This window comes from Lampetra planeri, chromosome 6, assembly GCF_965212315.1.
Source record: "Lampetra planeri chromosome 6, kcLamPlan1.2.h2, whole genome shotgun sequence".
Lineage (NCBI taxonomy): Eukaryota > Metazoa > Chordata > Hyperoartia > Petromyzontiformes > Petromyzontidae > Lampetra > Lampetra planeri.
In genome coordinates, this window is record NC_136112.1 from 13,175,242 (window position 1) to 13,298,576 (window position 123,335).

Below are 123,335 nucleotides of genomic sequence, written 5' to 3' on the forward strand. Positions count from 1 at the left end.
CCTTGGCAGGCCGCAGAGTCCAGGCAAGGCGATAGGCACCGCGGAATACTAGGCCGCGCGCACGCGATTCCCGCGGACGCGATGCTGAGGCGGGGGGAGACGGACCCCGTCACGGGACATCTCGAGCATTCTTGCACGGCTCCGGCTTCTCCATGGAGATGGAATAGATGTGGGGAGGACACGGATAGAGAACATGGGCTCCAAAGTACAGCAGCCGTGCCCGTGAGAGAGACAGTGGCCACCATAGAGGCGGAGCCCGTGTTGGGGGAGTGGCGTGAGAGGGGCGGGGCTACAGCTGGAGGGGCGGGGCTACACCAGAAGGGGGAGGGGCTGGGCAGCGGACGTCACTAACCTGATTGGTGACGACAACCTGGAGAGCGTTTGGGTCCCCACGACGGCTGCGAGCAGCAAAATCGAGTCTCCCAAACTTCAAGATATTTTTTATTCTCAACGCAAGGTAATAAACTATATATTTGTATTTATTTATTAAGGAAAACATAAAGCTATGATATAAACCAAAATTACAAGTACAGTGGTACCGCGGTATACGTCGTTAATTCGTCCCAGAAGGTAGGACTTATACCTAAAATGACGTACACCAAACGAATTTTTCCCATAAGAAATAAAGGGAAAGGAAATAATCCGCTTCAGAGTATATGAAATGATATTTTATATGGCATATTATACATTAATGGGGTTGTATAAAATACTTTAGACACTACTTAGTACTAAAATGCATAAATAAATTCAAATAAATTGGAATAAAAATCATTTTTTACGTCACTTTACCTTGCTGAGTGGAGTTAAAATTACAAAAAAACACGTGAAAATTCACAGAGAGTTATAGCAAGAATTGTGCACTGAACGAGATCTACTGTACATGCAGACTGAGGAGCGGCGCCTTGTTTCAGTCGTGAACGTGGTCTACGCGGGTACGCGGTGACTCATCCCGACCCATACAAGTTCTAGCAAGCGCGTCGTATCCCAAGCAAGACGTCGTATCCCAAGCAAGGCGACGTATCCCAAGACATTTTGTTTTCGTCAAAACACGACGTGTACCAAATTCAACTTATTCCAAAGCGGTCGTATACCGAGGTATGACTTTATCAGAATCTTTTGACTTAAAACTTTAATGACTGCAGGAATTCATATTCTTTCGTACTTTCGGTAAAGTCACGAAGATATAAAAAAGTCAAGTGGACAAAACCGTGTACAACAACAAAATTCATGACTTAATGATGGAAGCTACACAAAAACTTAAAAGATCTCACCAACAGCCTCGTTACAAAAATGAACAGTATAATCACTGATTTAGATTCATTAGTTGAACAAAACAAAAATTTTTCCTTAAAACCTTCTGCTGCTAGACCACCCAGATTATATGGCTTACCAAAACATAAAGAATTTACACCCCTTCGTCCCATCGTCTCCGCCATTGGCTCACCCACCTACAAACTGGGTCGATATCTGTCTGAGACCTTACAGTCATTTACTGGTTAGACCACCTTTTCTGTACTTAACTCAGCTCACCTCATATCGTCAATTAAGAACATTTCACTGTCCCCAGGTGATTTGCTCGTCAGTTTCGATGTAGTTTCGATGTAGTCACCAAAGTTCCTGTGCCTGATACCATTGCAAATATTGAAGATTTGGTCCAACCAGGATGTAATGCTGATGTACTGGCTCTGGTGAGACACTGCCTCACCAATACATACTTTACCGGGAATGGAACATTTTACAAACAAACTGAAGGCACCCCAATGGGTTCTCAAATATCTCCAGTTGTAGCCAATGTTTTCATGGAAAAATTTGAGACGGACGCCATCCAGGCATCCACTCCACGCCTGTCCTTGCGGAAGAGGTACGTGGATGACACGTTTGTCATCTGGCCACATGGCCGATCGGCTCTGAACCAATTCCTCAAACACATAAATTCCTACACCCAGCCATCAAATTCACTATGGAGGTAGAAAAGGATGGCAAGCTACCTTTCTTGGATGTCCTAATCAAAAGAGACCAGATGGCTCAATGAGCCATTCTGTCTCCAGGAAAGCAACCCAAACTGATGCCTTCCTAAAACCTGACTCCCACCACTATCCATCCCAGAAGAATTCCCTCATCAAAACTCTACACCATAGAGCTCAATGTTTATCCGACTATGAACACCTAGCAAGTGAACTCAAACACGTACACCAAGCTCTCAAGGCGAATGGATACTATGACTACACAATCCGCAAAGCCATCACCCCTACCATGAGGAAGGAGCCATCTGAGGATCAAAGCAAAACCATCACCTTACCATACATAGCAGGGGTAGCCAAACATTTTTCCAAATTCATGAACAAACACAATATCCAAGTCTGTTTTAACACAGTACATGAAATTCATGATCTTATCCCATCTTCGAAGGACAAGATCCCTGACATATGTCTACAAACTAAGCTGTGTCTGCAGCAGCAGTTACATTGGAGAAACTAAGCGACATGTCTCGGACAATTTTCATGAGCATAAGGCAGATCTGAACCACGGTAGGACCAATACTTCTGCCGCGGCTGTTCATTATTTCAATGTTGCTGGCTCACACGAATTTGGTATCTCTAAGACGATCGTACTTTGCAAGCCCACTGGCTCGAAACGTCGTGATCTATTATTTTTCTACCTACGTGACTTTACCGAAAGAACCAAAGAGTAAGATATACCTATTTAGCGTTATGAGAGAAGTAGAGATGAACTTGCGGAATGTTTGCAAGAAGGAAATAAAGGTTATCATCAGACATGATTAATCTACTGGTGGATGAAGGTCTGATAAGCCTTTACTATCTCCCTAAAGTAATTCGATGCAACAATCCACCTAGTATCTACTAACGAGCTGATTTCATTGCTCCATCTCCATGGAAGCCCTCCTCTTGGGTGTATTTAATGTTCACCCAGAAGTGAAAATGTTACACCACAGTTCGTAGTTTGGCAGCATGTCGTGTGTGATGTGGTAGAATGTGGCCACTCCCACCTTTATCAATACGTCTCATTAGCGTGAAAGAGCAGATAGACTACCCGATAGAGATCCCTCCCGTGGAGCCCCTTTCACCATAAGCTATTTGAGCAAGCAATTGAAGGGCTGTGCTTGCTTACAATTGATTAGACTGGGTGCAACAATTGCTCAGGACCATTTGAGCACTTATTTGGCCAATTTAATGTCATAACCCGTTAATAGGCCTTGATTATTTTAAATAATCAAAGTGTCTGTTCACATAAACTCACAAACCCCCACGTGTGGCCATGAGCAAGTGCCGTCAAATCCATATTTTTCTGGCCAAGACCAGTCTCTCCATTAGGCAACCTCTCTCGACTCACAAAGTGGTTCCTACTTTATCAATTCTAGGGGAATGCTTGGCTGAGTAAACCTCATATTGATTATGAATTGAAACTGATTTTGAGGTAGGCCTTCTGCTGTATCACTCAGAGTAAGGAGGGGTTAGGAAGCTACTATCGAAACTGTCACTGTACTTATTGATCTTGCTCTTACTGCAACACTCTCTCTTGACCAGATGGCGACTAATCTCCTCAACAATCGTTATGCGGTTTTGGAAAAACTAGACGAAGGAGGATTTGGCGAGGTGTACAAATGCTGGGACCACAGGAACCACAAGGAGATGGCCTTCAAGAAGATTGACATCACTTTAAGGTGAGAGAGAGACCAAGTAATGATGTGCTTCACAATCTTCACTGAAAAGTAGTTTCCTGTCAGAGAAACTCACGTGTGCCTACCTAGACAAGACGCAATACTTTTCCGTTTTAATGATGATGCAATTTCCAACATTCTCATAAGTGTTTGTATTTCTTCACGCAGCATCAAGGAAGTGCAAGCATATCGTGAGGCTGTCTTCCTCAAACTGCTGAGGCACAATAGCATCATCCGGTTCGAGGAAGACTTTGTCGTGGGAGATTACCATTATCTCGTGTTGGACTACATCAGGTAATAACACCAAGTCCATTACAACCGTGGCACTTGCAGGATGTATACAAATATAAGCTTGGCAGCTGATTGATCCACATCAGTACTCAATACTTAGCTATGCTACACTGCATTGTTAACAAGTAGCTGCATTAACCATTTCATAGCTGGTTTGTCAATTCTCGGGACCCAGTCATGCCCAGTGGTAAAAAACTCTGCAGTCAGCACGTATTCAAGTAATTGTTACCCGTCGAATGCCTTACCTCACCGTCAGTGTTCCAGTACTTGCATGTGTGGATGAGCTGGTGCCTTTGTGCTTCATGCTGTTTAACCATGTTGCACTGTGTTCGTTTTCTGTTATCAGCATGGGCAGCCTCTTTGACGTTCTGAAAGCAAACGGAGCATTTACTCTGTCCTCCGTCAAGAGATATGCCCAGTCCCTGATGGAAGTGCTGGCCTTCCTGAAGAAGAACGGCTTAGTCCACGGGGACCTCAAGCTGGTAAGGGTTTATCATTAATATCTCCATTGGAACCTCATTTGCCAGTAAAAACATATGATAATTGTTTTTTTACCTCTCTATCTGGCAACAAAACTGACACCTTTTTTTTTACTCCTTGTAAAAAAAGGCGTCAGTTTTGTTGCCAGATAGAAGGGTAAAAAACCAATTATCATTAATATCTCTTTTAGAGGAATTAAACAGGTCTAAGGGACGCTGTCATGGTGTCTGGATCTCACACGAGACTTGAAACCCAGAGGGAATTGGTTAAATTGATCCTCTGGCTTGGCAATTATAACAGTGGACAGGTTCTCAAATCCCAACTCCACCCATCCACCACCTCTGTACACCCATCAGTATAAATAGGTACTCCACAGTTAATCATGTCACGAGTGGCGGGGTGAAATGTGGGTACTTCCCCTTCTTCCGAGACATTTGACGCTGTGTAACAGTAGCCTAAAACCATCTAGAGGGGCTCACTTCAACTACCTATGGCGGAGGCCTTTCTATAAGTAGAGGGGCGAGCAAGTAATTGCAGGGCTGCACCTTCACTGTGATATTTTAAGCAGAGTTAGCAGTTTATGTGCCTCATGCACATACACTGCATGATGCACATACACTGGCCAGTTTAATTCCCATCACAGCTGCCTCACACAGTGGAGCTCTTATCCGTGACAATATTACCCATGACTCCCATTATCCATGGGGAACTGTCGAGTCTATAAAACCACTAATGATCCGTGGCCCTATTTTTCTTCTTATAAGTAATATTTGAGTTTTTTTACCATCCTGCATTGTGGAAAAACTCTGTTATTGCTGATGAGAAGAGTCGTTTGGCAATTCTTCTAATTATAAGCGTCTTGTTTTCATGAACAACTTCATTGCAAGATTTCATATTGGATCATTTTTACGAGAGTTATTGATCCCCCTGCTTCCCTCTCCATTACAAACAGACATAGATAATGAATAAACGCTTTTAACGTTAGATGGACAGTGCAAAAATGAACGCCATTTTCTATGCAGACAGTGATCATTTTAACGGATCCTCATCTGGTTAAATAACATATATATAAAATGCTTCCATTCTTATATTTCTTTCAGGAAAACATCTTGGTGAAAGATCACCACACGGCAGCCATCCGATTGGCCGACTTCGGAGGAAGTTTTTTTGACAATGAACCTCGTAAGTTACACTTTATATACATTTATACATACCGTAGCATTTCTAAATCTTCCTACAGATCCTGTTATATGGAATAACAATGTTTTCTTTTCTATAGCATCGTTCATGCAAATTGCGTGAACGATGATAATGTTAAATTAACATATGTGATATTACAAGAGCTGAACTCAGTGCTGCCTGTGCATGGTAGCTCCACACGAGGTATGATTACAACGCCTTGCGATCTCCGTTTCACAACAGCGCATTGGGAATGTCCACTTCCGTGTAAAATCACGTCCTTTCACATATCATGCAGGACAGGGCGAGAACACATTGGAGATTCTTGCAGTAAAACTGTGACTCCGATCGTCCACTTAACCCTTTAGAGCTGGTCAATTTATTCTTGGGACCTAGTAATGCCCACCTATGGCGGGACCTGATATTTCAAACGACTGAATGTACGTTTTTTTGCCAATAATGAAACTGAGAAAGTTGACAGAATTCATTTAAAAAGTGTCTGTGCTGCAGAGTGACATAGACTTAAAAGTTGCATTAGCTATGAAAGACCTGTACTGTATTCCTATTTTTCTCCAGCCGACCATATCTTTGGGACGGCCGGATACCAGGCTCCCGAGGTCTTGCTGGCCCTGCCGTTCGGAACAGCAGTTGACATGTGGGCTGCAGGCTGCATACTGGCCGAGATCTCTGTTGGGAAACGACTGCTGCCAAGAACCAACAGGATTCAGGAGGTCGCTGGGATCACAAAGGTAAGATTCGTTTCGTAATTAATTGATTTAACTATTTTATTACGGAAAGTGTTTCATGTTTGATTGGTTGTTGCAGTTCGATGTTGGCTCAGCAGTTGAGTAATTGGCTCGCAATCGCAACGTTGTAAGTTCATTCAGCCCTCCAGTGTCGATAAAATGAGTGCCACTTTTTGGGGAAGTCGACATTGGTTGAAATAGAAGTAGATTCGCCGTTGCCGTAGGAATGCAGAGTTTTACTATTCATTCAGGGCGCAGCCAGGCGATGATCACTGCCTCAGTGATCGTTTTACTTTGAGTTAACTTACTGCTTAGTTTTACGTGACTTCAAGTGTTTACTCAATTATGAATAATTGAATCAATAGGATACAAACCATGCATGTAAATACGTAAAGAAAAACTCCTGAACTCTCCAGTGACATAAGAGCAAATGTATCGTTTATTTTCAGATTGTGGGAAGACCACCCTTAAAGATGCTGCACGCTGCACCAGACGGTCATCGGTATTTCCGTGAGTAATGAAAATTTTATTTTTAATATGTGATTAGGTGTTATAACATCACTCATCTGGCTGCACAATGACGTGAAAGTTGGGTTGTTTCCCCACGTCCTTCACAGCCTTAATTATACAACACAGCCTTGTACACATGAATAATATTCTAATGCATGACATCGTTTGCGATTGTACCCACTGCAGACTTCTTTGGGCAACTCACCGAGGAATGTCTGCAGGAGACGCGTCAGTGTTGCCCGCTCAAGGAGTTTCTGAAAACAAGAGACCCATTGTTTCTGGACTTCATCAGCTCCATCCTATGGTGAGTATCCCACTCCTTGACTTTCCCTCAACTTTAACAAATTCAAGTCAGTTTCTATATCATAAGGAAATACGCATCCCCTTTGCAAAGTATAGCAAGTCTGCATCTCGCTGCAGCCACGCAGCTGAAGAAAGTAATTTGCCGTGAACCACTCGGAAAGCCCGTTCCCAAATGGAAGCAATGTATTTTAGCGATAACGCGTTGTGTAAGCACACTTTGAGCGCGGACTTACCATACCTAACTTCACTTACCTGCAAACCCTTACTTTGTCAAATGGATGTCAGTTTATTGTATCACTATAATGTGTAATATGTGTATGTATATTTTGCTGATCTTCTTATCGGTACTTGTCTCTTTGTTTTCAGCTGGAACCCAGATGACCGCCTAACTCCGGAAAGTGCTCTCAAGCAACCATGGATGAGTGCAGCTCCAGCTCCACCACCTGGATTTCACCTGGCACCAGCATGCAAGATCAATTCCCATCTGGCTCCGTCAACCAAGGCCTTCGCAACTTTGGACTCCAACAACTTCACTTCCACGACAATGGACCCCTACAAATTATGCTTCCTGGATTCGGACCCCAATAACTCTTCCATCCTGGCTCCAGCACCTTGCCACCTTCCCTCAATTCCACAACTTACTTCTCCTGGACAAATTCCAGTCTCATCATTTTGCAGCAGCTTTTCCGGAGTGACAATTCCCATTTTGGCTCCTAAGGTGTCCAGTGTCATTTCCCTTCCACCTCCAGCCGCCGTTCCAATCCCCTTCATTCAGCCAAGCACTGATGCCTTCCTGGTTTCTATCTCTATTGGGTCATTGATTGAAACCATTTTGGAATGGGAGATGCCTACAGCCACTAGCTCAACATCCACCACAAAATGCAGCATTCAGGTGGAAGATTTTAACACTGCTGCGTCTCTTACAGCATCAATTGCTGACTCTCTCCCAGAGTCGGAGACCATAATGAATGTGCACATCAAGCCTCTGGATGTTGAGGAATCTCCTATTTCAATTGAGGCAATCGATGAGACGACCCAAAATGGAGCCGAGGCGACCCAAAATGGAGCCGAGACGACCCAAAATGGAGCCGAGACGACCCAAAATGGAGCCGAGACGACCCAAAATGGAGCCGAGATGACCCAAAATGGAGCCGAGACGACCCAAAATGTAGCCGAGACGACCCAAAATGGAGCCGAGACGACCCAAAATGAAGCCGAGACGAGCATGGGCTCCATATTGTCTCTGCCTATAAACGCAGACTATACTGTTAACCCTCTCCTGGAGTCCGAGAGCACGGTCAAGGCAGACTCTAAGCCTGACGATGCTGAACAAAAGCAACCCATGGTGCAGAGTGACATGAACAGTGCAGAAAAAATGCAGATCCCCAAATCCCAATCACTAACCATCCGCAAGAGATTGCGTCGGTTCGGATGTGCTCTTATTAAGTTGGTCTGTGGTTGTGGGAGAAGTGGAGAGGTGGATTAAATGTTTTAATATTGTTAAATATATGGACAGCCCTCGACTTATAAACAGATTTCATTCCTGGGACCTGTTCATAAGTCGAACGGTTTTATAAGCCGGTCGTGAAAAATGTATTCTATTTAAATGCACATAACTCATTGCTATAAATTGTTTTACCGTTTTAAAAAGGGAAACATTGTTAAACTCATAGGAAATATTGTACATTTGCATGTCGGGAAGTATGCTAAACATTTTGAACAGACACATATATTCACAAATTTCCCTTGTATATATATAGATAAATATTGTATTGTACATAACATACCAAAAAAATGCTGGTAAATAGAAAGAAAAATCAGTTTTAACTTCACTTGCCTTGATTCCCGATGACGCTGATGTTGGTTGTGAGTGGGAATTGTTGTATATCTTGTGATTAAAAAACGTAAATATTAAATATAAAAATGTAAACATTTAAGTAAAATGTGTTAATATTTGTAGTTAAGTGTGATTAAACTTTATTTGAAGCTTTCGTGACTACAGGAATTACTCTGGTTCTTTCGGTAAAGCCACGTAGAAAGAAAATAAATTAAATAATAGAATAGGTTTCGATTACAACACAAGCAACCGTCATCAGATAGAACTAAACTTGAGAGAGAGACAAAACACAGACACCGAGACACACAGAGAGAGAGACACAACATAGACACACAGAGACCCAATGCCTCTGTGTCGTGGCCTTAAATAGAGAGAGGGGGGGCAGAGAGATGTGGGTCTCCTGGAGCAGAGGAATTAGCATGTCAATGAGAGAGCTGTGTGGAAATCCACCCCGCAGCGGCAGGGGGAGAGAAAGACCCAGCAAGTCTGGTCAAGACTGATATATTTTAGAGAGAGTTGTGTGGAAATCCACCCTGAAGCGGCCGGGTTAGAGAAAGAGCGAATGGACCTATGAGAGCCTGGGTAATTTGATTGAGAAATAGGCAGTTTGAGAAAACAAACTCAGCAATTTTTTTGGAAATGAAATGCAATGCAACGCAGAGAGTCGGCTAATACACAGTTAACACGTAGCCTGGTTGATTACGTTCTCCGGAGATGGATAAATCAGAAGTTAAGTGTGAAATTTAACATTGACACACAGAGAGAGAAGACAAACTTATATCCTCCCCGTAGAGGTGGTTCAAACTTGATTTGAAGCTTTCCAGGAAACTTGCGACATAACTTAGAGGCAACACTTTATTTATAACAATGTAACACGATACCCCCTTTACCCCGCTATTAAGGAGGTACAGCCTCTGGGCTAACGTGCCCTATATCACTTGGGGTAATCTAGAGCCCTCTGGCTAGGGGTGACCTAGGGGAGACTGGCTGACCAGACCCAGCCAAGGTACGGGTCCTGACCACTGGTCCACGCTCGGCCCCGGCCCTTATAAGGACGTCGGGTCCCGGGGTCCCAGGGTCCTAGCAGAGCTGGTCTTCAGTCTTCGTAGCACTCCCCCGAGCCGACCTGAGAGCCGCCTTTTATACACATCCCGGGGACTCTCCGCCCCCGGTACCGCCCCCTTTCTAGAACCTTCCAGGGGGTCCTGGAAAGGCCCCCCCCCCCCATCCCCTCACCTGAGGGGAACCCGGCCTCTCTGTGGTCCGGCTCTTTCTCTATCCCCTTGTACAGGCTGGCACCCCCTACAGACCCCTGGCCGTAACTGCAAGTAAGTGCACAGGTGGTGTGTGCATACGTATTTCCGATGCTACGTCTCCCCCCCACGTAGCACACAGCCGTCTCGGCTGTCAATAACAACAATAAAAAAAACTTGCAAAAACGAAACCGAGTACGTGTGCCTCAATAACACAACAAAAACACGAACAGAACATCCCCCAATAAATAACCCAACCCACCTGTACAAATAAACACTGTACACAAATAAACACAACACGCAAACCGGTCGAGAACAGCGGACGCCGAATGAGCAGGGCAGCGTTCATGAAAAAGTTTTAGATTTCGACCGGGTCCTGGTCGACGGTCCATCGTAAGCAGGGGGTGGGAAGACGTGGCCCTGGGGTCGCATGAATCGGAGGATGGCGGCCTTGAAGAGACGTGTCAGCAGGGCGTGAGGCGCCCCCTGTGGCTGATTTGCCCAGTTGTGGTTCTTCGCACCTCCGAGTAGTTCTCTCTTCAAGAGTGAGCTATTAAGATATTACTGTTCAATTAGATCCTCGAGTTTAGGGAGTTAATATAATCAGCCTGGTCACCAATGACTGCGAAAAAATAAACATTAAATGTGGATAAATTCTTTTCGATTTGTGTTTATATCACTGTTAAATAAAAAATATACAGCTCATGTGCACCTGTGTAGTAGAGTTAACTACTCGATGTTCACAAACTGGGAGAGCAAATCGTTAACAAGGTTTTCCCGCTCAAACTAACGGTCAGGGTCTCACAAGCTGTGAGAGCTGACCGTAAACAAGGTTTTCCCACGCGACCAAACGGTCAGGGTCAGATAGGGTGAATTGGGATCCAAAAGCAGATTGGGAACGACCAATCGCAGGGTTCCACAAGGTGGCCGGGGATTGGACAACCCGGCCACGAACAAGTATAAAGCCAGAGCGCTCAGAGCTCTGAGGGAGTTCGGCTACACGAAGACCCAAGACGGCGGAAGAAGCCTAGGACCCTGGACCAAGCCCTCCAGCCCTTATAAGGGCTAGGGTTCAGTGTAACCAGTGGTCGGGGAGACATCCCCTAGGTCCAGTCAGAGGACACTGAAAGAGCGGGATATTAAGTAGCCTGTAGGGTGCGGAGGCTTGTACCTTCTGAGTGTAACGGGTGAGGGGACCGTATACCCCTCAGTACATAGGGACTGTGTTCATAAGACAAATAAAGGTGTGTGCTACAAAAGACGTTGAAGAGTCCATCTGTACAACACTACATTTGGTGTCAGAAGATGGAAACAAGACGAACGAACCGCACGCGAAGTCCCGACGATGCAAGCTCCGACTCATCCGTGGGTGCTGAGGGCGGCGCTGAAGACGCTGGCGTGTCTCCAGCCGTCCCACCACCAGCAGTGCAGCCGACCGCCGCGAACGACGGCATCCAGGCTGCTCACGCCCGTATCGCCCAGCTACTGCATGCTGCAGCAGGCATCCTGGAGGAAATTACCCTGGGGGCTGCGGGCGGAGAGGAGCGGCCGACAGCGAACGTTTCCGCCATCGCAAGCCCGGAGGAGGTCGGCCTTCCCGCCGATGGGTCACGTGGTTTCGCCGGAGGCGGAAGCCAAGTGCATGCTGGGACCTCCGGGGGCCAATCACGACACACCGCGTCATCAGAGCGCGACGCTGCCTCTGCAGGACCCTCCAGCAACGCCACGTCATCACGGCTGCGACGCCGTACAGTACATGTCATCGACCAAGCGATCGCCGCGTTGGACCGAGTCCGACCTTGATGAAGACGACGACACAGCTGCTCTACAGCAACGACTGCCTGTCTTTCACGAATTCTCGTCCACAGAGGGCGACTGGGCGGCATTTCAGCGTCGCTTCCTCAGCCACCAGGAGATGGTGGGCTGGTCGGATGCACAAGCCCTTTGTGCACTGCCAGCCAGAGACCATCACCGCATCAGATACAACAGTGGGGCCTGCCAGCAGGGACAATGCTCGCTCTCCAGATTGAGTCTTCTCGACGTTCAAAACGACGCTCCATCGATCACCGGATCGCATCGGACGCCGCGACGACCGGGAGCGGGGACGGTTCTTCCCCCGCGGCGACGTGACGTGCTTCAACTGTGGCCGCCGAGGCCACGTTTCTTCCGACTGCCGTGCACCTCGCCGCCGCTTCTCCGGATCCCGAGACCGGGACTACAGAGCTTCCAGAGCGGCGCAGCATAACCAGGCGAGTCGCGCCACCCGCTCGGTCCTCATACACACCACAACACACCATTGACTTTGCTCGGAATATGGCGTATGACGCGCGGCGTTCGGGCGACTTTTCGCGACCACTACGACCCAGGCAGTGGTCAGAGCTGGCCCATAGAGTGGTTGCAGCGACGGCGGGTTCCTCGGTGGTTGTTGGTTCGATCGAGGGGGTAGAAGTGCGCGTGCTTGTCGATACCGGTGCATCGGCCACTATCATCTCCGAATTAATTTACAACATACTGCCCGTGCGATGTCGATCATTGGAAAAGGTTTCCGTTCCGTTTTTTGCCGCAAATGGAAGTTCGCTAGGGATTCTCGGGCAAATTCGGGCGCAAATTGCCATTGGTGATATTAAATTGGCCGGCCCTGTTTTTGTGTCTTCTTCCCTTGCGGTGCCGTGCCTTCTGGGAACCGATTTTCTTGCCAAAATGCCCATTAAAATCCTTATCGATCAGGGATGTATTGAACTTCCGTCGGGCCGGCGGATGGCATTTTTACCCGGAACAACGCATTCACGGACGGAAAATGCCTCCGTACAGGCTTTTGCGGCTTGCGCCGTACGCATTCCGCCAGGGGCACAAATGCTCGTACCCTGGTGGTTAAAGAAACCGCTCGCTCTCACCGCCTCGGTAAATGGCATTTTATTGGGACCCTCCAACACAGCAGTTAAGAGCCTATCGTTGGTGGCCGCACAGACTCTTGTAGCGGGCGACAGGGAGCCATTTATGCAAGTTTTGAATGTCGGTCTGTCCGACACCGTCATTCCGCAGGGGACAGTGCTCGCTCATGCGACGGTGGCGCCCCTGGGGACCGGGGTTGTTGGATTTGTAGCGAACAGTCAACAGCCTCGCCCTCATAACGTAGACGAGGGATGGATTGACGCTCTTTGCGCGGATGCCGGCGATTTATCCGTGTTACAGCAGAGTAAATTGCGAGCTCTTTTGCGGGAATTATCGGATGTGTTCAGCAAATCACAATTTGATATTGGCTGCACCAAGCTGCTGCGTCACCACATTGACACTGGTGACGCTGCCCCTATCCGCCAAAACCCGTTTCGGCTCAGCCCTGCGGAGAAACAGCATGTTAAATGGGCAGTTGACGACATGCTGGCGGCTGATATCATTTCTCCTTCCAACAGCCCCTGGAGTGCTCTGATAGTGCTGGTCAAAAAGCACGATGGCAGTCTTCGATTCTGTGTAGATTTTCGGCGCCTAAATAAAATTTCCGTGGCTGACACATATCCTATTCCACGTATGGATGAGTCATTGGATGCTCTGGCAAGGGCACGTTATTTTTCCACTTTGGACCTTCTGTCAGGGTTTTGGCAACTCCCCCTCGACGAAGCGTCAAAGCCAAAGACTGCTTTTCGGACACCACAGGGCCTTTTCGAGTTTAATAGATTGCCCATGGGGCTCCACTCGGCTCCAACGACGTTTCAGAGGCTTATGGAGCTGGTCCTCGCTGGGCTCCAGTGGGACTCATGCCTTTTCTATCTTGATGACGTTATCGTCTTTGGCTGCACGTTCAACGAACACATTGAACGGTTGCGCGCTGTTTTCGAAAAGATGCGAGCTGCGGACCTCAAATTCAAACCGCAGAAGTGCTACCTTCTGCGTGAGTCTGTGCACTATCAAGGCCACATAGTCAGCCACTCGGGTATTTCCACAGACCCTGAAAAGACTAAATGTGTCAGCCAATGGCCTACCCCCACCTCTGCTGGGGATGTTCGCAGTTTTATCGGGTTCGCGTCGTATTACCGACGCTTTGTGGCTGGTTTCGCTACAATCGCCAAGCCACTACACGCTCTTACAGCGAAAGGGATGAAATTTCATTGGGGAGACGCGGAACAGGCCGCATTTGACTCCTTACGGAACGCTCTAGTAGCAGCACCGCCCCTGGCTTACCCCGATTTCGCAAAGCCGTTTATTCTGGACACCGATGCCAGTAACACCGGGATCGGCGGGGTGCTGTCCCAAATCGTTGATGGCGTTGAGAGGGTGGTTGCCTATGGAAGCAGGGTTTTGTCCCCTGCAGAGCAACGTTATTGCGTAACCCGACGCGAGCTGCTGGCCATTGTTTACTTTATACAACAATACAGGCCATACCTGTACGGTCAACAGTTTACCGTGCGCTCCGATCACTCTGCGTTACAATACGCTTTGCGCATTGACCAACCGTCTGGCCAGCTCTCCCGATGGCTTGAAGTCCTCCAGGACTACAATTTTATGGTGATTTACCATAAGGGTACACAGCACAATAATGCGGATGCGCTATTTCGCCTCCCGACAGAAGAATGCGCCTGTTTTACGGGTTCAGGCCGGTGCAAGCCGCAAATAGTATGCCCGGTTGCACCTCCTGAAACGGTTTCTGCTGCCCTTCCTTCCGATCCTGCGCCGGGTGCGGACCACGAAAATCCGCCAGCGAGTGACGACTTGCTGGGGATAACATTGGAAGAATGGGGTCGGCACCAAATGAACGATGCGTCATTGTTGCCTCTGTGTCGTCGCGCATGTGATTCGTCCTCACGTTCAAGTAAATCGAACTCTTTTGCCATGCGCCGCGGTCTGCTCATGCATTGGGATGCTGATTCTTGCCAGTACAAAATTGTAGTGCCATCGGCTTTGCGGTGTATGGCTGTGTGCACGGCACACGAGCGATTGTCGCACCTGGGTGTGCACAAAACCATTGGGTTGCTAAGATTACAATTTTACTTGCCGGGCATGCTTCGCGACGTAACTGATATTTTGACGGGCTGCACCCAATGTGTGCAACGTAAACCTCCAGCGAAGCCGGCATGCCCACCGCTGCAGCCCATCACGGTATCCCGTGTGAACGAGCTGGTTGCTCTCGACATTTTGGGGCCTTTCCCTACAACGCCTCGTGGTAACAAGTACCTTCTGGTTGGGGTGGAGTATTTTACACGGTGGCCTATGGCCTGGGCCCTCCCCAACCAGTCGGCAGCAGCCGTGGTGGACGCCTTTGTTCAAGGCTATGTGCTGGACAAGGGCGCTCCAGAACGGTTGCTGACCGATCAGGGAAGAAATTTTTCAAGTACCCTGCTGAGTGAGGTATGCCGCCTGTTGGGCACTAAAAAGGTGCGCACTTCGCCCTATCACCCCCAAACAGATGGCATGGTGGAACGTTTACATAGAACCCTCACCTCTATGCTATGCCATCAGGTTGACGAATCCCACGTAGACTGGGACCTGCAGATCCCAGGGGTCCTCGCTGCTTACCGCATGGCGCCACATGCAGCGACAGGGTTCTCCCCATTTTTCCTAATGTATGGCAGGGAGGCCATTCCCCCCGCTGACGTGCGGCTTGGGATAGAGCAGCTTCCACGGTCATCGAAGCTCACTGACCATTTGCCGTTCAACCTACAAAAGCTGTCTGAGGCTCGTGATGCGGCGATCGAAAATTCCGCCTCCCGCCAGCGTTGCAAGCCACTCGCACGTCCGTGCATCAGTGGGCTCCAGGTGATATGGCGTGGCTTCATTGCCCCCAGGTGCCAGTGTCCACATCGGCTAAACTCCTTAAACCATGGCGGGGTCCGGTTGAGGTGGTCGAGATAATGCGCCCACAATGTGTTAAAATCCGTTGGGGACGACGTCGCTGGTTCGTGCACCCCTCTCGTCTGAAGCCATTTGTTGCTCTGCACGGCTCTGCGTCACACTCAAAACACGAGGGCCGAGCGTGTGATATGCCCGACGAGCCGGATGTCGCACCGTTAGTACCTAACCCACAGCGCAGACGTGTCATTCCTCCCGCAGATGATGCGGGACTGAGGGACCCGGGTTGAGCCACGAGTCTCTGCAAAAAGGCCTCTGGGCCCACCCAACATGTTTGCCAGGATGCCTGACACGTCTACACCAAGAGTCTCTGCAAAGAGACCTTCTGACCCACCCAACATGTTTGCCAGGATGCCTGACCCGCCCAACATGTTTGCCAGGCTGCCCGACCCGTTTGCTCCAAGGGTCTCCGCAGAGAGGCCTCCTGCCCCTGCTGACATTTTTGCCAGGATGCCTGGTCAGCCTGCAGCCCGGAAAAGGGCACCCACCCCCTACGACGGGCCCGCGAAATACACACGGGCTAGATCGCGTCGGTTTTCATGATTGTCCATCATTTTTTTGCGGAAGCTGAATGCTGCATGCATTGTGCGTCGCGAATGTCATTATTTGTGATTGATTCTGACCATGTACATATTTTGCGTTGTTGATGGGGGGGATATTTATAGTGGGTGTTCCTGTTCTTGTTGGTTTTGGCACACAATTTGGTTCGTTGATTGGGATTTTTCTGCTTGTAACAGCCGGGACGGCTGAGGCTTCCGAAGGGGAGGGTGATTTAGTAGAGTTAACTACTCGATGTTCACAAACTGGGAGAGCAAATCGTTAACAAGGTTTTCCCGCTCAAACTAACGGTCAGGGTCTCACAAGCTGTGAGAGCTGACCGTAAACAAGGTTTTCCCGCGCGACCAAACGGTCAGGGTCAGATAGGGTGAATTGGGATCCAAAAGCAGATTGGGAACGACCAATCGCAGGGTTCCACAAGGTGGCCGGGGATTGGACAACCCGGCCACGAACAAGTATAAAGCCAGAGCGCTCAGAGCTCTGAGGGAGTTCGGCAACACGAAGACCCAAGACGGCGGAAGAAGCCTAGGACCCTGGACCAAGCCCTCCAACCCTTATAAGGGCTAGGGTTCAGTGTAACCAGTGGTCGGGGAGACATCCCCTAGGTCCAGTCAGAGGACACTGAAAGAGCGGGATATTAAGTAGCCTGTAGGGTGCGGAGTAACTAAACCCACCACGTAAACAACTACATAGTATCATCAGTATACTAAATATACTCTACAATAAGCTGAGTTACTAACAGTAAGGAATAGATTACAATTCTACGTCGTAAAAAATATATATGCTTCCATCTAAACTTTATTCTCTTACATCACACGAGTCTAGTTTATACTTTAGTTGTTTACGTGGTGGTTTTAGTTACTGCAGCTACATACTATTAACACTCCTTCCCTTTATTAATGCTACCCCTATCCCCTCCCTTTGATGCTGCTAATCCTGCATAATGCACGGGCATAAGTAGTACTATTTACATATCTGCATTTCCCATATCCCCTCCCTTTGATGCTGCTAATCCTGCATAATGCACGGGCATAAGTAGTACTAATCACATACCTGCATTTCCCATATCCCTTCCCTTTTATGCTGCTAATCCTGCATAATGCATGGTCATAAGTAGTACTAATCACATACCTGCATTTCCCATAAATATGCTAAATTCCTATTGATATGCATATTCTTTTGTCAAGGCGCCCTTTTCCCCCCTTACAACCCAGCTTATATATATGTGTAATCCGAGCAAGGATTGAGGGGGGCGGAGTCTGCGTCACGTAAGGAGAGGGAAGAGTTAGGGTCACGTGGGGGAGAGGATTTAGGGAGAGAACCGGAAGGGATCGGGGAGTTAAGACGGAGTGAAACGGGAGGAGGCCACGCTGGGCAGTATTGGGAGGGTGGCGCGATCGCCACGTGTTGGGAGACCTCGGCACCGTCGGCCATCGGTGTCCGGGCGAAGGGGGGCTAGCGGGCTGTGGAAGGCTGGCCGTGAGCGAGGAGGAGCGGAGCAGCAGTGTGGCTGCAGAGCGGAGCAGCAGGGTGGCTGCAGAGCGGAGCAGCAGTGTGGCTGCAGAGCGGAGCAGCAGTGTGGCTGCAGGGCGGAGCAGCAGTGTGGCTGCAGGGCGGAGCAGCAGTGTGGCTGCAGGGCGGAGCAGCAGTGTGGCTGCAGGGCGGAGCAGCAGGGTGGCTGCAGGGCGGAGCAGCAGGGTGACTGCAGGGCGGAGCAGCAGTGTGGCTGCGGAGTGCTCGACGGAGGAGACGCGGGCCTGAGCGAGGACGCCGTGGGAGCGAGATTTACACGAACCCAAATAAAGGATAACGGAGATCGACACTGTGGAAGAGTCCTTTATTACATATGCTCCAAGCACGTGTGCTGTTTCATTCAGACGCTGTCGCCTCAACAGACCTGGTTTTCACCTGAGGACGGCTGCTTGCGTTGTGGCCGAAACGTCGTGAGAATTGTTTTATTATCTTTTATTTTTATTATTTTATTACTTCCCTTCTACGTGACTTTACCGAAAGAACCAAGAAGATGAATCCCTGCAGTCACGAAAGCTTTAAAACGAAAAAGTAAACGCCTCTTTTTCTGTCGGTCTTTGATCCATCTATTCCTATTTGTCTGTCGCCTCCCTGTGCCTCTTTGCGCACTTTGATCTCACATTGGATAAATAAATTTATCTACATCATATAAAAATGTAAGGAGTTGGGCAGTGCTAAATTGGTTAGTTCACTTCGCAATTAATTTGGTGACCTTGGTTCGATTTCTGGCCATGGCTGACATCAGAGGCAAGCGGTTATCTGAACTGGTCTTTGGGAACCCTTTCTCAATCTGCATTAACCAGCGAGGTGAAGAATAGTGATCTAGGGCCGACATAGCGTGGGGAGGTCTTCATACAACAGTGGATTTCCAAATGGATCTAAATTAATTTATTTTGTTAAAGCATTCCTGTACAAGTCTGTGATCATGCATTTGTAATATGTAAAATATACAAATGCTGGTTAACATACCTGCATATGCACAGGTACACACACACACCAATGTAATTGTGGTACAATCGGTGTATGCAGGTGAATACAAATATCAAAATACTGACATCAATGTGTAGTGGCATGGAATAATTAATTTAGCAGTATAGCGCTAGATGCTAGCGGTGAAGGGGATATTTGGTTTACAACAGGCTAGGCGATACACCAGAGGGGGATATCTGGGGGAAAGGTTACAGAAGGGGCACAGGGGGAAGCCCCGGAAACCCGCTGGTAGGTTCTAGACAGGGGGCGTGGCCGGGGCAGAGCGAGGCCACGCTGGGAGCATAAAAGGGGGCCCTGAGCAAGAGCTCGGGGCTGTCATTTGGAGTGGGATACCCGTCGTGCTGTTGAAGATCGTCGCCATGGTCGCTGTCGTCTTCACTCGATATTGCGCTGCTAGACAGTAGTTGGCAGTCTCGGTTCAGCACTGTCAGTGTTTGATGGCTAGTGTTGTGTATAGGCTAGCAACCGACAGAGTTGTGTATAAGCGAGCGACAGAAGAGTGTGGACCAGTGTAGGGTGTGTATTGTGCAAAGGGTGCTCGGTTAAATAAAAGAAATGCCTCCAAGTCTAAGCATCTACGAGTTAAGTCACTACAAATGAATTAGCTTAGCATGGTTGGCATGGGTCCTGATATTTGAAAGCTCTGAATGCGGGCAGCCTGTTCTACGAACGACACATACATATAAAACGATCACCACCTACACAACACCACCAATACAAGAAACACAAAACCGAATACATCACCACAGCACTCGTTCCACAATTAGACCACCACGAACAAGACCAGCACCACACCACCACCGAATGAACACCACCAAGCCTCAAATGCCCCGAATACAAAAAAACCACCACAACACAACAGAACCACAAACAGCAACACAGAGACACGTGAAAATCAACTCGAGACTATCATAACAGATCACTGTCAGGAAGTAACTCTGATACAAGACAATTTTGTTTGAGTTATCATTTTATTTCATATTGCACAAATGATTCCGTGTAGCCAACTTACCGGATACTTTACAAGGGAAGGTCCGTGGTACGTGAACACAGCAACATCATCAGTATCGCAGCGAACGAGTTCAGGGTGCTTAATGAATATTGCACAGCAGACGAGGTAGTAACAAAGTTTGAGTGACCATAACAGTGCTGGGTTATTTGCCACGTACAGGACAGCCACCAGCAAGAGAACCTGCAGCACCAGTTAGAGAGCTCACGACACAGAGACACGAATGTGTGAGAGAAGCGAAACCCGTTCCAACACTTCCCACACACTCGCACATCTCCCCGATATCTTCCACACCAGGTCGCGCGCCTTGGCCGGCCGCAGAGTCCAGGCAAGGCGGTAGGCACCGCGGAATACTAGGCCGCGCGCACGCGATTCCCGCGGACGCGATGCTGAGGCGGGGGGAGACGGACCCCGCCACGGGACATCTCGAGCATTCTTGCACGGCTCCGGCTTCTCCATCGAGATGGGATAGATGTGGGGAGGACACGGATAGAGAACGTGGGCTCCAATGTACAGCAGCCGTGCCCGTGAGAGACAGTGGCCACCATAGAGGCGGGGCCCGTGTTGGGGGAGTGGCGTGAGAGGGGCGGGGCTACCGCTGGAGGGGCGGGGCTACACCAGAAGGGGGAGGGGCTATGCAGCTGACGTCAATAACCTGATTGGTGACGACAACCTGGAGAGCGTTTAGGTCCCCACGACGGCTGAGAGCAGCAAAATCGAGTCTCCCAAACTTCAAGATATTTTTTATTCTCAACGCAAGGTAATAAACTATATATTTGTATTTATTTATTAAGGAAAACATAAAGCTATGATATAAACCAAAATTACAAGTACAGTGGTACCGCGGTATACGTCGTTAATTCGTCCCAGAAGGTAGGACTTATACCTAAAATGACGTACACCAAACAAATTTTTCCCATAAGAAATAAAGGGAAAGGAAATAATCCGCTCCAGAGTATATGAAATGATATTTTATATGGCATATTATACATTAATGGGGTTGTATAAAATACTTTAGAAACTACTTAGTACTAAAATGCATAAATAAATTCAAATAAATTGGAATAAAAATCATTTTTTTACGTCACTTTACCTTGCTGAGAGGAGTTAAAATGACAAAAAACACTTGAAAATTCACAGAGAGTTATAGCAAGAATTGTGCACTGAACGAGATCTACTGTACATGCAGACTAAGTAGCGGCGCTTTGTTTCAGTCGTGAACGTGGTTTACGCGGGTACGCGGTGACTCATCCCGACCCATACAAGTTCTAGCAAGCGCGTCGTATCCCAAGCAAGACGTCGTATCCCAAGCAAGGCGACGTATCCCAAGACATTTTGTTTTCGTCAAAACACGACGTGTACCAAATTCAACGTATTCCAAAGCGGTCGTATACCGAGGTATGACTTTATCAGAATCTTTTGACTTAAAACTTTAATGACTGCAGGAATTCATATTCTTTCGTACTTTCAGTAAAGTCACGAAGATATAAAAAAAGTAAAGTGGACAAAACCGTGTACAACAACAAAATTTATGACCTACTTAATGATGGAAGCTACACAAAAACTTAAAAGATCTCACCAACAGCCTCGTTACAAAATGAACAGTATAATCACTGATTCAGATTCATTAGTTGAACAAAACAAAAACATTTCCTTAAAACCTTCTGCTGCTAGACCACCCAGATTATATGGCTTACCAAAATCCATAAAGAATTTACACCCCTTCGTCCCATCGTCTCCACCATTGGCTCACCCACCTACAAACTGGGTCGATATCTGTCTGAGACCTTACAGTCATTTACTGGTTAGACCACCTCTTCTGTACTTAACTCAGCTCACCTCATATCGTCAATTAAGGACATTTCACTGTCCCCAGGTGATTTGCTCGTCAGTTTTGATGTAGTTTCGATGTAGTCACCAAAGTTTCTGTGCCTGATACCATTGCAAATATTGAAGATTTGGTCCAACCAGGATGTAATGCTTATGTACTGGCTCTGGTGAGACACTGCCTCACCAATACATACTTTACAGGGAATGGAACATTCTACAAACAAACTGAAGGCACCCCAATGGGTTCTCAAATATCTCCAGTTGTAGCCAATGTTTTCATGGAAAAATTTGAGACGGACGCCATCCAGGCATCCACTCCACGCCTGTCCTTGCGGAAGAGGTACGTGGATGACACGTTTGTCATCTGGCCACATGGCCGATCGGCTCTGAACCAATTCCTCAACCACATAAATTCCAAACACCCAGTCATCAAATTCACCATGGAGGTAGAAAAGGATGGCAAGCTACCTTTCTTGGATGTCCTAATCAAAAAGAGACCAGATGGCTCAATGAGCCATTCTGTCTCCAGGAAAGCAACCCAAACTGATGCCTTCCTAAAACCTGACTCCCACCACTATCCATCCCAGAAGAATTCCCTCATCAAAACTCTACACCATAGAGCTCAATGTTTCTCCGACTATGAACACCTAGCAAGTGAACTCAAACACGTACACCAAGCTCTCAAGGCGAATGGATACTATGACTACACAATCCGCAAAGCCATCACCCCTACCATGAGGAAGGAGCCATCTGAGGATCAAAGCAAAACCATCACCTTACCATACATAGCTGGGATAGCCAAACATGTTTCCAAAATCATGAACAAACACAAGATCCAAGTCTGTTTTAACACAGTACATGAAATTCATGATCTTATCCCATCTTCGAAGGACAAGATCCCTGACATATGTCTACAAACTAAGCTGTGTCTGCAGCAACAGTTACATTGGAGAAACTAAGCGACATGTCTCGGACCATTTTCATGAGCATAAGGCAGATCTGAACCACGGTAGGACCAATACTTCTGCCGCGGCTGTTCATTATTTCAATGTTGCTGGCTCACACGAAATTGGTATCTCTAAGATGATGGTACTTTGCAAGCCCACTGGCTCGAAACGTCGTGATCTATTATTTTTCTACCTACGTGACTTTACCGAAAGAACCAAAGAGTAAGATATACCTATTTAGCGATGAGAGAAGTAGATAAGGGAGATAAATGTCATGAACTTGCGGAATGTTTGCAAGAAGGAAATAAAGGTTATCATCAGACATGATTAATCTACTGGTGGATGAAGGTCTGATAAGCCTTTACTATCTCCCTAAAGTCATTCGATGCAACAATCCACCTAGTATCTACGAACGAGCTGATTTCATTGCTCCATCTCCATGGAAACCCTCCTCTTGGGTGTATTTAATGTTCACCCAGAAGTGAAAATGTTACACCACAGTTCGTAGTTTGGCAGCATGTCGTGTGTGATGTGGTAGAATGTGGCCACTCCCACCTTTATCAATACGTCTCATTAGCGTGAAAGAGCAGATAGACTACTCGATAGAGATCCCTCCCGTGGAGCCCCTTTCACCATAAGCTATTTGAGCAAGCAATTGAAGGGCTGTGCTTGCTTACAATTGATTAGACTGAGTGCAACAATTGCTCAGGACCATTTGAGCACTTATTTGGCCAATTTAATGTCATAACCCGTTAATAGGCCTTGATTATTTTAAATAATCAAAGTGTCTGTTCACATGAACTCACAAACCCCCACGTGTGGCCATGAGCAAGTGCCGTCAAATCCACATTTTTCTGGCCAAGACCAGTCTCTCCATTAGGCAACCTCTCTCGACTCACAAAGTGGTTCCTATTTTATCAATCCTAGGGGAATGCTTGGCTGAGTAAACCTCATATTGATTATGAATTGAAACTGATTTTGAGGTAGGCCTTCTGCTGTATCACTCAGAGTAAGGAGGGGTTAGGAAGCTACTATCGAAACTGTCACTGTACTTATTGATCTTGCTCTTACTGCAACACTCTCTCTTGACCAGATGGCGACTAATCTCCTCAACAATCGTTATGCGGTTTTGGAAAAACTAGACGAAGGAGGATTTGGCGAGGTGTACAAATGCTGGGACCATAGGAACCACAAGGAGATGGCCTTCAAGAAGATTGACATCACATTAAGGTGAGAGAGAGACCAAGTAATGATGTGCTTCATAATCTTCACTGAAAAGTAGTTTCCTGTCAGAGAAACTCACGTGTGCCTACCTAGACAAGACGCAATACTTTCCGTTTTAATGATGATGCAATTTCCAACATTCTCATAAGTGTTTGTATTTCTTCACGCAGCATCAAGGAAGTGCAAGCATATCGTGAGGCTGTCTTCCTCAAACTGCTGAGGCACAATAGCATCATCCGGTTCGAGGAAGACTTTGTCGTGGGAGATTACCATTATCTCGTGTTGGACTATATCAGGTAATAACACCAAGTCCATTTCAACCGTGGCACTTGCAGGATGTATACAAATATAAGCTTGGCAGCTGATTGATCCACATCAGTACTCAATCCTTAGCTATGCTACACTGCATTGTTAACAAGTAGCTGCATTAACCATTTCATAGCTGGTTTGTCAATTCTCGGGACCCAGTCATGCCCAGTGGTAAAAAAACTCTGCAGTCAGCACGTATTCAAGTAATTGTTACCCGTCGAATGCCTTACCTCACCGTCAGTGTTCCAGTACTTGCATGTGTGGATGAGCTGGTGCCTTTGTGCTTCATGCTGTTTAACCATGTTACACTGTGTTCGTTTTCTGTTATCAGCATGGGCAGCCTCTTTGACGTTCTGAAAGCGAACGGAGCATTTACTCTGTCCTCCGTCAAGAGATATGCCCAGTCCCTGATGGAAGTGCTGGCCTTCCTGAAGAAGAACGGCTTAGTCCACGGGGACCTCAAGCTGGTAAGGGTTTATCATTAATATCTCCATTGGAACCTCATTTGCCAGTAAAAACATATGATAATTGTTTTTTTACCTTTCTATCTGGCAACAAAACTGACACCTTTTTTTTTACTCCTTGTAAAAAAAGGCGTCAGTTTTGTTGCCAGATAGAAGGGTAAAAAACCAATTATCATTAATATCTCTTTTAGAGGAATTAAACAGGTCTAAGGGACGCTGTCATGGTGTCTGGATCTCACACGAGACTTGAAACCCAGAGGGAATTGGTTAAATTGATCCTCTGGCTTGGCAATTATAACAGTGGACAGGTTTTCAAATCCCAACTCCACCCACCCACCACCTCTGTACACCCATCAGTATAAATAGGTACTCCACAGTTAATCATGTCACGAGTGGCGGGTGAAGTGTGGGTACTTCCCCTTCTTCCGAGACATTTGATGCTGTGTAACAGTAGCCCAAAACCATCTAGAGGGGCTCACTTCAACTACCTATGGCGGAGGCCTTTCTATAAGTAGAGGGGCGAGCAAGTAATTGCAGGGCTGCACCTTCACTGTGATATTTTAAGCAGAGTTAGCAGTTTATGTGCCTCATGCACATACACTGCATGATGCACATACACTGGCCAGTTTAATTCCCATCACAGCTGCCTCACACAGTGGAGCTCTTATCCGTGACAATATTACCCATGACTCCCATTATCCATGGGGAACTGTCGAGTCTATAAAACCACTAATGATCCGTGGCCCTATTTTTCTTCTTATAAGTAATATTTGAGTTTTTTTACCATCCTGCATTGTGGAACAACTCTGTTATTGCTGATGAGAAGAGTCGTTTGGCAATTCTTCTAATTATAAGCGTCTTGTTTTCATGAACAACTTCATTGCAAGATTTCATATTGGATCATTTTTACGAGAGTTATTGATCCCCCTGCTTCCCTCTCCATTACAAACAGACATAGATATTGCATAAACACTTTTAACGTTAGATGGACAGTGCAAAAATGAACGCCATTTTCTATGCAGACAGTGATCATTTTAACGGATCCTCATCTGGTTAAATAACATATATATAAAATGCTTCCATTCTTATATTTCTTTCAGGAAAACATCTTGGTGAAAGATCACCACACGGCAGCCATCCGATTGGCCGACTTCGGAGGAAGTTTTTTTGACAATGAACCTCGTAAGTTACACTTTATATACATTTATACATACCGTAGCATTTCTAAATCTTCCTACAGATCCTGTTATATGGAATAACAATGTTTTCTTTTCTATAGCATCGTTCATGCAAATTGCGTGAACGATGATAATGTTAAATTAACATATGTGATATTACAAGAGCTGAACTCAGTGCTGCCTGTGCATGGTAGCTCCACACGAGGTATGATTACAATGCCTTGCGATCTCCGTTTCACAACAGCGCATTGGGAATGTCCACTTCCGTGTAAAATCACGTCCTTTCACATATCATGCAGGACAGGGCGAGAACACATTGGAGATTCTTGCAGTAAAACTGTGACTCTGATCGTCCACTTAACCCTTTAGAGCTGGTCAATTTATTCTTGGGACCTAGTAATGCCCACCTATGGCGGGACCTGATATTTCAAACGACTGAATGTACGTTTTTTTGCCAATAATGAAACTGAGAAAGTTGACAGAATTCATTTAAAAAGTGTCTGTGCTGCAGAGTGACATAGACTTAAAAGTTGCATTAGCTATGAAAGACCTGTACTGTATTCTTATTTTTCTCCAGCCGACCATATCTTTGGGACGGCCGGATACCAGGCTCCGGAGGTCTTGCTGGCCCTGCCGTTCGGAACAGCAGTTGACATGTGGGCTGCAGGCTGCATACTGGCCGAGATCTCTGTTGGGAAACGACTGCTGCCAAGAACCAACAGGATTCAGGACGTCGCTGGGATCACAAAGGTGAGATTCGTTTCGTAATTAGTTGATTTAACTATTTTATTACGGAAAGTGGTTCATGTTTGATTGGTTGTTGCAGTTCTATGTTTGCTCAGCGGTTGAGTAATTGGCTCGCAATCGCAACGTTGTGAGTTTATTCAGCCCTCCAGTGTCGATAAAATGAGTGCCACTTTTTGGGGAAGTCGATATTGGTTGACATAGAAGTAGATTCGCCGTTGCCGTAGGAATGCAGAGTTTTACTATTCACTCAGGGCGCAGCCAGGCGATGATCACTGCCTCAGTGATCGTTTTACTTTGAGTTAACTTACTGCTTAGTTTTACGTGACTTCAAGTGTTTACTCAATTTTGAATAATTGAATCAATAGGATACAAACCATGCATGTAAATACGTAAAGAAAAACTCCTGAACTCTCCAGTGACATAAGAGCAAATGTATCGTTTATTTTCAGATTGTGGGAAGACCACCCTTAAAGATGCTGCACGCTGCACCAGACGGTCATCGGTATTTCCGTGAGTAATGCAAATTTTATTTTTAACATGTGATTAGGTGTTATAACATCACTCATCTGGCTGCACAATGATGTGAAAGTTGGGTTGTTTCCCCACGTCCTTAACAGCCTTAATTATACAACACAGCCTTGTACACATGAATAATATTCTAATGCATGACATCGTTTGCGATTGTACCCACTGCAGACTTCTTTGGGAAACTCACCAAGGAATGTCTGCAGGAGACCCCTCAGTGTTGCCCGCTCAAGGAGTTTCTGAAAACAAGAGACCCATTGTTCCTGGACTTCATCAGCTCCATCCTATGGTGAGTATCCCATTCTTTGACTTTCCCTCAACTTCAACAAATTCAAGTCAGTTTCTATATCATAAGGAAATACGCATCCCCTTTGTAAAGTATAGCAAGTCTGCATCTCGCTGCAGCCATACAGCTGAAGAAAGTAATTTGCCGTGAACCACTCGGAAAGCTCGTTCCCAAATGGAAGCAATGTATTTTCGCGATAACGCGTTGTGTAAGCACACTTTGAGTGAGGACTTACCATACCTAACTTCACTCACCTGCAAACCCTTACTTTGTCAAGTGGATGTCAGTTTATTGTATCACTATAATGTGTAATATGGGTATGTATATTTTGCTGATCTTCTTATCGGTACTTGTCTCTTTGTTTTCAGCTGGAACCCAGATGACCGCCTAACTCCGGAAAGTGCTCTCAAGCAACCATGGATGAGTGCAGCTCCAGCTCCACCACCTGGATTTCACCTGGCACCAGCATGCAAGATCAGTTCCCATCTGGCACCGTCAACCAAGGCCTTCGCAACTTTGGACTCCAACAACTTCACTTCCACGACAATGGACCCCTACAAATTATGCTTCCTGGATTCGGACCCCAATAACTCCTCCATCCTGGCTCCAGCACCTTGCGACCGTCCCTCAATTCCACAACTTACTTCTCCTGGACAAATTCCAGTCTCATCATTTTGCAGCAGCTTTTCCGGAGTGGCAATTCCGATTTTGGCTCCTAAGGTGTCCAGTGTCATTTCTCTTCCACCTCCAGCCGCCGTTCCAATCCCCTTCATTCAGCCAAGCACTGACGCCTTCCTGGTTTCTATCTCTATTGGGTCATTGATCGAAACCATTTTGGAATGGGAGATGCCTACAGCCACTAGCTCAACATCTACCACAAAATGCAGCATTCAGGTGGAAGATTTTAACACTGCTGTGTCTCTTACAGCATCAATTGCTGACTCTCTCCCAGAGTCGGAGACCATAATGAATGTGGACATCAAGCCTCTGGATGTTGAGGAATCTCCTATTTCAATTGAGGCAATCGATGAGATGACCCAAAATGGAGCCGAGACGACCCAAAATGGAGCCAAGACGACCCAAAATGGAGCCGAGACGACCCAAAATGGAGCCGAGACGACCCAAAATGGAGCCGAGACAAGCCAAAATGGAGCCGAGACAAGCCAAAATGGAGCCGAGACGAGCCAAAATGGAGCCGAGACGGCCCAAAATGGAGCCGAGACGACCCAAAATGGAGCCGAGACGACCCAAAATGGAGCCGAGACGACCCAAAATGGAGCCGAGACGAGCATGGGCTCCATATTGTGTCTGCCTATAAACGCAGACTACACTGTTAACCCTCTCCTGGAGTCCGAGAGCACAGTCAAGGCAGACTCTAAGCCTCACGATGCTGAACAAAAGCAAGCCATGGTGCAGAGTGACATGAACAGTGCAGAAAAAATGCAGGTCCCCAAATCCATATCACTAACCATCCGCAAGAGATTGCGTCGGTTCGGACGCGCTCTTATTAAGTTGTTCTGTGGTTGTGGCAGAAGTGGAGAGGGGGATTAAATTTTTTAATATTGTAAAATATATGGGCAGCCCTCGACTTATAAACAGGTTTCATTCCTGTGACCTGTTCATAAGTCGAACGGTTTTATAAGTCGGTCGTTAAAATGTATTTTATTTAAATGCACGTAACTCATTGCTATAAAATTTTTACCGTTTTAAAAAGGGAAACATTGTTAAACTCATAGGAAATATTGTACATATGCATTTGATACTGTAACTAGCTTTACTACCCGGCTACGCCCCAGACTTGGATTCTCGTCTGGGATTAATACAAGGCCTATGCGGAGGGTGGGGTGGGATGCATGATGCATGCGGGTGACATCACAGATGTGATGTTACCGCTCATTTGCCGTGCAAAATATATCAATTATTGCGCCCTCCCCCCCTCCCCAAAATACAAAAGTATATTTTTTATACAGTCTGGAAGCTACCCATATGCCAAATTTCAAGTGTGTTGCATGTCGGGAAGTATGATAAATATTTCGGACAGACACACATATTCACAAATTTCCCTTTTATATATATAGATAAATATTGTATTGTACATAACATACCAAAAAAATGCTGGTAAATATAAAGAAAAATCAGTTTTAACTTCACTTGCCTTGATTCCCGATGTCGCTGATGTTGGTTGTGAATGGGAATTGTTGTATATATTGTGATAAGAAATGTAAATATTAAATATAAAAATGTGCACATTTATGTAAAATGTGTTAATATTTGTATTTAAGTGTGATTAAACTTGATTTGAAGCTTTCGTAACTGCAGGAATTACTCTGGTTCTTTCGGTAAAGCCACGTAGAAAGAAAATAAATTATATAATAGAATACGACGTTTCGATTACAACACAAGCAACCGTCATCAGGTAGAACTAAACTTGAGAGAGAGACAAAACGCAGACACCGAGACACACAGAGAGAGAGAGACACACAACATAGACATACAGAGATCCAATGCCTCTGTGTCGTGGCCTTAAATATGTAATGAAGGACTCTCAGCCGATGTTGTTCTCCGTGTCCTTTATTGGGTTCTTGCTCGCACCCCGCGATGTCTCCGCTCCGACCCGCACCGTCTGCTCGCACCCCGCGATGTCTCCGCTCCGACCCGCACCTTCTCCGCCTCGTGCCTCCGCACGTCGTCTGAGTCCTCCGCTCCCGCTCACTCTCTCTCTCTGCAGCCACCCCGCTGCTCGTATGCTCCGCACACTCTGCAGCCCCCTTGCTGCTCCGTGTGCTCCCCGCGCACCCAGCAGCCAGCCTGCTGCTCCGTGTGCTCCCGCACACTCTGCAGACACCCCTGCTGCTCCGCGAACACCGCTGGCCGACGGTGCCATGACTCCTGCCTCGTGGCACTCGCGCCACTCCTCGCCAGCTCTCCGCGTGGCCTCTCCCTTCTCTATTCTGTCTCCACTCCCGATCTCCTTCCGGTTCTCCCCTTATATCCTCCCCCTCACGTGACCCTGACTCCTCCTCCGCACGTGACCCTGACTCTGCCCACACTCACGTGACCGTGTCCTTGCTCGCATTACAAATAGAGAGAGGGGGGCAGAGAGATGTGGGTCTGCTGGAGCAGAGGAATTAGCATGCCAATGAGAGAGCTGTGTGGAAATCCACCCCGCAGCGGGAGGGGGAGAGAAAGACCCAGCAAGTCTGGTCAAGACTGGTATATTTTAGAGAGAGTTGTGTGGAAATCCACCCCGAAGCGGCCAGGGTAGAGAAAGAGCGAATGGACCTATGAGAGCCTGGGTAATTTGATTGAGCAATAGGCAGTTTCAGAAAACAAACTCAGCAATTTTTTGGAAATGCAATGCAACGCAGAGAGTCGGCTAACACACAGTTAACACATAGCCTGGTTGATTACATTCTCCAGGGATGGATAAATCAGAAGTAGAGGTGGTTCAAACTTGATTTGAAGCTTTCCAGGAGACTTGCGACGTAACTTAGAGGCAACACTTTATTTATAACAATGTAACACGATACCCCCTTTACCCCGCTCACTAAGAAGGTACAGCCTCTGGGCTAACGTGCCCTATCAGTTGGGGTAATATAGAGCCCTCTGGCTAGGGGTGACCTAGGGGAGACTGACTGACCCGACCCAGCCAAGGTGCGGGTCCTGACCACTGGTCCACACTCGGCCCCGGCCCTTATAAGGACGTCGGGTCCCGGGGTCCCAGGGTCCTAGCCGAGCTGGTCTTCAGTCTTCGTCTTCGTACCACTCCCCCGAGCCGACCTGAGAGACTCTCCGCCCCCTTTCTGGAACCTTCCAATGGGTCCTGGAAAGGCATCCCCCCAGCCCCTCACCTGGGGTAGGGGATGGGAACCCGGCCTCTCTGTGGTCCGGCTCTCTCTCTCTCCTCTTGTACAGGCTGGCACCCCCTACAGACCCCTGGCCGTAACTGCAGGTAAGTGCACAAGCGGTGTGTGCAAACGTATTTCCGATGCTACACAATGATTAGACGAACATCAACGATCGAATTAGCAAGATTATGCGATAAAAAAACAGCGAATATCTCAAAACGGTAGTATTCAACCGGATCGCGATATGCGTGCCGTTGATTTGTGTATCAGGGTGGCAATCATGATATACGGTCCACCAGTTATGATATATAGTGATGTGAGTTCGTTCACCTGCGATCCTTGCATGAGGTGGCGTCACGAACTGTAAGCAGTGTATAGTCACGTGGTGGGTGCGTTTAGGAGTCAGTGTTCGTCTTCCGTTTCCTCCGTATCCGAAAATATCTCAAGTCCCACCAGGGAGCGTTGATTAGTAGGCTCCATCCACTGCTGCAGTGTGCTGGGAACACGCAGCTCGCTGACGACTCAGAGCTGTCCACCATGGAGGTAGAAAAGGATGGCAAGCTACCTTTCTTGGATGTCCTAATCAAAAAGAGACCAGACAGCTCAATGAGCCATTTTGTCTACAGGAAAGTAACCCATACTGATGCCTACCTAAAACTTGATTCCCACCACCATCCATCCCAGAAGAATTCCCTCATCAAAACTCTACACCATAAAGCTCAATGTATCTCCGACCATGAACACCTAACCAGTGAACTCAAACACGTACACCAAGCTCTCAAGGCGAATTTATATTCTGACCACGCAATACGCAAAGCCATCACCCCAACCAAGAGGAAGGAGCCATCTGAGGATCCAATCAAAACCCTCACCTTGCAATACATAGCAGGGGTAACCAAAAAGATTTCCGATCATGAACACAAGATCCAGGTCCGATTTAACACAGGACATAAAATTCGTGATCTAATCCCATCTGTGAAGGACAAAATCCTTGACATGCAATATCCCGGCGTCTCCAAACTAAGCTGTATCTTCGGCAGCAGTTACATTGGGGAAACTAAGCGACATGTCTCGGACCTATTCAATTTAAAGCTGACATTGACTTCTCCAAGACGGAGGTTCTCTGCAAGCCATCCGGCTACCATGAGAGATTCGTTCATGAGGCCATCGACATATACAAACACAGAGACAATTTCAACCGAGAAGATGGATTCTGGCTCAGCAATCATTGGAAGGACGTGATAAACTATTTCGGGTCTTGATTGATTGTGTAATGTGAGGATATATCCGGGTCGTTGACGGATCACAACTCGTCACGATGATTGGCTCTGCCGGTCCTGGTCCATAGCCAATGGGGGGAAGCCTAGGGGCGTGGCACTGACGTAATGGAAAGGTGACAGCTGTAAGTAGAGGATTGGTTCTGCTGGCTTTAGCCACAGCCAATGGGGAGATGAGTCGGGGGCGTGGTCCCGGGAGCCTATGGTGGAGTCTGGAAGATTCCATAGAGGCTAACCAGGATTGGTGGAAACGTACCACGTGACCCGGGTATCAAATAGGGGTGGAGACGAACAACACGTGGTCAGAACTGGAACGAACGAAGGGAAGAGGCCACACGAGAGTGGGGGTCCAGGCTGCCACGTGGCTGCGCACGTCTCTCTCTTTCTATCCCTCTCACGCTGTCTGTCAGCAGCGTGAAGGAGTGTTGTAATGAAAGACGAATAAAGACCGGATTCCGGAAGTCGCTTCAACGACCTTTATTACAATTGTGTTCATGTTTACGGTGACTTTCAGACCGCATTACATTCGCTGGCATTGACGATATAGCTTATGTTTTCTCTTCACGGATCGGAGTCTTTGCTCCACTGCAAGTTTCCAGCTACCCGCTCTCCCATTGACATATTTATTTGCTTCCTCTTAGTACCTTCACGTGACTGTCAATGGTATGGTTTATAGCAGATTGTATAATAATAAATAGTATAATAGTGTAATATCTTCTTTAAAAACTCCTTCTTTGTTGCCCACACAATGCACGAGCTTGATACGCGGTGGTTTGGCTGCTGCAGCTCTTTACTATAAAAATTTCCCTCCCTTTATTACTGCTAATCCTATTTCCCTCCCTTTATCACTGCTAATCTTACATAATATACTAGCATAATATGACTTTGAGACCCCCCACCACCTACACATTCCACAAGTAGTGACTAATCCCATATCTGCATTTGTCATCAATATGCTAAATTCCTCTGTTGATATGTAAACTCCTTTGTCAAGGCTCTCTCCTCTTCTGACCCAGCTTAAAAATACGCTGCCAAGCTTAGCAGTGTTCATTAGGACGCTGTCTTTCCGACAGCCCTGTTCTTCACCTGAGGATGGCTGCTTGCGTTGTGGCCGAAACGTCGTGAGATTTGTTTTATTATGTTTTATTTTTATTATTTTATTATTTCCCTTCTACGTGACTTTACCGAAAGAACCAAGAATATGTCTCGGACCGTGTTTGTGAGCTTAAGGGAGATTTGAAACACGGTAGGACCCATACTTCTGCCGTGGCTGATCATTATTTTAACGCGGTTGGCTTATAGGAAATATATTTCTCTAAGATGATGGTACTTTGCAAGCCTACTGGCTATCAACAAAGATTCGTTCAGGTAGCCATCCATATATACAGACACAGACACAATTTCCACCGAGAGGATGGATACAAACTCAGCAATCATTGGAAAGATGTTATCAACCACTTTGGGTCATCACTTGATTTGTGTTTTATTGTCAAGGGAGCACAGGTCAAGTCATGACTTGATTTGTGTTTTCTTATTACCTCTTTTACGTGACTTCACCGAAAGAACAAAGAATAGGAATAGTTAGAGTAACGCAAAAACACAAAGACGTCTTCTGGAAGCTGGTTCCTTCGGTAAAGTCACGTAGAAGGGAAACAATAAAATAAGAAAAATCTAAAACAATTATTGTTTGAAAATTTTTTCAGGAAGATTCTTCCTGAAGAGGAAGATTCTTCCTGAAGAGGAAGATTCTTCCTGAAGATGAAGAATCTTCCTCTTCAGGAAGAATCTTCCTCTTCAGGAAGAGAACGAAGCTCCACCCATAAATCGATCGCGTTGCAAGCTGCTGCCCCCTCGCGGCTCCGCGGCGGCGATGGACTCGATCAGGGACGGATGGTTCACGGAGACGAGCAGCCTTTGGCCGGGCCAGGCGCTCTCGTTGCAGGTCGAGGAGGTCCTGCACAGCGCACGATCCAAGTACCAGGACATCCTCGTCTTCAGGAGGTGCGTGCCCCTGGGTTGCGTACCCGGCTATGAGGAGGGTCTCGGTTTAATGAGGTGCGGCCTAGCGGCTCACCAGTGCTCGGATAGATTTCCCGCCGGCCGAGGTCGGCTGTGCCCGGGCGCGATACCGACCCCCCCCCACCCAAACTCGGTTACTTTCTCCTCTCGGCCCTGCCGAACTAACTCGACCCATCGTAAAATCACCCCGTAATTATCCAGATCTCGCAAGCTCAGCGGGTTTAGCCTGGGTTAGCACTTTGACGAGTGAGCACGCCACGCATGCCAGGTGGTTGTCATAGGCGCCCCTGCGGCTGTTTGCGTTGTGGACGCCAAAGGACAACAGCAGCAGCAGCAACAAGAGAATCTATTGTTGTAAAGTATCCGCTATGCTGTCGTATATTCGATGCCTGTGCCTTTAGCCCGCGCACGACCAGCTCGGTGAAGTATGGTCACAGAACCCCCCACAACCGGTACGGCGTGAACATATGGAGTGAAACGTACTCCGCTTTTTAACAAAGTTATGACCTCAAGTATAATGGGGGTGGGGGAGTTGATGGGTTACGTGGCAAAGGATGCGTTGCACTACAACAGCGAGCTACAGAGACTCCCGAATCGTGGTGATGAATGTGAATCTGTACCAACAGCACCAAATGAGCGGATCGGACCTTCAGCTCGTGTGTGTGACGTGGAGTTGTGATCGGCGGACGGAGTTGAACGGCAGTGAAGGTCGTGAAATAAAAAGGTGGCAGGGAAATTAAAGTTCAGTTAAACATGGGGAGGAGAGAGCGAGTTGAGAGCTCGACATGCCATTATATCATACTGTAGATGTGTCACAGTGAAAGTAGACACACTACCGATTTGTACCAAGTGTGGAACAGTAGAATTTTATTAAAAACCTTGTTACCCATTTGCGTTTCAAACGTACACAGCTGTAGGAGTTCCTCTCGTCTTGTTTCCATATACTGTACAGTATATAAGGTGCAGTATCAAACATTTTGGCGACGTTACGCATATAACTAATCCTAGACCCATTTAAGCACTCCCTCCCCGCCCTCGCCCCATTCAGCATCATGCCGCCGTGTGCCACGTGTTTGTCAGTGGCGGCGGCGTCGTCTTCATCACTTCCCACTCCCTTCTTGCCACCAAGACTCGTGCCAAACCGGGCTAGGAGCCAGAGTGTGTGGGGACGCATTGCGCGGGGCGTGTACACTATTATTATAACTACTGTAGTTGTCTTTAACCCAAGGCCGTAGCCATGGAGTCAACATTGGGGGGGACCAAATCTTTCAGGCGGTCCCCCCCAGAAAAAAAAATATCTAAATTTGAAAAATAATTTCCTGCCATTTCCTGCCTAAAATATAAAAAAAATTCACTAACACATGGGATGGACTTTTTACAATAATGTCTAATAGTGTATTGTATTACATTGCTCTGTTTTTTTCTTTTTTTACCTTTTCTTGTTTCATTGTATGTAATGGCAGAGATTGGGGATTAATAAAGTACAACCATAACCACAATCTTCTTGGTTCTTTCGGTAAAGTCACGTTACGTGACTTTACCGAAAGAACCAAGAAGATGAATCCCTGCAGTCACGAAAGCTTTAAATCGAAACATAACCACAATGATATAAACAGAAATCTATTTTATAGCAATATATTGGAGGGGGGACATCTTGGGCAAATTTTATTATAATTACGGCCTTGCTTTAACCTGTTTTAACCTGTTTTTTAAATATATCTCACTGTGTGGACTGGCTGTACAGAAGTTTTAGTTTATCTCCGAATTATTTTGATTTGCTACGCGGGTGATCCCGTTTAACCAGTTGCCCGGCTTATTTTACAAAGGGGGGAGGGTCCGTGCTGCGTAAAGCACCGCAAGCAAAATAAAAGCGTTTCTGCTGCAGATAAGGAGTACGGGTCCTTAAGGAATATTGCACAACTACTAATATTATAGCTGCATCTTATACGCTGCGTCTGGTGTAATTAAATCTGTAGACTGAACTAAATTTAGTATGTACGGAACGGTGACGCTACAGTGAGTAGAGACTTGAGTAAAAAAAATAACAGTATGTGAACTGCCTTGAAGAATACCAGAGATAACGCAATATATCGTATTGCTATAATTAGTGATAATTGCTGTAAATTACCCACGAAAGCACGGATAATTAAAGTAATTTTGACCGAGTATGCTAATGAGTGCTTAGCATGTGGAGGAACCGTAGATTCCGGGAGAAAAAACACGAACACGAGGGAATAACGCTCAAAGGTCTGCACCAGTAAGTTCATGAACCCAGTTGCAATGCTTTCTGTATTCTGACGACCTCAGCCCAACGTGTTTTGGGTGTTTCACGAATCTACTCGAGCTACCAACTCTAGCCTGTGCTGGATCACAGGCTGCCCTACCATGAGTTTTGAGAAAGAGTCTGCAGACGGTTTTTGACAGTATTGTCTGTAGATAAGAGACTTTGGATATTGCTGCAATCAATGATCTCTGCTGCCCACCCAGTAACCACAATGGCGCAGTTAAAATCCCATATTCCTATGACAGGCAAATGCTAACGCTTAGTCCGCATACACTGGAGTCTTAAGACGGTGTCTAATACTAGTCTGGATATACTGTAATCTCTCTAACAATAGGATCTGTAGATACTTGAGATCTTGGACGGTGTCTAACTGGAGTCTATGGACGGAATACGCAGAATGAATCTTAAGTGGTGCGGTTGGTTCCCCTGCGTTGTCAATGCCACAATACGAGTCTTCACTCACTGCTGGAATTAATCTGAATCACAGTCGTGTTATTAATAATTAATGTGAGCAACCGGTTCTGTGGGACTGTCAGCTTTGCACAGGGGCTTTAAAATGCACATGTATTACTCAACTGCCAGGCTTGCCTGATGTTCATTACATTACGGATAGTACGTTTTAAGAAAAAAGCACACGACTCGATGCCAAGTGTGTGCATTCAAAATGTATATTGTTGACAATAATAGGAGTCGTCAAATTAGTGTGGGGTGGGGTGCTGGGGGGAATGTGCCAATTTATGTTTGGTTCCCTAAAGCCAGTCTTCCACATACTTGTGGCGGATACCAGGCTATACGGTTGTCCAGAACAGGATGCATACTATTGAGTCTATGCCTCCTTTACTATTTAAAAGCAGCAGACAACTTGTGTTAAGGATGGTCGTGTTACAATTTTACTTATGAAATATATACAGTATAATTAAAACGTTTGATATACAAACAATAGATGTTTTGGTTGACGTAGGCGAGTATGGCTTTTCTGGCGGAACACTGATTATGTTTGACCTGACAGCGATCAGCAACACAATTATAGTTAATTGTCGTGTTGATGGTGGAGCTGGTGGAGTGGTGGATAATTGTGTAGTGATGGTTGTCTGTGCTCCGATGTTAAGAGGGTGACTGCCTATGGCGACAAAATGTAGTGACGGTTGACTTCGTGTAGCGACGGTTGACTTCGTGTAGCGACGGTTGACTGGAGCAATCTCGCGTTGTTGCCCTCAGTAAGTCGTATGGGACGGTGCTGGTTCTCGATGGCTGCATCCAGTGCACGGAGCGCGATGAGTTCGCCTACCAGGAGATGATCGCTCTCCTGCCCCTCAACTCGCACCCTGATCCCAAGCGGGTACGTTTACACACAGAAACACATCCCCCGTGGTGCCTTTACAGACTGCAGGTGCAAGTGCTGTTCACGAGCACCTACGAAGGCCGGCACGGTACGCGACGGCGTGGGTGGCCTACACCATGCCCAGCCGCCTTTGTCTCCTCCGTAGCATTGTTTACGCACCGGGTATTCATTTGAGGCTGAGTCGACGTAGGGGAGGCCCAGGACCGGTTCAGATAATCGTCACTGGTGTTGGCCGTGAGCAGGATTCGAACTCGGGTCGCTGGGTTCGTAGCGCGCTAACCACTACACCACCGCTCCCCTCACACACACATGTACGTGCGTGCACAGCCAAACACAAATCCGCCAAAGAGCCTTTCAGTTGCTCTGGCAAGTGCTGTTAGTGAGCACCTATAAAAGCTAACACCATATACGGGTTGTGTGGCGAGCGTCATGCTTCCAGTCATACTCATTCATATACTGGCACATGATGCACATGCATACAGAGAGACTAATATTCCCTGTACAGCCTTTAGTGCACATCTAAATAAGCCTTTTGCAAAGTACAAGAGGTTAATGTGGCCACTACCATGCCTGGCAGCCTTTGTCTCCCCAGAGCTGTTTTCACACTGCACCAGGTACTATTTAAATGTTGATTCGATTGAGGCTTTTCCAAGAATCTGTATATATATCTGTTGCCACTGACATCATCTGAGGCTAGGAATCAAACTCAGGTCGCCGTGTTCGTAGTGCAGTACGATAACCACTATGCCACCGCTACCCGCAATACATGTACATACACACCTTTGAGTTTCTAGCCTAGTCTCCATCATACCAAGAGACGGGAATTCTGGATCTCAACTGTGCTATCTAATTTCTCTCACATGGCCATTATGATTGCTCTAAACTAAAACTAAACTCAATAATGTTTTTCTTTTACCAGGTAAGGCCCACTGAGCTATAGAGCCATTTTTTTTAAAGTAACCTGGCCACAAACTATAGCTCAACGAAGTGGCTTATGTGAAAATGTATAGCGGCCAAACACTCTATACGCATGTTTTTAAATGTGGAGGGAAAAACCGGAGGACGTGGAGAAACATCCACGCGACCAATGGAAGAAACATGCAAACTCCAAATATACAGGTACCAGGGTCGAGATCGAACCCACGACCTCCTGTATACCATTTTTCGATTTAAAGCTTTCGTGACTGCAGGGATTGATCTTCTTGGTTATTTCGGTAAAGTCACGTAGAAGGGAAGTAATAAAATAATAAAAATAAAACATAATAAAACAATACCAGGCGAGGTAGTTAATATCTCGCAAGCGTGGGTGCCCCTTATTATGACATGCAGCCTCTGTGACACAGCCTCTTGCACGACGTGACAGGTGCTGATCATCGGAGGAGGCGATGGCGGAGTTCTGCGTGAGGTCATCAAACACCCGGCCGTTGAGTCTGTGGTGCAGTGCGAGATTGACGAGGTGATGTACGCACACATAAACACGGGTATAATCAAAGACTTGGATCCCTCGTATAACCTAGACCAGGGGTCTGCAACCTTTAAGACATAAAGAGCCACTTGGACCCGTTTCCGAAGGAAAAAATAAACTGGGAGCCGCAAAACCATTGCAACATTTAAAACAAATATAACACTGCATATATTGTTTCTTACCTTATTGCTATATACAGGATCGTGCAGTCAGCTGTCAATCTGAATAAAAAAAGGACTTTTTCACTTAACAATGTAAAATATATTTTTGCAAATTAATAGCTAAATTACCTGGTTAATGGGATTTTTGCTCCTGAACCTCAGTGCACAGTGTCTGCACATCAGGGCTGTAAGACGTCACCTTCATTTTCACACAGGCTTGCAAGCTGTCATCTGTGAGGCGTGATCGATGTTTGTTTTTAATATAGTTCATGTTGGAGAAGACCTGCTCACATACATATGTGGAGCCGAAGATCGACAGGACTCCAAATGCATACTTTTTCATGTTTATATAAGTGTTGGGGATGGCATTCCATGTTTCGAATACAAGTTTGTCCTGTTTGGGAAGGTTTTCAATATCACTCCATTTATGATTCTGAGCCAGAATGGCCTTCTGACGGGCAACATCCTCAAGAGTAGCGGTCAAGCATTTGAACTTGGACACCCATATATCTTTGTCGGCTATATCGGCCAGTTCCATCTCAAGATCAGGTTGACTTACACCTGCAAATGCAGTCATATTCAATAGGGATGGATCGATCGCCAGGGGAGTGACAGGGAAGGATAATGTCGTTTTTTCCTCTCTGAACTCACAGAATCGTTTCCCAAACGAACTTTGCATTGTGGTGATTGCAGACTTGAAATATTCCAAATTTATCGTATCATGACTTTGGTTGAACTCTCTCAAAGAGGGAAAGTGAGACAGTGTACCTCTCTGTAAATCTTTGACAAACACTGTCAACTTGCGCTCGAATGCCAAAACCTCCTCCAGCATGTGCAGGGCTGTGCCTCCTTTCCCCTGAAGGGTTGTATTTAGCGTGTTTAGATGTGCTGTCATGTCTACCATAAAATGTAATTTTTCCAGCCACTCTGGCTGTTCCAGCTCAGCAAAGGTGAGCTCTTTGCTGCCCAGGAAGGTTTTTACTTCTTCCAAACATGTGACAAAGCAACGGCAACGTTATTGCCTGTCACCGGGCGGGCAGTGTGGAGCGGAGCGGCGACCTGTCAGCAGCGGCAACGCCAGAGCAGGTGTCACAGTGCGCCTCCTCCCCTCGCTAGCATCCGCCCCGGAGCCGCGGTCAAGGTTCAAAAGAGCCGCATGCGGCTCCGGAGCCGCAGGTTGCCGACCCCTGACCTAGACGGACTGTTGCGGCAATTGCTGTTAGTGACCACATATGAAGGCCAACACGGCTCATGAGGGGATGGGTGGTCCGCACCATGCCCAGCTGCCTTTATCTCCCCAGTGGTGGTAATTACACATCGCACCAGGTATTCGTTTCAAAATGAGTCCATCTAGAGACGTTATCACTCCACCCAGGTAGACACAAGTAGCACACAGATGTGTGTGTCAATTGCATATCCATGTGCATAAGCAGATCTTTATTCATGTACTTGTGTGTGTGTGTGTGGTTGCACGTGCGTGCCCGGGCTTGTGCAGGAGGTGATTGAAGTGAGCAAGCGCTTCCTTCCGGGTATGAGCTTGGGCTTTGCGAGCCCCAAGCTATCGCTACACGTGGGCGATGGCTTCAAGTTCATGAAGGAGAACAAGGACTCATTTGACGTCATTATCACCGACTCCAGTGACCCCATCGGTGCCTATGCACGCGCACACCAACACCACCCACAGCACTGGCACAGTCAGTCACTGACAGTCATTGACAAGGTCGTTGATGCCCCTGCCAACACTGATAGTCGCTGACAGCAGATGCACCAATACAAAAATGAAATTGATGGTCATTTGTGGCACTGTAAGCGCCGACGCAGTAACTTGAGGCTATCGACGGGGTAACTCAGGTATTGACGCATCAGCTGACATCACCAGACCCATCACTGACACAGGCAGATAGAAAGTAGGACATTTATGCAAATGGTGAGTGATAATGATGGGAGATAGGAGTGCAGTTAGAGATAAGATATTGGATATGAAGGAGGTGCAAGTGTGTGCATGTCTGTGTTGTATGCATGTCCGCATTTTCCGTGTGTGTGTGTCAGTTTGTGCGTACCTATGGGGAGTGTAACACAGTGATTCGTGCAATCCACTATTAACCCAGCGGCCTGAGTGTGATTCCCGGCCATGGCTAACAGTAGCAACTAGTATCAGAACCGGTCCTGGGCCTATCCTAAGTCGATTCCTCTTCAAATGAGTACGTCACGCAGAGTATAAACATCAGCATCGGGGAAACAGGCAGCCGGGGACCCCCTTGTGTGCTGTTGCCAGCCTTCATAGGAGCTCACTAACAGCATGTGCCCCAACAGTCTATTAACGGCTATGTGGGGGATCTTTGTGTGTGTGTATCTTAATGTTTCTTTGTGTGCACCTTACCACTTTTGACTCAGGCCCAGCTGAGTCACTGTTTCAGGAGAGCTACTTCCAGCTGATGAAGACGGCGCTGAAGGAGGGCGGCATCTTGTGCACGCAGGGTGCATACGCACGCGCACGCGCATACGCACGTGTTCATACACATGCAACACACAGGCAAAGATCCCCCGTGTGACCTACGCACACCTGCGTGCATGGTCAAGATGGTCGGCATGTACTAACTAGGGGATACAGTCTTGAGTTCTGGAACAGAACAGTTTATGCAGTTTTGGTTTAAAGCTCTCGTGACTGCAGGGATTCATATTCTTGGTTCTTTCGGTAAAGTCACGTAGAAGGGAAATGATAAAATAATAAAATATAAAACATGTATTTTTATTATGTACTTTAGCGAAAGAACCAAGAATGTAGTTTGTACAGTCTTTACTCTTTGGTTCTTTCGGTAAAGTCACGTAGGTAGAATAATAATAGATCTAATAATAGATCACGGCGTTATTTTTGCACCCACGTAACTTTACCGAAAGAACCAAAGTATATGGATTCCTGCAGTCACGAAAGCTTCAAATCAAGATTATACAGTCTTGTGTGTACAGAGTTCTGGGGCTTTCCCTCAACCCCATGGTCTTATCACAAAAAACACATTCACGATTTTAAATATTGCGGTAGACAAAATTTAAGTTGTAAGAAAATAAGACATTCATGATCTATTGTCCCGGGTTTTCAGATCACCACTGAAGTTTATTCATGCATAACGACATCACAATATGGCTTCACACTTGCTACCACAATGAACAGTAGTACAATTGGCAAGTTGTAAATTGTCCTAAGCTCCATAACTGCATCCCCCTGAGGCTTGTCTTGGGCTCGCTTTGTCTCTCCAAGGCTACAATCCCCAAAGTTGCATATTCGTTGGGCCATCGTAAATTTTGTTGTAACCAACTGCAAAACGGAATATAGATTTTCCCACCATGAGTTCTTTGGCCCTGAGCTCTGAGCCTTCCACTGGCTCATCACTCCAATCCTCGCCAGACACTGTTTACTTGTCCAGATACTCTTCTTACGTATAGCTCTGAGTAGCAACGTACATTTTTTTTTATCCAAGTTTGAAAGGCGCGTGACCGCTTCAGGTGAGGCTTGATGAATTGCTGCTGCTGTACCTCCGTTGAACTTATGAAGTTGGCAGTCGGTGATTGACAATTTCCCCCCCCCCCCCCCCATTTGTTCAGGGTCTCTGCAGCCTTATTCTCCACTTCCGTTAAAGCTTTAGTTGAAGCCCCCCTGACTGTTGGCTCACCCCTCTGGCTTTAGATATGTTAGGGGTCCTTTCTCTGCAATCCTACGATGTGTGTCACATGCTTGAACATTTCACCCAACAGTGTTGCACTGATTTGGGTTAACACGTCCAGCGCCCGCCTGATCAACTGTTCTTCATTTTAGCTGGCACGCGCAGAAATTCAGTACAGTACGATCCCTCCGAAAAACGCTCGTGTATGTTATCCTTCGTACACAACTCTCCATGTAATCCACATTCCTTTTCACAATGACAGATGGGGGTTATTCTCAATATGTACATGTATACATTGAGTGATGTCCTTCAGCTGGCTTTTAGCATATGCTTTGACACACCAAATGCATATGGTTTGACATATACGCCAAATGCACACGTCTGTGAAATCAATGCAAACACATCGCGCTGCGCTCCCTGCCATCCATCACGGCTGACCCCATCGGTCAATCCCAAACCACTGCAGACACCATGGGCTAAGGGTCGAAGGTCAGAGACTGCAGGGCACATGGCAACGTGTTCCTGCGGCCCCTTCCCAAATACCACTCGCAACCGCTCCACCTGCCTCACTTCCGATTAGCACGGCTGGCTATGCATGGTGCGAAATAAGTTTCACATACATACATACATGCAGATGAGCGACCTCATCACGGGCCACTACAAGCAAAGTGGAGACAAGGACAGTGGAGCGTGCGTGCGTGGAGCAGGCCACATCGCCACCCCACCACGCACACGCATACAGGCCCGGCAGTGATAGTTGCTCTCGAATGGCATGTGCCCATGCCACTTGCGAGAGGGTCGTTAACATCTTTATTTTGCATAGCCGGTAACCGCAATGCCATTCGGTGCCATCCATATTAACGTTCTATTGAAAACGATTACCGGTCCCTGTATTTAGGAACCAGTAATCGGTTAAGCAAGAGGTTGTTTTTTTAACAACCCTAGTTTATGCAGGCTAACCATGGTGGGGGCGCGTGTGCTTGTGTGCAGGCGAGTGCCAGTGGATCCATCTGCCCCTGATCAAGAAAGTGACCGGGTTCTGCCGCTCCCTCTTCCCCACCGTCGCCTACGCCTACTGCACCATCCCCACATACCCGTGCGGCCAGATCGGTTTCACGCTATGCTCCAAGAACAAGGTTCGTCAGTTTACACGCGCACGATCCGCTGGCTGTTATTACTGATGTTATTATCATGGTGTAGGTTTTTCGCGGTTGTGCTACATAGCTCTCTCACGTATTTATGGATTGTATTACGTTTTGTGCTGCACGGTGTTTGACGTTTCACTACATGTGCTGCGAGCTTCTTCAGGAAACGATTTGGGGCAGCTCGTATTCTCAGTTATATAAAATTCCCGGCTGCTGTTCATAAATAACATTGCCTGGTTTACATCAGACATTGGCAGCAGCCAGGAACTTTGCATAATCGAGGGAGAATTTGAGTTGCTCCATTACTTCCTTCAAGAAGCTCCCAGCATGTATAGCAAAACATCGGACATCAAGCCAAAGAATACGCAGTACACAATCTCAAACACGAGAGAACTGTCATCATTATTATTATCGCCACATTGCGTAGAACCGTGCAACTCTGAGCTACTGCTTTTACAATGAGCCCACCCCTGGTCAATCATCTAGGGTAATTTGTGGGCAGCAGAGGGTGGTACACCAAAATCAGTTCTGTGCTATGCGCCCATGTTTATGCCCCATCACCGTCACTAACCTGCACTGACCAGCGTGGTGAAGTATGGTCACATAACCCCCATGATCCACGCGACGTGAGAAAGCCTTCATCCAGCAGTGGATTGAGAAATAGGGCTGTACATGTATTACCATGAGACTGTTACCATAACATTGGTCTGGATTTAATGCTACTCCTATTTGTGACCCCATTACACTAGTTCTGAAATGGCTCTGACTGTTACTCTGCTATCCTTATCTTTGATGTGAGCACAATCGCTCGTAATGCTTATCATTATTGGGCACTGATACGAGCCCTGTTTTTTTACCATAATCATAGCCATATCATTGACCCTAGTACTGCCTCTCATTACCTCAATCTCCAACACTGCCAATATTTATAACACTGGTATTGTTCTAATATTGTGACCCAATTTTTTGCAATGCTCATCTGTGACTGTCCTTATCTCCTCAAGCTTCATGCTATCTCGTAACGGCCCCAGACTGACGCTGTTGCAATCTACAACAATGTCCCTTACCTCTAATACTGCCTATGACTCTAACTCTAATCTTGTCCAAACACTGACTATTTATAGCAATAATACTATGTCTGTCCTTATCTCCAACACTTTCTGCTATCTCTTAACACTGACGCCTTTCTATAACGCTATTGAAATCTCTAACACTGTCCCTTACCTCTCACCCTGTGCCCTGTCTTTATCACTGCCCCCATCACTAAGCGTAATGTTGTCGCTATGGGTGCGCGGTTGCTAGGATACATGTTTCCGGAATCCGCTGCGGGAGTTCACGAACGAGGAGGTGGTGGCTATGAAGCTGCGCTACTACAACTCCACGATGCACCGCGCTGCATTCGTGCTACCACAGTTCAGCGCACAGGTGCCTGACAGATGCTATATAGAAGCGCGTGTTTGTGTGTATTTACGGCAGAGCGCATGCAGCGGTGGTTTTTTGTTGTTTAGGGATCGGTAGTGTAGCAGTGAGCGCACTGCGCTACGAATCCGGTGACCAAAGTTCGATTCCTGCTTATGGTCAACATCTGACGATTATCGGAACCGGTCCTGGACCCTCCCCTTGGTCAACTCGCCCTGAAATTAGTACCTGGTGCGATGTGTAAATGTCGCCACTAGGAAGACAAAGGCGGCCGGGAATGGTGTTGGCCACCCACCCCCTCGTGTGCCATGCCAGCATTCATAGGTGCTCGCTAACAGCACTTACCCCAACAGTCTGTTCAGGCTATAGGAATGATCTTTGGCTTGTGTTTCTGTGGGAGACTGTTATTCTGACTCCCTGAATCTTGTCCTGAAAATGCTTTGTGCGGTTTCAAGTGAAACGTCGTATATAATTGCTGAATTTGTTTTTTTATTTTTCAAATTTACAGTGAGCTGAAACCACAATTTTTCAAGTGAAGTGCTTGTACCTGTGACAATTTTATTTGTTTGACAATGTCAGAAGATCTTACGACAGAAAATTTGGCCAATTTATTACGTGGCCTTACCTGAAAATCAAATATAAATTGTTAAATTGGCAGCAAAACCTACGTGTTTAGTTGCCTTCATTACTGTTCATCTCCGTCATACAAAATCAACATTTTAAACACGTGTGACATCTGGCCGTTGAACTCTGAACCCAGAGCTGACACGGATGCATGAATGTTTCACAAGAGGCTATGTTGAGCTGCGTGATGCTTGTTTACAAATTCACTGATCCTCTCCCTTTTTCCTTTTGTTTTTCAGGAACTGGGGTTAATGGACTGAAGATGTAGCAACTATGGTGATGACCATGATGATGATGACCACGATGATGTTTTAAGTATTTTTTTAAACCGGTTGTAGTGACCTATGAGGACGCGCTGGTGAGCTGGGTTGTGCTGCTCTTTGTTTCAGTGTGTGCACCTGGTGTCTATGCACCGTGTGCGGGTGTATATCATGTGTACAAGGTGTGTGTGTGTGTGCGTGCATCTGTGTCTGTTGTTTCTGTGTACAAGGATTGTGCATGTCGTCTGCGTCTGAGTGTTACGTATTTGTCAAGTTGTGTATTTAATCCGTTCATGTACAAGGTGCGTGTTTTTTACATTGCATTTGTTAAGGTGTGTGTGTGTTTACATTGTGTGCAAGATGTTTGTTTACAAGGCATGTATATCTGTGTGTGTGTGCATCCGTGTGTGCGTTTACATGGTGTGTGTGTACTGTGCATTTTCAAACTTTACGTTTGCCAAGGGCTGTGTAGCGCATGTACTGTGTGTTCACAAACATCGTGTGCTTGTTAAAAGGCAGGTGCATGTGTCTTTGAGTGTGTGGTCTAGGTACCAGGATTATTTCAATTAATTGAAGGAAAATTATACAGAATAAAATCTATCAAATTAGAACCAAAAAGATACCTTTATTTTAAACTTAAATTCTCAAGAAAGTTTTGTTACATTGCAAACTCTAAACAAACATCTATCTGGTAGGCATGCAATGATTTGTTGATATAAGGTCGGGTCACGGGCGCACAAATCAATTATTCTCATTTGCGTAAATTATCTCGTGTTTCCTCCAGGCTAATGGAACGAATGAGACAAATTGGCTCTTGAACTGAATCTTAACCTGAATCATGAAGGGTTCAGTGAATCATGGTGGCGAAAGAATTGGATCTTGACGCCGAAATCTGTGCAGTTGTGGTGATATGAGAAGCAACGGGGAGAGTGGGAATCCTTGGCTTTCTAGAGCTCGAATGACGCTGGGAGTTTTTAAAACCCATTTCTAATCGCATGGCGATTACCGTGCATGAAAAATGGCACGTGATATTTTTAAAAAGTAAACTATTACACGTACGCTGTTAAAAATAAACTCGTAGAACAACGATATAATGAGATAAACTGAAGGAGAAGGCATTTCAAACCTGAGCATCTGTTTTTACAAGACGTTCATGGTATTGGTGAGCACCTGTGGCGTGTAAACGTGCGTGCATCAACGTGAGCTTGTAACGTGTGTGCCTGCAAGCATTGTGCTCACATGTGTATCTGCGTGTATGCGTTCACATTCATACGTCTATTTCAGGGCGTGTCCATGTGTTAGCGAGCATCTAATAGGCACTCGGCCTTAATAGGTGCCCTTTAACAGAAGTTGTCTCAGTAGTGAAAGGAGTAAGCTCTGGGTGTGTGTGTGTGTGGTGGTATATATGTGGGGAGTGGTGGCGTAGTGGTTAGTGCGTTGCGCTACAAACCCATTGACCCGAGTTCGATTCCCTCTCATGGCCACCAACACCAGTGGCAGATTAGCTGAACCTGTGCTTTTTCCCCCCAGATCGACTCGGCCTCAAATGAGTACCTGGTGCGGTGTATAAATATTGCCACTTGGGAGACAAAGGCGGTCAGGCTTGGTACTGGCCACATCACCTCGTATGCCGTGCTGACCTTCATAGATGCTCGCTAACAGCACTTGCCCCAAAAGTATGTTAAAGGCTATACGGGGGAGTTTTGTGCGTATTGCCTGCCTGGATGCTGCTTATGTGTGTGCGGAACAATGCCCTTGACGATGTTGGGTTGTACCTGGTTGTTGTGGCGATTGGATCTTATGTCGGCTCGCTGAGATGTAGGTAACTCAGCGCTTTCACTGTCTTGGGTGAATAAAGTATATACCATGTCAGCATCATGGAGTCATTCTCCGGTGAATATCGCACCTGCTCTGTTCTTTGGGGCGTGGGGGGGCGGTGGCGCTGGTTTTCTCATGCATCTCTTAACAATTGACGTATCGATCCCAGGGAGTGAGGCCTGGTCTCGGGCTTGGACCTCGACGTCACCTGCTAGGCTCACGGGCTATGGGGAGGGTCGGGCCCGTGGGCCTGGCCAGGTGGGGTGGAGTTCGGAATCCGGTTTTGCTCGGGCGACTGGTCTCGGAATTACACACAGTGTACAGAGTGTCGGGCGTTAGGCACAGATCACCAAATCTATAGTTGTAATGGTGTGTAAAACGAAAAGATAAAAGACAAAAACAGGGGCGGACTTGGCTTTTAACAAACTAATAATTAGTTACAATTTTAATAAGCCTTTCATGAAATACAAAAAATATATTTAAAATTACATGAAAATCCACATAGCCTACCCAGCGTTGCACAGTATCAGGCACATCACTAAAACGAAATGTACAATTGTAGCTCGTCATAAACGCTACCAAGGTAGAAAATCATTCACTGTTGTTCATCATCGTTACCGTTGTACTCCATCTTTCTCAATGCAATACATAAATGTCGTTACGAATGCAGTACACTACTGAAGTACTAACTAACTTAACCATTTTTATTTTACCAGGTGAAGCCCACTGAGCTATAAGCTCTTTTTCAGAGGCCACAAATGATAACAAAGTGGCTTATAATGTATAAATTTAGAGCAGCCAAATAATCTAAACGTATGTTGATTCTAAATGTGAAGGGAAAAACCGGAGGACCCGAAGAAACATCCACGCGAGCACAGGGAGAACATGAAAATTCCAAAAATACAGAGGTCAGGGTCGGGATCGGGATTGAACCCACAACATCCAGTATACCGGGCGAGGTGGTTAACATCTCGCCACCATTGCATCCTTGTGCACTTCCTCGGCAGATGGTACCACTTGTCTCAATCTACACGTAATCTAAAAATATGGCTTATGTCAAATATAAGCTTCTAACTTCTAGTTATGACATTCTGAAATGAATCGTATCACATTTTACAAACTCAATAAAAATAATTGTGGGTGCTGTCAAGAGAAGTATGTTTATATAGCGCCACAGTGCCACCCTGTGGATGGCTGGCCACATCACTACATCCCTGTCGCCAACCTCGCGCCTGTCGGCCAACAATCGCCCACTAGCCCTTTATTAACAGCAAGTTTTCAGTTTCAAATTCATTTATTTGGTATAGCCCTGTGAGCCATTCGGCTCTTGAATCGGGTGCAACCGCAACAAACAAAAAAGAAAAACATGAACAAGAAAGCATCTTAAAGTAACTATGCGCAAACAGAAAAATCCAGGAAAAAACATAAAAAATCTTCCAAAAAAAGCACCATACACCAACGCTCTGCAAAAATCCCAGTGGGATGCAAGTCAAACAACAACAACCACAAGACAACTTAGATTAAAGCCATCATTCTAACTCCGTACTACAACAAACAAACATGGCCAAACCAATAAACTTTTCGAAATCACCAAAATAAAGCCATAAAAGCAATGTAACAGTGATCATAGGAACTGTGACCGAAATTTCACAATAAACGACAAACAACATGTGCCACCAAAACCCTATAGCCATAGCTGGCTGCATGAGTCACTCCACAGCAAGAACATGCAATGAATGTAACACGTTGGCTTTCGCGACCAATATTCATAATAAGCTCACGGTGATGACATTATTTTGCTCTGTTTAAGACCGGAAGCTGGAAGACGTATTAACAATTCTGGCAAATCACCTCGTGAAACTGGTTGTAATCACCAGCGAAACGTACTCGATTGTAAATGTGTGTTTACTCGCCATCGCATCGATGTGCTAACGTAATAGCTAATTGGCACGTTTTGTTCACGTGATAAATCTAACTGATGGGAAGTGTCGGGTGGTGGTTGGGTTAACGACACATTTACACGATCGAACCCCAAAACCTTTATTATAAATGAGTCCTGCAATGATTCAACCCCACCAACAATGTATTGATCTGTCATGTTTGAGAGTCACTACTCTCGTCAAATCTTTTTGTCTCGTTTTGCACTCTTGTCTTGTATTTGATTCTGTCGAGATCGTACAGCTTTGTTCAATTTACAAGGGTTACATTATTGCTCTGAATATACATTTTAAAATAAAAGTATTCGCAACCAGCCCATTTAACAACGGGTTCTCTGCAATCAGTTATTTGCCCAAGACACGCCAGACGATTTTCAGGGTTTTGACATTTCAATGTAAACGCCAAAGGCTTGAACAGCCAAACTAAAGCAACTTATCAAATATCCTCAAAAGAAGTGGGAGAAAGATCCGAAGCCGGTCTGTTGTATATGTTGGGTTATGAAATTTTGATGTGTTGTATGCGTGCGTGGGTGAAATTATTATGTTGTATATGTGGGTTATGAATATTCAGTGAAAATAATAATAATCAAATGAAATTTGGCCAAATGTGTAATTATCCGGAAATATGTTAATTTATGTAATTATGCACATTTAATTATGCCAATTCGAGAGGTAATCGTAGTAATTATGCGAGTGGGTGTAATTATGATAATGCAAGTCGTTATGATAACCAGACCCCGCCTCGGTGACGAGGGTGGGTTATCGATCGGAATAAGGCAATTAATCGTATGCAGTTATGCAGGTGTGGTGTAAGTATGCAAGATTAACTTAGATTAACTCGGCATCGTTGTCTAGGTTCGTCTCATTCTCGCTTATATTTTAGGTCCCCGGTTCACCCCGTTATCGCTTTAACATTTACTGAGTATGTATTAGTGTGTTTATTAAGGTCACCAAGTTCAGATCTCAACGCAGAAGCAGATCTTATGCATAGATTTCAGGAAAGAATCACACAACCACTTCTGTATTAATCAATTTATTACTAATTCAACCTCAACTATGATATAGTATGCGAACTCTCAATCCCGGAACGTCAACACGGCATCAATACAGTATCATCAATGATTGTCTGATTTCACTTTGACAACGGCACATGTATCCCGCATAACGCGATGGTTGTTAGTGAGAGAGAGTCGTTAAAACATGCAAATACTATGCTAAGAAAAACCTTAACGTTAATGAATGATTACTCAATATTGTTCACGCAGTACCGTACTCCTTATTGATAGGATGCGAGTACGTGCGGCGATTATGACTGAAAGATACTTGAAAGATTATACGGCGATAAAAAAAAACACAATCAAAAACAGTTATTATTCTTAAAGGCACCAATCTCAACAGATACATCGGCAGGTTATCTGACAACAGAATGGCTCGGAGTAAGGGCCTGCGACGGTGCTCCTTTTCCGAAGATCGTTATCTTATCAAGTTTACTAATTGGGGACCAGATCACCTGATAAGGATCTGGTGGGCCACCACTCCCCACGTGAGCGTGGCTTGGCGGAAGGAGGTGCCAAGAATCAATTCGTATTGATGGATCTGTTGGGAATTTATGCGATTAAGAGTACAGCCCACTAAGTATTAAAGATAAAAATTACGAACACTCTTATAAACGACGGATGGCCATCACTCGGTCTCGAGTGTTTTTGAGTGGTAAGAGTTGTCTTGAATAGTCAGTGTTCGGAGTCGGTTCTTTATGTCAAACAGACGCCTGGTGGTCGTGTGGTGAGGGGGCGGTGCGCGTCATACGTATCAGTCGCTCCCCTGTCGCCGTGGTGAATTGGTTGGATGCCTGTTGATACGCTGTCGTAGTTCGGAACCCGGTCGGTAGGTGGCGCCCACAGCTCGCTCGCAGCGTGCAATGTTGGGTCGTCAACCAGGGGAAGCACAGAGCCTCGTCGCCAAACCGCGACGCTGGCGGCAGCAGAGACCTCCGACTCGGCAGAGGTTGACCCACGCAGGCCGAGTTGAGCTGTCAAGCGGGTCTTGCCCGCCTGCAGAGGAGATGGGGAGCCGCTTGAGTCGAGCCCCGAGAGCCGGCTGAACTCGGCTGAGTCCCAGACGAGCTGAAGAGTCGAGCCGACCCGCTGGTCGCAGCTCGCTCCTGAGTCGACCCTCCCGGTCGAGCTGAAGATGAGTCGAGCCGACCCGCTGGTCGCAGCTCGCTCCTGAGTCGACCCTCCCGGTCGAACTCCTGAGCCGACCCTCCCGGTCGAGCTCCTGAGCCGACCCACTGGTCGAACTCGGCTGATGAGTTGACCCTCCTGGTCGAACTGGTTTCCAATGCTCAGAGTCCTTTCTTTTATGCCGAAAAATCCCTTTAGACCCTGCCCACAAGGCGGGGTTTCTTTTGATTTACTGTGTCAGGATCTGTCCGTAGGTAGGTGGGTCCATGTGTGTGTCCGTACGTCCGTGTGTCCTTGTGTGCATCACCCACGGTATATTCCGTTGTCATACTCCCTCCATAAAATCCACGAGCAAACAGTCAAGTGTTACAAATTGCCTCGAGGTCGTCTCTGTCTGGGTGCGATATTATCTCTTGTTTGGCCTTCTTCATGAACCAAAACACAGACGTTACAAATCGTCTCATAGGCATCTTTGTCCGTGTTGCACCACCTGGAGGGAGGGGCACACTCCCTCCGACCCTCACTGACGCACAAAGAAATGGGTAAAAGTTTTAACATTTGTCCCTTACCATTTCACAGTTATGATTCTGTATGTAACCTAAGGTCTGTCATTTCCCATCGTGGTGCTTGACTCAAGTGGAGGTGTTTCTCCGAGCGTATACACTCCTATCCCGCGCTGCGGGAATACAAAGACGGCCGGGATCTCCCTTTCTCTCCGACCCTGGGTTTAACATCGCTCTTTTATTATGTATTTTATATTCGACCTGGTGGTGATTCATCCCGTTATGCTTCGGGTCGAGTTGTATATAAAGTATTAAGGTATAGCATTTCATATCAATAACTTTAGCCTACCCTGTTGTTAAATATCGATTTTAACGTGACTTTAATAGCAATACAGAATAATTGAGCTTTTTGACTTAACTAGGCGAACACGAACTTCTGGTGACCCCCGCAGCCTCGCTGTTCAGCCGAGCCTGCCCTTAAGAGAGGCACAACACCCTTATTCTCGTCTCACTGTGGTCATCCAACCTTCTGCTCTGGGAGTGTGATTAATTTCAGGACACAGGCCCCCTCCCCTGTGTACACAGCCTTGAGCTGGGTTTATCTTGGCTCCCTCAGCTGCAGGAGAACAAGGCGTATTTCTCCTCCCTGTGTGCACGTGTTCCAATTAGCTCGAAATCCCTAAACACACAATCAGTGATGACCCCCGGCCTTCTGTGGCCGTGATCCAGACAAAGGCGCCTCTGCTTCCTTCCATTGCCTTCGAGTCGACACTGCCCCATTATTCGCCCATGTGCTGAGGTCATAGATGGTTGGGCTTTTTGCCTTGACTCTGTCTGGCTGACTCTCCCACTGTCTCTGCCGCCTGCACGGGTGACGTGTGCCCGTTTATCAGGCCTTATCTTTCCTTGAAGCAAGGTTGCAAATTCTGCCATCCTAGCCCTCCTTCAGTTCATTACTCAACAACACCTGGTGTTTTGCAGCCTGCTGCTTCTTGGTGTGTTTTCATTCATTATATCTCAATGATGGAAGAAGGCTAGGATACAACAGGTCCATATTGCCGCCTTATTTTATTCAGATCGGTGGACGGGTGGTAGACAGCTCTTGTAAGATGCGATTAGCACGGTTGGCTCCGAACGGTGCGAAAGTAGTTGTACATATGTAATTACTCTCGAACAACACGAACTTTAGCGGTGTCTTTATTTCTTATTTAAAGTGCTTTTACGCAGATAACTTGTCAGGGATGACGCACAGATAACTTGGTCAGGGAAGGCATGCAAGTGGCAACGACTTGAAGACAGCGACGACGCGAAGGCGACGACGCGAAGGCGACGACGCGAAGGCGACGACGCGAAGGCGACGACGCGAAGGCGACGACGCGAAGGCGACGACGCGAAGGCGACGACGCGAAGGCGACGACGGCGTGAAGAAAGTCAACCCCGATCCCACGGCAGCCTCGAACCTTGCGTCTCGCCTCCTTTTATTCCCGGCGTGGCCCTCGCTCCGCCCCCAGGCACGCCCCCTTTCTCGAACTCTCGCCCGTTGCCGAACTTCCCAGCTGGTTCCCCCCTTCTCACAACTCGCTCTCTGTTGAGGTCCAACCCTGTAATTACCCCCTCGTGACCACTAGGCCACGTACTGTTCCTGCACCCGCACTATCTCTACACACGCACTGTCTCTACACATACATACAATCACAGTTGTTTAGTGGAGACCCATAGCGTTAAGTTTCATGCAAAGCAGCCACCAACAGAGTTCAAGCAAGACTAGCAGGTGACAGACTTTGTTTTTATTTAAAATACATTTTCGGGAACGTGACAATGTTGATGCCCAAACCAAATATCAATAACGAATCATCTAACAGTACTTACCTACGTGTTCGGTTATAACTTATTTAGTTTTTCCCAATTTTATTTTTGTTTTTCCCAATTTCGATGTGTTCATTCGGAAACTTTGAAAAGCATGCACGGTTGGGCCCACTTTGGGATGTTGTTGACTCAAACAACGTTCCATGTTCACTGGGGCATACTCCATTTTAGAGAATGATCCGTGGAAACATATCACCGAATTCTGAGTTCCCTTCCAGTGATTTTATTTTATATTTATACAATCGGGGTACACTTTCTCACTTGCCCTGCTACTAAGAGCTGCTGGTTAGCAAAGTTAAGGAGACACATTTTACATGAAGCAATAGTTTTGCGCCTGTGCGTGTGCAGTCTTGCGCACTGTGGTTTGTAAGCGCTGTGCGAATTGCTTCATGATGCTGTGTTGATGTTGAGAGTCGCATTCATTAAGTGTCATTGTTATAAGGTCACACTTATTACACACATAGTGCTTGCCACAAATGAACCACAATACCTTGCTGATCTCGCCAAGCAGCATAAATCATCAAGCGATCTCCGCTCATCCTCGCAGCAGCATCAGCAGCAGCGGCAGTGGCTTTTGGCTGAGCCATCGAACAAAGACGGCCACTGCGTCGCGCGCTTTCAGATGCGCTTCTGCGGCCGTCTGGAACGCTCTCCCTTACGATATTAGGAAGCCAATGGAGCGATGGACTTTTAAATCACCAAGATTTAAAACTCATTACTTGAGAAATTATGTTTGTGTTGTGTTTGTTGTCCTTCCGCTGACAACATCAACTCGATACAATTGAGAACTGCGTTTAATCACGGGTGACTGAACCAGCTGGCTTCAAACCTAGGATCTCGGTTACAGTGGCTCAGTGGCTGTACAGAAATGGCCATTACGAGCCCTCGGAGAGACCAGCTACATCAAGCACAACATATTTAGCTCTCATAAGATGCGACGAGAATATCTGTAGAACCCCCCCCCCCATCGCTACCCGGAGCGGAGCCTCCTTCCACACAGACACGCCTCGGACACCCCCCCCCCAGCCTCCCTCCACAGTGACCCCACTCTCACACCGCCAGCGTCCCCCTCCACAGACTCCACTCACTGCCAGCCTCTCGCTCCAGTGACCCAACTCTCACACCGCCAGCATCTCCATCCACAGTGACCCCACTCACTGCCAGCCTCTCCCTCCACAGTAACCCCACTCACTACCACAGTGACCCCACTCACTGCCAGCCTCTCCCTCCACAGTGACCCCTCCCCCTCCACACTCCCAGCCGCTGCTCCTCGGCCACACGCCTGTTGGATCCAACTCCTTCCTCTCCGCAACGGGAACACGGCTCCGGGCAGGTAACGTTTACAAGGCTCTCATCGTCACACCGCGCCCCCTGTAGCTGGGTGAAGAGCTTCGTGCCAAGCGAAGTTGAGTGCTGTGCGTAGCGACCAGAGTTCGTATCCCGATTAGCTGAAACCGGACCTGGGCCTCCCCCTAGGTCGACTCAGCCTCAAATGAGTACCTGGTGCGCGGTGTAAACATCGCCACTATAGGGAGACAAAGGCGGCCGGGCGCGATGCTGGCCACAACACCCCCTAGTGTGCCGTCCTTCATAGGTGCTCGCTAACAGCACTCGCCCCACCAGTCTGTGAAGGCTACACGCGGGATCTTTGTCTTTGTATGAGAGAGCGAGAGATGTAGAAGCCAGCGTTGGGACGAATGGTGGTAGATTGAATTACTGAGCTTTAGTGGTATAGGGATCGTCCACCCGTGTCAATGTGTGTGGTAAAGACTGACTGACTGCAACACGTTATGCTACAAAGTCCTTTGTCGAACAGAAAGCTTTGGCCACGCCTAATTAAGCTTTGCATACGAATGTTTTTTTAAATATCTTTCCAAAAATATTAACGGTATCATTCGTGTAAAATGTTCTGGCCCAGTGTTGTATTCCTAGGACTATATTTCTGCATTTTTATTAACCAGGTGGCCCTCCGGGTAAGAGATGCCCTTCTCAATGGGCTGATGTCTGGATGTTTGGGTGGAAAATATTCCACCAGCCCAACCCCTTGTATCATTATAATAATAATTACTTATGTACGTAAATACAGTCAATCTGCGGCTGGACGAGGTCATGCGTATCTTGGGGGTCATTTGACCATACTTCACCAATGCCGATAAACGCCGGTTGGGGAAGGTGGGGAGCATAGATGCTGGAGTCTAGTACAGTACAATGGTGTATTTACTGCACTGCTGCATTAGCAGCCTATAAGACATGCGTAGTTTATGCGTCGTGGCAGCCTATCAAAACACTTGCAGGTTATAAACCTGCTTAGCTTGCAGGATCTGATCTGATTGCATTCTATGTGGTTTGGTCAGAGGCGCCGTTTATTTTAGTCAAACATTAGATTCGTTTCCTGCTCAAACGAACACGGGGCAATGCTTGATTTGCTACTTTACTGCCCCACAGCAGAGGTGAAAATGTCACACTCCTATGACATCCAGAATACAAAATATATGTAGCCGCAGTCATACTTTTAAGCACAATAAGAGTGTGCGTCTGTATCATGGCAGTCAGGTTGGGCTGTCGTGAAAAAGAGAAAAGTGGTGTATTGGGGTCTCGCTTGGTTAATTGAATGATGCTGATGTGGTTAGAATAAAGGATGTGGGCTCCAAGTCTGTTTAAATAAAGGACATTGACTGGATCTGCTGTAGGAGGACCATGGCTTGAGGATGATGCCACCACGCAGCAAGCACAGTCCAGAGTCTGTGTTTTTATTCCACGACCCCACTGGTGTCTCTGAGGGCTAAATATATTCCCAGGCCAAATTTGTCTATTGGGAAAGGGGGTCTTATTTATTTATTAACGTATTTTTAGCCTCGCGGGTAAGCTAACCCTGCCACATTCCCTCTCGGCTTAAACAAAAAAGAATTAGTCGACAGGATTGTGTCAAACGATGTTTAACAAGACTTCAGCTCGGTCATTTTGTAGCAAAAAAAAGCCGAGTAGAACTATATCGAGGCAGCTTCGCTTCTACGGTGTCCAGGGTTGTCAGGATGCTGCAAGTGGCCCGAGGATTCGACTCGCGGGTTTAAAGGTTGCGAATTCATATCCCATAGCGGGGTCCACTCAGCTCATCATCATCCCTCTGGGGGTTATTAAACGGACTACCCACTTTGTGAAGGTGAAGTAGCTTGGCGTGATTGGCATGGGCCCTGGTGCAAGGTTTTGAATTGGGCCTCCTGTCCAATTTATCACCCACCCCCCTTGCTCTTCGTGGGGCCCTCTGGCACATGGGTCCCGGTGCAATTGTAGCTGCGCCACTGACTTTGTGGGAATTCAACGGTGGTTTTACTTTTGTTTGTATTTTGTTGCCTCTGCCGATGGAATGTGGAATTCCCACCGCAAGCCGGGGTGACCAACAGTGAGATGACGATGCCTTGGTGCTGTCACAATGCACATCACGTACAGTGCATGCGTGTGTCAAACATCGAGGCAGTGTTCATCTCCTATTTATAGCCTTGAGCCATATTGATGAAAATTCCACATTCTTATGGCGGGGGGGGGCGAGTATATCCATAAGACAACCAGTGTTGACTTCCCAACACAGCGGCAGTCATTTTATTGACCCTGAAGGGATGATGAGCTGAGCAAACCCTCTAACAGGATATGAACCTGCAACCTTCGGAGTGCAAGCCACTCATTCTGCCGCTGAGCCACCTGTTTGCGTGTGTGTCATGTGTGTGGTGTGTGGGTGTATGGTTTAAGTATATGTGGTGGGGGGGAGGGGTCTTTGTACAAGGTGGCGCAGTGGTTAGCGCATTGCACAATGAACCTGGCGATGCAGGTCGGATTACCATTCTCAAAATTGGTGATTAATATCTGAACTGGTCCGTGACCTCCCCAAGGCCAACTCAGCCTTTAAATGAGTACCTGGTGCAGTATGTAAACATCAGCATTTTGAAGACAAAGGCGGCCGGCCGTGGTGTGCGACCACCCACTCTCTCGTGTGTCGTGCCGGCCGTCATAGGTGCTCGCTAATAGATCTTCTGCCAGCAGTCTGCTTCAAAGCTATGGTGGGGGGGGGGAATCTTCGACTTTGGTATAACGTCGACTGCAACGCACGTGAAACGTGGACGAACCACGATTGCCACATTAGGCAACCCAAGCACATTCCCCCTGCGTTGCCCAACGCGGATCAAATGGCAGGACGGCATCTCGGAAGGACACCGAGGCGCTGACGCGTTGGAGGAGACGCGTCAAGCGTGGAGTGTCTGAACTCCTAGAGGCCCAGATCAGGTGGTCAGGGGGTGACCTGGTTACTTACCAGATGAAACATTTCCAAGACGTTATCTTCCACTCGGAGACTTGAATTACGCCATTACTTTCCTGGATTCCAGCGAAGAAGAAGATGTCTCAACGACGGTGGGGGCACCATGGTCGTTGACGTGGCGAGATGTTAACTCACTTGCCTGGTATACAGGAGGTCGTGTGTTTGATCCCGATCCTGATGTCTGTATATTTTCTTCTCCGTGGCTCGCGTGGAATTTTCTCCGGGTCCTCCGGTTTTTCCCTCCAAATTTAGAAACACGCGTTTAGAGTATTTTGCTGCTGTAAATGTCCACGTGATAAGCCACTTTGTTGAGGTATCATTTGTGGCCAGGTTGCTTCTGAAAGATAGCTATATAGCTCAGTGGGCCTTACCTGGGAAAATAAAAATAGTTTAGTTAAATTTTTTTATTTTATCTTTCAGTAGTGTGACATGTGGTGATTTATACAGCTGCAAGTCATTTAACCAAAATCGTGACAATAGTTGATTGTGTAGCCCACGATCTGTGTGGACACATTTGCACGTGGAAATGCTCATGTTTCTTAGACTGGAAACTTGCATTGCTCTTCTATATCATCGCACTCATCTGCTCTTATCATGACGAGTAGAACGTCGTCGGAAAGCATCACCAAGTCTAATTCTTTATCAGCAGGGTCGAGTTTTCCCTTAAAAAAAAATATCCGATTATAGTCTTCTTCAGACTGAACGATTGCAAAGCTCTTCTCTTGGCCGATCAGCTTCCCAAGTGAAATAGTTTCAATCAATTTAAAATGCAGCTCCAAGAGTAATTTCCAAATGTAGAAAATATAAAGGTGGCACCAATATAAAAAAAATACACTGGTTGTCGGTATATATTTCGAACAGATTTTAAATTCTTTTATTAGTTACAGGCAAAGCTTGTACTTCATGTAACCGAGGTCGTTCTTGCAAGAGAGGCAATGTATCATTCGTCTCAAATTATTAAATTAATGTCCTGGTTTAATAAAGGAAGGGGAGGGGGGCAGTCCTAAAATGTAAAGCTTCTTAAATAGAGCCCTACATTAATGCAAACAAAACATTAAATGTATATTTCCTGGTAAATATCAATACAGATTAAGGTCCAATTTTCAGCCTTGTAAGGATGGGAACCGCCCACATGACCCCCACAACACTCCCTTGCGTGTGCTTGTCAAGAAGCCCATGCATCGGTGGCCAGTTAAAGGCGAATCTTAAAACTTCAGAACGCACAACAGTGAGTCAAAATGTTTTGTTGCCTTCAAATATTGTTCAGAAATGATTTCATCACGCTCACCCTTTCCAGAAACATTCATTACGGCGGTTGGGATTTAGGGATTTAGACTGGCTTTCTAAACCATTGTGGGTAAGGACATATCTCACCGAGAAAGTGCTTCTCCAGCCTTCGTGATTTCATCTCCGGACGTGTCGACTTGCCATTGCCGGGAGACCTTTGTGGACCAATTCACATTTCACTGTAGGCGTATTTTGCTTTGTTTCATCGTTTAAAGTTTTGTGATTCTGCCCGTATCTCCGCATTGAAATTTGCTGTCATTTAATTACACATGACCCCCACCCCTACCCCCCCAGAGATTCTCTTCCATGGTGGAGTCCATATTATTGTATCTGTGTGAGATCTCATAAATGTGTGTGTCTGTATGTTTCTAGATTTGATGCTTTCGTGACTGTAGGGATTCATACTCTTAGGCTTTTTCGGTAAAGTCACGTAGGCAAAAAATAATAAAATAAAATCATAATAAATCACGACGTTTCGGAGGCAATACAAGTCTCCATCTTCAGGTGGGACCGTCACAGCTAAATTTACACTTGATACAATACATTTTTACACTTGATACAGGTAATTTGGCTGTGACGGCCCCACCTGAAGACGGAGACTTGTGTTGCCTCTGAAACGTCGTGATTTATTATTATTTTATTTTATTAATTTTTTGTCTGTGTGTCTCATTGTTGTGTTGCTGTGTGCGTGCGTGTGTATGCTTGTATCTATGTGCGGCATGGTTAAGGTAATACAAAAAACCCGAATTTAACAACTCCCAGGAATATGTGAAGGAAGTGTATTGTCTGATAATGTATTTTGTTCCTTGTATTTTCAAATCCGGTGAGCCGAGTTCAATTCCCGATAATGTCCTGGGCCTCAGCTAGGTCGACTTAGTCTCAAATTAGTAATTGGTACAATGTGGGAACATTGCCACCCAGGAGACAAATGCGGCCGGGCCACCCACACCCTCATATGCTGTGCCGGTCTTCATAGGTGCTCACGAACAGCACTTGCCCCCACAACCTATTAAGGCTATGTGGGGCATCTTAGTCTTTGTATCTGTGTATCCTTGTGTGTCTGTGTGCTCAGACATGTCTGTGCTCAAGATTCACGCTCGGCAAATTTTCGACTCCAGAGGGAATCCCACAGTGGAGGTGGATCTATACACACACAAAGGTGAGGATCATAGACACACACATACATATACAAAGGTGTTTCAATAACAAAGTTCTCACACAGTAGCCTATTTATTATTCTGCATATTTACCCATTAAAGCTTCCTTGCGAGCCTCATGACTCTCTTTAAGGAGGGTCCTACCAAGTGTTCACATAAGTCGCTATGTGTGATCCCAATTGAGTAATTTTCAAGTGATTTTGTCTGCATTGGGATGTTTGGCCAAGTCCACTTACATTATAGCGATGGGAGGAAACTGGAGAATGCCGAGGAAACCCATGCAGGACGGGGAGAGAACATACAAACTCCCCACAGAAAGTCGTCAAATCGAGTTGGGAATCAAAACCAGGATAATTTGCTGTGAGGCACAAGTGTTATCTCTGCGACACCCTGCCCCTTTGGTCGGTGAGAGAGTTTTAATCGTGTGATGAATTGTTCATAACCCTGGTATTCATGTGCAATATTCAGTTCTATTTAGTCAATATATTTCAGATGCATCAGTGATCAAAGATGGTGGTGCCCTTGCACAACTGGGGAGTAACAGGGCAGTAAGCTACGATTAATTGTTGTCCTCTGAGGGTTTCAAGATAAGTGAAATGCCCTTAACAATTAATCTGTAATATGGGGACCCCTATGAATGCTGGTTTAGTTTTATACAGTGTCATCATTCATGCAGCTTGCATCTAAAATATACTTTACAATTTGTAACACACACGGAAGAGTCACAAGGAACCACAACAGGGAGGCAGCGAGACAGAGCCGACACTAACAAGAGTTATCCAAGCTTTGTGGTCCTCTATATGTTAAGATATTTTCAACCATATGAGTGCTTAATCAGATACCTACATGCAGGTATTTGATTAAAGGTGCACATTAATCACGAATCCCGTTGATTTAATGGCCTCCCATTAGCATTGATAGCAACCCAGCCAATGCTTTGTAAATTCATCCACACATTCAATGAATCGTTCCCATACGTATCCCTACAACTGCCAGGTGAGTGAGGTGAGCAGAGTGTCATTGGTCTCCACTCAGGGCTCTTTCGGGCGTCTGTGCCGAGTGGCGTCTCCCGCGGAGCTCACGAGCCCACGGAGCTGAGAGACGGAGACAAGACGCGATTCTTCGGACAAGGTGACACGAGGAGATACGGGGAGGCATGGGAAGAGATGGGCAGACATGGGGAGGCACGGGGAGAAACCCATAGGCAAACACAAAGAAACTAACTATACTAATTAGTTAAGGAGTGGGAACATACGGGGAGACAGGCGATGTCATTGGGAGACAAGTAGAGACGGGAAGATATGGAGATACCCTGTAACACGTTCCACGATACACATACAGCCCTTTGTCAATGCACGGCTGGATGAGGGCCCCTCACAGTACACTCAGTCTAAATGAGAACCCGATGCCGTGGTGTGGTCATGAACATCAGCAATCGGGAGACAAAGGTGACAGAGCATCTATACATTTAGAAATAAAATTCGTCATCACGTTCTCAGTTGTATCCCTGATGCTGGCATGACTGCATCCTAGGGTCGCCACGTCTCACATTGACAAAACCCAGATATTTCTCAGTCAGCCTAGGTCTATCAAAAACTGTGCAGTCGACTGCAATAAAGTTCAACACAATACCAGAACCAAATATCAGGACAAATCAAACCTTGCCACCCGAACACAGATGCCAACTCTGGACTGGCCACATCATATCCGGACCGGTGGCAACCCAAGTGGGTGAGAGAGCGAGTGGGTGAGTGAGTGGGTGACTTTGAAAATGAATGAGTGAATGAATGATTGAGTCTATGAGTGAGTTCGTCGGCGATTGGGTTGGTAGGGTTGCCACCTTTTCCCATATATCTCAGCCAGTCGAGGTTTATCAGAACTGGGCAGTATGCACAGTGTACCATCATATCGTTTAACACTATACTACCAAACCCGGGACAGGTGGCAACCCTACTGCCTCTGCCTAATGTGTTGTGCCGGTCTTAATAGGTGCTCACTAAAAGTAATCGCCTCAGTAGTCTGCAAGGATTAACTTGGGGTGTGTGTGTGTGTATAGGCGTGTCCCGTGTGGTGAAGTACATCAATCAGTACATTGGTCCTGCACTCTGCAGTCAGGCAAGTATGTGTGTCTCTTGTGGATGTGCCTTTGCTGTGCATGTATTTAGCACGTGTGTGAACGGGAGGGCGGCAGCGTGGCACAGTGTGCCTCACAGCAACAAGGGCCTGGGTTTGATTCCCGACTTGGGCGCCTCTCTCTGTGGAGTTTGTATTCTCCCCCCTTCTTCTTGGTTCTTTCGGTAAAGTCACGTAGAAGGGAAATAATACAAATAAAACATAATAAAATACAATTCTCACGACGTTTCGGCCACAACGCAAGCAGCCGTCCTCAGGTGAAGAACAGGTCTGTCGGAAAGACAGCGTCTGAATGAACACCACCAACAAGCTCATATGTAAATTCCTTTGTCAAGGCGCCCTTCCTCCTCTAACCCAGCTTAAATATACGCTGCCAAGCTTGGTGGTGTTCATTCAGACGCTGTCTTTCCGACAGACCTGTTCTTCACCTGAGGACGGCTGCTTGCGTTGTGGCCGAAACGTCGTGAGAATTGTATTTTTTTATTTTTTTTATTTTACTATTTCCCTTCTACGTGACTTTACCGAAAGAACCAAGAAGATGAATCCCTGCAGACACGAAAGCATTCAATCGAAATTCTCCCCCCTTGTTCCGGTTTCATCCCAAAGCCTAAAACAAACCCGTACAATTTGGCCAAACATCCCAATGCTCCATAATACAGGTTTTTTGGGTTAGATTACGGAAATATATAATTGTGTCGTTAAACCCGCCACCACCCGACACGGCCAATTAGTAAGGGTTGTCACGAAAATAGAACATGCCAATTCGTCACTGGTACAGCACACCGGTGCGATGTTGCTGCTGTGTGTGATCCCATTGCTGCAAACATCCCAATGCAGTTGGGATCACACACAGCAGCAACATCGCCCCCTACTGTGATAACTTGGGCAGGACTCTCCTAAAATGGAGTTGAGACTCAGTGAAGCTCTCCGAGGTAAATAAGCGTACATAAATAATATACACAGTATGTGTCCGTTTATATCCTGTATACATGTGTATGTATATTACTCTGTGTATGTACAGTGCTATATATGAGCACGGTTGGCTACATACAGTATGAAAGAAGTTCAACATACACACTGTAAATAAAAACGTTATATTTTTTTTAAGTTATTCGAATTAATTATAAAACTTTTTTAAATCCTTAATATAGAGCCACGATGCTACCGCTATAGTAATCCACAATTTGTGGTGGCCCTGAAGCAGTGCAAAAAAATGTCCACATTCCCACAGTAGGACCAGTTTGTCCATTGAATGACAGCTTTTGAAAATACAGTATAAGCTATTGTGTCACTGACTGCACGTTGCCTTACAAATGGCTCGTAAGCTATCGGCTGTGTGATAATTGGGTTATCAGTAAAGTGCCTGAGTAGATATGCAACGTTAGGCCAGCGTTGCATGTTTACTGGGATGATGCATGACATCATCATCATCGTCGCCATCATCATCGTGTGGTTGAGTGGTCGTGGTGCCTCTTGTTTTCAGGACGTTAATGTCAAGGATCAGGAGAAGATCGATGACCTCCTCGTGGCCATGGATGGAACCGCTAACCTGTGTGAGCTCTCACCTCACCTCCCCCTCACCGCGCTTGAAATTTCCTGGAGGGTGACTGATGGCAGCCGCCCTTGAGCAACGGAGATGTTGGGGCGATGCTCACACCAACAAGCGGAGTGCCGGGCAGATAAAACACAGCAATGAGGCACAGTCGTGAGCACATGTAGTGCATCTTCCGGTCGTTTCAGTGAGCCTAGAACACTGGTAACCTTCAAAACTGGCCTCAAAGTGCACCTAGCCTGGCACAGGTGCTGTGGTGTTATCCACCATTGCGGTGCGGTGGAGCAAGGGTAGGTGGATCATGCAGAGATTCGGAAAACTCATAGGGCCTGAGATGGCTAGTAAATGGCAGTACTGTAGAGTAAAATAGATTCTTGAGTAAATCTATGTGGTGGAGCTTTGAGTAGCCCCTCGTATGTGTGGTCGGTTTCTCAGGGTACTCGACTATTATGCTTCCACGTGTAGTGACGCAGATCGGAGACAGTAATACTTGGAGGCACTTCTTTAACAAGCACCGTCGGGATAATACACACCCTACGTGGGTGCACACTATTATAATTAAGACTGCCTAGTGGCACTACTTAGTTAGAACAGTTGGTAGGCTGTCTGACTAATACCACCCTGGGATGGTAAAGACGGACATGACGACGACGAGATGGTGACGATGACGAGATGATGACGATGACGACGATGATTTTGAACAGCACGCGGGGATTCCATTTCCAGCAACAGCCCTGAGCTCCCGCTCAGAGCCCCCTCTTATACTCCCAGCGTGGCCTTGCTCCACCTCGGCCACGCCCCCTTTCTGGAACCTGTTAGCGGGTTCCCGGGCTTCCCGGTGCGCCCCTTCTCTGACTTTTCCCCTAGATGCTCCCCTCTCGTATATAACGTGGTCTGCTGATGCGAGTACTGCCATACACCGCAGTTCCCCTTTTCTGCCAGCAGCCACCACTATACCACTACACACGTAAAGTGAAACACTCATTCATGGAATTGGCCAAACATCCCAGTGCAGTAGCCTCATGAAAAAAGGGTCTTGAGACTCGGCAAGGCTTTTCAGGATAAAGGATATTATTATTATTCTGAGGCTGCCGGCTGGTGTTGCCTATATTCTTCCTGTTATTATGGGATGTGGTGGCGCAGTAGTTTATGCACTGGAAGAAGAACCTGGCCATCCCAAGTTCAACCATTGTTAACATCAGTGGCGAGTGATATCTCAACCAGTCCTGACCCTTCCCCAACTTCGACTCAGCCTTAAATGAGTACCTGGTGAAGTGTGTAAAGCATCAGCACTGGGAAGACAGAGGTGGTTGGGTTTGGAGTGTTGGCCACACTTCTACCTAATACTCTGTGCCAGCCTGAATAAGTGCTCACTAACAGCACTAGATTGAGCAGTGTATAAAAGTCAAAATGGGGGGTCTTTGTCTTTGTTAATGTCATTGTTGTGACTGGTGTTGTTCAAAAACATCAGTAAGGATGAGAGTTTTGAGCTATCTCAATTGAAAAAGAGGGATGATATCGTCATCCTCTCAGCCGACAAGGGCAATGCCATGGTCATCATGGACAAAACCGTGTACAATAACAAAATTCAGGACCTACTTAATGATGGTAGCTACACAAAAATCTAAAGAGATCCCATCAACAGCCTCGTTACAAAAACGAACAGTATCATCACTGATTCTCCGGTTGTAGCCAATATTTTCATGGAAAATTTTGAGACGGACGCCATCCAGGCATCCACACTACGCCCGTCCTTGTGGAAGAGGTACGTGGATGACACGTTTGTCATCCGGCCACATGGCCAACCGGCTCTGAACCAATTCCTCAACCACATCAATTCCATACACCCAGCCATCAAATTCACCAAGGAGGTAGAAGAGTATGGAATGCTACCATTCTTGGATGTCCTAATCAAAAAGAGATCAGATGGCTCAATGAGCCATTCTGTCTACAGGAAAGTAACCCATACTGATGCCTACCTAAAACCTGATTCCCACCACCATCCATCCCAGAAGAAATCCCTCATCAAAACACTACACCATAGAGCTCAATGTATCTTCGACCATGAACACCTAACCAGTGAACTCAAACACGTACACCAAGCTCTCAAGGCGAATTTATATTCTGACTACACAATCTGCAAAGCTATCACCCCAACTGTGAGGAAGGAGCCATCTGAGGATCCAATCAAAACCATCATCTTGCCATACATAGCAGGGGTAACCAAAAATATTTTCAAAATCATCAACAAACACATGATCCAGGTCCGATTTAACAGTAAATAAAATTCGTGATCTGATCCCATCTGTGAAGAACAAGATTTCTGACATGCAATATCCCGGCGTCTACAAACTAAGCTGTGTCTGCGGCAGCAGTTACATTGGGGAAACTAAGCGACATGTCTCGGACCGTGTTCATGAGCATAAGGCAGATTTTAAACATGGTAGGACCAATACTTCTGCCGTGGCTGTTCATCATTTTAATGCGGCTGGCTCACACGAAATTGAGTTCTCGAATACGATGGTACTTTGCAAGCCCACTGGCTATCAACAAAGATTCGTTCATGAAGACATCCATATATACAGACGCAGACACAATTTCCACCGAGAGGATGGTTATAAACTCAGCAATCATTGGAAAGATGTCATCAACCACTTTGGGTCGTGACTTCATTTGTGTTTTCTTGTCGGGGGGAGCACAGGTCAAGGCATGACTTGATTTGTGTCGTTTTCTTGTTGTCTTGCCCCAGGGCACATGTGCCCCGCCCACTTCGTTCTGACACCGAGACGTTTTGTGGCACTGCATGTCCCGTGCTTCACATTGGTGCTCTCTGACCCCAGGGCACATATGCCCCGCCCACTTCGTTGCACCACAGGAACTTTTGCTCTTGTGCCACGCCCATCTCCCTCTTTCCTCCTTAAGACGATCGCTTGTGTTGTGATTAAAACGTCGTGGTTTTTTTCCTTAATTTTTTATTACTGAAAGAACCAATAATAAGTCTCCATTATAGACTGCCAGTATGCTCACTCAGGCTAAGAACCAGGCTACAGTCTACATTATAGAATGCCAGTACACTCACCGAGGTTAAGAACCAGGCTACAGTCTACATTATAGACTGCCAGTACACCCACCCAGCTTAATAACCATTACTACAGTCTACGCTAAAGACTGCCAGTACACTCACCAAACTTAATAACCAGGCAGCAGTCTACATTATCGACTGCCAGTACACTCACTCCGATTAAGAACCAGGCTACAGTCTAAATTAATGTTTTTTTTATCATTTGTATTCACTTTTTTTAATATAATTTTTCTATCTACGTGACTTTACCAAAATAACCAAAGAATATGGTGTTGTTCATGTTGTTGTTACTTTCCTTATTGCTATTGGGGGTAGTTGCTGGTAATGTTGTTGCTATTGGTAACATCCATTATGGTGGTTGGGGTTGAGACTGAATATCTGAACAATTTATGGATAAAGAAAGGTCTCACCAGAAAAATGCTTCTCCAACTGTAGTGATTTCATCTCCGGATTATTCAACATTTAATGATGCTGAGACCATTACTTCCTGCTGCTCCACGCGCCAGTTTCCGAGGGTTTACTGCTCAGGAGGTCTTCATGATGCACTTCTATGCAGAAGAGGACGGCATGTGCATCATGAATGCCTCCTGACCAGTTAACCCTGGGAAATTGATATTGTTAACGCTGTTGCTGATGGTGTTAACGGTGTTATTGATGATGTTGCTAACTATGTAGTTGTTGTTGTTGTGGGTGTGTGCAGCTCGGTTCGGGTGTAACGGTCTGCTGGGGGTCAGCGTGGCCGTGTGCAAGGCTGGCGCGGTGGAGAACGATGTGCCGCTGTACAAACACATCGCCCATCTGGCAGGGAACACCAACCTAGTGCTCCCAGTACCGGTAACACACACATAAAAAAAACAAAAGATCCCCCGTATAGCCTTAACAGACCTTTTGGTGAAAGCGATGTTTGTGAGCGCCGATGAAAGCCGGCATGGCACACGAGGAGGTGGGTGTTCAGCACTATTTCCCGGCCACTTTTGTCTCCTGAATGGCGATGTTAATGAACTGCACCCTACAGGTCATGCACATAGGGAGGGTCAGACATTTGTGACGATGTGTGACGAGGGGGGGGAGAGGGCGGTTTGAGAAATGTGACGTCACATCGAAATGCACAACTTTAAATAAATATAGGCAACACGTTCTACTTAATTAAATAGACTTTTTAATAAATGTTTTCTCCGACAACATCAGAGTGCAGCGCCACATTAAATACGCATTACAATGACAATAGTTTAAAGTGATTTGAAGCATGTTTTATTTTCAAAATGGAAATATGGTTTGGGGGGGGGGCAGAGCTTTGTGACGTCATATTTGAGGGGGGGTCTGACTTTTTGTGACGCCGTGTGACGAGTGGGGGAGGGGGGGTAAAAATCGGCCAAAATCGCGTGACGTCGTTTATGTACGGCCCCTTAATTGAGGCCGAGCCAGGCTAGGGGAGGCTCAGGACTGGTTCAGATAATTGTCACTGGTGTTGGCCGTGAACGGGAATCAAACTTGGGCCACCGAATTCATAGCGAAGCGTGCTATTTGCTGCACTACCGTTCCCCACGCACACACAAAGACAAACACAAAGATCCCCCGTATAGCCTTTAACAGACTGTTGTGACAAGTGCTGTTAGCGAGCACCTATGAAGGCCGGCACGGCACACGAGGGAGTGGGTGGCCAACCCCACGCCCGGCCGCCTTTGTCTCCCCAGTGGCGATGTTTACACACCGCACCAGATACTCATTTGAGGCTGAGTCGAACTAGGCAAGGCCCAGGATATTCGTCACCGATGTTGGTCGTGAGCAGGAATCGAACTCAGGTCGCCAGGTTCGTAGTGTAGTGCGCTAACCTGCTACACTACCACTCCCCACATACAAGTGCAGCTGTAGCTGATCTAAACGATGGCATTAATGTTGCTGATAATTCTGCTGCCGCTACCGTTGCTGCTACCATTGCTGCTACTGCGTCTACCGCTGTCTCCATCCATCCATCCTTCCGCACACACCCGCGTCTCTTTCCCTGCCTCCCCCATCGTCCCTGTTGCAGGTGCTGAACGTGCTGGCGGGGGGCTTGCACGCGGATGGCGGGGGCGTGCAGGGCCTGCAGGAGGTGCTGGTTCTGCCCGTGGGCGCGAGCTCGCTGCACGACGCGGTGCGGCGTGGCGCCGAGGTGCACCACGCGCTGCACGCGCTGCTTCGCGAGCGCCAAGGGGTGGGCGCGACCAACGTGGGTGACCAGGGCGCGTTCTCGCTCAGCCTGCCCTCTGCACGCGAAGGTACGGTCTGACGGGTGACCCACGAATCCAGCCCCGAATCAGAACCTTTATTTATACTGGAAGAATCTGATGAGCTCTAAAGCTCCATTGCACAGATGTCCAGTAGGGGCGGGTCAGCAAGTTGCAACAACAAACAATGCAAAACCACGATAGGAGTGAAAAGTATAGGAAAGGTAAACAATTTACATAAAAGTATATACAAATAAAACTAAACTATTTTTATCCCTACCAGGTAAAGCCCACTCTGTTATTAGCTTATTGTTCATAAGCAAACTGGCCACAAATGATAGCTAAACAAAGTGGCTTATCATGTGGAAATTTACAGCAGCAAAATAAACTAAATGCATGTTTCTAAATGTGGAGGGTCAAACCGGAGGACCCGGACAAAAGATCCACGCGACCGCGGTGAGAACTTGCAAACTCCAAATATACCTCCTGCATACTGGACGAGGAAGATAACGTCTCACTACCGTGGTGCCCCTTGAATAAAAAAAGGAAATAAGTCAAATCCAGCCCTCCCTTCGCTCCCCTTCCTGTACGATGGTGCGGTCTGACGGGCAACCCACAAATCCAGCCCTCCCTTCCCGTGCGATAGTGCGGTCTGAAGGAAGCTCCTCCGCGCCCCCAACTCTCCACCACTCCTGTAAAATCACTTAAGTGATGCTTGTGATAATAATATGATGTAGAGATGTGTTCCCAATATTCAGATCCTTCTCAAAAACTAACATGTCAATGCTAGGTCTGAAGGTTTTGATGAGCCAAACATTTTTTTTTTCCCGATTGATGTTGAATAATGTCACACATGATATCAGTTTTGTGCCTTTGCTCCTAAAAGTGGCGTCCCCTTGCATAGACTGACATTACTTTTTTTTTTTGCATGAAGACGTTACGTTATTTCATAATGTAAATGACCCAAAGAGCCAAAAACGATCTGAAATGGTCCTTAAAAACTGATGAAAATAATAATGGGGTTTTAAGTGGCCATTACATCACTGCATTAAGCAGTCCAGTGTGAACCCACCTTTGTTGCGGACGACTTAGCGTTACAATTAGGCCTCGGCAAGGTAAGGTAATTTACCCTTTTTACCGGGTAAAAGGGTAAAGGTGTCGACATGTCAAGGGGTAAGGTAAAGGGTAGGGTAAAGGTAGCGCGGAAGAATGATCCGGTAGGGTAAAGGTAGCGTGAAGTATTACCTTGTTTACCGCTCGCTAAAAGCTCCGTGGCGCAGTCCGTGGCCTCCATTTAAAATTGGAATCATCGAGACAAAACACGCAAACACCTCTTCTGCACTGCGAACCCAGGATGCACCACGTTGTTTACCTGCTGCAGAAGTGACAATGGGTATCGGGGTCTGTGTCTGTATTCAATGTGTGTAATGTATGTGTAATGTGTGCGTGTGTAATGTGTGTGTAATGTGTGTGTGTGTGCAGCACTACAGCTGGTGCGTGAGGCTGTGCAGCGCTCGGGAAACCAGGACGCAGTGGTGCTAGGTATCGACGCGGCCGCATCGGACCTGCACGTGCATGGGATGTACCGCAAACGCACACAGGTACACAGGACATGTACCGCACACGCACACATGCAACGTACCACACACACAGGTACACACGCACACAGGCAGAACCGGCCCTAGACCTTTGGGGGCCCTAAGCAAAATTTGGTTGGAGGCCCCTTTGATGTATGATTTTTTTCACCCACAAGCTAGCAGTGACTCTAGGGGGCCCTCTGCTGGCCACGGGGCCCTTTGCAATTGCAAGGGTCGCTTAGTGGCTGGGCCGGCTCTGCACACAGGTACACACGCGACATATACCGCACACACAGGTACACACACGGGATGTACCACATACACAGGTGCATACATACACACGGGTATGCACGGGATGTACCACACATGTAAATACAGACACAGGTAAGCACGAGATTTACCACAAAAAGATCCTCCATATAGCCTTAACAGACTGTTGGGGCAAGTTCTGTTAGCGAGCACCTATGAAGGACAAGGCACATGATGGGGTGGGTGGCCACCTCGCCTGGCCGCCTTTGTCTCCCCATTGCAGATAATTTAAACACTGCACCAGGTACTCAATTAAGGCTGACTTGACCTAAGGAAGGCCTCGTTCCAAATTATATATTAGTCATCGATATTGATCGTAAGCGAGAATTAAACTCTGGTTGCCCGGTTCGCAACGCAGTGCATCAACCACTGCAACACCACGTGCACATATACACACAAATACGTACACATACAAATATCCTACGTATAGTCTTAACAGACTGTTGGAGCAAATGCTGTTAGCGAGCATCTATGAAGGCCAAACAACGGCACACGAGGGGGTGGGTTGCCAGCACCATGCCCGACTGCCTTTGTCTCCCCAGTGGCGATGTTTACACACCGCACCGGGTACTCATTTGAGGCTGACTCGAACTAGGTGAGGCCCAGGATCACTTCAGATAATCGTCACTGGTGTTGGCTGTGTTCGTAGAGCAGCGCGCTAATTGCTAGACTACCGATGCCCACGTACATACACAGACACACACACGCGGGAATGCTCACATATCGTTATATCTTCCAGGCACTGTAATTAGTAGCCTAGTGGCTGCATAAAAAATAAACTTTATAACCATCGTTGACTTTGCATGACTGTACACTGTGATGGAACTTGACACTGACCCGGACTTTACCACTCGGCAGGAGGAAGGGCAGGAGGATTCCCTAATCTCAGCAGACACTTTGGCTCAGAGCTACCGAGACCTCGCCAAGGATTTCCAAGGTACTTAATATCGGTGTGATGATGACGATGATAATTATGGTGGTGTCGGTCGTGTTTCTCTGTGACGACGGTGGTGTTGGTGATGTTCGTGGTGATGGTGGTGCTGGTGATTTATATCGCTACTGCGGGTGTGTTAACCATGAAATATGCAGTGTCTAAATCACAGTGGATGTTAAATATCCCTTGACATCATACGAAAAGAGTAACACAAACTTATCATTTGTACCAATGTAATAAAACAAATAAGCAGACAATGTCTCCTCATAATAAGTCAGAGCTTTTTGGGTTAGATCGCGTCAATACAAATACGTCGTAAACCCACCACCACCTGACACAGCCAATTAGTAAGGTTTGTCACGTGAACAAAATGTGTCAATTAGTTACTACTTGAGCACACTGCTGTGTTGGAGCGTAAACCCACAACATTTACATTTTGAGTACGACGTTTCGTACTCTAATAGCTCTCTCTCTCTCTGCATGGAAACAAAATTCATTTTACTCATCCCATCAGCCACATGGCCTTCTGGCAGTGTGCCAGTGTCATGGTCCAAATTTGAAAATGTATCAGCAACTTGCTTCGTTGGGAAAACATGTCGCAACATCGCCCCCCCCCCCCCTCGTGCAAAACTACTGCAGACTGTGAAACACGGTGCGTTTCGCGATAGCCTTGCGCTATAAGAATGGCGCACATACCAAATGTCCTCGTGATTCCACGATGATGATGTTGTTGTTGTTGCAGTGGTGTCGTTTGAAGATCCGTTCGACCAAGATGACTGGACAGCCTGGTCTAAATTCACAGAGTCTGGATCGTTCCAAGTGGTGAGATGTAATGCATAAATCAGCCAGTAACCATTCCTGAACCAAAATTAACTCATTAACTAGCTGTAATCAACATTAAGCAAGATTTAACGTCATTCCAGACAGTAACCAGCATTACGTCAGATTTAACACATTCACTGCAATTAACCATTGATAAACCCGATTTAATGAACCATCTTTACCTGTAGTTTACCTGTATGTGTCACTGTATGTGCTCGTGAACGTGTGTGCATACCCGTGTATATGTAAATGTGTGTGCACCTGATGGGTTCAGTGATGACGTCATCTTACTCTATTTACGACCGGAAGCAGGTGGATTGCTTCACCATTCTGGCAAATCGCCCGATGATGCTGGATGTAATTACCGGCAAAACGTTGCACTACTCAAATTGTAAATGTTGTGGATTTACTCTCCAACACACCGGTGGGCTGAAGTAATAACCGATTGGCGCGTTTTCTTTACATGACAAATCCCTTACTAATTGGTTGTGTCGGGTTGTGGAGGGTTTCGACACATTTATACTTACGCGATCCAACCCAAAAAACCTTTACTATGAACCTGTGTATACGTTAGCACAGGGGTCCTCAAACTACGGCCCGCGGGCCACATGCGGCCCGCCGAGGACATTTATCCGGCCCATGGTCACTAATTGGGCTGCGCTTGTGAGCACTAATTGGGCTGCGCTGGTGAGCACTAATTGGGCTGCGCTGGTGAGCACTCATTGGGCTGCGGTGGTGGGCACTGATTGGGCTGCGGTGGCGAGCACTGATTTGGCTGCGCTGGTGAGCACTGATTGAGCTGCGGCGGTGGGCACTGATTGAGCTGCGGCGGTGGGCACTCATTGGGCTGCGCTGGTGAATGGTTCAATGGGCCAATTGACTGGACTTGCCCCCCAGGCCTAAGGCTGCCAGCCCTCCCCTGGCTGCGCTTGACTGGCTCTCCCTCCCTCAGCTCCCTCACTTGCCCCTCGGCTCCACTCCCAGTGATATTCCTGTGTGCTGGGGATGTACTGCGATCTGTGAACAAAACTGCAGGTGTAATTAACGTTTTAATGGCACCCGCACCAGTGTGAGCCTGGGGTAAAAGCGGAGTTCCCCCAATCAGACTGCATTGATGGGCAGTGCAGTCTGTATGTCTCTGTGTGGGCAAAGTTATTGCTGGTATATTGTTTTTGTAGCGCTGTATATATATATTGGTATTTTACTAATAGCAATTTTGACTCCCTAGGAAACTGATGTCAAGAAAGAGAAAAATTGACTCGAAGTGTAGGATATTCAAAGAACAGTGGACTTATGATTACTTTTTCATGCAGTACAAGGAAAGAGCTGTGTGTCTGATATGCCAGAATATAGTGTCTGTGATCAAAGAATACAATTTACGTCAACACTATGAAACTCAACATAAAGATAAATATGATTGTTTGGTCGGAGAAGTGAGAAAAGATAAAATATTAAAACTGAAAAATGCATTAACAACTCAGCAAAATACTTTTGTGAAGCAGAAGCAGCTAAATATTTCATCACTGCGAGCAAGTTTGCAAGTTGCCAAGCTAATAGCGTGCACTGGCAGACCATTCGTGGAGGGAGAATTTGTTAAAGAATGCCTTCTTTCTGTTGCCAAAGAGATGTGTCCAGAGAAGGCCGATTTATTTAGTACAGTGAGTCTTTCAGGACCTACAATTACACGGAGGATTGAAGAAATGGGAGACAATTTGCATCAGCATTTGCAAAACTCCACAAAAAAACTTTCCTATTTTTCCTTGGCACTCGACGAAAGCAATGATGTTCGTGATTCTGCACAACTTCTAATTTTTATTCGTGGGATGAATGACTATTTCGAAGTCACAGAAGAGCTTGCTGCACTGCAAAGCATCAAAGGAACAACTACAGGAGAGGATATCTATGAAAAGGTTTGCCAAACTGTGAATGGTTTGGAGCTGATTTGGGCTAAACTAGCCAGTGTGACAACTGATGGTGCTCCTAGCATGGTGGGGTCTAAGAAAGGAGTAATTGCTCGTATTAACCTAGAGATGGACAAACATAACCATTCTCATCCAATAGCCATACACTGCCTCATCCACCAACAAGCGCTGTGTAGTAAATCACTGAAGTGGAACTCTGTTATGAAAATTGTGGTATCTTGTGTTAACTTCATTAGAGCTCATGCACTAAACCACAGACAATTTCAGGAATTTCTGTCTGAACTAAATGTTGACTATGAAGATGTTCTGTACCACACAGAAGTCCGTTGGCTGAGTCGAGGGAGAGTTTTGAAACGTTTCTATGACTTACTTCCACATATTACAGCTTTTCTGCTTTCAAAAAACAAAGAAGTACCAGAGCTCAATGATGCAGAATGGAAATGGCACCTTGCCTTTCTGACAGATGTAACAGAGCTACTCAACAGTTTCAATGTGCAACTTCAAGGAAAGGGGAAGCTCCTCTGTGATATGCAATCACATGTCAAAGCATTTGAAGTAAAATTAGGCCTCCTCATCAAACAAGTTAAGGAGGAAAACTTCTGCCATCTCCCCACAACTCAAAATCTGTTAGCGGAAAAACCATTGGTTGCAATTCCCAAACAAAACATGTGTGGATTCACTGGAAAAATTGCAAAAGGAGTTCAAATTTAGATTTAAAGAGCTTCATCTCCATGAACAGGACATACAGCTTTTCCGTAACCCATTTTCCAGAGGTGGGACAAAGTCATTGTTATGCAAGTCCAAGTCGAGTCGCAAGTCATCAAATTCATGACTCGAGTCTGACTCGAGTCCAAGTCACATGACTCGAGTCCACATCTCATAGGTGGGACAAAGTCATTGTTATGCAAGTCCAAGTCGAGTCGCAAGTCATCAAATTCATGACTCGAGTCTGACTCGAGTCCAAGTCACATGACTCGAGTCCACACCTCTGCCATTTTCTATTGACATTGAAAATGTGGATACAATTTACCAAATGGAACTGGCTGAACTGCAGAATTGTGACTCTCTGAAAGACGCATTCAAGTCAAGCAGCCTTCATAATTTCTATGCATCTCTCCCCTCTGAGACATATCCTCATCTCAGGAACCATGCACTCAAAATGGCAACCATCTTTGGCAGCACTTATGTCTGTGCACAGACTTTTTCCAGAAAGAAACATTTGAAATCTCCAACCAGATCTAGACTAACGGATGCACACTTGCATCACCTGTTACGACTAGCAGTGACAAATATGAAACCGGACATTGACCATCTCATTAGCCAAAAGCAGGCCCATAGTTCCCATTGAAATACTGGCAAGTTTGTTGATTTAACTTTACTTGTTCTTCATTTTAAATATTGTATTTGTTCCCGTTTTGTTTCTTCACTTCAAAATAAGATATATGCAGTGTGCATAGGAATTTGTTCATAGTTTTTTTAACTATAGTCCGGCCCTCCAACGGTCTGAGGGACAGTGAACTGGCCCCCTGTTTAAAAAGTTTGAGGACCCCTGCGTTAGCACATCACGCTTTGAACCCGGCGATCGGGTTCAATTCCCACTTGCAGATAATAATTGTGATGAATATCTGAACCAGTTTTGGGCCTCCTCTAGGTTGACTCAGCCTCAAATGAGTACCTGGTATGGTGTGTAAACATCGCCACTGGGGAGACAAGGGTGGCCGGGCGTGGTGCTGGCCACATCACCTCGTATGCCGTGCTGGCCTTCATAGATGCTTGCAAACAGCATTTGCCCCAACAGTATGTTATGGTAAAATGGGGAATCTTTTTTTTTGTGTATAACTGCACCTTAACACTTCACGTGGCCTCAACATACCCATCAACCCATACGGTTTACCCGTATTCTTGTACAAGCGAATTGAGTTTTCAGGTCAATACGGCGTACAGCCGTTTCAATGCGGGCAAAAAATGATCAATTTGTTTGTGTTTCTCCCTTGTGATGGGACTTCGTAGGATGAATAAGGTAGGCACTGATAAGGGATTGACAGGTATGCCTTAAGGTGCACCTAGCCTGGCACAGATGCCACGGTGACGTCACCGCCACCGAGTGGCAAATGGCAGTTGTATATACGTGTGTATCTGTACCTGTATATAATACCTGTGTGTTTACACGCCGATTGTGTGGGTGTGTAGGTGGGAGACTCTCTGACCGTGAGCAGTGAGTCACGCGTGGAGCTGGCGGCTGGACAGCGAGCGTGCAACAGCCTCACGCTGTCACTTACTCACACGGGGACGCTCACGCAGACCATCCGCGCGTAGGTCACTCACACACACAATCACATACGCAATCACACACGCAATCACACACAATCACTCACACAATCACACACACACTCACACACAACCACACACACACAATCACACACACACTCACACACACACAACCACACACAATCACACACACAACCACACACATACTCGCGCAGACCATCCGCGCGTAGGTCACTCACACACACACTCACACACACAATCACACACGCAATCACACACACTCACACACTCACACACACACTCACACACAACCACACACACACAATCACATACTTACGCAGACCATCCGTACGTAGGTCACTCACACACACAACCACACACAATCACACAATCACACACTCAAACAGACACATACTTACGCAGACCATCCGTACGTAGGTCACTCACACACACAACCACACACAATCATACACACACAACCACACACACTCACACACATACTCACACAGACCGTCCGCGCATAGGTCACTCACACACACAACCACACACAATCACACACACACTCAAACAGACACATACTCGCGCAGACCATCCGCGCGTAGGTCACTCACACACACAACCACACACAATCACACACACATACTCACGCAGACCATCCGCGCGTACGTCACTCACACATAAATATCCCCTATATAGCCTTAACAGACTGTTGGGGTCATTACTTCTAGATTTGAAGCTTTCGTGACTGTAAGGAATCATATTCTTAGGTTTTTTCGGTAAAGTCACGTAGGTAAAACATCAAAATTAATGAAAATAAAATAAAATAAAACAAAAATCACGACGTTTTGGAGGCAACACAAGTCTCCGTCATCAGGTGGGACCGTCACAGCCAGATTAGCTGCATCAGAATATGGGGTCATTACTGTTAGCGAGTAGCACCTATGAAGGCAGGCACGGCAAATGAGGGGGTTGGTGGCCAGCACCACGCCCAGCCGTCTTTGTCCCCCTTGTGGCGATGTTTATACACCGCATATACACATACTCGCATACAGATATCCACGTACATACATTGTGCATGCTGTAGTTATGAATGCTGTGTAGCGTCGTGTACGCTACGAGTAGTGTATAGTGTACACTATGAAGTGTATCGTGTATGCCATGAGTAGTGTATAGTGTATTGTATGAGTAATGTGTAGTATATGGTGTATGCTACGTGACCTGTGTTGTAGAGTGTATGCTGTGGTCAGTAGTCCAGCATATGCCGTACCGAGTCGTGTGCCGCGTTGTGCTGCAGGTGGAGGGCTGCTCGCCGGCACGGGTGGGGAGTCGTGGTGAGCCACCGCTCTGGGGAGACTGAAGATCCCTTCATCGCAGACCTTGCCGTAGGCCTCGGAGCCGGACAGGTAAACAAAGACAAAGATCGAGCACGGGTCGACGGGTTTAAAACTTAGTGCGCTACCGCTCCCCACATCACATATATAAAAGAAGACAAAGACCACCCCCCTCCCGTATAGCCTCTAACAGACTGTTGGGGCAAGTGCTGTTAGCGAGTACCTATGAAGGTCGGAATGGCAAATGAGGGGGTGGGTGGCCAGCACCACGCCCGGCCGACAGTCTCCCCAGTGGCAATGATTTTACACACCCCACCAGGTACTCATTTGAGGCTTAGTCGACACAGACACACGCACACACAGGTGTGGTGACTGTGATTGTCACTGTGTGGTGCTGGGCTTACGAAGCCACGCGGTTAATGTGCTGATATTATGTGTAGCCCGCTTACGGGGCGTAGTACCAGCCCGAGCGGGGTTTGGGTGAGCGCTGGTCAACGCGGGGTCAGCGCGGAGGCACCGCGAGCAGTGTGCGGTGCAGGCTCCCGGTGAGGGAGCGAGGGAGCGTCAGCCAGCCAGGGTTACGTTGGGGCATGATACGCTGGTTGACCTGCTGTCACGTGACCGGATGATATTGGAGGGGGCCACCGGTGGACGGGGGCCGCTGAGCGGTCACGTGGTCTAAAAGAGCTCTCGGGAGCCTTCGAGAAGGAGCTCGAGAGATCTGGAATGTGGGCGGGGCGAAGGGCGGAGCCAGCCCCAGCCCAGGGGGGAAAACGGGGGCCCCGTGAGGAGCTCGGGGTTCTTCGTGTGCTGGTGTGAAGAAGATCCACGTCGGGGAGAAGAAGCCTCTAGCCACGCGGTCCGGGACCCAGCTTGTGGTCCGGGCCGGGATAGCGAACCGTGTCTAGTTCTGCCGTAGCGTGGTTAGATGGGTGTTTGAGACCCGAGTGTAGATTGTGTGATGTTGTGTTAAAGTTGCGTAATAAATAGTGTTGCTCCCAAGATAAAGTCTGCGACTCAGTTGGACTCACTACACACGCAACAATAACACACACACACGTCTATGGACATGTGTACACTTTGTCTACTGGTGCGCACCCCCCTCTCCTGTGTGCGGTTCCAGATCAAGACGGGTGCTGCGTGTCGCTCCGAGAGGCTGGCGAAATACAACCAGCTCATGCGGTACCACGCTTCTTCTCGCGCGCACACACACACACAAAAGCAATGACAAAGATGCCCCATAAAGTCTTTAACAGGCTCCTGGGACAAGTGCTGTTAGCGAGCACTTATTAAGGGAGGCAATGGCACACGAGGGTGTGGGTGCTCTCCCCAGTGCTGATGTTTACACGCCAGAGGATCTCATTTAAGGCTCAGTTGACCTAGGAGGCCGAAGATTGGTTCAGAAATTCGTCACTAACACAGACACGTTTACACACACGCCTGGTATGTACCTGTGCTCTTGTACACAGACACACACACCTGTATGAATCTGAGTGTATACGCGCCTGTGTCTAAAGCTGCATCTGTTCCAACAGAATTGAAGAGGAGCTCGGCTCAGAGGCAAAATACGCTGGGAGGAACTACCGCAACCCACATGCCGGCTGAACTACCACACAGTGAACTACAAACCCCACTCACACAGTGAACTACCACAGTGAACTACAAACCCCACTCATACACAGTGAACTACCACACAGTGAACTACAAACCCCACACACACAGTAAACTACAACAGTGAACTACCAACCCCACTCACACAGTTAACTACAAACCCCACTCACACAGTGAACTACAACACATACAGTTAACTACAAACCCCACTCAACCAGTGTACTACCACACAGTGAACTACCACACACATTGAACTACAAACCCCACTCATAACGTGAACTACCACAGTTAACTACAAACCCCACTCAACCAGTGAACTACCACACATAGACCAAACCACCACAAACCACACGCAGTATGCATGAACTACACGCTGTGGCAGGGTTGTCCAACTCCAGGCCTTGCGACCCACCATAATAAACCTGTGTTTACTGCGATCAAATGCAACGTGTTTACAGTTGTTTCGGCCTCTCAACAACTGGCCTGGATTCAATTGCCAACTCGGGCACTTATCGCTGTGTGGCACTTCTATGTTCTCCCCGTTTTGCACGTATGTTGAACTTTTCGCACCGTACGTAGCCAACCGTGCTCATCGGAGGTCCATGGGTTTTCCTCCAGGTTGTCCAGATTCCTCCCATAGCGGGGGAATAAAAGCATACAATTTGAACAGTGCTGTGCAACCCTGCAGCCGCACCTCGTTACAAACATATAAAGGGCCCCCCAGTGACAGCTGTCTGTGCAGAACAGAGGGACTCGGCACCTGGAATGCAAGCGAGCATTAGTCTGTCAGGAGGTGATGATTGCTTTCCCAATCGAGTAATTTTTCAGTATTATTTGGAATTTGGCAAATTTGAACCATGACACTGGAACGGTGGCCTCAAATCTCAAGGGCTCTTTAACTTCCACTGTCAAGCGGATGGAATGTGTGGTTAATACACCCATGGTAATAACCAAGATGGCCCGTCAGATTCAAACTGCAAACCTCTGCGACAAAGGAGCAACCATCCTACTGCTGGGCCATGTCACCGTCAAATCATGTACAAAATGACAGATGAGAAAATATTTCATTCTTACGAATCGATGTTAATAAATAAGTCGAAGCATCATGACAGGACGAGTAAATGCAATTCATGCGAGAGCTCTGAATTTGGATCGGTGCTGTCTACGTCAACATCACGTGGGTCTTGTTTAGCAATCATCAGACACGTGCAGCGTGTAACAATCTCCTTGGTATTTGAACGGAGATTAATTTGTATTCGAACGGTGGACACAGGGGGGGGCTGGTAGAGGGAAACCTGGTTTGTTTCGTTGCACGTCAGCATGGATTTAATAACCTACTTGCTAGTGATATTGGACTTAAATTTCACTGACTTCCTATGCGGCTGGGGCAGTGGGGGGGGGGGTTCCTGTAAGGATATGCCTGTTGTAGCATGTGGCGAGACAAAGTGGCTGGGCATGCGGTGCTGACCCCACCACCCTTGTAGACGTTCGTTTCTGGCCTTAATAGGCTCTCGCCAATAGAATGTGTTTAATTGTCTCTTATTGGGACTAAACGGGGGAACTGCGCGTGTGAGTAATGATTCTTTCAATCGTTTTCACGAGGGCTGAAACAATTCAATTGATAAAGGAATTTATTGCCAAGGAATTATAGTCTTGTTACAAACACGGCACCATAATAACAGGCATAACTACTCAAGATAATAACAAAAACAAAGTTGATCAGATGTCACGTAACATTGAAATCATACCCCCGGCTGTGAAACGCATGAAAAACTCTGTTAATACGAAAAGAAATAAAGCCAGGTTCTAACTTACGACGTGTTTCCGGGTTGTACCATGTCCTGGGAGCTTCTCATGATGTGGAATGAAACGTCGGACATCACAGAAAGGAGCTCCCCAGCATGTGGAGTAAAATGTTGGACACTGTGCTAAACAACACGCGGTACAACTCGAAAAAACATCGGAGAACTGTACAGCACAACTGAAACATCTTATCCAGTCGTAAAGTCCAGGTTTGTCCGTGTGGCAGTTAAATAAAAAACTTGGTACAAAGTTGGTAAAGGAATCTGTTAAATCACCTTGGGAACCATTTCATCCACCACCTTGTGAGACTCTTGTTGGATTGCATTTAAGCAATGCAACTTTGAACTGGTGTCATCTTCACAGAGCCTCACCAAACGGTTACAAATGGGTGTTACGTGGGCGGTACAAAAAGTTACGTTCCAGAAAAAGAAATACCAGAGCCCATTGAACACATTCCTGCGGAGGGAGCTGGTAGGAACGTTGGGTTGCTCGGTCAATGGCCAGGGTCAACGGCGGCGTGGTGTATTCCGCAAATATGCCCGACTGTGAGGGCGGGCACAAGCCGGCTTGAGTAGGTTAAACGTTGAGTTTTATAAGGGCACCACGGGGTGACCAGCCCCTCCTCACCCAGCCCCACCCTCCCCAGCCCGTCCCCACCCTCCTCACCCAGCCCCACCCCTCCCATTTTTGGATGCACGACGGACGGACACAATAATCCCCTGTGGGCTGGTGTAACCAGGAGGTTCCTACCAGTATAATGCAACTACTTTTAGTCCACGTTAAGTATCGTCAACACGGCAGGGCACAGCATTGTAGGTCTCTTGGATTCACAATTCTGACCACGCCCAGTCCCAAACGGCGGTTCATGCAGTAGGAAAGGTCCAACTTCTCCAGGACCAAAGAAATTAAAGTCTCGAGTTTTCTACAAGTCCATGTGCACCACGTGGTGGATTGTTAGAGCTGTGGTGCACGTCGACTTCATGCCACACAAGGAAACGGTCACAGCTCAATACTAGACAGGCTCCATGGACTGCAACGTGGAAAAATGAGAATCGCATGCCCATTTTGTTTGTTTCACAATGTCCCAGCACACAGTCCAAGACCGACGTCAACAATCAACTACTTGGAGAAACTCCCGCATCAACGCCTCTTCTTCGGACCTGGCACCCAATGACTTCCACCTGTTTTCCAAAATTAAAGGATCATCCAAGTGATAAGCACTTTGAAGATCATGATGATGAGCTGAAGGTTATTGGGCTGGAAAAAGACATTGGCGGAGGGAATTAAAACGCCTCAGGAACACGAGAAACGTCCTGTTAAATCGGTTGATAAATAACGTGGTTCTTAATTTGCTTACCTACTCTGGTGTATTTATGTTCAGCTCAGAACCTTTTGACTAACCATTGTATGGTTAGCAGCACAAAGCGTCGGGCCTCTCGCTGTGAGTGCGCGACTGCTGCTGGCCAACGTTTGTCGTCGTTGCATCTGCACAACCACAAGACAGCTGACAAACGGTCAACCGCGACTGGTTGAGAAATCCTCACGTTATTGTTTCACTGTGAGTAGAGGTCTGGAATGGGGAGGATGGGAGAGCTGGGGAGAGTCGAAAGTCCTGGGGACTTGAGCGGACATTTAGGCAGAGTCCAGGAGACTCGAGGAGAGAAGGGGAAAGTTGGGCAGCAGGCGAGGAGTCATGGAGAGCAGGAGAGAGGGGGTGGGGCCTTGGTGCCCCGAGGAGGTCGTCGTCATCACCCCTCGTCGGACGACAGCGCCAGGTCTTCCACAACGTCATCTCCTCCCTCAGCGAGGTCCTTCAGCACTGCGACCGGGATAGGTTTCGCTGGCTCTTTCCCCTTCTTCCCCTTCGTTTCCTTCCCCTTCGTTTCTTTCCCCTTCGTTTCTTTCCCCTTCTTTGCCATCATCTTCTGGACCTTATTCCCCTTTTTATTACCTCTGACATCAACTTCGTCTTCACTGTCGGACAAGTCCTCCAGGTCGCTACCTGAAAAGTCATCCATGTCAAAATCTACGTCGTCATCATCACTTTTCTTCGCACCCTTCTTCGTCTTAACCTTGATCAAACTCCGGCTACGATCTTCCTCGTCGTCACCAGCGCCATCGTCGTCGATATCATCGTCGTCATCTTCGTCGTCGTCGGACGGGAAGAGCTCTGTGAGCTCTTTCCGGTCGCTGTCCTTGTCGGCGTCCCGTTCGGCCTCTGCGCGCCTCCGCTTCACGATGGCCGGGAGCCCCGCGTCCTCCATCCTCTCCTTGCCGCTCACTTCCAGTCGCAGCTCGTGCTCACGCAGGCGCTTCCACGCGTCGTAGTAGCGGCTCAGCGGCGTGCCCTCGGCGAGCAGCCGCTCCTCCCATGCCTCCACGGCCGCCACGTCAGTCACGGCCGGCGCCCCCGCCACTCCGCGTCGCCCCGACACGAACGTCGCGTTCTCCGTCAGCTTGTCCAGCAGCTGGCGTGCCTGCCGGCAGTAATTGGCCACTTTGCAGCGCTTGAGGAAGGCGCGCAGCTGCAGAGAGAAGGGCAGTACCAGCTCGGGAAAGGCGACGCGGTGCGCATGCGTGCGCAGGTGCTCCAGCGTCGCGTCGCAGAGCTGCTCGACGAGGCCGTCGCAGAACGACTTCTCCTGGAGCTCGGCGCGGCTCAGCCGCAGCGTCGTCGCGAAGTTGATGGGGCGTGTGCTCAGGCGGCCTGGCCGCCGGTTGAAGTCGGTGCGCTCCAGCACCTCGCCCAGCAGCGGCAGCACCGGCACGAAGGTGCCCGTGCCGGCCGACAGCAACGTGAGGGCACGCGCCACGTGCAGGCGCAGCGGGTAGAAGCGCTCCGAGGGCACGAGGCGCGCGCAGCCCCACGCCACCTGTGCCAGCGGGTACACGAGCGACGTGGCCGAGCCAGGCGCAGCGGCGTTGAGAGCGGGCAGCGCGCGGCACCACAGCTCCACGCAACGCACAAACTGCCAGTTGTAAACGGTGCGGAAGCTATCGCGACGGCGCGTCGCCAGTGCTCCGCGCAGGTGCACAGCGAGCTGGCGCACGTAGGCGAAGGCATGGGCGTGCGCGCCGGCGGGGTCCATGGCGAGCACCTCGCACAGGCAGCGCTGCATGAAGCCGATAAGGGGCAACGAGTCGGGCGAGGAGAAGCGCGCGTTGCGCACATACGCCAAGTACATGGCGCGCACCACCGTGCCGTGGTATGCCGATAGGTTGTGGCGCGTCACGCGCGCCAGCGCCAGGAAGGCAAGCACGCGGCACGAGTCGTCGCTGCCGGCGCTCCACTGCCGCACCATCGAGCGCAGCAGGCGACGTGCCAGCTTGGGGAAGCTCAGGTAGTAAGGCACGAGCGCGTGCGCATGGCGCAGCGCGGCGCGCAGCACCGAGGGCTCCGCCAGCACGGCCGCCAGCTGCAGCACGTCGCACAGGTACGTGCGCACGTCACGCCGCACGCGCCGCCACAGTCGGCTCGTGTTCGGCAGCGCGATCTTGCCGCCGGCGTCATCGGAGGGCTGGAGTTGGAGCAGGCTGTTGAGAGCGGGCGCGAGGTCACGCACGGCGCAGCTCACCAGCGCGTTGAACACGGTGCCACCCTCCACCTTGAATCGTGCGGCCGCGGCAGCTGGCGTGGCCGAGTCGGGCCCGCCGGCGCCGCCCCGCGTGGCCGCCACGGCGGCGCTGAAGGCGAGCGTGACGTCACGCAGCAGCCCCGGGGAGAGGTTGCCGCCGCGCACCGCCTCGCGCCACTGCGACACCATTTCGGCCGTCACCTTCACGGCTGACGAAGTCGAGCGACCAGGCTTGCGTTTAGATCGCTTTTCCTCTTCGTCGTCGTCGTCCAAATCGCTATCGTCGTCGCTTCCGCTGGGCGCTTCTTTGAGGTGCTTGGGCGGGCGATGCACGCGAGTATCACCATCTGAGTCGGACTCCGTGTCCGAGTCGTTAAAGTTCAGCAGCGAGCGGTCGTTCTCCTCGAGGAACTTGTAGAACTCAGGATCTTTGTCGCGCAGCTTCACCAGGTCCTGCTTGTGCTGGCTAGCACGCCCGGCAGCACCACCACCACCTTCGTCACGGAGAACCGCCGGCTCCACCTGCTCATCCTGGATCGTCTCCTTGTCGTTGATGGCGGCGCTCTCGTCGTCGTCATCAACAACTGCTGAAGCAAAGAACTCGTCGACACTCAGGTTGGCCAAGTCCGGCTTTACGCGGCTCTTGCGCCGGCCGCTCTTGGGAGCCATGGGGGGCGAAGGGCTGGGGGGGGGGAGTGGGGGCAGAGTGAAAGAGGGCAGCAGGTGAGAGGTCGAAGGTCACGTATTCATAACAAGTCCTTTAATCTTCTTGGTTCTTTCGGTAAAGTGACGTAGAAGGGAAATAATAATAAAATAATAAAAATAAAACATAATAAAATACAATTCTCACGACGTTTCGGCCACAACGCAAGCAGCCGTCCTCAGGTGAAGAACAGGTCTGTCGGAAAGACAGCGTCTGAGGACGGCTGCTTGCGTTGTGGCCGAAATGTCGTGAGAATTGTATTTTATTATGTTTTACTTTTATTATTTTATTATTTCCCTTCTACGTGACTTTACTGAAAGAACCAAGAAGATGAATGCCTGCAGTCACGAAAGTTTTAAATCGAAATTTAGGTCATTTAATTGCAAAGGTGGCTTAAGGCAGGGGCGTTTGGAGCTATGGCCGCTCTTTGCAGGGCCACTGCCAAATGTATTTATTTTGCGTTAGATTTACACCAAATCACCAAGAATGTATTCAATTTCGACATACCTCAATGGCTCGACAGGTTAGAACCTGGTCAGTGCCTTAATGGACGACTACCATGCAATTACCAGGCGCTATAAGGCCGCTGCGTTGCTACGTTATGGGCAGCAGAGGGCAGTGTAATGAAATCTATCGTAACGTACTTGTACACGCTCCCACCCACATCGATGCTCCCCCACCTTCAAACCGCATTTACAGTGCGACGGCATTCAGAGGAACCTCATCCAGCAGTGGAATGACACGATTCGCTTCTGTGTTCACGTCTCCATTATGAACACAAATCCGAGACGCGCTTCGCCAAGTAATGTTCGGAGAAGCGAGCGTGTACGACATCTTACGTCTACGTTTAACGCGCAGGCTTTCGCGACCAATTCTATCCGTAAAAGGTTTTCCTTTTGGTTAGATCGCGTAAATATAAATGCGTCGTTCAACTAACCACCAAAAATGCTGGCTGTCGCCTGATGATGCTAGTTGTAATTACCGACGAAACGTCGTAAATGTTGAGGGTTTACTCTCCAACACACCGGGTGTGCCAAGCTAGTAACTCATTGGCGGCGGGTTTAACGACATTGTTACTCACGCGATCTAACCCAAAACACCTCTATGGATCTTCCATCTCCGTTGTCCGCCCTGAACGAGTGGTGGAAATGTCACACGTTCCACAACTCTTGATATGCGATTACAAAAATAATTTACAATCCACTGTCATTCCAATGTTGGATGAAGTCTTTCCCACGCAGTTGCTGCCATTAGGGTCGTCTGACCATACCGCACCACGCTGGTGCATCCAGCAGTGGATTGGCACGATTCGCCCTGCATCCACGTCTCCCTTACGAACACAAAATCGAACCAATGGAAATGTTTTAAGGAGGCTCAGGACTGGTTCAAATACAACTCGCCACCGATGTTAGTCGTGGCCGATAATCGAACTCAGATCGCCTGATTCCACGCCGCTTTGCGCTAACCACTACGCCACCGCTCGACTAGTACTGTGGTACGAAGTTGTACTGCATTTAAGTTACTCGAGACACAACATCGTTAACAAATGCACAGGTACTCTCAAGCTGAACAACAGGCAACACGCAATTACAACACAAAATTACAACGCTCCCAGGCCTCATCTCCTCCACCCAACACGCAATGACCAGCGCGGTGAAGTATGGTCAAACCAATCCCCATGACCGACACGGCGTCAGGAGGCCAATCAGCCAGCATTGGGCAACGGTGTCACTCAATCGTCAAACAATTGCGATAAACAAGCCCGATTATAAATCACCATGCGGCCCGCACCATACACGTGGCTGTACAGTGCGTACAGTGCGCACACGTGGGCTCGCGCGCGCGTTTCTGATCTAAACTAAAAGCGCTTTCGGCGGTGGCTGCACTGCAGGCGAGGCGGAGACGACGAGTTAACAACGTGTTTCTGCGTTACCGGGGGTCAGATGGTCTCTACTTTCTCCTGAACGCGGGTCGCAGGTCTCGAATCGGCCGCACACTCGCGACCGGTCGTCGTGTGAAAATGGCAGTCGTGCAACGGGGCCGGAAGTCTCTCTCCATCTTCCGGAAGATGTCTGCGTCTTCCGGAAGATGTCGACCCCATTGGTTTGTATTGGTCTGCGTGTTTTCTATTGTAAGATTTATTCCTCTTCCGGAAGATGTCGACCCCATTGGTTTGTATTGGTCCGCGTGTTTTCTTTTGGAAGATATCTTCCTCTTCCGGAAGATGTCGACCCCATTGGTTTGTATTGGTCCGCGTGTTTTCTTTTGGAAGATATCTTCCTCTTCCGGAAGATGTCGACCCCATTGGTTTGTATTGGTCCGCGTGTTTTCTTTTGGAAAATATCTTCCTCTTCCGGAAGATGTCGACCCCATTGGTTTGTATTGGTCCGCGTGTTTTCTATTGGAAGATATCTTCCTCTACCGGAAGACGTGGACCCCATGGCTTTGTATGGTTTAAGATATAGAAATATTTGGTTACCTTTTTTGTTGTTGCTATTTATATATTCTGTGTTATGCTGAAATATGTACCTGCATTCGTATTTGGCGTACAATACATGTCTTGTGACGACCCATTTTTCTATACACCGTATATTGTGCAGCAATAATTCACTGGGTAATAAAAATAAAATTGTTCCTGGGTAGTAAGTGTTATTTTACAATTGCTCATGCCTCAACAGTACAGAAAATGGCTATTATTCCCCACAAACTTTGCTTTTGTGACCAGGACAGTGTTATTAATGGAGTGGATTATTATACAGTGATATTTTGAAATTTACCTATTTTTACACGCTTTCATTTAACTCACTTTGTTGTTGTCGTTGTTCTATCCTCAAATCTTGTAACTCGATTTTAACCCACTTCCCAATGTGGTATGGACTGCAAACTTGGTATACGTATGGCATACTGATGACAATACTATATTCCAGAGGTGTGGACTCGAGTCATGTGACTTGGACTCGAGTCAGACTCGAGTCATGAATTTGATGACTTGCGACTCGACTTGGACTTGCATAACAATGACTTTGTCCCACCTATGAGATGTGGACTCGAGTCATGTGACTTGGACTCGAGTCAGACTCGAGTCATGAATTTGATGACTTGCGACTCGACTTGGACTTGCATAACAATGACTTTGTCCCACCTCTGCTATATTCTATCATTAAAAATACAAAATTAAAATGTAACCATTATTTTTATATTTTATGTTTTGGATTGGCTCTAATTGTCCACGCTCAACTCACGTTGGCTGTAATTGGCCACGGTCCCTGACGTTATGGCAAGCTTCGGAGCCACTTCCGAGTACGCTACATTGCATTAAAGCGTGTTTAAAAAAAAAAGTTTAAAAATATATATTACTTATTTTTCTTGGTTCTTTCGGGGAAGTCACGTATAAGGGAAATAATAAAATAAAAAAACAATAAAAATTATCACGACGTTTCGACTGCAACACAAGCAATCATCATCAGGTGTGAAATCCACAGCAAGAAATATTTGTTTGTCTTGCTGTGGATTTCACACCTTATAATGATTGCTTGTGTTGCAGTCGAAACGTCTCAAGAATTTTTGTTGTTTTATATTTTTACTATTTTATTATTTCCCTTCTACGTGACTTTACCGAAAGAACCAACAATATGAATCGCTGCAGTCACGAAAGCTTTAAATCAAAATTTACTTATTTTGTTGTCGTCGCGGTGTCCCGCGGATTTTCGGAGTTACCGCAAAGCAATCTTCCAGAAGATCTCCACCGCCCGTTCAGTTCGCTCCGTCATCTTCCGCTTCCGGAAGCATTCCCATTGCCACCACCATGGCCGACTCCGTGAGCAATGGGGGTGACGGAGGCCCGAACCCCGAACCGCTCAGCCGAGAGCCCATCCCGGGCTTTGCCGATGTCGACGCCTACGTGCAGGTAACGAACCGACGCTCCCCGTCTCGCTTCACGCGCAAATGAAAACGTGGCTGTGTTTCCTCTGAAAGGGATTTCACGCGGAGGCGTTAAGGTCGACGACCCCCCCCCCCCTTTCCTCGCCTTCCTCTGCGGCGGGCGAACGAAGCCAGAAACGGGGGAGGAGTTCTAGGAAAAGCCGTAGGCCTCACGGGGCGTGCCGGGCCTCAATTCCACGTGTTGATTTCGATTTGAGTTCTTTGAAATTTAAATAAAAGTTGTTGTAATCGTTTGAACGCGTAGAACAATACAAGTGAACGTTGTCGATTCGATTGTGTTGTGTCTCGAGCCTGTAAAAGTACCTGTGTGAGTTACATGAGTGCCGGCGTCTGTCTTAAAGGGACGTTGAAGAGGTTTGCGGGGATTCTCAACGGAGGCCAATTTCGGTATCGGCATCTGCATACGGTCTCCCCTATGTCCACTGAACCAAAACTAGTTGACAACACTGAGTGGGGCTTTGTCCCACTCGTCATGCCAGCTCTTGTCCCGTGGCCACACTTAAGAAGTGCTCTCTAACAGATACACACGTGCATCTGTGTGTGTAATGTATAGGTATCGTTTGTGTATTTACTCTGTGTTAAGGGACTACTCATATGACTGGATGGAGCGGTGGCGCATTAGTTTTCTCGCTGAGATATGAACCGCGCGGAATGCGCTAGAATTCCTGCCACGGCTAACATCAGCACTGACCAATGTGATGTAGTATGGTCAAATAACCCCAATTACTGACAAAGTGTATGGAGGCATTCATCATCAATGTGGGGTTCACATTTCCATGATTTGTGATCAATTTTGTCTAAACTTGTCCAGAGCCCTCCCCGAGATCGACTCTGTCTTAAATGATGAGTACCTGTCTTCTTGGTTTTTTCGGTAAAGTCACGTAGAAGGGAAGTAATAAAATAATAAAAATAAAACATAATAAAACAATTCTTTATGTTTTATTTTTATTATTTTATTACTTCCCTTCTACGTGACTTTACCGAAAAAACCAAGAAGATGAATTCCTGCAGTCACGAAAGCTTAAAATCGAAAGATGAGTACCTGGTGAAGTGTGTACGTGATCAATATCAGCACTGGGGAGATAAAGGCGACTGGGCGTAGTATTAGCCACAGCACGCCCCGTTTGTATTCTACGGGGATTAATTTGCATGAATTAACCGCACTGGGTTCCCTATTTGGTAAGGGGCCATCCATTTAGTACGTTTGCAAAAATCTGTCAAAACTTGACCCCCCCTCCCTGTACGCACGCGTACTTTTTACACCCCCCCCCACCTGCGTGCGTACGCTTGACGCACCCCCCCCCCCCCTCGAATCCTATAGAACGACCCCATACCCAAGCGTACGCATTTTAGTTAACCCCCCTCCATGCGTACGTACTAAATGCATGGCCCCTAAGTCTAAAGGGGAATGAATCTCTTGTCTCTGCATGTACAGCACGTGCTGGGAAGTGTGGTGAAGGCGACGCGGGCATCCATGGGGATGCCGAGCCCCGGGGAGGAGCTGGATTTTTACCAGACTTTCCCGGCTGTACGGAACGTCTATGAGAATTCAGCGCAAAGACTGCTCAATGGGTATATGTTTTAACACTGTCGACATAGCCCTGAATGCACTCCGAGACATCACACCATTAAAGAACACGTAACTACAACACCAGTAATTATACTGCTCCAAACTACATCACCGCACGTCATGTTGCTCTCGTTTTGTGCTAAACAGCACACCATTCTAAAACCTAAAATGTCATACCAAAAGGAAATATATCAGAACTCTGCTCTGTCTCTATGTATAAATCTAGCACATTGGCCTATTGGCTTTTCAGTCTGTGTCTCACTGCTAAAATGAGTAATGGGCAGCCCCAAAACCCTCATGCAGCCTCTCCATACAATAGCCATTGTTAACAGTTGATTGCATGCGATTCTGCATTACCCAAAATACCGCGCAGCATCTCCAATCTGTCGCGTTATTATGGCTGCCGTGGTCACGTGATGGACTCGATGGACCCGGAGGAGCGATTCGAAGGGCTGGTGGATGCCACCGATACCATCCTGGAGCGTGTGGTGAGTGAATTTCACTTTAGTACGAGTGCAGCTGGGCTAGTGCTGGGCTGATCTGTATGTCCATGAACTGTAGTGTTTTTCTACCGTGCTGTCCACGCACCCCTCTTATTGACCAGCTCTCAGTTCCCAAGCAACCCTCGTCTGGCCGTATGGTCTTACAGTTGCTAAGCAGAGACACTGAAGTCTGAAATGCAAGGCGTTTGGATTGAAGACTAGTTATGCTGATGTGGTTGTGTATTTTACACGTGTGTAGTTTGTACGTGTGACTGTGCTTGCTTATTGCACTTTGTATCGACGCACAAGTACATGTCTGGTTGGGAGTATGGTGATGTGTGGTAATATGTGATGGTGTATATTTCTATGTTACTGGTTGTGTTTACATGTTGTGTTCATGTGTAATATGTAGGATGTATGGTTGTATTAGACATCGGATGTGTGGAAACACATGTATTGACCAAACCACCCAGAATGTGCATGATCTCACTTGATCTCCAATAATTAGCAGGATTGTGCATGGATATTGCTTGCATGCTTGGTCACAATTCCTAATCGTTATTATATGTTCCCTGCACCTCCGATTAGCATGGTTGGCTACATACGGTGTGAAATAAGTTCAACATACAAAATTAATTTCATTCTCTCCTCTACGTTCCCACATTGATGCTCCCCACCAACACACGAAGTATGGACAATTAACCCCCTCAACCCAAATGGCATGGGGAGGCCCTCATCGATGAAGTGCTGATTGAGTGAGTTGTAAATGGAGTTGTAAATAGGGTGTATGGTTGTTGCGACATGAGAAGTAGGTGTCATATGTGATGTCATGTGATTGTTGAGTGTTGTTTGTGATTGTGTAATTATTTTCTGCGGCTTTTTTGCCTTTTATGCAATTGTGTATTTATGTCGCTATGTGTAATTACATAGTTGTGTTGTGTATGTGGTTGTGTTATTGTTTTGCTTTGTGTAGTGATTGTCATCTGTAGTGTATGTGGTTGTGTAATAATTTTTCCCTGTGTGGTGCAGGGCACGTTGTTGGACGAGGTATCAGGGGTGAACAAAAATAAGGCCCCCGTGCTCCCCAAGGGAACCCTACCCCCCAAGACCATCGTGTCCTCATGGAATCGTCGGGTACACAAACACACGACACTCACGACGCAACACACGACGAGTATGCACCAACTTCACACGCATTATACGTGAAGTGTTGTATCCTTCGCTGCTTGAAGATCACAGGAGACGGTCTTAGATGATTGGCAGATGCACCAACTGTGACATACACACACAACAAAAGCATTTGGGACCCCCACACACACAAGACATATGTATGAAGTGGTTGGGTGGCTTAGGATTAATACTGGATCAGATATACTGTGATCCTGGGTTTGAATCTGGGTTTCAGCCACCGAAATCTCAGGTGTATTGAGATGGTCTCCATTTAGTCAACAGAAGATTGAAAACACGTTTCAACCTTCTGTCAATTCACTGCTGTATCACTATAATTAACATAAAACATAAATAATGTGACACGCTCAATTCAAAGCGTGTGTCTTAAACGTACGAATCAATTTTTATGAATCGATGTATCGTTACATGCCTAGATGTCACGACAGTGTGATCCGCTGACTCAACGTTTCAGTACTCTGCTGAGTCAACATCTCGGCTCTCAATGCCTCCATTCTCACGCAGAACCGGGAGTCTGCCTCAGCGCGAGGCCGCACATTCCACGCGCTGCAGGCCAAGAACATCGCACGGCCACAACTCAGCTTCACGCAGAGAGTGGACAACTCCAACGCGCCTTTCCTGCCCAAGCTGCGTGTGAAGCCCAATGCCCTCAAGCCGCTGCCAGCAGGTACGGAAACACATCAGGGTAAGGGCTGGGGCACATACAGCCCACGGGGCCATATGGCATGCAACCACATTTCATACAACCCATGACTTTGATGTATGTTGACATTTTTTTTCACCGTCTTACGTAGCCAACCGTGAAAATCAGAGGTGCCACTGCATTTTATATAGGCCGTAAGCACATGAGGCCAACTATTTTGAAATGGCACTCAAAGAATATTAATCTCTACTGAATATTCATCACACTCGTACACATAAGCACATGTGTTAATATGTAATAAATGACTAATGAATCTCAAATCTTCTCATGCTGTGACATGGATTAAAAATATAGGCTCTTCTAACAAAGAATATTGCATAAAAGCTGTATAGTATGCAAATAATTACATCGAGGTGCATGCTGGGAATTACTGACAAGAAGAAGACGAATACAAACTGGAAAACAAATGGAAATAAAATATTGATTGTTTTGGGGAATCAAGTTGCCTTTAGCACGAAGCTTTACTCAAAGGGATGGACAAGAAAGGTAATGAAATAACAGCCAAAGGAGTGAATCTTTTAATATGACCACCGTGGTGATTGGGTGATGAGATTTGCTCATGCACAGACGTGAGATGAGTTGTTGAATCACTCTACAGTGAAGTATGGCAACGGCGTGGGGAGGCCTTCACCCAACAGTGATAAACCACGGCTAATGAGGTTGGTGTGAATGTGTTTGTGTGATTGCAGCACTGAGTTCTCGCCGGGATGTGCGCCCGGATGACTTGGACGTACCCCCCGCCCTCGCTGACCTCCTGCACCAGCAGCGTACGCATACACAGGAAGACGTGTACGTACACACACACTAACATACAGACACACGCACATATGCACACACCAACACCATCGGAGGCACAAAAATATGTACTCATGCATGCATTAACACAATAAGATGCATGTATATACGTACTCATGCAGGCACATATAAAACAACAACAAGCACAATTTAGCACTAGTGCTAGGCTAGGTACACTCTGAGGCCACGTAAAGTGTTGAAGGCTCACTGGCAGGAGATAATATAGATTGTTGTGCTGTTTGTAAGATTGGCACAGCACACGAGGGGGTAGTGTGGGAAACACAATGCCCAGGTGCTGTTTATCTCCCCATTACGGATGTATATACACTGCACCAGGTACTCATGCAAGTCTGAGTTGACCTAGCGGAGGCTCAGGACCAGTTCAGAAATTCTCCAATTGTAATGTGATGCACAAAGATATCGACTTATACACTGATGTAAAAGGTAACGCAAAGATGGGTACCAGCCAGTGTTGAATTGTTGCTGCTGTTGTGTGCCCATGTGTGTGTGCAGCTTTGCCCACCCATACCAGTTTGAGCTGGAGAGTTTCACTCCCAGTGAGGAGCTCCTTCAAGAGCCAGAACCACAGGTGAACACACACGTACACACAAGTACACACACGAATGTATATATACATACAAAGACAAAGATCCCTTGTATAACCTGAACATACTTTTGCGGCAAGTGCTGTTAGCGAGCACCTCCGAAGGCCGGCATGGCAAATAGGGTGGGTGGCCGATACCACACCCGGCCATCTTTATCGCCTCAGTACTAATGTTTACGCACTGCACCATTTACTCAGTTGAGGCTGAGTCGACCAAGGGGGGGCCCAGAACCGGTTCAAATGATCGTCACTGGTGTTGGCCTTGAGCAGGAATCGAACTTGGGTCGCTGGGTTCATGGCGTAGTGTGCGACTGCTCCTCACATACACGTATACACACAACAAAGTGCTGGTGCTGCTGCTGGTGATGTTACTGTTAACAGTGTTGATGTTGATGGAGATGATGAACATGGAGCTGGTAGTGGTGAGGATGATGGATTTTCTGATGATGTTGTTGGTGTTATTGTTGATGGTGCTGATGTTGTTGGTTCTGCTTGTAATGTTGATGGTCTTGATGGTGCCGTTGAGCAGAAGTTCCGCCCTCTGGAGGAGACGCCACTGACCTTGGTGACCTCCTTGGAAGAACTAGCGCAGGTCAACGAAAAGCTGCTCCAGTGCAAGGAGTTCGCTGTAGACCTTGAGGTAAGGGGGGTGCGAGTGTGTGTGTCGGTGTGAGTGTCAGTTTGTGGGAAGCGGTAGTGTAGCGGTTAGCATGCTGCACTATCAACCCAGCCACCCGAGTTCGATTCCCACTCATGGGCAACACCCGTGACAATGATCTGAACCGGTCCTGGGCCTCCCCTAGCTCGACTCAGCCTCAATTGAGTACCTGGTGTGATGTTTAAAAACATGTCTGCTTGGGAGACAAAGGCGGCCGGGTGTGGTACTGGCCACCCAACCCCTCGTATGCCATTTCGGCCTTCATAGGTGCTCTCTAACAGCACTTTCCCCAACAGTCTGTTAAAGTTATACGGGGGATCTGTGTTTGTTATTTGGGTGAGTGCCAGCATGTGTGTGTGACGTGTGTGGTCGTATAATATCCAGTTGTGATGTGCGGTTGGTTTGTTGGGTTGTGCTGTCTGTGTGGTTTCGTCCCGCTTGTCCGCCTCTCCTACTGTTGTTTGTCCACCGACCGTTGAGCGGCTATTCCTGTGCGGTGGCCCCGTAGCATCACTCGTACCGTTCCTTCCTGGGCATCACCTGCCTCATGCAAATCTCGACGCGCGAAGAGGACTTCATTATCGACACACTGATGCTGCGCGACGACCTGCACATCCTCAACGAGGCCTTCACCAACCCCAACATTATCAAGGTGAGAGGCACGCGTGCACGTAGACATGCATACGTGTGTGCACTTATGCATGCCTACGTGTATACACTTGCATGAGCGTGGACACACAGATGTGCGCGTGTAAACACGCCCGCACAAAATGAGCGTTGACACACGCACAGGTTTACGCACGCATGCGCGCACACCCACGTGCACTCAAGCGCATGTACACACGAACAACATAAACCAAACATTTGAGAACGACAGCAAAAAACGAGAGACACCCCTCTCCTTCGCCGACTTTGTAGCACGACGCCTGGGTCCCTCCAGCTTACGGCCAATGTATAATTGCACTGCCTGCACACTCGATATGAATGCCATTGGGTGAATCTTTACAACAATAAATTGCACTTGTATTGCGCCTAAAGCCTAACAAACATCTCGGGGCGCGGAATTACACGGAGGGAGCAGGTCGGACCGAGCAAGGGAAATAGAGAAAGGAAGCAATTAGGGGGGGGGGGGGCTGCAGCCATGCCTTGTTGGCTGCGACGGTTACTAGGAACGTTGTAACCATATCTCGAGCACCAGCCACGTGAGAGGCGTGGTGCTTGACGCGGCGACGCAGTGGCGCAGTGATTGCCACGGTGACGTGGTGATTGACGCTGCGGTGTGTCGGGGGCGCAGGTTTTCCACGGAGCGGACTCGGACATTGAGTGGCTGCAACGTGACCTGGGCCTGTACGTGGTGGGCCTGTTCGACACGCACGCAGCGGCGCGCTCCCTCGGCCTTGCCAGAAACTCGCTCGCCCACCTCCTCATGCACTACTGCAGCCTGTCTACCGACAAGCAGTACCAGCTGGCTGACTGGCGCATCCGGTACACACGCCGCACTTGCTCGAACCTCTGCATACGCGCGCGCATGCACGGGCTAACTTGTACACACGTACAAAAACAAAGGCAAAGATCCCCTGTATATCCTCAACTAATCGTTGGGGCAAGTGCTGTTAACATACACCTGTGAAGGCCAGCACGACACAGGAGCGGATGGGTGTATACTACCATGCACGGCTGTCTTTGTCTCCCCAGTGGTGATGTTTACACATCGCACCAGGTACTCATTTGAGGCTGAGTCGAGCTAGGGGAGGCCCAGGACCGGTTCAGATAATTGTCACAGGTGTTGGCCATGAACAGAAATGGAACTCGTTTCACCAGGTTCGTAGCACAGGGTGCTAGCCGCTACTCTACTGCTTACAGATTCACACACAAGGACAAAGATCCCCCGTGTAGCCTGAATAGACTGCTGAATCGAGTTGGCCATGGCGAGGAATTTAAGTCCCATCACTGGGTTCATAGCACAGTACATATGAACCACTTGCACCCCCCCCTCCCCACTCAAGTCATCTTAGCGAGCCGCGATTAAGGCTGGCACAATGAATGAGATGGTAGTGTGGTTAGCATCATGCCTGACCTCCTTTGTTTCCCCGGTACTGATGTTCATCTCTTATACTAGGTACTCATTTAAGGCCCAGTCAGTTTTGGGGGAGGTCCAATACTGGTTTTGATATCACTCCCAAATGATGTTAGCCTTCACCGGAAATGAAACATGGGTCACCAGATAAAATGTTGCAGTACATTAACATCTGCGTCTCATAACACACTTGCATACACACACTCGCACACAAACACATACACACTCACACAATTGCATACACACGCACACCAACACTTGCACACATTCACTTATGCACGCACACACACAGGCCTCTCCTGCCAGACATGCTGCACTATGCGCGTGCCGACACGCACTACCTGCTGTACGTGTACGACCGCGCCCGCGCCGACCTGCTCACCAAGGCGCTGGGCCGACCCAATCTCCTGCAGCTTGTGTGGGACCAGAGCCGAACTGTGGCACTCAAGGTGAGTGGCGCGTGGACAATGGCGGAGCCAGGATTTTCAGGTAGGGGTGGCAACCCCTCCAGCAATGAAAAATGATAGAGGAGTTGTTAGTAAGTAAGGACTTGTCCCTTGCTTTTTATTTGACGCGTGTGCGGCGATGGCGCAGCCATCAATTGAGGGTCGAGTTTGAACCGTGTTGTGTGATCGGCATCGCGCTCGCTGAAGGTGTTTGCCTTCAGGGAAGTCGTGTCCTGTATACGCAACTGCGCATAATTCTGTGAGTCACTTATAACTGCTTTGCCGTTACTTATTGCCAATTATGGACTGAGACTATTGTCCTATCATCTCATAGAGTCCCTGGAACATAATAATATGCTACACAGTGGTAGTGGGGGTTGCAAAATGCCGATTTATTTTCAAAGCGTGGACTTAGACCGCCATACGGTTTTAATGTTCACGCATCCTAATTAGTGCATTCACAATAAAAATTCCACTGGGAACATTGGTTGCCGACTTTTAGAACTGGTAATTGATGCTGAAAACAATTACCAGTAAACCGATTATCGTTTTAACAACCCTGGTAATTATTGCTGCCGCTGTCACGACTTGCGTTGTTCCATCTCTCTTCCCTGTGTGTGTCTCAGCGCTACCACAAGCCGGTGTTCACCGAGGACTCCTACCTGGAGCTGCTGCACAAGCACAAGCAGCCACTGGATGTGCAGCAAAGTAGCGCCGCGCGGCTCCTGTACGCGTGGCGCGACCGCACGGCGCGCGCCGAGGACGAGAGCACGGGGTGAGAGTGCACGCGGCGCTGAAATAGCCGTGTACTGCACTGCATAGCATAGTACAGCAAAGCACGGGACAGTGTTCAAAATCTTTCTCTTGATTTATCAGAATATTTATTTAGACTGGAGGAATCCGATGAGCTGCGAAACTCTTTATCACAGATGTCCAGAGTAGCGAAGAATGTATGAATATAAAGTATATAAGTACAAATTGCATAATTACATGAATTACTGTAGATTTTTTAACACTCAGTGCACTCTGGGGCAAGGCAGCGAAACAACAACACAAACGATCCAAGACCGCACCAAAACAACACGGAGTCCCTCAGTAAAATTGCACATTAAAATGGAAATATCGATACGCGGGTGTTTATAATATAGCACGGTAATACACTGGGGTGTACGACGCAGCACTTTTTAATTTCCCTGATCGCGATCCTGAACCAGTGGTAGAAATTGCACATTCCAGTGCCGGAGGTCAATGGTTGCATAGTACGATTACTGTAGCTATGGCGTTGTTGGGCTCGTACGGCCTGTGTGATTATTGTTATTGCCGAGACGTGCTTAGTGCCTTGGCCTGACCGGTGTGTGTTGTGCCCCTGCTGTCACAGATACGTCCTCCCAAACCACATGCTCATGAAGATCGCCGAGGAGATGCCTCGGTGAGCCGCGCACGGTGGTGGTGGGGCCGGTGGTGGCAGGGAGAGTTGGGATGGTGGTGCGAGTGATACCGATGATGATATTGACAGTGGTGGTAATAGTCGCCCTCCAACAACAACGAAGGGCAGAGGAGCGATGCTTGCAATAAAGAGCGGAGCGCCGGGCGGCTGAAACGCAGAAAGTTGGCACAGTCGTGTGCACAGCTGGTGTATCTGCCCCAGTCATTGCAGTCAGTCAACCCATGGCACCTGGCTCTGTTCCGTGAGCTCCTGTCAGCGAGCCTTCGATACTGCACGTGGCTTCGGAGTGCACCTGGCCTGGCACAACCGCCGTGGTGATGTCACCGCCACTTAGTGGCAGAAGGCGCCTGTTCTTGTTGTTGGTAATAGTGGTGGTGGCTGATGATTGTGCTGGTAGTAGTGAGAGTGGTAGTGATAGTGTTGATGGTGGTGCCACTCATAATGTTTTGATGTGGATGGTGATCTGGATGCTGGTGATGATATGCATATGGTGATAGTATGATGATGATGATTAAGGTTGCATTGTGGTAATAGCATTGGTCAGTATGATCCTGATAATGACCAGGCTATATATATGTACGCCAGACAAGACAGGCTTTATGTACGTATGCCAGCCTGAAGAATATACATACGTACGCCAGGATGAACAGGCTATACATACGTCAGGATGAACAGGCTATACATACGTATACTAGCCTGAGCTGCCTATACGCACGTACGCCGGAATGAACAATATACGTATGTACACCAGCATGAATAGGATATATGTACGCCATCTTGAACGGATATGCTTTTGCCAGTATCAACGGCTATATACACCCTAGTCCACGCCATTGCTGTTTGCAAGACAGAGAGGGAGTGCCGGTTTGTAACGTGCTGTTTCTGTGAGATTGTATTGTTGCTGTGACGTGGTTTTGCCGTGATGTTGCATTGCTCTGGCGTGTTGTGATGTGTGTCGCTGCTCTAACATGTTGACATTGTCGTTGCCGTCGTGTCCCGTTGTTGCTGACGCAGGGAGCTGCAGGGCGTGCTCGCGTGCTGCAATCCGGTGCCGCCCCTCGTGAGGCAGAACGCCAATGAGCTGTGGCAGCTCGTCAAGCAGGCGCGCCTCATCCCGCTCATCAAGGTGAGCGCAGAAGCGGAGGCGGCTCGGTGGAGCAGCGGGGTTCGTAATGGACGGCCAGGGTCGAGATACGGATTCAAGTTCAAGTTCAAATTCATTTATTAGGTATAGCCCTGTGAGCCATTCGGCTCTTGAATCGGGTGCAACCGCAACAAACAAAAAACAAAAACATGAACAAGAAAACATCTTAAAGTGAATATGTGACTGAGTGCAAACAAAAAATCCAAGAAAAGACAGCAAAATATTGCAGAAAAAACACCGTGCACCAACGCTGTGTACAAAAATCGCAGTGGGATGCAAGTCAAACAACCAACAACAACCACAAGACAACTTAGGTTAAGGCCATCAGTCTAACTCTGTACTACAACAAACAAACATGAACAAACATGAACAAACGGATGAAGGTTAGATGGGGCAAGAGAGTCGAAGAATGAGAACAGAGACAAAGAGTGGGAGACAGAGACTGAAAGTCATAGGGGGGGAGAGGGATAGTGAGTGGTCAGAGACAGAATGTTCATAAAATATAATTATAATAAACATTTAATATCATCTTGATTTGAAGCTTTCGTGACTGCAGGAATCCATACTCTTTGTTTTTTCGATAAAGTCACAGCAAGAAAAACTGCTGAAGACAGCAGTTTCTGTGGTTGTCCCACCTGATGACGATTACTTGTGCTGCAATGGAAACGTCGTGATCTATTATTTTTCTACCTACGTGACTTTACCGAAAGAACCAAAAAGTTTACATTGAATATAGGTGGTGACTCGGTGGCTCCTGGGGCCAATACTGGGTCAAACACAATGGTCCGGCACTGTTTCAATAATAATTTTAACTTGTGACGCGCACTGCACATTATTCGCTCACTCGAAGAGCGAGAACGACTCAGAGGCGTGAGGAGGAACCACGGACGAGCGGGAAAGGCTACCAGGTGGTGAGCCGGTGGCAAATTTTCTCCCAAGCTTTGTGGTCGTCTATATATGAAGGTTTTATCAACCAATGAATGAGTGTTTACATATGGGAGGGAACCGGAGTTCCCGGAGAAAACCCACGCATGCGAGGAGGCAACAGTCTATCCCATACAGACCGAACAGGTGGAGTCAACCTTTGCTGTACCCAATCACATGATATGACACCTGAAAAGCAACAGGAAAGGGAGTTTAACAACATTTGTGTGATCCACCAACCCTTGTTGCCTCCATTGTGCTGGATTACAGGCCTTCGCCACCAACACCACCTGGCTATGATCCTAGGTTTTGGATCATGGAGTTTCAGCCACCCGCGGTTAAATGACGTTCACAAATGTTGCGAGTCGATGGTCACAACAAGGCACAAGTGACTGCAAAAATAATGACTCGTTGCAGTAAAGGTTGCGTTTGTTTAATCATCTTTGCTGCTGTTCCCACAGAGCGAAACGCCCATCAAGACTCCATCGAGAACAGTCATCAACCGGACAGAGGTGACGAGCGACAAAGCTCATCACACAAATGCCCTCTTGACTTGCGATTATTAACTCTACATCTAATTTTCTCATCCGGCACAGAACTCTCATTTGTGGTAATTTTTTTTTTTTATTCCACATCCCCCAACAGTCGTGACAATGAGGAGTTCAGTTCATGTCCGTCCTTAGAGTGTGAATAATGTTCCGATTCTTGTGTAGGTTGACACCCCTGTGTGATTTTGTTGGTTCATGGCCTGACCCTGACGGTACAATCTAGATGTTTTAATCCCCCAAGGGTGACATTAATGGTATCATTTGTATGCCCACCCTAGTGTGGCACTGATTGTTCAATCAATTTTCTTCTGTATTTTGACAGCGATTGGAAAACCCTCTCTTCTGTCCTCACGATGGCTTATCATTGGACGACGGGCAGCCAATCACAAGGCACGGTACTGAAGGTAGCTCACACTTAGTTGTGCTGGTTATATCGGCAAAGCTCATGATATGGATGATATCTTTTTTTTATTCGTGACAGTGATGAGTACACCTAGCCTGTCACGAGTGGATTTCATTTTATTGACATGAAAACATACTGTGCTGTTTTTGAATATCACACTCATAATTTGAGTAGTAATCATACAAATAATTTCCATGTTCTATGTACAAATTAAACATAATTTGGTGAAAAAAATAACAAATAGTGTCATGACTGCATTGACAGTGGGGCACAAGCAAAAATAACAAAATACTTTTCAGTAACATTGTCCTAAAAGTAAAACTTACATAATAGGTGATATTTTAAGCAATGACCCTTCTTTGGCTGCTGCGTGTATGTGCGTATTATTTCTGTGACTATCTTTGTGTCTATGTCTGTGTTCAATTGCGTGCATTTTCATTCATATGTGTGTGTATTCATTCCTGTGTCTCTGTTAGCGTGTCTTTATTTGCCTGTTTGCATGCGTATGTCTGTGTGTCAGCGGTTGCAACAGGTGTGTGGCCGTGTATATTATTGTGTGTGGGTGTGTGTGGGTGTGTGTGTGTTCACGTGTGTATTCTTCAGTTTATCGCTGTGCATCTTCTGTGCTAGCGTATGTCTGTATGTCACTGGAGAGCGTTTGTGCAGTGGTAGTGTGTAGTGGTACGATCCTGATGGCCTAAGTTCCATTCCCGGTCACGACGAACAGCAGTAGTTGAGCTGGTTAGCGTGCTGCACTATTAACCTGGTGACCCAAGTTCGATTGCTGCTTATGGCCAACACCAGTGACGAATATCTGAACCGGTCCTTGGGCTCCCTTAGATTAATTCAGCCTTAAATGAGTACTCGGTGCGTGTAAAGCATCAGCACTGGGGAGACAAAGGTGGTTGGGTGTAGTGTTGGTCCTCCCATCCCCTTCGTGTTCCGTGCTGACCTTCGTAAATGCTCGCTAATAGCACTTGCCCTAAAAGCATTTTCAAGGCTATATTGAGGATCTTTGACTTTTGTCTTTGTGTGGTGCAGTGGAGGGAGCACGGAGGGCGGTGCCTGCCACGCGCCCGGTCCTCGCCCTGTTCGACGTGAGCCCAACATCCTCACCCAACTACAACCAACCCATGTCTCATCTCCCACACCCACCGCCGGCGAAAGCACTGTGTGTGATCTCGTGTGCTGTAGTTTTCTGTACTGTGCTGTGTTTGCTGTGTCAGCCATCATGTGCTGGAGCGTTCTGTGCGTTCTCTTGTGTGCTGTCGCATTCTGAGCTGTGCTGAAATTGCTGTCATGTTGCTATAGTGTGCTGCGATGTGCTGTAGTGCTCTGCGCTCTGCTGTGCTGTGCAGGACAGCGAAGAGCAGCAGAACGAGGCTCGCACTGCTCAGAGCTCCACGTCCCAGATGAAGGCAGCGCGTGTCCTGCAGACGTTCGTCAACCCCTTTGGCATGGTGAGACATGGGTGGACAGGGACATGTGGAGGCACAGGGGTAGTTGAGTGGCATGGAGATACGTGGACTTTGAGACACGGGAATTACAAGGACACCACGACAACACAGAGATACAAGTGACTTAGGGACGTGGGGACACACAGGAGGCATGAGAACAGAGAGACAGATTGGAGGCATAGGGACACAATATTAGCACAGGGTCACGAAATACGGGGACACTTAGAATGTAGATAAAACGGTCTTCAGAGACACAGAAATCCTGGCAACATGAAGACGTGTGGGGGCTTGAGGAAGTGATTGAAAATAAAAAGAGGACATGCACAGGGTCGTTTGTTTGTTTACTTGCTGGCGCGTGTGTGTGTCCAAGTTCGCTTGTGCATCTGTGCTTGTGCTTGCAGTATCTACCATCCAGTGACGGGAAATCTCTGCCATTTCAAGAAAAGAAATTGGATCCTAACTCAAAAGTGTTTGAGGTAACACGTGATTGTTGTGTGCTAACATCTTGCTCACATCATCATCTCCCTCATCATCATTACCTCCATCATACCATTTCACAAACCACTTGTGCACACGTGCGGATGGGTGCTGAGTGAGGAATTTTAGTGGTTTGGTGATTAATGTGGTTCGTTGAGTGCATGTTTGAGCAGATGAGTGGGTGAGTGAATGGTTGAGTGTGGTTGGGTAGGTGAGAGAGTGTAGTTGAGTGCATGAGTGGTTGGATCGTTGAACGAGTACCTGAGTGGCTGAGTAAGTGAATGAGTGTTTAAGTAGTTGACTGAGTGAGTGATGAGAACCCGTTGGGTGCTATCTCACACATCTGTGTAGATCTGTAGTCGCTGGAAACTGATGAAAGCGCCAGAGGCAGTGAAACCGAAGAAGAGCTCTGCACAGCCTGCAAAAGCCAAACACGGTGAAGGCACACACACACACACCATGTACACAGAGACATGCACTAATCCAGCAGTCGCTAACACTTGCACGTGCATGTGCACACAGACACATGCAGACACGTACAGAAGTCGAGGAGTTGCTCACACACACACACGACAAAAACAAAAATCGTATAGCCTTTAACAAACTTGGCAAGTGCTGATAGCGAGCATCTCTGAAGAGCCAGGATGACCTGAGGGGTGGGTAGCCAAAACCAGGCTCGGCTGCCTTTGTTTCCCCAGCACTGATGATTACACATCGTACCCGGTACTCATTTAAGGCTCCGTCGACCTCGGGGAGGCCCAGGACTGATCAAATATTTGCCACTGCTATTGATCGCAAGCGGAAATTGAAATCGGGTCACTGGGTTTGCAGTGCATTAACCAGCACACTACTGCGCGCACGCCATGAGTGATGGATCCCTGTGTCTGCAGCGGAGAAGAAGATCAAGGTGGAGCGCCCTCAAGAGGAGCCGGTCGCCGTACCGACCGTGCGAGAGCAGAAACAGGTGCGCCCCGCTCACTCGCGCTCCGGCGTTTCCACGACCTATGGGGGAACTGGGAACCCTGGTGCTGGCCCAGCAACGGCCCAAGACCAGCACCCCCCGTGCCTTGCGTTTGTGACTGGGCTTCGTGGGGCCCGGCCCCTCCTGGTGCCCTTAAGTCCCCACCCACCCACCCCCTCCCCACTCACTGCTGCCCTTTCCCATTCCATCTGAACACCAGCCTGTGTTGGGGTAGACATTGCTTACAAAATTGCACACGAATAAAAATGCGTTATGCTTGTGAACGTTCTGCATGTGTTTGAGCGAATGACGTCGTGGCGTGCAAATATTGCGCTCAAGAAAGTAGGCATCGGTGCGCATCACAGCGGAATGGGAATGGTAAATAGAGCAATACAAATTAAAAAAGAAACCCGTCACGAACTCGGTGGCTTATACCGACTGAGCAAAATAAATTGCAACCGCATGAAAAATAAAGTGCACAGGGAATCGCATAAGAAAGGTAAGGAGTAAATAATAATGAAATATACAGTTTTTTCTTCCCTTTCCCTGGTGCGCTGGTGATAACTCGATGAGGGTTAACGAATTGGTACCCTATCTTGTGACTCGCGACTTGATGCTGATAGCATCGTGGGGATAACATTGGGGGAAAAGACAAAAATCTGACACAAACCAGAATACCTCCCCACTGCCGCTCTCCCCTCCCCACCCCCTCCCACTGTGTTGTCTTCATTCTTTCTCGTTCGGCCTCTCCCTTACCCCCTTTCCATGGGCAGGGTGCCACACGGAGAGAGGCACCGGGGGCAGCCGAGGTCACGGAGGTCGGAGGGAAGAGGCAGCGCGCGAACTCCTCGCCAGCGCCACCACTCGTGCCAGATGACTTCACCCCCCACGAGTACACGGAGGCCGATGCTCACATCTTCACAGGTACACAGACACGCGCACATTTCCATCATCATGGGAAAAACACACATCTTCCCAGATACACACACACACACACATCTTCACAGGTACACAGACACGCGCACATTTCCATCATCGTGGGAAAAACACACATCTTCCCAGATACACACACACATCTTCACAGGTACATAGACACGCGCACATTTCCATCATCGTGGGAAAAACACACATCTTCCCAGATACACACACATCTTCACAGGTACACAGACACGCGCACATTTCCATCATCATGGGAAAACACACATCTTCCCAGATACACACACACACATCTTCACAGGTACACAGACACGCACACATTTCCATCATCGTGGGAAAAACACACATCTTCCCAGATACACACACACACACATCTTCACAGGTACACAGACACGTGCACATTTCCATCATCATGGGAAAACACACATCTTCCCAGATACACACACACCAGAGGTCGCAACCGGGTACCCGATACCCGTACCCTACCCGATACCCGGCTACCCGTACCCGGCCGGGTACGGGTACCCGTTTGCGACCCTGGTGCGGCCGAGTCACTGGTGAGTAACCATTTGTCACTCATTTCGGGTAGGGTACGGGTAGGGAACGGGTACCCGTACCCAGCCGGGTACGGGTATGGGTACCCATTTGCGACCCTGGTGCGGCCGGGTACGGGTAAGGAAACAAAACCCGTTTGCGACCTCTGACACACACACACGACACACACACACATCTTCACAGGTAAGGTCAAAGTGTGAGGGTGGGTGTGTGAACGTCCATGTGAGTGAGTTTGAGTGAGCGTGTTGTTCTCTGTTCCAGCCGGGTGCTCTCGAGGAAGAGATAACAACAGACACACGACTCGGCAGAACAAGGTGCGTGCGTATTTAACATCACCGCTATCATCATCGTCACCATCATAACCACCACTACCATTGTCATCACACCACCCCTAATATTCCAGTTTTATCACCATCACCACTACCATCAACACCATCACAGCTATCATTATCACCATCATCACAATCACTGCTACCAACATCACTATCATAACCCCCATATTCATCACCATCATCACCACTATCATTGTCATCACCACCACCATTACCATCAATAACACAACCATCACCCCTACGACTAAAGTTAATACTTTTATATCCACTACTTTTAACACCATCTCCGCTACCATGATCACTGTCAAAACCACCATATCCATCACCGTTACCATCACCATCAACACCATTACCATCATCTCTGTAACCAGTGTTGCCTTCACCAATCACTACCTTTACCGTCATTAACACCACCATTAATGCCCGTCACCACCATCATAAACACATTAATTGGTACCACTAAAAACATAATCTTCATTCCCACGTCGTGTGGTGCATTGCGCAGTGTGTTAAATCTTTATGCTCAGCATGCTTTTTGTGTCGTGTGCGTGGTGTCTGTTGTGCGCATAAACGCGCATTGTGTGGTGTGTGTGTTTGATGTTGAGTACACATTTGAATGTATCCGTTGTGTGTTTGTGCAGCAGAAGTTGCGCGGGCGGGGGCAAGGTGGTCGTACAGTCTTCAGAGGATCGGCACGGGGCGTGACGTACATGCAGGGACACAGCGGCCGGTAGGGGATCCCTCTCCCACCCCTATGTCACCCCGCGTGCCCTCACGCGTCTTTTGTGTCCGCGTCGGACCTTGCATATCTAAATGTTTACCCCACGTGTCCTTGTGTGTCCCTGTGGGTCGCCGCATGTCCAAATGTGTACCCACATGTCTCTGTATGTCCCTCCATCTCTCGGTTAGTTCCCCGCATGTCCCCATGTCCCTCCGTGTCACTACGCATGCTGCGTCTTCCTTTAGATCATAGATCACGGTTCTGTGCATTTTCACGTGTGTTCCTGTGTATATGTATGCCTTTGTGTCTGCACATGCATCTGCGTGCGTTTGTGTGTCTCAGTGTCAACAGTGTTAAGTGTTGCTTTGTGTCAGTGTCCACTTCGTGTCTGCTTGTGTCTTCACGGGTCCCTTTGTAGCATTGTTACCATGCGTGTCAGTGTGTCACCTATGCGTTATAGCACATGTCATCACACAGGGTTCTCCCACTGGCACATCTGGCCCGGGAAGGCTTTTGTAGTGGCCTGTCGAGGTACAAATACAGGTTTCCCTCACTTTATGCGGTAGATACGTTCCAAAAAAAGGGCACACAAAGTGAAACCGCACAAGACAGCGGCCTGCCGAGTATTATATACGTACACATGCAATGTTGTGTCATATCTGACCACAAAGTGGCATATAGAGTGCGTCCAAAAAACAAGTAGCGAATTTTGTGGAGAAATAGTTAAGCCGCATGTACGTGAAATTGCACAAACCAAACCTGAATAAACTATGGAAATCTGTAGATACAGCTTAGTGAGATGAAAAGTGATATACAAGAGATAGAGATTAGAGAGTTGGAGACAAACTATGGTGATTATCTGTCACATGTACGGACGTTATGACGTCAAGAAGTCATGTGACGTAACATGTACACGTGGCACATGATATTACGCCGCTAACTTTTTTGTAGCCCGCCAGATAATACTTCTGAAGAACCATTCGTTTGCATGTGCCTCTGTGCTAAGCACATGTCTGCATATCTCCATGTGAGTGACTTTGTGTTCCATAATCTCAAAATGCACCTAGCCTGGCACAGGTGCTACGGTCATGTCACTCAGTAGCAAATGGCGGCTGTTGTCTTAATTTATTCACTGGTCACTATGTCCTAAAATCCTGATGCTTGCATTTCCACGTGTGTGTGTGTGTCCTGTGTGTGCTTCCACATCTTCAAAAAAATATTCTGCATGTATTTAGCATCTTGCATGAAAATTCCATCTCTAAACGTGGTAGAATTTGTAACGCATGCAGTTTTCGCGTGGAGGAATGATAAGCCACAGACAAGCGGGAAAGGAGCCAGAACCAGTGCCAACAATTGCTCAAGCTCTGGTCCTATATTGAGCGGCCGGCATGTGGGTCAGGAGTGTTCCGCTTTTCATCCCAGTGCGACCCGCGGTCGCTCATTTCTCCGTGATGCAGGGGAGGCTCCCGGCAGGCGTGGCCGAAAAAATGAAGATGTGAAGAGAGGCGGTGAGAGTCCTGGAGGGGAGTGAACTGGCATTGGTGCAGGGAGGACAACAAACGTCTCCCATTGATACGAGGCGACATCAACAACAAACGCAGTTAACAGCAACACCCAGCATCAACTGGCGAATTTTAACAACACACGGTTAACAGCAACACCGAGTCAACCGGAGTATCGAACAATACACGGGAGTTAATAGCAACATCTATTCGGCCAGTAAATTCTAGCAACAGTTCACAGCAACTCCTAAAGTCTACCACAGTACAAATAAGACACACAGTTTGCACCAATTGCTCGAGTCAGACAGGGTCTCCTGTAACTGCGACGTTAACAACACACGGATACAAGTACCCTGTGTGGCCAGTAACACCCAGACTCAACGGCGACACCCAAAACACACCCAGTGTCACCAACATCATCTCAGATTATCATTAACAGCTGATAATATCAGCTACAGCCAGCTACATTGAGCATCACCAGCAAAATGAGTGATAAACCAGCTTTCCATAAAATAACGAGAAACTCATGTCCTGCGCTTGTAAATGATAAGTTTTCACACATGCATGCCCATGCACTCTCACACAATCACATGCACATAGATGTTAACACTCACATGTGCACACACATACGCGCAAGCTTTTTTGATAACCCTGCACCCCTGCATTACCAGTTTACTGACTTGTTCCCACATGGATGCTGTGGTGCTGACAAGTAGACCGCAAAGAAATGATTTCGAAATAAATTTGGTTTCACGTTTTTAAGCCTTCTCTCCTGCAGGAGAGACTTTGTCAAACGTGTCTCTTGTTGCTGTGTGTGTGGGTGTTTAAGGTAGGGAGTGGTAATATATGTTGAACTTTTTTCTTCATGCTTTTGGAGTCCCTGACTGCTCACAATCATTAAGGACCTTGATGATGGTGGGCAGGCCCGAGTAGAGCTACGTGGCTGGGAGTCGGAGCCATTCCTTGTTCACCTTGGGATGCGACAGGGATGTCCTCTGGCTCCAACATTACTTAATATATTTTTCGACAACGCAGTTCGAGAAGTCTTCCTTGGCTGTACTGGCGGAATCTACATCTGGTACAGATACAGTGGGAGGCTGATCAATGCGGTCGAGGGATAGCTCCCTATTGGTCAACCATGTATATATGCTGATGATCTGGTGATTGCTGCTCACGTAGAAGAAGTTGGAAGGCACTACTGCTAGACCTGGAGCGTGCTCCTAAGAGCCCCACCAAAACTAAGCACCTGGCTGGGTATTTTGTGCCATCAAACACTCCACCCCCTCAACTCCCGATTGGTGATGGGGCAGTTGTAGAGAGAGTGGAGAGTCTTCCATACCTGGCCCGTGTGCTTATGACCAGTTCCGATTTGATAGCAGAAGTCTCACTCCGAATCAGTTGAGTGGCATCTGTTCATCGGCTGCGTAAAGCTGTGTGGAAGCTACCTGGGCTGTTGCTCCGCATGAAGCCTCGGGTATTCACGGCCACCGTCATGCCCTCCTGTATGCTTGCGGAAAGCGGACCCCCCCCCCCCTAATGGAATATCTTCGCCAGTAAGAAATATTTAGGCTGGCATGCCTACGATTCATCCTGGGTTTAACCAGGTTGGATTGTGTGAAGACCACAAATCCTTGAAAGAGCTCGACAAAGTCCATCGGTGAGCTCCGGCAGGCAAGTCTGCATTGGCTGGGTTATGGAGCCTGCATGTACAGCCACCGCATGCCTAAATAGCTTTTGTTCAGCCAGATAGAGGGGGCTAAATGGACGTGGCAGGGGCTAGAGAAGAGATGGAATTATGTGGTACAGGAGGATGTAGAGCTAAGTGTACTTACCGATGACTGGTACCAGCGGTGTCAAGATCGGTCTCTGTGCAGGAGGCTTGTGAAGGACGCTACTGGGCAGTTGGAGGCAGTCGCCCTTCAGCATGAACGGAAGGCGGAGGAGCGACGCTCACAAAACCGAGCAAGCGCCAGGCGGCTAAACACAGCAGGTGGGCACAGTTTGGTGCACAGGTGGTGCATCGGCCCGTCTCCTCACTTTAAAGTGCACATCGCCTGGCATAAGCACCGTGGTGATGTCACCGCCACTTAGTGGCGAATGGAGGTTGTTGGACGTCTTTCGCACCGTCTGTATTCAACCGTGCTAATCGGGGATGCGGGGGAAGGACAAACAACACAATTTTTAAAGAAATTAGTTTTTAATCTAGATTTAAAAGTGCATAGCTCCAGTGGTTTCCTAATATCGTAAGGAAAGCATATGAAAGCGCACGATGCAGTTACCGTCTTTTTTTGATGGCTCGCCAAAAGTCACTGCGAGGATGACCAAGATTCGCGTGATGGTTTATGTGCCTTGACGAGATCAGCAAGGTATTGTGGTTAATTTGTGGCAAGCACTTTGTGTATTATTAATGAGTGCGACCTTATCTATTTTCTCGACAACCGGAAGCCAATACAACTCGGCATGCACTGGACGGGTATGGTTGGATTTTGCAGTACCCATCACGATACGTTCAAAATAATATTATACACGCTGCAGCTTGGTAATGTTTTTGCCAGATGTCCCGTAGAGTATTGAGTTGTATTAATCGAGCCTTGTGGATACTATAGTAAACGCCAAAGTGTTGACTATAATACAGTTTTTTTTGGTTGGATCGCGTGAATATATACATGTGTTGTTAAACCCGCCACCACTCGACAGCCAATTGAATTGGTAAGGTTTGTCACGTCAACAGAATATGCCAATTCGTTACACATTGACATATTTATACGATCTAACCTAACAAAAAAAACCTGTATTATGGATGATGTTGGTCACGAAAGTCTACATGTGAAACTATTGGCTATGTCACGTGGTCGAACGTGTCGCAGTGCCCTGTTAGCGCGCAGCACCCCGAACCAGTCAACCTGAGTTCGATGCCCACTTGGGACCGACATCGGTGATGAATATTCTAAACAGTCTTGGGCCTCACCTCGGTCGACTCAGCCTCAAATGTGGATCTGGTGCGGTGTTTAAACATCTGCTTTGGGGAGGCAAAGGTGGTCGGGCGTGGTGCTGAGACCCACCCTGTTGTGTGCCATGTCGGCCTTATTAGTTGCCCGCTAACAGCATTTCCCCCAACAGTCTATTCAGGCTATACTGGGGTGTTTTTCTTCATGAGTCGTTCACCCCAACAGTCTTTTGGCCGACTCTTACTCCACCACACACAATCTGCCGATGAACTAACTGTGGTGGACCAATTTATTCTGCAAGGTGGACAGAGGAGGGGGGATTTCAGACATTTGCCCCATGGTTTCATTTGCCACACCAGGATCTCGAATTGATCTAGTGACCTCTGGGATTGCAGATCCAGTGTGCTACACATATTACACCATGAAATATCCCTTCGTTGATCTAGTTAAAAAGATCAATATATTATTTGTTTATTGCTCGAGGCCTTAATATAAATATTTTTGAGGGGTGGGAGAAAACTGTCCCGATCGAGAGTGAGAGTAGTGGATTTGCTTACAAAGATAGGCCTGTAACTTGCTCACTGGCGGAGCCAGTGGGGGGGGTGACACGTGCCTCCCCCCCCAATTATCCGATCGAAATCCCCAATTTCGATAGGATCATTGGGGTTTATTAGTAATAAATCGGCATTTTGCGACCGCCACTGCCACTGTGGAGCATATTATTACGTGCCAGGGACTCTATGAGATGATAGGACAATTGTCTGAATCCATAATTGGCAATAAGTAACGGCAAAGCAGTTATAATTGACTCACATAATTGTGCGCAGTTGCGTATACAGGACACGACTTCCCTGAAGGCATTCACCTTCAGCGAGCGCGATGCCGATCACACAACGCTGTTCGAATTCGGCCCTCGGTCGATGGCTGCGCCATCGCCGCACACGCGTCGTTTTAACGACACATTTATATATTTACACGATCTAACCCAAAAAAAACCTATATTTTGGACCTCATCAACAGGGGGTTCAGCCTGCATATGGGTGGCCAATTTCCGGTACAAAGTGGAAGAGATTAGCACGCCGAGTAATAGCAGTTGCGGCAGGTTCGTCGTCATTAGCTGGTTCCATCCAGGAGGTTGAGGTACGGGTCTTGGTTGACACGGTGCCTCAGCTACTATTATCTCGGACGTGATTTACAATTTGTTACCATTAACGAACCGTTGTGTCAGGCTGGTTGTGATTGCGTGTGTTGCAGCTAACGAGAGGAGCATGGCAATTGCGGGGTAAATAGAGGCATGTATCAGAATCTGTGAGATCGAAATGTCGGGTCCTGTTATGATTTCGAAAATACTGGCGGTGCCTTGCCTCTTGGATACGGATTTCTTGAGCATGATGTCCCTAACATTTTTAACCTACCAAGAATGTGTCGAGATGCCATCAGGACAGCGCTTATTCTTTTTGGATTCTCTGCGCAGGAAGACATTCGCGAACGTTACTGTTCAGGCCTTGGTGAAATAATCTTTAGAGATTCCGCCTGGTACGCAAATTCTGGTCCCGTTGTGATACCGCAAACGGCTGCAGTTAGCTGATATCCAGGCGGGAGTCCTCTTAACACTATCCAACATGGCGATCCGTGGGCTTACGCTGGTGGGTGCTCAAACAACCCTCCGAATGGATCAAGAGCCATTTTTACAGGTCTTAAACATAGGAGTGGACCAGCTGTTGTTCAGGCAGGTACGGTTATGGCTCACGCGATGGCTGCGTATTGTGAGGCTGTCAACTTCACTGAAGGGGAGGTCGTAGGTGCGGTGGATCAAGGAGGTCAGTTTGATGGGACATAGTTGGAAAAATTGTTCGCAGAAAATTTAAATTTGTCCCGAGAGCAACAGATCGAGTTGGGGGCGTTGCTGCGGGAATTTGCTGATATCTTCAGCCAAAGTAAATTTTATATTGGCCATACCTCATTGCTACAACACTGCATATTAGGCAGAACTGATATCGCATGAGTCCAAGGGAAAAATAACATGTACAGCAGGCGGTGGAGGAGATGTTGGCTGCTTACATTATTTCTCCCTCAATCAGCCCCTGGGGTGCCCCCTAGTGTTAGTTCAAAAAACAGAATGGAAGCCTGCGGTTTTGCATCGATTTTTGGAAGTTGAATAAGGTTTCAGTGGCAGATGCAAATTCGCTTCCATGAATGGACGATTCGCTGGACGCGTTATCGGGTGCACGTTTTTTTTCAACACTTGATTTGTTATCAGGGTTTTGGCAGCTACCCCTGGACGAGGCTTCCAAACCAATGACTGCATTTCGAACACCCCAGGGACTATACCAAGTTTAACTGTCTCCCCATGGGATTGCACTCGGCGCCAGCCACATTCCAGAGACTTATGGAATTGGTCCTGGCGGGCCTGCAATGGGACTCACGCCTCATTTACCTCGACGACATAATTGTGTTTGGATGCACTTTTGAGGAGCATTTACAGCAGTTGCGTTCGGTGTTCTCCAGGGTGCGGTCAGCTAATCTCAAATTGAAACTTGCGAAGTGCCATTTGCTACAAATCTCGGTACGATATTTGGGTCACATCGTGAGCACTACCGGAATAGCCATGGTCCCGGACAAAACGCCGTGTGTACGCGATTGGCCAACCCCTCAAATCGGTGGATGAATTGCGCAGTTTTGTCGAGTTTGTATCCTATTACCGACGGTTCATTCCACAGTTTGTGACAATTGTAAAACCTCTCCGTGCTTTGACCGCTAAAAACCAAAAGTTTAGATGGGGGGAGGAGGAAGAGGCTGTGTTCGTTGCGTTGCATGATCTCCTTTCCAACGCGCCTCCCCTTGACTATACAGATTTCTCCCTGCTATTCATATTGGACACAGATGCTAGTGACACAGGCATAGGGACTGTCCTATCGCAGCTAAAGAACGGGGTGGAAAGAGTGGTTGCGTATGGCAGCCACGTCCTGTCCACTGCATAGGGAACTTTTGGCCATGGTGTACTTTATACAGCAATTTAGGCTTTATCTTTATGGCAAGGACTTTGTAGTCCGCACGGACCATGCAGCATTCCAGTTCTTTCTAAAAGTTGACCAGCCTTCCGGCTAGCTTTCATGCTGGCTGGAAAAGCTCCAAAAGTACTCATTCCGGGTAATTTACGGAAAGGTCTGCGGCACTCTAATGTGGACGCATTGTCCCGCTTGCCGCTGAGTGAACGTTGTGCATGTTCATCGGGCGCGGGCCACCAAAGCTTGGGGCAATGTTGAGTGATGCAGAACCGCCAAAGGTGGTCACACCTGGGGACAACATGTTGGGTCTCACGCAGGCCAAGTGGGGGCGGCTGCAGGTAGGGGATGTGCCATTGTCGAGCTTGCGGCACCGCGCTGAGTTGTGTGTGGGTGATATGTGCACCGGGCTATGCCTTCGGCAATGTATTGATAATTGTCGTTATCCATCGGGTTGGTTTGGATCACTTGCAGTGCGTTGTTATGCTAAGCACATCGGGATCATAATCTCCTCTCATTGCGGATTGTTCTGCGCTAATCACATAGTTGATTTAAAAAAGTATTAGCCAGGACGACTATCTTTTTTATAAGGGGGGAGGCGGGGGGTGTGATGTAGAGCGCGACCACAAGGGGGAATATCTGGGCCAAGGGTCAGAGAGGGGATCCATCTGGGAGTTCCCAAAACCAGCTGGAGAGTTCGAGAAAGGGGGCGTGGCCAGAGCGGAGCCACGGCCACGCTGGGAGGATATAAAGGAGCAAGGAACGGGGTTCTGGGCTGTCGTGGGGGGTCGGAGTCCTGGTCGTCGTCGCTGTTATCTTCGTCATCGCTGTCATCGCTTCGTCGTCATCGTCGCTAGATAGTCAGCCAGCTATCTAGTCAAGTCGGCGCCATCAAGCTAGACTGTCAGCGTTTTATTTCGTACTACCGAGTCGTAGTCGTGTGAGGAAATAAAGGAGAAGCCTCTACAGTTTATGTCTCCAGAGTCGTTCAACTACATACTTAACAATATTAAAACATTTAATTCCCACTCACAACCAACATCAGTGACGATAATCTGAATGGGTCCTGGGCCTCCCTTAGGTCAACTCGGCCTCAAATGAGTACCTGGTGCGGTGTGTGTAATCATCGCTACTGGTGAGTCAAAGGCGGCCTTCATAAGCGCTGTGAAGGCAGGCTATACGGGAGATCGTTGTCGTGTGTGTCTTTGTGTGCGTGTGCTTGCGTGCCCCCTCGTGTGTGTGCAATTGTTGGGATTCATTATGCGACTTCCGACAAGCAAGCCAGCGTCACCGGGAATCAAGGCAATTGAAGTTAAAACTGATTTTTCTTTCTATTTACCAACATTTATTTGGTATGTTATGTACAATATAGTATTTAATACAATATAACATGCAAATGTACAATGTACTATGAGATTAACAATATTTTCCTTTTTAAAACAGTAAATTTTTTTACAGCAATGAGTTATGTCCATTTAAATATAATACATTTTTGACGACCAACTTATAAACCGTTCTACTTATGAACAGGTCCCAGGAATGAAACCTGTTTATAAGTTGAGGGCTGCCCATATATTTTACAATATTAAAACATTTACTCCACCTGTCCACTTCTCCCACAACCACAGACCAACTCAATAAGAGCACGTCCGAACCGACGCAATCTCTTGCGGATGGTTAGTGATTTGAATTTGGGAATCTGCATTTTTTCTGCACTGTTCATGTCACTCTGCACCATGGCTTGCTTTTGTTCAGCATCGTGAGGCTTAGAGTCTGCCTTAACCGTGCTCTCGGACTCCAGGATAGGGTTAACAGTGTCGTCTGCGTTTATAGGCAGAGACAATATGGAGCCAATGCTCGTCTCGGCTCCATTTTGGGTCGTCTCATCGATTGCCTCAATTGAAATAAGAATTTCCTCAAAATCCTGAGGCTTGATGTCCACATCAATTCTGGTCTCCGACTCTGTAAGGGGGTCAGCAATTGATGCTTTATGAGACACAGCAGTGTTCAAATCTTCCACCTGAATGCTGCATTTTGTGGTGGATATTGAGCTAGTGGCTGTAGGCATCTCCACATCCAAATTGGTTCCGATGCTTAATGCAACAGAAGCAGAAGCCAGGAAGGTGTCAGTCCTTGGTTGAATGAAAGGGACTGGAATGGCAGCTGGAGATGGAAGGAAAATGGCAGTGGACACCTCAGTGGCCAAAATGGGTATTTCCACTCCGGAAGAGCTGCTGCAAAATGATGCGACTGGAATTTGGCCAGGAGAAGGAAGTCGTGAAATTGAGGGAAGGTGGCAAGGTGCTGGAGCCGGGATGGAGAAGTTGTTGGGGTCCGAATCCAGCCAGCATAATTTGTAGGGGTCCATTGTCTTGAAAGGGATGTTGTTGGGGTCCAGAGTTGGGAAGTGGAAGTTGCAGAGGTCCAGAATCGGAAAGGCCATCGTTGACGGAGCCAGGTGGGAGTTGATCTTGCATGCTGGTGCCTGGTGAAATCCAGGTGGTAGAGCTGGGGCTGCACTCATCCATGGTTGCTTGAGAGCACTTTCCGGAGTCAGGCGGTCATCTGGGTTCCAGCTGAAAACAAAGAGACAAGTACCGATGAGAAGATCAGCAAAATATACATACCCATATTACACATTATAGTGATACAATAAACGTACATCCACTTGATAAAGCATCTAAGGGTTTGCAGGTGAGTGAAGTTAGGAATGGTAAGTCCACGCTCAAAGTGTGCTTACACAACGTGTTATCGCTAAAATACAGTTCCTCCATTCGGGAACGGGCTTTCTGAGCGGTTCATGACAAACAACTTTATTCAGCTGCGTGGCTGAGCATTATGAGAATTCTAGATATATGCGCGGAATAATATAATGATATATAGTAGGCGGTGGCATTCCCTCATCACAGTTTTTTTTTCTTGCCATGGGATGACTGCAGGCTAATTTTATAGTGAAAATGTGCAAATATGCATGATTTTTATTTGTTTATCTCTGTAATGTGTAAACGGTAATTCATCGATAAATGCATTTTTTTATTAATGCAGAACTTTTCATAAAAGCATCAACTAGCGCATTAAATGAGGATACAGTACTGCATTTGCCCTTTCATTCTTGACCTAGTTTCTTCTGCAGAGAGATGCAAGATAGCTATACTTTGCAAAGGGGATGCATATTCCCTTATGATCTAGAAATTGACTGGAGTTTGTTACAGTTGAGAGAAACTCAAAGAGTGGGATACTCACCATAGGATGGAGCTGATGAAGTCCAGGAACAATGGGTCTCTCGTTTTCAGAAACTCCTTGAGCGGGCAACACTGAGGGGTCTCCTGCAGACATTCCTCGGTGAGTTGCCCAAAGAAGTCTGCAGTGGGTACAATCGCAAACGATGTCATGCATTAGAATATTATTCATGTGTACAAGGCTGTGATGTACAATTAAGTATGTGAAGGACGTGGGGAAACAACTCAACTTTCACGTCATTGTGCAGCCAGATGAGTGATGTTATAACACCTAATCGCATATTGAATATACAATTTGCAGTACTCACTGAAATACCGATGACCATGTGGTGCAGCGTGCAGCATCTCTAAGGGTGGTGTTCCCACAATCTGAAAATAAACGATACATTTGCTCTTATGTCACTGGATAGTTGGGAGGCGTTTTCTGTACGGACTTACATACATGGTTCATATCCCATTGATTTAATTATTCATTATTGAGTAATCACTTAAATTCACGTAAAATGAAGCTGTTTAAAATTGTATGTGTACTCAAAGTCAAATGAGCATCGAGGCTGCAGCCCTGAGTCAGTGGTAAAACTCCATTCATGTCACCGGTGAATCTATCTCTATGACGACCAATGTCGACTTCACAAAAAAATAGTACTCATTTGATCGACACTGTAGGGCTGAATAAACCCCTACCAGATTTGAACTCATAATCTTTTGCCGAACCAACATACAACAGCAACAGCCAGTCAAACACGGAACACTGATATCCGTACTTACATCGCAGTTAAATAAAAAAAAAGAAAATTAATGTTACCTTTGTGATGCCAGGGATCTCCTGAATCTTGCTGCGTATTGACAGCAGTCGTTTTCCGACAGATATCTCAGCTAGTATGCAACCGACAGCCCACATGTCAATTGATGTTCCAAACGGCTGGCCCAGCAAGACTTCGGGAGCCTTGTATCCGGGCGTACCAAAGCAATGATCGGCTGGAGAAAAATAAAAATACAATATTGCTTAGGTGGCCTGTAGGAGTCACAGTTTTACTAAAATAATCTCCAATGTGTTCGCACCCTGTCCTGCATGATATGTGACAGGACGTTATTTTACACGGAAGTGAACATTCCCAATGCACGGTTGTTAAATGGAGGTCGTAAGGAGTTGTGAGCATTCCCTTCATACCTCGTGTAGAGCTACCATGCACAGGCATCACTGCGTGAACTCTTGTAATATCTCCTATATTGACTTCATGTCAGCATCGTTCACGCAATTTGCATGAACGACGCGATATAAAATACAAAATTATTCCAGATAACAGGATCTGTAGAAAGATTTAGAAATGCGATGATGTGTATAAATGTATATAAAGTGTAACTTACGAAGTTCATATTCAAAAAAACTTCCTCCGAAGTCGGCCAATCGGATGGCTGCCGTGTGGTGATCTTTCACCAAGATGTTTTCCTGAGAGAATTAAGAAAACGGATGCATTTACATGTTTTGTATTTAACCAAATGAGAGTCTATTAAGGTGATCACTGTCTGCATGGAAGAATGGCGTCTATTTTGTGCACTGTCCATCTAACGTTATACGTGTAAATGCATTGTTTCTCGAGTCGGAAGCAGGGGGATCAATAACTCTCATAAAGATGATCCAATACAAAATCTTGCATTGAAGTTGTTCATGAAAACAAAACACTTATTATGAGAAGAATTGACATGGTGACTTCTCATTGGCGCGAACGGAGTTGTTCCGCAATGCAGGATGGTAAAAAAAAACTGAATAATTACGTACAGAAAGGAAAATAGGGTCACGGATAATTGGTGTTCCTGTGGACTCTACAGTTGCCATGGATAATGGGAGTCATAGGTAATATGATCACGAATAAGAGCTCTTCTGTATGAGGCAGCTGTGATGGGAATTAAAATGGCCACCACGTGGCAAAGAGCTACAGGTGCATGAGGCGCATACACTGCGAGATCTGTTTAAAAGATAACTGTAGAGGTACAGCCCTGCAATTATTTGCTCACTTAATTGGTCTTATACACAGCCAAATGTTTCAGAAGTTGTGGGAGTACCCACACTTTACCCCACCACTCGTGACGTTGTGATGAACTGTGGCGTACCTATTTATGCTTCTGGGTGTATATAGGTGGTGGGTGGGTGGTTGGAGAGTT

The 123,335-nt window shown here is 47.3% G+C and overlaps 4 protein-coding genes across 6 annotated transcripts; 3 read left to right on the top strand and 1 right to left on the bottom strand.

Moving 5' to 3' along the window:
* Positions 1-34,644: 34,644 nt before the first annotated feature.
* LOC144719550 (spermidine synthase-like) lies at positions 34,645-49,094 on the top strand. Its single transcript, XM_078595584.1, has 8 exons — positions 34,645-34,842; positions 38,363-38,483; positions 39,850-39,942; positions 41,608-41,761; positions 42,507-42,590; positions 44,762-44,907; positions 46,219-46,341; positions 47,199-49,094. The coding sequence occupies exons 1-8, from the start codon at positions 34,712-34,714 to the stop codon at positions 47,217-47,219; spliced, it is 873 nt and encodes a 290-aa protein (XP_078451710.1). The 5' UTR covers positions 34,645-34,711; the 3' UTR covers positions 47,220-49,094.
* A 7,514-nt stretch (positions 49,095-56,608) lies between these two features.
* On the top strand, positions 56,609-83,841 carry LOC144719552 (alpha-enolase-like). Its single transcript, XM_078595586.1, has 14 exons — positions 56,609-56,859; positions 62,195-62,281; positions 63,315-63,410; positions 64,336-64,394; positions 65,896-65,965; positions 69,747-69,880; positions 71,076-71,304; positions 72,736-72,854; positions 73,998-74,076; positions 74,816-74,895; positions 79,008-79,129; positions 80,380-80,488; positions 81,540-81,598; positions 81,952-83,841. Exons 2-14 carry the CDS (start codon positions 62,197-62,199, stop codon positions 82,019-82,021), a joined length of 1,311 nt encoding a protein of 436 aa, XP_078451712.1. The 5' UTR covers positions 56,609-56,859; positions 62,195-62,196; the 3' UTR covers positions 82,022-83,841.
* Positions 83,842-85,448: 1,607 nt separating this feature from the next.
* NOC2L (NOC2 like nucleolar associated transcriptional repressor) lies at positions 85,449-90,138 on the bottom strand. Its single transcript, XM_078595585.1, has 2 exons — positions 90,042-90,138; positions 85,449-88,087 (listed from the first exon to the last, which is right to left on the bottom strand). The coding sequence occupies exon 2, from the start codon at positions 88,072-88,074 to the stop codon at positions 85,579-85,581; it is 2,496 nt and encodes an 831-aa protein (XP_078451711.1). The 5' UTR covers positions 88,075-88,087; positions 90,042-90,138; the 3' UTR covers positions 85,449-85,578.
* Positions 90,139-91,856: 1,718 nt separating this feature from the next.
* LOC144719553 (exosome complex component 10-like) lies at positions 91,857-112,742 on the top strand. Of its 3 annotated transcripts, none has more exons than XM_078595587.1 (25): positions 91,857-92,015; positions 93,486-93,622; positions 93,994-94,108; positions 95,132-95,236; positions 95,795-95,957; positions 96,683-96,782; positions 97,302-97,377; positions 97,922-98,032; positions 98,559-98,702; positions 99,345-99,535; positions 100,420-100,576; positions 101,200-101,348; positions 101,952-102,002; positions 103,035-103,146; positions 104,550-104,600; positions 104,959-105,040; positions 106,081-106,136; positions 106,398-106,499; positions 106,898-106,972; positions 107,325-107,409; positions 107,864-107,937; positions 108,708-108,858; positions 109,687-109,739; positions 110,399-110,487; positions 111,936-112,742. In XM_078595587.1, the coding sequence occupies exons 1-25, from the start codon at positions 91,914-91,916 to the stop codon at positions 111,967-111,969; spliced, it is 2,565 nt and encodes an 854-aa protein (XP_078451713.1). In that variant the 5' UTR covers positions 91,857-91,913; the 3' UTR covers positions 111,970-112,742. The 3 variants fall into 3 exon arrangements, with proteins under 3 accessions (XP_078451713.1, XP_078451714.1, XP_078451715.1); XM_078595588.1 differs by having other exon boundaries at positions 110,402-110,487; XM_078595589.1 differs by having other exon boundaries at positions 104,959-105,031.
* Positions 112,743-123,335: the final 10,593 nt, after the last annotated feature.

Bases quoted from the DNA above. Each gene is read 5' to 3' on its own strand.
- NOC2L (XM_078595585.1), bottom strand. From the start codon at position 88,074: ATGGCTCCCAAGAGCGGCCGGCGCAAGAGCCGCGTAAAGCCGGACTTG.
- LOC144719552 (XM_078595586.1), top strand. From the start codon at position 62,197: ATGTCTGTGCTCAAGATTCACGCTCGGCAAATTTTCGACTCCAGAGGG. The intron at 74,077-74,815 runs GTACTTAATATC...TTGTTGTTGCAG, and splicing joins CCTCGCCAAGGATTTCCAAG to TGGTGTCGTTTGAAGATCCG. The intron at 81,599-81,951 runs GTACCACGCTTC...CTGTTCCAACAG, and splicing joins AAATACAACCAGCTCATGCG to AATTGAAGAGGAGCTCGGCT.
- LOC144719553 (XM_078595587.1), top strand. From the start codon at position 91,914: ATGGCCGACTCCGTGAGCAATGGGGGTGACGGAGGCCCGAACCCCGAA. The intron at 95,237-95,794 runs GTACACAAACAC...ATTCTCACGCAG, and splicing joins TGTCCTCATGGAATCGTCGG to AACCGGGAGTCTGCCTCAGC. The intron at 97,378-97,921 runs GTGAACACACAC...GCCGTTGAGCAG, and splicing joins TTCAAGAGCCAGAACCACAG to AAGTTCCGCCCTCTGGAGGA.
- LOC144719550 (XM_078595584.1), top strand. From the start codon at position 34,712: ATGGACTCGATCAGGGACGGATGGTTCACGGAGACGAGCAGCCTTTGG. The intron at 42,591-44,761 runs GTGCATACGCAC...GCTTGTGTGCAG, and splicing joins CGGCATCTTGTGCACGCAGG to GCGAGTGCCAGTGGATCCAT. The intron at 46,342-47,198 runs GTGCCTGACAGA...TTTGTTTTTCAG, and splicing joins TACCACAGTTCAGCGCACAG to GAACTGGGGTTAATGGACTG.